Consider the following 144,179-nt stretch of genomic DNA (forward strand, 5'->3'; position numbering starts at 1 on the left):
AGTTTTGAAATTCAGAACCTGGGCTTTTATCCAACCAGCCCATGTATACCCATGACAATACTCTACTAAGTATTTTATCTGTGGCAGTTTCAGCAGCAATGTTCCCTGCATGGAGGGGAAATTCTGGTATGTCCTGTATGGACAGTATTCTAGCAGCTGGAGCCGGATCTGGTTCCATTAGTGGCAGTGGTAGTCTGCTGAGGCCATCAGCATGGCCCATTTCTTTGCCCGGTTTGTGAATCAATTTAAAAGTGTATGCAGATAGAAAAATAGACCATCTCAGCATTCTTGGAGAAAGTATGTGGGGGGTTTGTTTGTCTGTTGTGAAAAATCCCAACAGTGGTTTGTGGTCTGTAAACACCATGAAGTCTCTGCCATATAAGTAATCATGGATTTTTTTAATTCCAGCAACAATGGCTAGGGCCTCTTTGTCAATCTGAGCATAGTTGCGCTCAGCAGAGGACAATGTCCTAGAGTAAAATGCTATAGGAACCTGTGTTCCATTTTTTTCTATGTGACTTAAAACTGCTCCCACCCCATAGGGAGATGCATCACATGCAAGACATACAGGTTTAGACTCTTTGTAGTGAGTTGCAGTGGACTTTTCTGACAATAGTCCTGGAAACTTTTTTCATGTAAATTAGTCCATTTCCATGAAGCTTTCTTATCTAGAAGCCTGTGGAGGGGCTCTGCTATTGCGGCCTTATGAGGTGGAAATGTTTGGTAGAAGTTTAGGAGGCCCAAAAATGCTTGTAGCTCTCCTTTGGATTTGGGCCTAAGGGCCATTTTAATGGCCTTCACTTTAGAATCAGCAGGGTCAATGCTGTTAGCAGCAATTTGGAAACCCAGAAATTCTGTTGAAGGAACCCCAGTACTAAACTTGCTTTTTTAAATTTGAGGCCTGCTTCATGAAGGCTCTGCAAAACAGCCCTGAGCCTACTGGCTAACACATCTGGGGATTCCCCTGCAATGAGAACATCATCAAAATAAGGGCAGACGCCCTGAATACCCTTAAGTGTACACTCCATGATTCTCTGGAAAATGCCTGGTGCAACACTGACTCCAAACTGTAAGCGTTTAACTTTGAAAGCCCTCCTGTGAGTCATGATCATCTGAGCTGCCGCTGTGGCCTCATCAACCGGCAATTGCTGATAGGCCTGTGCTAAATCAAGTTTAGCAAAAATAGTACTTCCTTGTAAGGAGGCTAAAATATGGTTGACCACTGGGACCGGGTAAGCGTGTTGCTTGAGGGCTTTATTTAGAGTGCATTTATAGTCAGTGCAAATGAGAATTTACCCATTGGCTTTAAGTGGAGTGACGATAGGAGTTTCCCACTCCCCACCATCAACAGGCTGTAATACGCCCTGTTCTACAAGCTTAACAATTTCTGAATCAATTTTATGTTTTAAGGCAAAGGGGACCCTACGAGGCTTAACCCTGATTGGAACTACATTGGGATCTAGCTTAAATGAGATAGGCGGGCCTGTGTATGTTCCTAGGGTTGAATCAAAAACATCTGCATAGTTCTGGCATACTGACGCGAGGTCTGCAGTTTGTGTCCGGTTTATACCAGTAATCTGAATACCTAAGGCATCAAACCATTTGAGTCCAATGAGACTCATTCTCGGGCCCCCTACTACTATTACATCCAGGTGCCCCCAAACCCCTTAAATCTTACCGTCAAAGTGGCTTATCCCTTAACTTTAATGTGAGCATTCTGAAAATCAGTTAGGATTATATCTGAGAGTCTTAGTTTGGCCCAATTGTTACTGCGCCTACACACGAAGTTAAAAGTGTCTTGAGAAATAATTGAGACTGCAGAGCCAGAGTCCAATTCCACCTTACATGGAACTCCTTGTAGCTCTACCATGAGCTTAAGTTTGGGTTTGAGGGGGCGTTGAGCCCCGGTGCGGCACACACTTCTATGGCTTCTGAAAAAACCCACACTAACTGGACCCTGGGTCCCAGTACCTCTCCTAGTCAGTTCTTCCGACTGGTGTTTGGGTGGCCGGTCTCTCTGTCGGGCTCTGCAAACCGCTGCAATGTGGCCTGTCCTTCTGCAAGCTCTGCACGTGGCTGATTGGAATCTGCAATTGGCGCGAAAATGGTTGCTGCCGCACCCCTTACATCTCGGTAAGAGAACTGCCTTGTAATTGTCCTCTCGCTGCTGGCTGTTGTGGTGTTGCACGTTGGGTTGCTTTTGGAGTCTGTTGATTTCAGGTTCTTCTTCCTCGGAAGATTATTCGGTGTGTTTGGTGTCCTCAAGGTGGACTGTTTCTTCAAACTTTGTCATTTTGGCGGGCTGTACTGTTTGAACTGCGCCCCCAGCAGCTTCGTCGGCCATCACTTCGTCTTGTACCTCAGAAAATGTTATGTTGGGTCTAGCAAAGAGTCTCTGCTGAAGCGTTCTGTCCCATAGGCCGCAGACGAGCCAGTCTCGTAGTCGCTCTTCTAAATTTGAAAATTTGCAAAGGCGTGCGGCCTGCCTCAGGCCCGCTATAAACTCTGAAGTAGCTTGCTAGCCGACCTTGGGGGGGGAGAAAATGCCTTTTTCCTCCGACGTGCACTGCCTTCCTCTTGTAGACTTCAACTCTTTTTTAGTGAAACAGAATCCCACCTTCGTCGCCAGTGTTAAATAGCGGGTTCTTTGGGACAGGAATGAAGACGAGGTAGCTGAGTACAGGGAAACTCATATTTTATTTTGTGCAGAATCTGTACTGAGAAAATGGTTGCAACTAGCTGCAATATATAGTCTAGCCCCTAGGCGGAAGCCAATAGGTTTGAAACAACCATTGCTGCCTAGGGATAGCCAATTGTAGTGCTGGAGACTTATAGTCTGGGTTGCTGGAGAGCTGTTAGCTGCTCCAGCAACCCATGTGGTATTACTATGAGCCCAGTACATAACATCATTACAAAATTCTCTCTAATAACAGTGAACTCTTTCTTCAGCTAGGAATTTATGTTGCCAGAATGGCAGACACCATGAACAAGAGACAGCATTAGCAACCTTGAAGAAGTTCAAAGAATTGTAAATTAACAAAACGAGGGGGGGGGAGCTCTAAACCCAGGCAGAGGCAGACTTTTGCAATGGAAAGTTGGGGAAGGAAGAAGGGCATATGATACGTGAAAGAATAGGATGCTTACTGCAACCTTCAGTTTGATTTACATTTACAAAAGCTAGCAGTACTCATGCTCTTTTGCTTTTAATCTAGATGATTTATGGATAGAGATACCAATAATGAAAAAACCCTAATGCGACATTTCCTTCTTTTGTAATCCTCCTCCACTTTTCCTACTTGAAGTAATATTAAAGGCTAATCCATATACAAACATGCACATACATACAATTTTATCTATCTGTGTGCTTTTATTGACAATGCAGTCAACATTCTTGGCCAACCACTGCAATCAGAAACACCTAAGAACCCCCTCCCTGGCATCCTTGAAACTTAGTTGCTTTCACCTGATGGCCCAGTGGGAAGGTGGCCTTGCCCGTGTTCCTCTTGGTCTAGTCCCTTGCACTTTGAAATGGAATAATCATTAAGCAGAGAAATAGGCAAGTGTGCCTTTGTTTGCCTCCTACATGATCTCTTTGAATCACCATCTGGTTGGCGCATCATGCCTTTTAGTCCTCTAATGACACACCAAGTCCTGAGAGCTAAATAGAATTAAATACGCACCATTCAGAAGTGGCAGGAGGAGGCACCATTAATCAGATGAATCATAGAAAAAATAAGCTTTTCCCCTGCACTGTAAGACCTGGCATGTACAAAAGCAAAGAAGAAAGAAAGAAAGAAAGAAAGAAAGAAAGAAAGAAAGAAAGAAAGAAAGAAAGAAAGAAAGAAAAAAAGAAAAAAAGAAAAAAAAGAAAGAAAGAAAGAAAGAAAGAAAGAAAGAAAGAAAGAAAGAAAGAAAGAAAGAAAGAAAGAAAGACCTTTTTATGTTAATAATTCCTTCCCCCTCCCCCTGAAGTATACTAATTTCCCTAGGAAAGAAAACCCACACAAACTGCAGGTTCTTTTTCCTTCTCTCTTTCCTATCTATGAGCAAGGCAGAAAAACAGTGTATTGTATTTGAAAGGGGGTGTCAGATCACACTGCTTTGGCCCTGCTTCGATTTGATGGCAGCCTGCCATAAATGTTGGGAGGGGTAAAAGGAGAGTAGGGGGAAGGGAGATAACAGGAACCAGAAGTGCCAACCAGAGACTACGGTTGAACGATCCAAGGACATCAGCATGGGAATGGAAGGTGAATGCCCACCAAAGAGGCACCAAACCTAGGACTTTTACCAAAACAACTGGAAAACTGTCGGGTTTAAATTGGGAATATTCAAATCTGGCTTTGCTTATGCTGTAACCAATTGGCTTTAGTAAAAGTATACCTTTCACTACAAATGGAGCAGAGAGTCTTTCTTTCCTAAATACCCAAACTGGGACAGGGCTAACAGGGGGCTTGGGACCACTTCTTCACCACACTGGTTTACATTCACAATGATGCCGTTGATCTACAATTGAGGGTCATTTTCTCTATGGATTCTTTTGTATGCTAGAAAGTCAAAGCAATGGCTTCCCCCACAGCCTGAAGCAGATCTGGGTTGGTTGAGCCTGATGATGCAACAGGTTGAAATATCTCTTTTTAAAAATAAATCATAATTCTATATCATTCTAAGCCAATTGAGTTAACAAGAAAAGTTGGATTATGCAAGCTGCATAAATTCTGCAAATGAAATGTATTTGAAATTAGGCACTTATTAACCATGCTACTTTCCTATATCATCATTAACCCTGGAAGCTTCTGTAAGCCTTTTTAATTAAGCATTGACAATATGAAAGCAGTCCAATTCTGCCATTTGGTTATCCCAGTGCATTCATGCAGGGCTGCTCCTTGTGGGAAGGTAGAAAGACAATATGGTGGCTGCAGAGGCATGATTGAAGCTGTGCTTCTTTTTATTTGCTTTTGCTTTGCAGATATAGCAAAGTCCCTAGGCGGATATCCCCACATCTCAGCTGTGAGATAAAACAACAAATTGAGCAATTAATCAGAAGAGTTCCATAATAAAGAGTTAAATAATATCTCATGTCCAGGTAAGAGGAGAAGGAGGAAAAGGAACAGGATATGGGGTGACTGACCATGCACTAAAAATATTAAATTGAGTTTTTTCCATATCTCTATCTGCCATCCAACTTGAATACAATTTTCACATACCACTTTTTTTTTAAAAAAAACACCTCAGTTGTCAAGGGAATATTATAGTATGCTAAGTCATATTGCTACTTCAGAAATTCAATGCAGAGAAATATATCTTTTTTCCCCACATAAAATTTCTGGTTCCTACTTTTTCAGTTCTGTGTGACTTGGATACTATGAAGTTAGCAAAAGGGCAGAATATTGAAAACATGGTATTTGCACTCTGCTGCCCTAGTGCCTATCTATCATATTTTAATAGCTTTCTATTTAAGAATGGGTATAGGAGAATTAAACAGCTTATCTGGATAAGCTCTGTAAATGGATTGTGCCTGTGCAAAAATATAGTGATAGTACAACTACATTCTGGTATAGAAACCTTGGACTTTCAGCAAAATTGTAAGTTTCTAGCCAGTGGATGTGTTTTATATGAAATACAAATATGTTTCTTGTCATTTTATAGCCCAATGGCACATATATCCTGCCACACTCTTTCTAGAGAAAAGTATATTGGAATAGTATTTACTGTATTAATATGTAATGCCTTTCACAATATAGATTGAGTACTCGTTGACTGCTAGCTAGGACTATCAATGAGAATGTATATTCCTAACCAAGTGAGATGTAGCACTAGAAAACTCTAAATGCTGTCACACCCAGTCTGTCAAGCTAACTACTTTGTTGTATTTGCTTATAATACAGGAATCTCCTCAGTCTGCTTGCCTTTTCTTGGGAACAAACAGATAAGGTCCCATGGCTTTAGTGGAGGTCAGCCCTAGGTTTTTTGTGAGTGCATATTGACTCAAGGCTAATTCCCCGCTTGATCCCTTCTCCTTGCCTGATTGGCAGTTTTCCAATACAACCTGGGACAAATAAAATCCTGAATATGGAATATAGTGCAGGCATCATAGGAAAAATAGCAAACCAGGAACATGTGCAGTTTATGTGTGTGCGTGCATGAAGCAGTCCTTATACTGAATTCAAATCCAGATTGAAAAAAAAAAATAGACTGGAATCTGTTGATTTTAAGCGTTATTGTGATCATGACTCAATTAGGAAACTGTTGCTAGACTGCTGGGAAGACTATAAGATTGGATAATTAAAGAACTTACTATCACTATGGAATTAGTTTACTAAAAATAATACTTGGGGAAAACCAGATGCAGATTTGATATAAAATTGCTTAGTCTATGCCCAGAGGCATCACCAGGTTCCTTCATTCTTGGCATATATCCATCTGCCTGAGTCACAATTTTGCACCCTGCACCAACTGTAGACTTTAGTGAGCTGGCCAGAAAAATCAAATCTAATAGCTTGAAAGTGTCTGTAATTTAAAAATAACCTTTTCTATTCAAAAAACCCCACACAGTTGGCTCAGTAACTTTTAAGGGTGAAGGTTCATTTTCCAAGCCTGTGGGTTGGTTTCCAAATGTTTTGTTACCAGGCTAGGTAACATCTTCAGCAGAGTTTAGGGGATGTCTTCTGCTTATAAGGGCTTTATGTGGTCAGTAGGTCTTCTAATGGATCAGGTGTGAGTGTGTCAAGTGACGGTCTTGTAATGGGCCTTGTGGTGAGTCAGGTGTGGGTGTGTCAAGTGAGGGTCTTGTGATAGATCAGGTGTAAGTCATCAGTGGGAGTCTTGTGATGGGTCTTGTAATAGGGAGATTACATCAGGTGAGAGTCATTAGGAGGTGAACTGCTGGTTGGGGGGGGGTGAGTGGGTTGGTTGAGGGTTGGAGCCAGGGCTTTTTTCCTCATAGAACGCTCAGAACGGAGTTCCGGCACCTTTTTTGGATGGAACCTTGTAGGGTAGGCAAGGCAGGTTGTATGACATGTGTGAGTTCCGGCACCTTTTTGTTTTACAAAAAAAGCACTGGTTGGAGCTGTCTCTGGTTGGCTGTGTGGTTGATTTGGATTCTGAGGGACTCGTAGGCTGGTTGTAGGTCAATGTGTCTGTTGATGGAATTGCTTGTGGAGTGCCAGGCTTTGATGAACTCACAAGTGTGGTAGGTGGTAGTGTAGCTGATGATTTTTGTGTTGCTCCAATCGAAGTGCTGTTGTTTGGTGTTGGTGTGGGTAGAGATTAAGGATTTGGGATCGTGGTGTTTTACTGCCAGTCAGTGTTCATGCATCCTGTTTTTTAATTGATGTGATGTACCTGTATAATTGGTTGTATTGGTTACAGTTGAATTTATAGATTACATTGTTTCTTTCATCCTTCTGTATCTTGTCTTTGGTTCTGGATAGTTCCTGGCAGAGTGTGGCTGTGGTTTGTGGGCTATTGCTATTCCTAGGGGTTGGGTTTCCGACTGTTATGTATGCAGGCACCTGCATAGCAACAGCCACCAGGGGGCGTTGGCGGGAAACCCAGTTTCGGCGGGAAACCTAGGGCCAACCCCATTGGCTGTCCGCTTACCTGGCTAGGTATTTAAGGAGGCCAGGTAACCCTCATCCCTCAGTTCGCTACCCCCATCCAATAAAGAGCTGAACTCACACACCGGCTGGCGTCTCTTCCTTGCGTCGGACCCACTACACAACACCGACACCCATTTTGTGTATGGTAGGGTTAGTTTTTCCATGGTGGTTGGCTGTGTGGTGTGGTGTACTGTGGTGTGAGTGCTCTGTGTCAGAATATTTGGATAGCCATTATGGAGAAAGATGTCAAGCAGCCATTTCTCTTCTGCTTTTCCTAGTGTCTTTTCTCATTAACTTTTGCTCAACACTCTCATTGGATGTAGAATGTCTGTTAAAAATGCTTAAATTAAGTCTGGATGTGATGCCTATAACCTTTATTACTATATAAAGAATTAACTTCAACATTCCATTCTTTGAAGGCTCAGAATATATACAATTCTAACATTGTGGCCTCAAAAACATCTAACTAAAGATATCGAGTAAGAATACAGTCTGGACCTTCCCTAAGGATATTTGTATTATCAAATTGCAAATCCCACTTTAGAAAGATGAAAAGTATAAAATCCTTGAAAGGGCTATAGAATTGAAAAAGTGTGTGTAATGTCATTTCTTTTGAAACTGACATTTTAACTATAAAGGTTGGATAAGTGTGTAGTGCTTTAGAACGGAGGTAACCAAAGACAAGGGCACATTACATAACTAACACAGTGGTGTTCAGCTGAGAATAGAGGGATTTGGAAAGAGTGTTGGCAACTTAAAATAGCACTTCAGAACCCATTTTTGTTCTACTAATGTAATGTTGCCAAAATAAACTTTGGAAAAGGAGATATGCAAGCTCCAGATGTGAAAGTGGATTTTACTTTGCTGCCTACATTTGTTTTAAAACATTATTCTAGCTCTGAGTGTAGAAAAGAAGTTTTTCATTTTTCTCTCTGTCCTTTTCTTCCTAACTTGTTTCACTTAACTTGTAAATGATCAAGGTCCTAGCATCCATGTTGAATATAGGTAGAATCCACTGTAGATTCTATCTAAAGTCAACTAAAACCTTAAGTAACTAATAGAATGGACTGGGAGAAGGAGTAAGAAAATGTCAAATGGATGACATAGAAAGGCCTAACCCTTTCTACATTTGTCCACATGGAAAAATATTTTTTTTTTAAAAAAAGCAGGTCAGGAATTTTTTTTTTGCATGTTTGCAATTGCTAATTTGATATTTTTCACATAAACACACACAGCACTCAGCACACACACAGTGGACACTCCTGAAGGAAAGAGAGGCAGTTGCAGATTTAAAACAGCATTAAGATACTATGAGTTGTTGTTTGTCTCAAATGCCACAAAACCCATAGACAACCATGTAGGGGACTGCAGTGAGGTCCATTTTACTCAGTGTCCTGGCACAATGTACTCATGCCAGTGGGCTTTCATTAAATTCAAAAGGTCTTTCTGATAAGTCATTCTATTCTAGTCACATGAATACTGTGGCCAAAGTATATTATTTTCATTTTCTTTCCAACTGCTTATACATACCCAGTACAAACCAATTATGACAACATGCTCAGCTTTGCAGAAATTATTTCACTTGCATCAGTTATGTCACAGTGCAAATAATGCACAGTAATTTTTTGTCGGCTTTAAAAATACTCTCTCCAAAATACCAGAGACTTCTCCCTGAGATGCAGCTCTAGAAAAATCCAATCTTTGCTCTTTTATCAGAAGTGACCATACGGTCTAGTGAAAAAGGTTAAGATGGTGGCTATGATGCACATAAAAACAGGTGGCATTTCAATCACACCATTGCAACCATCAATTTGACTTTTTTGATTTCATCCTGAGGACATCTCCATTTTAATTTAATAACCTCTAGGATCATTACAAGTAGAAAAAGACATAGCACAGGTACAGGGAAAATATGTAAGATGAATAAAGTACTATGTTTTGTTTCATCTTATGAGAAGACCATGGGCAATATGACAGATGTTTGAAGTAGTTAAAGGACTTTCTTCAAAGGAAGCAGTGAGCTCCCCCTTTTTTATGTTCAAATAGCCATCAGTCTGAGTTGCTATAATTTGAATTTCTGCACCGAGCAAGAGGTTGAACTGCAGCTTTTAGATGATTTGATGATTCTATTATCCTTAAAGAAACCCAACCCTTGCTACCATGATAGAGAAAGCTGTCAATCTGAACCATTATCCTAACCCTCTTTGCTATCCTTTGTGATTGCCTGCATTTTTCAGTGCTGGAAAGGCTACACAAACCATAGCTTGGGATGAAGCACAATCACCATCCTGGAAAAATCAGATCAAATTGCCAAGAAGGAAAAAGAAATACTTCTGCAGAGAAAGTTAAAAATATCTTCAAGTACTATATAAAATTGTCCCGTCATTTGTTTTCTCCATGTTATTGAAATTGGGATGTAGTCCATCTCTGGGGGCATACAAACTTTGGCCCTTAAGAATCAGCAGATCATGTCACTGAAGGCCGGTCTTTGTGATGCCTGAAGAAGACCACCAAATGGGCCTATCCACCAAAAGCTGGTGCCAAAATTTTTAAAGAGAAGCCAGCAACACGGTGCATGCAGGAATCAATCCAACTATTGTTTCCCCAAAACATGTCCAAGATTTCCCCTCTCAATGAAATGAAAATTAATCCTTTTAAAATAGAAAATGGTCATGTCATGCCATGGTTAAATCTCACAAATTGAATTATCAGCATTGATTAGAACATACAGAATAACAAAGTTGGAAGGGACCTTGGAGATCTTCTAGTGCAACCCCCTGCTCAGGCAGGAAACCCTATACTGTTTCAGGCAAATGGCTGTCCAGTCTCCTCTTAAAAACTTCCAGTGTTGGAGCATTCACAACTTCTGGAGGTAGGTTGTTCCACTGATTAATTGTTCTAACTGTCGGGAAATTTCTCCTTAGTTCTAGGTTGCTTCTCTCTTTGATCAGTTTCCATCTGTTGTTTCTTTTCCTGACCTCAGGTGCTTTGGAGAATAGCTTGAGTCTCTCCTCTTTGTGGCAACCCCAGAGATATTGGAACACTGCTATCATGTCACCCCCCTAGTCCTTCTTTTCATTAAATGCACATTATCATTTATATAGAAGGATGTGTAAATTGCAACTTCCCATCAGACACAACCACACTTTCTAGTGAGTGTTAAGGGTACCAGCTGTAATCACTGTAATGTTAAAAATAGTTGTAAGCTAAGCTACCTACCACAGAGCAAATGTTTGCTGAATGGCAGCTGTGAAAAGTGTTGTTTCTCTGAGCAGACGGAAGGAAAATGAAAATAATATACTTTGGTCACAGTATTCATGTGAATAGAATAGAATGACTTATCAGCAAGACCTATTGAATTTAATGAAAGGCCACTGGCATGGGTACGTTGTGCCAGGATCAGGACCAGGGTAATTGGATGCATTAAAAAATAATGGCATGCTCTGCTGAGCTAGTTTAATAGGGCACTGATGAGGGTGACATTTAGGGAAGTGGTGAAAATGGATATTTAGCTTAAGATCATACAGAATATATCACCACAGGAGCCTACAGATAAAGTTGTTACCATTTTGGTGCCTAAAGGCAGTTATATGTGAAAGCTTTTGTGCCTTTTGTGTTGCTAAATCCATAAGATATCTTAAATTGCATAGGAAGCAGTATTTAACTTGCTTGATGAGAGACACTGTGGCTTAGTTCAGTTGAACTCTATGATACTGAGGGATTTCCCATAATCCAAGCTGAACTAGTCACTGGAAATATACTCTGCACAGATGGAAAGAAGGTGCCTCTTAGCCTTTGGTGCTAAAGATTAAGATCTGGGTTTAGGTGTTAGAATCATAGACTCATAGGGCTGGAAGGGATCTTGGAAGTCATTTATACAACCTTCTGCCCAAGGCAGGAGGCTGTATTGCCTGCTGGTCAAATGGCTGTCCAATCTTTCATTGAAGAGCACCCACAACTCTAGGAGGTAAGCTGTTCCACTGATTGATTGTTCTTATTGTCGGAAAATTTCTTCTTAATTCCAGATTGAATCTCATTTCCATTCATTGCTTCTTGTCCTACTCTCAGGTGCTTTGGAGAATACGTCAACTCCCTCTTCCTTGTAATAGCCCGTCAAATATTGGAAAGTGGCTATCATGTTATCCCTAGTCTTTCTCTTCTTTAGGTTAGACATATCTAGTTCCCTTACCATTTCCTCATACAGTTTAGCCACCAAACCCTTTATTATCTTTGTTGCTCTTCTTGCACATTTTCTAAAGCCTCAGCATCTTTCTTGTATTGTACTGACCAGAACCTGATGTAGCATTCCAAGTGTGACTTCACTAGGGCAGTATAAAGCAGTTCTATCACTTCTTGTGATCATGAAGCTATCCCTCTGTTAATGAGCCCAGGACTGCATTGACTGTTTTGGCAGCTGCAGCACACTTCTTACTCATACTTAAGTGATGATCCACAAGGACATCAAGATCCTTCCACTAAACTGCACCTTGTGGGCTAGGTCCCAATGCTCAGGTCTATCAAGATCCTTCTGAATCAAGAATCTATCTTCCAAGGTGTTAAGAGACACATCTCCAGCATGGATAAATAAAGTATTATATAAATAAATATTTCTTAAATTAAACAGAAAATTCCTATAGAGACAAATGCATACAGTATAACAAATTGGACCTGCAATGAGACATTGAAATGCTGAGTACTCATGATTAGATTTCCAACCAGTTAGCTCATTACATCTTTTCCCATGACACTTATTGTAGTCCATTCCCCTGGTGTTAGGTGTTAAGATTTCGGAGTAACTGAACTTGCTTAGTCCATCAGGTCCTTTTCAGAGATTTCTCTTTTGCCCAAATATGTTCTTGTCTATTTATGGTAACCTGGGTGCTACATTAGACTCTGACAACCATGCCTCTATGTTTGTATAAATATGGTCACCAGGTTCGAGAAAAGCTAAGATGGAAAGAACCCCACACAGTCTCCCATATAGAAAATTGGAAAGTGTTCAAGTTGAATTGAAGGGCTAAAGATGTATAACCATAGAATCTGGAAAAGGGAATTGTATATCCTTGTATGTTTTCCTTCACAGATTGTGTTACTGATATTGAACACAATTGAAGGCAACATCAAGTCATGAAATTTAATAGGCAACTTGTTCTAGGCCCTCTAAAAGGGATACTGTACAGACTGATTCACCATTTCAAATGCACAAGCAAGTGATATATACAACCACATGGCTTAAACCTTAATATCACATTATAGGGCTGCTTTTACTGACTAACCAGAAGCTGCAGTTGGAACAAAATGCCATATTATGCCTATTGGCAGATGAGAACTACTCTGCCCTTTTAACCCTGGTATAGGCTTCTGGGTGCAATTGAAACTAACTTTAATGTGGTAGTCAAGATAATGGACTACTGTAGAATCTAAGTTTTAGTTCTTCTTTAAGACTCTAACTATAGAAGGCTACTTTCTTTCAACCCAACCCTTCTTGCAGCATTGCTGGCATCACTGTTCTGGGGAAAATAAAAGTTGAGAACATTAAAAACACTACCTGGTGTTGTACAGAATAATGTCAGGATATGAGTCAAATAATAATAAATAATAATAGTTTGATGCCCACTCCTTCCTGTTTCCAAAAGAACCTACCCATCTACTTTCCACATTTTATGTAGAGATGTTGACCATCTCCTCCTTTCCCATGTGGTTTGAGGGTAGCAGGTGGCAATATTTTTTATCATTGTCCCTTCCTTTGGAACAACCTCACTCCCCCCCCAAAAGAGATCCATATGCGCCCTCCTTCTTGGCATTCAGAAGATCAGTGAAGCTCTATGAGCTGTGTCATAGAGCTTTCATTTGTTAAGATTATTGTTGGAGGACACCAAGCAGTATTTTATAGTATTGCAGATTTTGACTGTAAATATGTTTGTTGAGTTTCAGGTCATTTTAATGTATGTAATGGCCATGGGAAGCCTTGTAGGAGTAGGCAGTCTATACCAGAGTTCCCCAACCTTTCCGGTTGGCAGCCCGGGAGGGGAAGACACTCACATGGCCCCGTTGAGAATAGGCCATGGACTGGTAATGGACAACGGCCCACAGGTTGGGGACCCCTGGTCTATACTAACTTAATAAATACATTTCTACACCACCAGCCACAACTATCTCCAGCTGTTTACCAGACAATTGTGAGAGGTGGTCATGTACACATGATTGCAAGTGACAATTCTGATAGTGGTTTTATTCATGCATGTTATTCAGAATTAATTAATTAATTACTTTTAGAGGCAGCCTGATTCCAAATGACTCTGGCCAACTTGTATTTTAAAAGCAAGCATAATAACAATTAAGAAACATCATAGATTTCCAGAGCAGCACAAAACCAAATCAACAATAAAAATCAACCTACATGAACTCAGAAGCCATTCAATTTCAAGACAGGCAGAACTAACAGTTGTTTTTTTTAAAAAAAATGTTTGGAAGAACATGAGGGTGAGAATCATGCAGAACTCTGGGGATGGATATTACGTGGGGGGGGGGGAGAGAGAGGAGATGATGGCTGGGGAATTTTGAGTTTAAGGTCCATACCTCTTAAACTTGCTGAGCTTGAGAAACACAGTCCTACAGTAACAACCATTGTAAATGACAACAGTGGCTCTATTTTAATGATGTTGCTGTGATTTGTCAGCATGATATTGGTATAAATTGCAGCACATTCAGACTCAGCAATTAAAAGGTGGGAATCCCAAAATGGATCAGCTGTTATCTAGTATGCTCAGAAGGGAAAATTTTAAAACAGCTTGCTTCGGTAGCAATTCATAACAGACTTTGATGACAAGAATAAAGGACAAGGGGACCTGCTGAAAGACAGGGCTATTATTAGGTCTTGGGGGGTGGGTGGGGAAAGAAAGCTCTTCTACCCTTCCTTCCAAGTTTGTCCTTTCCCTGTTTTTAATTAAGAGGAAACTGGCATGTTTCCAAGGGATGCCTTTAGCATTTGGTGGCTGTTACTACACATAGACACACTCTCTGGGAATCCTTGCAGTCCAGTACCATGTGTCTCTCCCCCCAACCCCCTCACCACACTCTTGCCTCTCACATGGCTCGTTACAATATTAACCATGGAGGTTTTTTTTTAACCTTCATATTTGCCCTTTACAAATAATTAATAATAATCCAGTATGATCTTTTTCTGCTGCTAGACTGCTGGCTCTACCCAGGAATACTTTTTAAATTCAGCAATTGTGTGCTTCTGAATAGTAATGAAAATGAAATGAAAAGTGTACAGTCTAGACTCTAGGGGAAGTTTATCTTTCCCAAGGCAGAGTTTCAGAAAACCTCTCTGTTCTTGTGATGTGGCCAGATCGTTCTACCCAGTTGCTAAGATTTGCTTTTCTGGTTTGTGTTGAACTATTTATACCCTCATTTTCAAGCTCTTTACTCTGCAGCTTAAAAGAAGAGGTTGGACAGGGAGCTTAGTACATGAAAAGCTGTTTTCAGTTTACTTCAGATGGTGTCAAAGTTTTTTGTGAACTTGAATGAATCAGCTTTGTTCTGTTATTTTCCTGACGCCTTGGGAATTGTGAATTGGGAACATGGAGCTCCAAAGCACTTGGAACAAATTGCAGTGATGAAAAATGACAAAATGTGTATCGTGATGGTCACATTATAATCCCAAATGTTGTTCTTTGTCCCACAGAAGTCATGTAGTTTGTATTACATTATATGTTTTCTCATTCCCTTCCCCAATATATACAGTATGTCCATACAGCCTGATTTTATTTTTTGTTAGTTTATTTTAATTAATGGAAAACAAAACTTCAGCTCCCAGCATGGATTTTATTTCATAGAATGCCTCTAAAATAACTCTGGATAGCTGCAGTTGAGAGATTCATTTGAAAATTTAGAAACTGTCCAGGAAAATAAAGGGCAAAGATAAATGGGAATCGGAGAGAGTGCAAGGTTTGAGGAGAAGGAATGGGAGAAAACTATTAGTATTTTTGCTACATTGGTATTTTGTCATCAATCAGATCAGTTAAAGGCCCAGAGGCTGCATTTATTTCATAGGCAAAGCTTAGTTGTAACCATCATTCATTTTTTAAGGATTAGTATATTTGTTCAACATAGGTCTCAATTATTGAATGAATCCAGAAAATGGGTTAATTTAGTAGCCAGATTATTGTGTGAACAGAACTAGGGGTGACATGATAACAGTGTTCCATTATCTCAGGGGTTGTCACAGAGAAGAGGGGGTCATCCTATTTTCCAAAGCACCAGAAGGCAAGTCAAGAACCAATGGATGGAAACTAATCAAGGAGAGAAGCAACCTAGAACTAAGGAGAATTTTCCTGACAATTAGAACAATTAATCAGTGGAATGATGTGTTGGGTGTGCCAACAGTGGAAGTTTTTAAGAAGAGATTGGACAACCATTTGTTTGAAATGGTGTAGGGTTTCCTGCCTGAGAAGGGGGTTGGACTAGAAGACCTCTAAGGTCCCTTCCAACCGTTATTCAGTCTTCAAGTGTTTACCTATAGCTGCTATGATAATGCCAAATAATACTTTTTTGTTTGTTTCTGGACAGTTTTCTTGAATTATGTTTTGAATTCAGTTCCGAAAAGGTCCTTTGGAATATGCAGAGTGCAAATATTTTAACCTTCATCTTTGCTCATGATTATACACAAGTTGCAGAGAGGTGCTATGCTTACATTTGGGCAAGCTCCAAAGCACGTTTTTGGGATCAAAATATGATAGAATATATTTACCAGCCATAATAAATATATTCTATTGAAAGCTAGGTAAAGGTAAAGGTAAAGGTTCCCCCGCACATGCGTGCTAGTCGTTTCCGACTCTAGGGGCCGGTGCTCATCTCCGTTTCAAAGCCGAAGAGCCAGCGCTTGTCCGAGGACAACTCCGTGGTCATGTGGCCAGCATGACTAGACGCCAAAGGCGCACGGAACGCTGTTACCTTCCCACCGGAGTGGTCCCTATTTTTCTACTTGCATTTTTACGTGCTTTCGAACTGCTAGGTGAGCAGAAGCTGGGACGAATAACAGGCGCTCACTCTGTTACGCGGCACTCGGGATTCGACCCGCCAAACTGCCGACCTTCTGATCGACAAGCTCAGCGTCCTAACCCACTGAGCCACCGCGTCCCTTATATTGAAAGCTAGAGATCATTTATTACTTTTGACTAGTTCAGGATATGGTCAGATTGTTCAGCATATATAATAGTCTGTTTTGAGATTTAAAGGAAAACTTTGCAAAAAGTCTCTTTCCTCCTTTATAGGTGCATCTCAAAGATCTCGATTGATGCCTGTTCTAGCTGAGTCTGACAAGCCCACAGGTGCAGTTTCTCATTTATCTCCTAGTCATATTACAAAAATATCCAGCATTGGGGATATTATTTAGATGCTCTGCCTTAAGTTCAATACATCTTTCTTTTGTTAATGCTACAGAAAATCAACCCACATGGAGAGGAAACTTTAGATGTTCCATTGCTGACATAGAAGAACAGAAACAAATGGGGAGATTCAGAGAAGGGAATTTGCAGTACAAATTGCAAAAAATACCGCTGTGAGAGGTTTTAAAATTTTACATACATACATACATACATACATACATACATACATACATCAAATGGCTTTGCAAGAGAGACTAGGCACTTCATCAATGAAAACAGAAGTGTGGGAGGACAGGGGCACATTTTTTTGATGGTGTTACCAAACCACTGGCTTGGATCTTAAATTTTATTTAGTTTCTAAAGTTAGAACATTTAGATTAAAGTGCTTGTAAATTTGTTGGACTAGAAACTATATAGTAAAGATCTCTTGTCTGTTTGTAACCTTCAGTTAGCCCAAACAGTGCACCACCGCACAACATATTTTGAATCAAGGTACGTGGTGGCTCAGTGGGTTAGGACGCTGAGCTTGTCGATCAGAAGGTCGGCAGTTTGGCAGGTCGAATCCCGAGTGCCGCGTAGCAGAGTGAGCACCTGTTACTCGTCCCAGCTTCTGCCAACCTAGCAGTTTGAAAGCACGTAAAAATGCAAGTAGAAAAACAGGGACCACTACGGTAGGAAGGTAACAGCGTTCCATGCGCCTTTGGCGTCTAGTCATGCCGGCCACATGACCACGGAGACGTCCTCAGACAAGCGCTGGCTCTTTGGCTTTGAAACAGAGATGAGCACCGGCCCCTAGAGTTGGAAACGACTAGCACGCATGTGCGGGGGAATCTTTACCTTTACCTTTACTCAAATCTGTTAACTTAAATAATGTATACAAAACCTGGGACCCATTAACCCTGTTTAACTGAAATTTCAAGAATTTGCACACCAGTTGTATTTGCAAAATTGTGGCTGCTACAACATTGCTGTACTCAAAGTGATTGTGATTTCCAACACTGCCTGCCAGCTTCCCACAAGGAAGGTTAATGGGGAAGCCAACAGGAAATAGGAAATTGCTTCCATTCCCTCTGCCTTTTTGCCCAGTTATGGTCATTGTGTTTTTGTTTGTTTGTTTGTTTAGGTAAGAAAATATCTGTGAAAGGATGACTCATTGGGTCATGGATTGCCTAGTTATCTGAGGTAGCATGTGCAAGTATAGCAAAAGTTAACTGTAACTTCTTTCAAAGATTACTAGATGATGGATTATATCAGATCCTTGGTTTGCTGCCTACTAACATTATTATTCATTAAATGAAGCTGAAGAAAAGTTTAAATATTATTTTCATATTTAAAGTGCCATTGTAAATGCCAGAGCATGAAAGACAGCAGCTGTGTCAACAGTCAAAGACAAACAATTGTTTACAGTCATTCAGTTAGTTAGCAAATCAAAATCACACAGAGTTTATAAAGTAGCTTAGTAAGTCCGCACCTGGAATACTGCATCCAGTTTTGGTCACCACATTATGAAAAAGATGTTGAGACTTTGGAAAAAGTGCAAAGATGAGCAACTAAGATGATTAAAGGCCTGGAGACTAAAACATATGAAGACTGGTTGCAGAATTTGAGTTTGGCTGATCTAGAGAAAAGAAGGACTAGGAGGACATGATAGCAGTATTCCAGAATTTGAGAGGCTGTCACAAAGAGGAGGGGGTCAATTTATTTTCCAAAACACCAGAAGGCAAGACAAGAAACAATGGATGGAAAATAATCAAGGAGAGAAACAACCTGTAATTAAGGAGAAACTTCCTAACTGTGAGGACAATTAACCAGTAGAACAGCTTGCTTTCAGACATTGTGGGTGCTTCATCACTGGAGGTTTTTAAGAAGAGTGTGGACAGCCACTTGTCTGAAATGTTATAGTATAGGACAGGGGTGTCAAACTCAATTTCATTGAGGGCCGCATCAGCATTGCGGTTGCCCTCAAGGGGCCGGGTGGGTATGGCCAGTTTGGGCGTGGCCTACTGGGTGGGTATGGCTAGAGTGCATATGACCTACGCATCAAGGGTGCCTATGGGGGCCTGGGCAGGAGTGGGACAGATCTGAGGGTCTCTGGCAGAAGGAGGGTCTCTGGGCCAGGGCCAAGGCAGTGGGGGCCATTCCCTCACTGTTTCCAGGATGGCTTCGCAGGCCACATGAAACCACTTCACGGGCTGGATCCGGCCCCCGGGCCTTGTGTTTGACATGTCTGGTATAGGATCTCCTGCTTGAGCAGGGTCTGGACTAGAAGACCTCCAAGGTCCCTTCCAGCTCTATTCTGATTCTGAAATGTGTAAAGGGGTTTGTTTGAACTCTGATCTATATATTCTTCATATCTATTTTGCAAAAATGTTTTTTTGCACTTAGAAAACAAATCTATCTAGGAATCCTAATACATACATACTAGTTTTATTGACCCCTCCCCTCATCCATTAAAAGCTGTTGCTGAAGTACCCATGGAGAAAAAAAAATACTATCAGGCAATCCCATCAGTGTAATAGTTTCCAAACTGAATATGATGAATAAATAAATAAAAAATAAATCTTGAGTATGACTCAATATCCCATATGTACCCTCTATTTTGAGGATACATGGGATAAAACATGGATTTGATTGTACTTGTGGCATATTGATGAAAATGTGCCAAAATTGTCCAGCACTTTCTTTATCATTGGCTGCATGTGACATGTGTAAGTCTAAGGCAGTGGGGCTGGGGCTGGGGGTAACCTAGGTTTTTACTATTTTATTAAAAATCATTGAGGTATATTCCTTTTTCTTATCTTGTGCTCTTAATTTATATGGCTTACTATTTCTAATTTCTTTACTGCATTCTGCATAATGTTGATTACCCCAAAAGAGAATAGTGTGATGGGTATATATGTGTACATATAATACAATTCCTTTTCTGTGTTCAAATTTCATTGTTTCTCCTCAGCCACATTAGCTTCTTTGGTTGTCTTCCTAGTTTTCCCCATGAAATTCTACTCATCATTGGTTAAAAATACATGTTCAACCACACTCATAGATTCTATAATTTCATTAAAGATTTTCTTGTGAGCTATTTGAGAAATTATTAATGTAAATACTAATGTTATTTACAGTATATGCTCGCCTTCCTTCTAAAGAAGTCATCTTGTCCAATTGAATGACAACACAAGCCATGTCTAGCCAATCCATCTGTGATTCCTGCCTCTTTCCCTTGGAATTGGCTATATCTGCTCTTTGGTTCTCATTTGCTTGCTGTTCCATGTCAAAATTACACTCTCTGAAAGCCTTTGGACTTTGGAGTCCAATATAACTACCATTGAGAGATCAAAATCTTCAGTTTATGTTGACAAATAAGAAGTATGAGTCATTCATATTTGTTTCCCATCCTCACTCCATGCAACAAAGAAAGCTACTTGCAGCTGTTATGTCCTTGTCTATTTGAAAATGAATTATGGGAGGAGATCTTTTTTCCTTTAGTGATCAAATATGCTTATCCTGGTAGTTTTCTTAGAAATCTTTGTGGGTTCACAGACATTCAAACCCTTCCTCAGTTCTGAGAAGTACAGATATAATTGGGGGAAGTAAGATAGTGAAGAGATGTGTCTTGATTAGGTACACGTTTTCATATTGCACCCTCAACGTTTCATCGGGTTAATCATAAGAAGTGGTTGCCACAGTGACACAACCTTGTCAATTTTACTTTGCACTTTCAGCTTAACTATCAGCATATTTCAGTGGCAGTTTGCCTGTGTTCCCAAAAGGCTTAGTATTTCTATCCAAAATTATCTAGCCTCACAGAAAAGATAAGACTGGCAAAAAAGAAAGACTAAAATGAGGATGGGATGCAGTCAATGGAGAAGCTGAATTGACCACCATCTTTTCCTAAATTTGATTTTCTAATAATTGCCATTCATGCTATAGTCCTCCATTATCCTTTGAAATTAGTCCAGAGAATATATGGCTCAAACATAATGAAATTGCTAATTATATGATGTCATTTAAAAATGTATGCTTATGACAAATAATACTGTTCTCATTTGCTTTTTTCTCCCTCACTCACATACTCACTCACATTGTCAGATACACAGGAACTGATGTTGTCCAAACAATAAGTATGGATGATTTGAACCATAATTCACTGCACAGCACATGGAATTCTAAGCTAGCCACATTGCCTGAATTTTCTCTAAGGGCATTGATCCATATTTTAGCCTAGCATATTGTAAAAGCCTATGTTGTATCATGTTAGGTAAAGGTAAAGGTAAAGGTTCCCCCGCACATGCGTGCTAGTCGTTTCCAACTCTAGGGGCTGGTGCTCATCTCCGTTTCAAAGCCGAAGAGCCAGCGCTTGTCTGATGACGTCTCCGTGGTCATGTGGTTGGCATGACTAGACGCCAAAGGTGCACGGAACACTGTTACCTTCCCACCTTAGTGGTCCCTATTTTTCTACTTGCATTTTTACATGCTTTCGAACTGCTAGGTTGTCAGAAGCTGGGACGAGTAACAGGCGCTCACTCTGTTACGCGGCACTCGGGATTCGACCCACCAAACTGCCGACCTTCTGATCGACAAGCTCAGTGTCCTAACCCACTGAGCCACCACATCCATCTGTATCATGTTACTGTATATGAATTCAATTATTGCAAACTATGATTTGTGCCTGTGGCTATATGAAAAGCAAACTATTTGTAAAACAAGCCATGATTTATTGTATTGTATGAATGCATCCTAGTAATGACTGGCTTCATACATCATATAAACTCATTTTCCCCCCAGTTTTGACTTACACAATAAATGAATTTAATCAATTATCAAAAGCTTCCATGCTTAATTAAAGTGACAAACGATACCTGTAAAAACATCTGGTATGTATATTCTGCCTTAATAAAAATCCTTTTCAGAGCACCAACCAGCCAGCAATTCCATCTTTCAAAATACAATGAATTCTATTGATTGGGAGTTATGGGAATTGAAGTCCAACTATGTTGGAAGGTATCAGATTGGAGAAGACTATTATATGTTAGTAAATTTTCAGTCCAGCCAACTTACTCTCTCTACTACTCTCCTTACTTTTGATCACTTTTGTTTAGCCTAGCAGAGTCCTTGAATCCTACTGTTCCTGGAATCCACTGGGTATGAAAGAAATAAAAAGTCTGTTTCTATAATAATGGAAAGGTTTCTCTCAGTTCTAACTGGCCAAACAAGAAGTATGAGGTCTTGCAATAACCCAGGAAGCTTTGTCAAGATTTGGAAGAGATACTGTACTTTTTCTGAGTGCAAAAGATGAGAGCCAAAATATTATGGGTAGACATGCTATGTAGACATTACTGTACCAGAAATTGTAGCATGTGTCACTTATACAGAAGTGTATTTATGTTAATGATTGCCACTAAATCTGACTGAAAGGTCAGCACCACTTGAAGTCCAGCCAGCCTACAGCTATTACTGGCATTTATTTTCTCTTTTCTTCTCCCCCCCTCCCCACGCCTTCTCTATGTAAATTTCCCATTAGAAACAAGCAGCTATTTCTGTACCGTCAACACATCTCAGATGACTTTGCTCAATGCAGGGTATAATTATCCAAACTGTGAAAAAGGAGGAAAAACTGATACCCAAACTCCCGTGAAAATGCCCACAACAAAATGTGAAATGATATTTATAAGCACCACATGAAAAAGCAGGGTCGTTTTTTTTAATGGTTTAGATATAGCCAGAAGAGGTATAGGAAGAAGTCAGATTCATGAGGCAGCTGTTTCCGGCAACTAGAACAATAATGTCCATCAGTTTCCTCAGTCCCATGTAATACTCAATAGTGTCCTTCATGAAACATGTTTGAGAATAACCTTCCCCAACTCGACACCTCCAAGCGTGCAGACTACAATCCTCATTGCTGTTGAAGCCTACAGTCTACACCAGAGGTTTCCAAACTTTCCAGGCTTGAGGACCAGAGGGAAGGAGAGCAGCTTCAAAATTGGTGTGCATGCACACGTGTGCACGAGTGGGACCACACACACTGGCGTGGCACTAACAGCCCTGTTCACGCATGTGGCATGCTCTGGCACTGTGTGCATGCACAAATGGCCACACACTCCCATGGTGGCTAGCGGCCTGTTCACACTTGCGCTAATGGACCACGCAAACTACCTGGGCTAGTGGTGATGCGCAAACGGGCTGTGAACTCCCACTCCACACTAGCTTTCCCATTCACACCCATGCACATGTGCAAACAGGGCTGTGGGCGCTAGTGCGAGTGGGGAAATTGCATCCATGTGTGTGCGCACTGGCCAGCCATTTTCGCGGACTGCTGGCTGAGCCCATGGCCTAGTCCTGGGCCATGGACCATAGGTTGAGGACCCATGGTCTACACGAAGGGGCAACCTCAAGAGCAGGAGATAACCTGCATCTTCCCTTAGAGCAGGGGTCTTCAAACTTGGCCCTTTTATGACTTGTGGACTTCAACTCCCAGAATTCCTCAGCCAGGCTTGCCTGGCTGAGGAATTCTGGGAGTTGAAGTCCACAAGTCATAAAAGGGCCAAGTTTGAAGACCCCTGCCTTAGAGTTTCAGGTGCCTTTGGTTCCTTTTTGGTAGATTTTAGAGCCCTCAAGGTCACAAGCCAAAATTTGACAGCAAACCATTAAACAGTGGTGATGCAACTTCCCACTGATTTTTCATGAGAAGAAACTGATATGCTACATCTTAATAGGTTTTGAAAACTATAGGGAGAAGGGTATTATAAAAAAAGAGGAGAAAACAGGTCAGGGAGCTATAAAAAATGATACTGGTAGATCCAAAAAATAGTGTGATAAGCTCACTTTTGACAGATCTCAGAATTAATTCAACATCTCCACTATATTTGAGAGCTAAATAGGTCCCAGAGTTACAATTATAGAATAAACCTTAATTCCTGGTGTCCATATGTGCATATTCACATATATTTTTGGCAATAGCATAGGAATCATTTGCCATAACTTCTTCCTGGGTTGTTTCTGACTTTCTAATTTTGCTGCCTTCTGAGTACTAACCAGATCTGATATTGATTACCTTTTCAAGATTAACTGGGCTCAGCTAGGTTTTCCTGACAGCAGCTTGATGTAAAAGGGAATTTATATCTTATCAGTTTTAATTTTATTGTGCCAACTACTAAATCAGTATTTTTCATACTTGGCAACTTTAAGATGAGTGAAAATCAACTCCCAGAATTCCATAGCCAGCATTTTAAAATTGCTAAGTTTAAAAAACACTATATTAAACTATTGTCTTTGCCCTTCATTCACCAGTTTCACATCCGGCACACCTTTTCTCTTCACGATAACTGCCTTTCTGTAATGCTCATAGCTTTCCTTCTGTTGCTTGGGCTCACAGCTGGGCCTGAGATAGGGCATTCTGCCATTTCATAAAGCTGCAGTTGCCTTCAGATGATGACATGGTGATTAGAGCCTCAATTTCTCATAAACAGTAATTTACAATGGTGACTGTACGCTGATTGAAGTGTTATTTATGCATTTATTTGATTGCTATCCTAACAATTAATAGTCAGGGGAAGGCAATATTTTTTTTCATAGAGGGAGGAGGCACACTTCTTGTTTGGCCTGTAAGGCCATTCATCACTTCCTAAGTGCTGATATAATATATAATAGCATCTTTTTTCCATTCCCAGCCCATTGCAAATGCATTTTACATTTATGTTTGTCAGCTTTGATTCAAAACTGCTTCTATGTGACCTGAGTATCTTAAGCTTTTCATAGCAGATGGTCTCCATCACTGTGTTCTGCATTAGCAGCCTCAGCTCCAGTTGACAGAAGTCCCTACACATCTGTTCCTTTCAACAGCTGGTCACTGCCATGTGAAGCCATTTCATACTTGGCTGTCAGACTGTTCTGTTCTCTGCTGGGTGGCAGTTCTATAAAATGACAGTCTGCTAAGCCAGGCAGCCATCCTCAACCTAGAGGTTCATGCCCCGTTCAACCTTTCTGTCTGCCAATGGCACCCTTTCTGTTTCATACCAGTTTGGATGAAGTCTGCTCCTATTCTTTCTTTCAACAATAATGTGTGATATAGACTTGTCCAGAGGGGATTTTAAAGTCTGGAAGCAATGTGGGGAAAAGCCTATGTAACCACTTGGGGGTAAAGAACAAGGGAGATGTGAGATTTGTCCATTCCTTCTGAGCAAATGGACTAGACTGAGCTCAGTTGAAGAAAGGAATGAAAGGGATAAAGTTTGATGCTGGATGGGGACTTGAGTGAGGTCATCTTAACAAGAGCCCTGAAAAGTTGTAGCCAGCACTACTGTGGAAGGTCTTGCATGTAGTGGATTCCTCCCCAGATAACTGATTCAACACATACGTTATGTCTTTTAAAAGGAATTTGTTTGTTTTAAATTCAGTTCCATCATTATGGTGGGAATTGTTTTATGTTGGTGTTTCCTCCTGTTTTCATATGAAGTTATCGTTATTTGTGTTTATTATATTCTGTTTTAAAAATAGGCCTCAGTTAATGACATTTTCATTGCTAAGCAACACAGTTTACAAAGTGCAATTGCACATGACTGCTCCACTTAGTGACAGTAGTTCCACTAATCTCCAGTCATTGTGGCAAGAGTTGTTAAGCAAGGGCTTCATGTAAACTTTCAACTTCCTGCTGGCTTTCCCATTTACTTTGTTTGTGGGAAGCCAGCAGGGAAGGTTGCAAATTGTGTTCACATGACTGTGGGACACTGAGATGTTCAGGTATCTGGGCCATGTGCTGATCACCAATGGAACAGGTTTGCCAGCCTGTACTTCAAGAGTACAGACCCGTTGCAAGTTTGAATGGTCACTGAACAAGTGTTGATTAAATGAGGACCACCTGTATTTTATGCAGAAAATGCAAAAAAACCCAAACTTGTTTATATTGAACAGTAGTATATACAATGACAATTTTTTTAAAAAAAGCTTTGGTGTATATTAGCGATGAGCTGTTATCTTGTGAAACAGTAAAAAAAGGATGTTAAATAATAGTATCATTTTAAAAAAAATACAGTAGAGATGTATTTATCAAGAAATCACCCAGTCATCATCCTCTAATGAGGTTTTGCCACCCTGTGACATTTTCATTCTCCAAGGAGTGATAATTCCAGAGGTGTGAACATTGTATTTGGTTTCATTGGTATTAGGTCATTGGAAGCTGAGATTGTTATTAAAGCTGTGCAGAAATTCAGATTTGGTGGGGCAAAATGCAATCTACAATAGAATAGAATAGAATAGAATAGAATAGAATAGAATAGAATAGAATAGAATAGAATAGAATAGAATAGAATAGAATAGAATAGAATAGAATAGAATAGAATAGAATAGGTTTATTGGCCAAGTGAGAATGGAATTTGTGTGACATATACAAGTGTGATTGGAATTAGTGTGACATACAAGGAATTTTTGTGTTGTGAACGTATGCCAACTACAGAGGATGGTTGCATGAACCCAGGAAAAATGCAGCTGTTTTAAGTGCTACATTGATGCCACACATACTCTGAATTTGCTCTTTAAATCTGGATATCTGCTCAACACTAGTTTGAATAGCATGCACAAAATGGAATCTCACTGCATAAGGCCCCTCCCCAAATGATATTTTGAAAGCGAGGCACAGAACCATTGGAACTCACAATATTGTTCCCAACTGTAATGGGCATGCTGGCTGGCAAATTCTGGGAACTGAAGTCCACACATCCTAAAGTTGCCAAGGTTAAAAAAACATTGGCTTAGCACGTCATGAGAATCCAAACCATTGCGATTTATTGGTTATGGCATAGAGTTTAGGGACTTCTGTGAACTTACCCAACTCTAATTTGTTTCAGAGAATGTTGAACGGGGCCAACAAAAGTATGAATCTACTGTTTTTATTATTCAGACTGGAATCACAGGTAATAAGACTGCCATTATGAACTTATTCTTACATAGCTTTTAATGACTCTTTCTAATTTGCAAATGACAAGGTTCCTTGTTACATTATCTACTCATTACAAGGATTACTCTGCAGTATATTAATTTCACACCTTTCAAATGCCAAGCACAGAAACTTCTGCTCTGTCATTTTTAGCTGAGACAGAAGTAGGGTGGGGAGAAAAATGTCACTTGAGCAAATCAAGAAATTTTCTTGGTCTTCAAAGCAAGATACCAACTGCTAGAATCTTTATAGGAAAGAGAAGATGAGCCACAGATTTCCTGTAACTGGTCAATGCCTGGTTGCCATTTGGAATGAGAGTGAACTCTGGATTTGATTTTGCCTATGCAGCCTTTTGATATCATTCATCATGGTTATCCTTATAAACCAGCTTCAGGGCTTGAGATCTGGGCACATAGTTTTGTGCTGGTTCTCCTTCTTCCTCCAGGTTTGGTACAGTTAGTGGACTGGTTCTCAGTCATCCCGCTCATGGTTGTCCCAAAGATGCTTTTTCAAAAAGCAACTGAAGTTCTGAAGAAGCTTGGATGAGAAGCGAAACATCATCAAAGAAAAACAAAGTCCAGTTGTCTTTTGAAAAAACACCTTTGGGTTCCAGTTAATGTTGATATCTGGTTGAGCCCATACCAAACTGTGACTCTGAATGGCATATAATAAAAACAAACCATAAAATAATATTTAAAAAGAACTCTACAATTAAAAGATCTGTTGATGTTACTATTGTTGGTTGGACAAACCAGTGATTTGTTGGGCCCAGTGTATTTTTGCCCAAATAGACTCCGAGGTGGAAAGTACTCTTATTTATGTGCACAAATAAAAGATGGCCCTCTTGCTGATCTCTCAGTCAAGAAGAGGAGTGATTTTCTGCTCTCAAGTGCCACTTTTATATGCTTTTACTTGACAAAATAATAAGCAGAGTTCATTCATTGCTTTTAGTAATTTGACACATCACTGACATTTTTGTACCTTACCACTGGCTTCCATGTAGCATAGTATGCCTCTTAATGCTCATCTAAATATTCAGAAAATGTGTTTTTACAATTCTAATAGTCTTCTGAGGGCAAAAGCAAGACCCTCATGATCAGTTCTTATTGGTTTAATTGCATACTTATTCTTCCCAATTTAAGGGAGTTTGTAACTGGAGACAGAAAATCTCTGAACTTCTGATATCATTATTGACAGACTGTGAGAGGGTTTGATGTTATAGTCCATGCAGCCACTTCACTAAGTTGCCAGTTCATGGAGATCCCTAAGCCTGTTTGTTTGTTTATTTATTTATTTATTTATTTATTTATTTATTTATTTATTTATTTATTTATTTATTTATTTATTTATTTTTGGGACTTATATGCCGCCCTATCTCCCGAAGAACTCAGGGCGGCTAACAACAATAAAAACAACAATACAAAAGTTAAAAAAAATTAAATAAACAGCCCCAAAATAAATTAACTAAACAATTAAAAATTGAAACATTTTAAAAACCCATCGTCAATCCAGGTCAGCCTGATGAAAAAGGAAAGTTTTGAGGTTGCGGCGAAAGGACCGAAGATCCGGGGCCATCTGGAGCTCAAGGGGGAGTTGGTTCCACAGGGCTGGCGCTCCCACAGAGAAGGCCCTCCCCCTGGCAGTGGCGTAGCGTGGGTTGTCAGCACCCGGGGCAAGGCAAGTAATTTGCGCCCCCTAACCTGTGGATTTTAGCACTCGAGTCTCTTCCACTAGCTCAGGAATTCTGGGAGTTGAAGTCCATGAGTCATAAAAGAGCCAAGGTTGCCTACCCCTGAGTTAGGTTCAAGGCAAAAAAGGGTCTCTGGAGAAGAGGGAAAATGCTAGTTTAAAACTGAAACAAGGCAACTTTAAGGTGCCTCAGCTGTGATTTAGGATGAGACAAAGAGAGGACATGGCGTTGCAAAAGGTTAATGGGGCATGTTTGTTCCACTCTTAGTGGACGTCAGGATAAACCCCACGAGAGAATGACCTTACAACAGATGTGAATAGGCTTGGACTACGTTTGTAGATTGAGTGCATACATCACATGGAGCGATGATGGGCTTCATCAAGATTTATGATCCCACAATTGGCTAGTTTTCTCCATCTTGTCCTAAACCCTGGATACCAACCACGGTTTATGGCTTAGCATGTGGTGTGGGGTTGACCCAACATGTTAGGCGACAAACAATGACTTCCAACTTACAATGCCTCAGCTTCCCAAGGTTATTCCAAAGCCGGAAAAGCTAACCAACCCACCCTGCAGCTTTGCCTGCTTAGGCTGAACCCCAGGAATTCATACTTGCTGCGGCGCCCGACCTATTTTCTGCCCAGACGCTGCTTATCCAAGCCAAGCCGCCTACTTCTCTTTGGCACCTCACCCCAAAGATTCGCCGGCCTGGCTGGAAACTCTCGCTGCTGGCGACGTGTGTCGGGGGGGCGGTCCCGATCGCCGATGCACGGTTGGATCGGCAACCTGCCGACGCAGCTTTTGTTCCAGAGCAGGGACCCCCGGAGAGACGCTGCAGCGATCCTCCCCCCGTGGGAAATCCACCCTCTTTCAAGCCCCGCCGCACCCCCCCCGCCTTTGGCAACCCCGGGAGCACCTTGGGAGAGCCTCCGCAGCGGAGCCCCGGGCTTGCAGGAGGGCCGCGCTCTGTGCACGCTCAGGAGCCGCCTTCTCCTTTGCGGGGGGGGGAGGAGGGAGAGAAGGCTTCCGTCCAGCGCCGGAGCGAAGGCGGAGCGGCCCGAAGGAGGAGTCACGCTGTGTGGTTGTGTGTTTGTGTGTGTGTGTGTGTGTGTGTGGGGCGTGCCGTGGGGCGTGCCGTGGGGCGTGCCGTGGGGCGTGCCGTGGGGCGTCAGGCCCTTCCCGGCTGGGGCTCCGGCGCCGTCGAGCGCCCCCCCAGATGTTGCGCCCGGTGTGGCCGCCCCCCCTGCACCCCCCACGCTATGCCACTGCCCGGGAGCGCCTTGGGAGAGCCTCCGCAGCGGAGCCCCGGGCTTGCAGGAGGGCCGCGCTCTGTGCACGCTCAGGAGCCGCCTTCTCCTTTGCGGGGGGGGGAGGAGGGAGAGAAGGCTTCCGTCCAGCGCCGGAACGAAGGCGGAGCGGCCCGAAGGAGGAGTCACGCTGTGTGGTTGTGTGTTTGTGTGTGTGTGTGTGTGTGGCACGCCGTGGGGCGTCAGGCCCTTCCCGGCTGGGGCTCCGGTGCCTCCGCCCTGCCGGATCCCGGCGCCGTCGAGCGCGCCCCCCCCAGATGTTGCGCCCGGTGCGGCCGGCCCCCCCTGCACCCCCCATGCTACGCCACTGCCCCCTGGGGGTCGCCAGCCGACATTGTCTAGCCGACGGCACCCTGAGGAGGCCCTCTCTGTGTGAGCGCACTGGGCAATGGGAAGTCGTCCCCGGCAGCAGACGGTCCTGCAAATATCCCGGGCCTAAGCCATGTAGGGCTTTAAAGGTAAGTACCAGCACCTTTGACATTACATGTTCTAAGAGACTTCCTGAAGGATATTAAGGATGAGCCCAGTCTAACCTCAGGGGAAATGATGTTCCACAGGCCAGGTGCCATAGCAGAAAAGGCCTGTCTTCTGGATTCCACCAGATGTAACACGCTCATGGACAGGACCCACAACTTATCATCTCTGCTGGATCTGATGGGATGAGCTGATCTAATCAGGAATTGGGTTAGGGTTAATGTTAACCCTCAAATAAACTGGATCCATGCTTAAAGGTCAAAACTCACACCCTGAATCAAACCCAAATTGAATTGGATGGCAACCAATGCAGCTTGTGAAGCAAAGCTATAATGTATGCTCTTCTTAGAGAAAAACATACCTGCCTTTTGCACCAACTGAAGCACAGAAAACACAGAAAACATCATCCCTTTTTGTTCCATTAGTAGTTTATCCAGCCTTTTGCAACCCACACCAGGTAGCCCTGCTATGCAATGGTGCCTTCTAAAGCAGGGGCCCCCAACCCCTGGTCCGCGACATGCCAGTCCACACAAACAAGCAAAACCCTGTCCGTGGGATGCAGGCAGCACACAAAACCACGCACTCTCCGGTCCATAGAAAAACCTTTCTCCAAGGAACCGGTCCCTGGTGCCCCAATGGCTGGGGACCTCTGTTCTAAAGGGCCCTTTATAGACTATGAAGCAGTTAGTCACTTGTGATTAGGTTCTGAAAAACCCTTGGGGGTGGGGTTTACAATTTTATAGCCAGGCTGATTCCCTGTGAACTTTGCAAACTTATGAAAGTGATCATCATTATTTCAAAAGAGTTTCTTTATCCAGTGGAGTGAGAAATAGGGTCTCATGTTTGAAGTATTTAAAAAGAAAACAGTTTTGCTCCAATAAAGGAGAATATTTGTAGCTCACAAATATTGTAGCTTGTTTTCTTGTAGATGTTTCATTACCCAAACTAACATCATCAGTGCTAGTAAGGAGTGCAGTTTGCTGACAGTTTATATTTTGGTAGCTTGCCCTGTCACTGTTGGGATGGTCTTAGAGGTTCCTTGGTTAGGCTTTTTATTGTTGACTGTTTGGAATTTTTTTGATTGTGGTATTATTTACTTGATTTTTGGAGTTAATCTATGCTAATCTGGATGCTGATTGCTGGTGAAGAGGTGCTTGGGTTTTTTTATTTTATTTTTATTTTATTTTTATTACATTTATATCCCGCCCTTCTCCGAAGACTCAGGGCGGCTTACAAGCTTAGCAGTAGCCTTCATTCTATGTATAGGCTTGCTTGTTAGGGCTTTCACACACACCCCCAAGCGGCATTATTACAAAGTCAGCTTATTGCCCCCAACAATCTGGGTCCTCATTTTACCTACCTCGGAAGGGTGGAAGGCTGAGTCAACCTTGAGCCTGGTGGGATGCGAACCTGCACTAACTGCAGGCAGCTGGTGTTACTTAAGGAGGCATTAGCCCACTGCTCCACCAAGGCTCTTTTGTTCCTTTTTAGACTGGATGATAATCTCTTTTAATTCAGTTCCCAATGCAGTCCCAACCAGAGCTGATGAGACTCAAGCAGGGCTGATTCTGATGGATGCAACAATTTCATGTAGCAGTAAGTGGAGAAAACTAAAAAGAAAATAGGATTGGGAAAAATTTACCTCATTCACCTTGTTCCGTAATCAATTATTTCTTTCATGTTCGTAATCTATTTGATAAAAGTACTGGATAGTAAACTGAATGCTCTTGCAATAGGCTGCTTTCCCAATAGGCTGCCTGCTTTGAACAGGAATAAAGCATAACAGGACTGGGCATTCACTCAAACATTTATTTAGGCATCACATTGGTACTGGAAGGTAGAAAAACCATTCTGGGAACATTTACTTCCATGACGTCCCAGAGATTGGCTGGTCAGCAACCTACAGGGTGTGCAACTGCTGAAAACGAGATAATAAAAATATTTTTTGCTAGGGTTAAACAGGTATATCTGTCAGCAGCACACTGAGTATATTTTTTCCAGAGAGCTAAATGTTTAAATCATATACAGAGAGCTAAAAACCATTATTCGATTGTTAATATAAAATCAGCATGCAGATTTAGATAATTCCCTTGAGAAATGGTTCATCCAATTCAAATAATAAGTATAACACCAAGTCAACTGTAATCTATGGTGAAAAAAGTTAAGAAGTGTCTGCCCTGGTTAGTCCTGGGATGGTAGAAAATCCTAAAGCTATAGGCTTTATCAGAAAGTTAGAAAAAAGGCAGAGGGAACTATTGCTAATAAAACTACATGACTTATCCATATAATCCTCTGGATCTGAGTTCAATTTGAGGGACTCTGATTTTTCTTTGTTCTAAAAAGAGTCTCTGGTTGAAAAGAGGTCAGTGGCAGAATAGATGATTTGCACACAGAAGATCCCAGTTCCAACCTTTGGCACCTATAGGAAGGGCTGAGAAAGCTTTCTGCCTGAAATTCCAGAGAGGTAATTAGTCACTATACTGAACCCATTAGTATGCAGTAATCTTGTTTTTATTTTATTTTTACCTTCCTTTAATTCCACTTGTAAAAGTTTAAATGAGAACATCAAGTACAATCAAGTGGAACTCCACTATATTTCCAACTTGGCTGGAAAATAACGCTTGGATTTACAAAAAGTACAGTATTTCCTTTACTTGAGTTGAGTCTTTTTCCTTCCATGTCAGTAGTTGATATTAAAAGTTTAACATATTCATGAATAACATCCCAATGCACTGTATATGTCAAACAATACAGAAATAGCTGGTTGATATTTTACATGATTCATAAATTAAATTACCAGTTCATTCATTCAAGGAAAGAAAAATCGAGGCTGTGGCAATTCATTATTTTAAAAAGAGAAGGTTAAAATGTGGCTTCCTTTCATAGGCTGTCAAAATTAATAGATTTCATGATACATTGGCACAAACTCAGAAATTACTGTGCTAATTCTGAAAGCTTTAAAAATAGATACATGTCCTTTATATTAGAAAGGGACAGAATTTCTCAATATATCTGAGATAATTCAAAAGATTATGCTTTTGCCTTTTGTATAATTTTTAAAAATATCCATTTGTCCCTTTTAGCCTTCCAATATATAGAGAGCAAAAATTCTTAAAAGTCTCAGGGAGGAGCAATAAGCAGATTGAGAAGATGGCTGAAAAATTTTGTGGCCAGGCTTTTCCTTTCAGGTTGTTTATACTTCATGGCCATCTGCAAGGGGAGGCTGGCAAATGGGTTAAAATAGTGCCTGTGACTATCTAATGTCCCATCCTTTTTTCATGTGTGTCATACAGACTAGTTGTCATGGCTTTTGAAAAAAGGCTAGGCTTTGTGCAATCACAATGGCCATCCTGATTTTTTGACACCCCTATGATGCCTCTGCTGCAATTTAAAATCAGTGTGGGCCTTTTACCCTAACCCTAAAAGATAAAGGAGTCCCTGAGAGTTTTACTCCACTATTTGTAGCTGATTGACCCAGCACTGTTCAAAGATGTTTCAGCAGTCATGTGGTCAGCATGACATCACGCCATGGCAGAAAACACTGAATGCTGTGATCTTCCCACCAAAGTGGTACCTATTTATCTACTTGCATTTTACATGCTTTCAAACTGGCAGGAGCTGAGGCAAGTGACAGGAGCTCACTCTATCACAAACCACTGGAGCACAGATCTTCTCCGACATCTTTTAAGCCACTGAGTGAAGTGTAGTGGGTTAACACACACAAGACGACGCCAGGCAGTGAATTCAGCTCTTTATTTGTAGAGAAGAACCAGCAACAGAATGGGCTGCCTGTGCCCTTTGTATACTCTGGCTGCTGAGCTGACAGCCAATCAATTTAACCAGGCTTTCCCGCCAAAAGCTGAGCCACGCCTTGCGGCAGTTATGTACAGCCTCTTCTAGCTGTCATCTGTTAAGCTATTGCTTAATACAATACACACTCCAATACACAGCACCCCTTCCCTCTTAAGAATGAACAATACAACTATATAATACAACTATATATACATTTTTCCAGACAATATGTTGGTTCTTATGGTTGCACATAGTCTTTGAGGTAAGCCGGTGGCCTGTGATTCCTAGCAGATCTTCTCAGAGGCTCGCCCCTGTCCTGAGTCGATGAGTCAGTGGGTGCCTCTGCTCTGTCCTCACCCACTGTACCACCCCCAGTTCCCAGCTCATTGTGAGCTCCCTGTGCCTGTTGTTGCCCGGGTTGAACAGTTCTTTCTGGCCACAGATCCAGTTCCCCCCTTGCGTTTGGCTGGTGATCATACGGAATCATGGGTGGTACTGACAAGTGTCCTTCATGTTGGTTGCTGACTGGCAGTCTTTCAGAAACTCGTGACCTGATCTGATCAATGTGTCTTCTTATTTGTCGATCCCCCTCCACCCCTATAATGTAAGACAACGGCCCCGTTCTGTCAACCACCACCCCCGGGATCCATACATGTCCAGGCCCATAGTTCCTTGCCCATACCAAGTCGCCTGTGTGTAGTTCCCTAGGGGGGTTGGATCGATCCGAATCCGCAGCCACTCTGTCGGGGTGCAGTCTGTCTAGCTTGGTGATAAGCCTTCTGCCCTAATGAAGTTCCGCTGGGCTCTTTCCTGTAGCCGTGCATGGTGTGGTGTGTTGGTTAAGTAGGAATTGGGCTAACCTTTGGTGCCAGTCACCGCTGATAATTCGTTTTAATGCATCTTTGTTTGTGTGCACCATGTGTTCTGCCAATCCGTTGGTGGCCGGGTGGAAGGGTGCTGATGTGATGTGTCTAATTGCGTAGCTCCTCGTGAAAGCCTGGAATTCAGAGGAGGTGAATTGAGAGCCATTATCTAATACTAACACATCCGGGAGGCCATGTGTGGCAAAAAGTCCCCTGAGCGCTTGGATTGTCCTTGCTGTGGTCATGCTAGTTACTGGAACTACCTCCAACCACTTGGAATGGCTATCTATGACCACTAAAAACAACTGTCCCTGGAATGGCCCTGCATAGTCAATGTGGACGCGGGACCATGGGGTGTGTGTGGCCTCCCACTTGTGAATGGGCGCATGTGGCATCTCAGGTCTGGACCTTTGACACACATAGCACCCTTTTACTTGCTCCTCTATGGCCTTATCAAGGGCTGGCCACCACAGGTAGCTTCTGGCTAGTGCACAGTTCAGCAACCTGCGGCTCCGGAGCCGCATGCGGCTCTTTAAGCCATCTCCTGCAGCTCCCAGTCGCCCGGGTGGAAGTGTGCGCACAGCTCTCCAAAGGTTTGGAGAGCTGCGCGCGCAGCTCTCGGAATGGGCGGTGACACCGCCCTTTTGGAAAGCTGCCATGGCTCGTTTGCAGAGCTGCCGCCTTCCTCTGAAGGCGGTAGCTCTACAAACGGGCCGCGGCAGCTATCCAAACTGGCAGCAGCAGGTCTGTAAACGGGTACCGCCGCCACCTGTTCGGGCGGAGGTGCGTGTGCACCTCTCCAAAGGTTTGGAGAGCTGCGCGCGCACCTCTCTGAACGGGCGGCAGTTTGGAGGTCCCAGCGCCCGTCACCAGGGAGACCCATTGCCGCCGCCGCCGCACAGGTGTGTCCACATAAAAAAAGTGGAACCGTGCGCATGCATCCACGCACGCGCATGCGCAAAAAACAAAATATTTTGTGCATGCACAAAACATTTTTTTTTTGCACATGCGTGTGCATGGACGCACGCGTGCGGCTCCCACTTTTTTTATGTGTCATGGAACCGGTTCCCAGTGGCTCTTTTGCTTTTTCAGGTTGCCGACCCCTGGGCTAGTGCCTTCATCCTTACTATTCCTGGATGCCCCTCATGTAGAGATTGGATGACTCTGTTCTTTAGCTTTTCTGGAATTACCACTCGGCTGCCCCACAATAGGCAACCCTTTTGCATGGACATCTCATGCCTGCGAATAAAATACGCCTGGAATTCTGGCCCCGGGCTTTTCTCCTGCCACCCAGTTGCTACCCATGTTAAAACTCTGCTCAGGATCTTGTCTGCCACTGTCTCAGCAGCGATATCCTTTGCCTTGAGTGGGCATTCTGGCAGGTCCTGAATGGTCAGTAGTTGAGCTGCCGGTGCCGGATCCAGATCCGCTTGCATTAGTGGCAACCTACTTAGTCCATCAGCGTGACCCATCTCCTTTCCTGGCCTGTACACCAGTTTACAGTTATAGGCCGATAGGAAAATGGACCACCTGAGCATTCTTGGGGATAAGATCTGGGGAGTTTGCCTATCTGATGTGAACAACCCCAGTAGTGGCTTGTGATCTGTGAATATTGTGAATTCTCGGCCGTAGAGGTAATCATGAAACTTTTTAACCCCAGCCACTATTGCCAAGGCCTCTTTATCAATTTGAGCATAATTCCTTTCAGCCCCTGACAGTGTGCTGGAGTAGTAGGCAATGGGTCTTTGGACCCCATTCCCTTCCAAATGATTCAGAACTGCGCCCACTCCATATGGGGAAGCATCACATGCTATGCAAATGGTCTTAGATTCTATAAAGTGAGTCACAGTTGAATCACTGGACAACAGTTTCTTTAAACTCCTGAAACTATTTTCATGTATAGGGGTCCAGTTCCACACTGCCTGCTTATCCAGCAACGTGTGAAGGGGCTCAGCAATAGCTGCTTTATTTGGGGGGATTGGATGATAGAAATTTAGTAGCCCCAGGAATGCTTGCAGTTCTGTCTTATTCTTGGGGGTGGGGGCCATCTTGATGGCCCTTACCTTGGACTCTGCAGGATGGATTCCCCTGGCATTAATTCTGAAACCCAGGAATTCAGTGGCCTTTACGCCAATGCTACATTTGTCTTTCTTTAACTTAAACTCTGCAGCACGAAATCTCCCTAACACTGTCTCCAATCGGTCAGCCAATACTTCCTCCATGTTCCCCGCGATGAGTACATCATCAAAGTATGGACATACTCCTTGAATCCCTTTCAGAGTCCTCTCCATCACCTACTGAAAAATTCCTGGAGCCACACTCACTCCGAACTGTAAACGGTTAACTTTATACGCTCCACGGTGAGTTACAATAGTTTGTGCGTCAGCCGTCTCCCTGGTAACTGGGAGCTGCTGATATGCCTGCGCAAGATCTAATTTAGTGAAAATGGCGCCGCCTTGTACGGAAGCGAGGACATGGCTGACCGTTGGGACCGGGTAAGCATGTGGATTGAGTGCTCGATTGATCGTGCACTTGTAATCCACGCAAATCCTAACCTCCCCGTTTGATTTGAGGGGGGTGACTATTGGGGTTTCCCACTCACCCCCTTCTACAGCCTCTAACACCCCTTGTTCCACTAGTTTGTCCAGTTCACTCTCAATTTTATGCTTGAGAGTGAAGGGAACTCTTTGGGGCTTAATTCTAATGGGCAGTACCTTAGGGTTTAACTTAAATGAAATGGGGGCCCCAGTGTATTTGCCCAGTTGATCATTGCCCAGTTGATCATGCTCTTGGCCTGGATGTTGTGGATCCCTCCAATCACGATACCCAAAGCCTTGAACCAATCTAACCCCAATAAATTAGTCCTTCAACTTTCAACTACGAGGACATCCAAATGCCCCTGGAACCCTTTGAACCCCACGGACAATGTGGCTTCCCCCTTAATTTTAATTGGAGTGTTTTTGAAATCTGCTAATTTGATATTGGAAGGCCTCAACTTGACCCACCACTGACTCCCGTTGCACACGTGTTCAAAAGTCTCATTTGAAATTACTGAGACCGCTGAACCGGAGTCCAGTTCCATCTTGCAGGGAATCCCCTGTAAATGGATATCCAATTTGATTTTTGGGGTGAGTGGCTGGTGAACCCCGGTGTTATATATTTTGAAATTGCCAATGGACGACTGCTGGGGCCCCCAGGTACCTGTTAGATCTTCGTCCTCGGACTGGATCTCATGCAGGCTGTCTCTGGGGCGATTTTGGCAGACTGCTGCGATGTGGCCTGTTTTTCTGCAGGCCCGACATTTGGCCGTACGGAATTTGCAGGCCGCTCTGGTGTGATTTCCCCCACAGCCTGCACACTTGCGGTGGGTCGTGCCGCATCCGCAGCAGGTGCATTTGTGTTGTGTCATTGGTGTTGTTAGTTTCTTCTGGGTCTTTCTGCTGTTGTTGTGCCCTTGCCGTTGTTGTGGCATCTGGTCTTGGTGAACCACGTCGATGTCAGTTGTCTCGTCCCAATGTCCCCTCCCATTGTACATAGCGTTTGCTCGGTACATGGCCCCTCCGGTAGTGCTGGGTCTAGGGTTACTCTGATCTGTGCCATTGTCCAAGTCTCTGGCCAAAACCTCATCCTGGACCTCCTGGAAGGTCAGGTTCGGCTTGGCGCAAAGTTTCTGCTGCAACCGCTTGTCCCGGAGGCCAAAAATGACCTGGTCGTGAAGCCTCTTGTCTAAATTCATGAATTTACCAAGGCGGGCAGCTTGTCGCACCCCCGCGATAAAATCTGCCACTGATTTGCCTGGCCGCTGATCGCTGATCCCTTTTTTCAAAATGGAATTGCCAGGTCAGCTCAGACATTCTTCTGTTGAAATGCCTGTTCAGTTTTTCCAAGAGGTCATTGTACGTAACGGCTCCAATGGCTGTTGGCGTGCACAGTCCAGTGGCCAGATCGTGAACAGCTGGGCCGCTTGTGCACATTAGAGCCGCTACCTTTATACTGTCCTCCGTGATTCTGTTCACCGGTAGGTAGAACTCGACCTGACTCAGGTGTGATTCCCATCGCTCAGGACACCTTGGGTCAAATGGCTGGATCTTGCCGAACTGTGCCATGTTGCGTCTGGTCCTGCAGATCCTGCTTCGGATAGCCCTTAAACTCGGTAGCTGGGGAAGATGCCTCTTCCCCCAGTGAGTAATGCGGGCCCTTTGTTAAATCAGCTCTTTCTGAAGCAGGATCCCATCCTCGTCGCCAGTGAAGTGTAGTGGGTTAACACACACAAGACGACACCAGGCAGTGAATTCAGCTCTTTATTTGTAGAGAAGAACCAGCAACAGAATGGGCTGCCTGTGCCCTTTATATACTCTGGCTGCTGAGCTGACAGCCAATTAATTTAACCAGGCTTTCCCGCCAAAAGCTGAGCCACGCCTTGCGGCAGTTATGTACAGCCTCTTCTAGCTGTCATCTGTTAAGCTATTGCTTAATACAATACACACTCCAATACACAGCACTGAGCCACTCCATTTCTTTTGGCGTAACTCTTAATTCTTTTTCATTTATTTTTTCCTTGGTTTTTTTTGTGGGACTGCCAATGATGTAAATATTTTTGAAGTGGATTGTCAGTATTACTTTTATCACTGGCATTTATTATTTCTTAAACTAATTTTATATCGTGTTTTCCCCGAAAATTAGCCCTACTTCCAAAATAAGCCTAGCTTGATTTTTTGAGGTGGACCTTATATAAGCCCTACCCCCCAAATAAGCCCTACTTATATGCTAAAACATGAGGCGAGATGGGGGAGCTGCCTCTAATGCCTCTTTGGGAGGAAAAGAAAGACAGGGTCTTCTTTTTGGGGAAACAGGGTAGTATCTTTCTCAATCACTTGAGCCATTGTGAGATTATTTATACCCTAATGTATGGATAAAGGTCTTGAGACTAGTTGCTACTGAATCAGTTCCCAGAATTCCTCATCAGTGGCTGGAGAAGATAATGCTCCTTCCACTCCTCCAACCTTGAAGTAAGTTCTGTCAGTTTCATTGTTTTGCATTCCTCCTTCACTCCTCATATTCTCCATTTGTGAACATAAAGCATATTAGGATGTTTTGGAATCTCCCCATCTTTTAAAAATTCCTTCCTTCCTTCCTTCCTTCCTTCCTTCCTTCCTTCCTTCCTTCCTTCCTTCCTTCCTTGCTTCCTTCCTTCCTTCCTTCCTTCCTTCCTCCCTGCCTCCTTCCCTCCCTCCCTCCCTCCCTTTGATTCCCCCAAGCCACCTTCTTGTGCTTAGAACTTTGTAAATGGAAAGTTAAGTGACACTCGTTCTGTATTAATTATATTATTTGTTTGTGCCTTCTTATATCTGTTAGGGAGTCCAGATCAGATTTTTGTTTCAAATTGCCCTGCCTCTGGAAGAATAATGTGGGGGAAGGGCAAACAATATAATTTTCCATTTGTAATCCTCCTCTTATTTTCCAAAACTTCTGCTGTATTCTTTCATTTAAAAACCGTACAGAAATAAAAGAAAGCATGTAGAACTCAACAAATTTTATCTGGTCTGCCATTTTATCTAGTCAAACCAAAGTAACTTTGGATGATGGAATGGACAGCATATAAATTCAATATAAACAAACAAATAAATAAATTTTGCATGTAACAACAGCCATTCCATGTTGAACACAAAAGTAATGGTCTTCTATTTTGTCCCCATAATAGAATAGAATAGAGCTGGAAGGGACCTTGGAGTCTTCTAGTCCAGCCCCCTGTTCATGTAGGAGAACCTATACCATTTCAGACAAGTGACTGTCTAGTTTCTTCTTGAAAACCTTCAGTGATAGAGCACCCATGATTTCTGAAGGCAAGCTGTTCCACTGGTTAATTGTCCTCACTGTTAGGAAGTTTCTCCTTAATTCCAGGTTGCTTCTCTCTTTGATCAGTTTCCATCCATTGTTTCTTATTCTGCCCTCTGGTGCTTTGGAGCAGGGCTTTTCAACCAGTGGTACAGGTACCACCTTTGGTACATTGGCACCTGGCAGGTGGTACGCGACCATCCTAGAAAAGTAGTAGCAGGGGAGGGGAATGAGCTGAACCGGTGGCAGCACCGCACAAACCTGAGTGAGAGATGGCTGGAGCTGCAGGGCTGTCAGGGCTCAGTGGAAGCACCAGGATCAGCGCCGGGCTCCAGCTGGAGCTTGGCACTGATCCTGGTGCTTCTGCTAAGCCCAGAAGAAGCGCCGATCATCTGGAATGTTGCAGCATCTCCAGGGTCTTGTGATTTACATTCAGATGCTTGGCAACTGATTCATATTTATGATGGTCACAGTGTCCCAGGGTCATGTGAAGTGACCAAACCTGCTGCAACCACCCAGCAGAGGGGGGGAAATAAAAACCAAACACCCCACCCCACCCCACCCCCACTGCCAATCCTCAACAGAAATGTTCACAACAATGAAAACCTCAGACAGGAGGAAGAGCACTGCTGGGTGGCCAGGCAGGTGTCTTGTTCAGCTGTGGCTTGGGGGGCACTTTTTTCAGTGCCATTGTAACTTCAAACAGTCACTAAGCGAACTGTTATAAGTCGAGGACTACCTGTACATCACTTTTTTCCTAGGCAACTGGTGCTACTCGGATGTCGCCATATCCTAAAAGTGGTACAATGGGTGGAAAGGTTGAAAAGCCCTGCTTTGGATAATAATTTGACCATCTCTTCTTTGTGGCTGGAATACTGGTATCGTGTCTATTCTGTAGACTAGCCAAACCCAACTCCTGCAACTGACCTTCTTCATATGTTTTTGTCTCCAGGCCCTTAATCATCTTAATTGCTTTTCTTTGCACTTTTTCCAAGTCTCAACATCTTTTTTTTAATGTGGTGACCAAAACTGGATGCAGTATTCCAGGTGTGGTCTTTGTTGTTGTTGTTAGCTGCGAAGTCGTGTCCGACCCATCGCGACCCTATGGACAACATTCCTCCAGGCCTTTCTGTCGTCTACCATCTTCTGGAGTCCATTTAAGCTCATGCCTACTGCTTCAGTGACTCCATCCAGCCACCTCATTCTCTGTCGTCCCCTTCTTCTATTGCCCTCGATCTTTCCCAGCATTAGGCTTTTCTCCAGTGAGTCCTTCCTTCTCATTAGGTGGCCAAAGTATTTGAGTTTTAGCTTCAGGATCTGGCCTTCTAAAGAGCAGTCAGGATTGATCTCCTCTAGGACTGACCGGTTTGATCGCCTTGCAGTCCAAGGGACTCGCAGGAGTCTTCTCCAGCACCATAGTTCAAAGGCCTCAATTCTTTGGCGCTCAGCCTTTCTTATGGTCCAACTTTCACTGCCATACATTGCAACTGGGAAGACCATAGCCTTGACTATACGCACTTTTGTTGACAGGGTGATGTCTCTGCTTTTTAGTGTGCTGTCTAGATTTGTCATGGCTTTCCTCCCCAGGAGCAAGCGTCTTTTAATTTCTTGGCTACAGTCCCCATCTGCAGTGATCTTGGAGCCCAGGAAAATAAAATCTGTCACTAGGTGTGGTCTTACTAAGGATTTATAAAATGGTACTAATACTTTTGATTCTATGCCTCTGTTTATACAACCAAGGATTGTATTAGCTTTTTGGCTGCCGCCGCACATCACTAGCTCATGTGTAAGTGAAGTCCACTAGGACTCCAAAGTCCCTCTCACAGTTACAGTTTCATTTTGTTGGATAGGGCCCATTGTTCAAGTCTGTCAAGATCTTTTTGGATCCTAAGCTTGTCTTCTGGGCTGTTGGCTATTCCTGCCAGCTTAGTGTCATCTGCAAATTTGATGAGTTTCTCTTCTATTCCCTCATGTCAGTCATTTATGAAGATATTGAAGAGTACTGGACCTAAAATGAAACCTTGTGGTACCCCACTACTTACTTCCCTCCATGTAGATGTAATATCATTAAGGACTACTCACTGAATACGGTTTGTCAACCAGTTACAAATCCATCTGATGGTGATGCTGTCTAGCCCACATTTTTCTAGTTTACCAAGAAATAGATTGTGATCTATTTTATCTAATGCTTTGCTGAAGTCTAAGTATACTATGTTCACAGCATTTCGCTCATCTACTAATTTGATCACCTTGTCAAGGAATGAAATAAGATTGGTTTGGCATGATCTGTTTTTAGCAAAGCCATGGTGGCTACTAGGTATAACTTTATTTGTTTCTAGATGTTCACAGATCTGTTTTTTTATTATATTTTCCAGTATCTTTCTATGTATTTATGTTAGGTTGATTGGTCTATAGTTTCCTGGGTCTGGTTCCCCCCCACCTTTTTTTTTTTTTGAAGATGGGAACCACATCAGCCCTTTTCCAATCCTCAGGTACTTCCCCGGTGCTCCAGGATTTTTGAAAGATATGGTGCAATGGTTCTGTGATAACATCTGCCAACTCCTTCAGAACTCTGGGATGTAATCTGTCGGGTCCCAGTCATTTATGTTTGTCAAGGTCGGATAGGTGGTTTTTTTTACCATTTTTCTTATTTTAATTTTGGTTTTTAGTTTGCCTTTTGCAGTAGTTTCTTTGGTATGTTGGGCTATAATTTCTTGTATGAAGACTGATACAAAGAATGAGTTAAGCAGCTCTGCTTTCTCTCTACCATCTGTTACTTCCTTGCCAGCTCCTCTCTTTAGTGGACCTACAGTTTCATTGACTTTTTTCTGTTATTAATATGCTGAAAGAAACTTTTATTATTCTTGATTTCTGTTGCAAGTTTTTGTTCATTCTTAGCCTTTGCTTTCCTGACTTCATCTTTACATGTTCTGGCTGGATGATAATCTGGATGATAATCAGCCTTAGTTATATGTCCCTCTTTCAATTTTTTGTACATGTCTTGTTTGTCTTTCAGTTTGTCAGAGAGATCTTTGTGCAGCCATACTGCTTTCTTCTTGAATTTTTTGTTTTTCTTTTTAATTGGTATTGTGCTCAACTGGGCTTTTATGATCATATTTTTCAGAGTTTCCTACACTTCTTGAGCAGTTTCCCCTTTAGGATTTTCATCCATGGAATCTTTCCTAGGTTCTCTCTGAGTTAGTTAAAAATCATCTCTTTTGAAATTTAAGACACTGGTTGGATTATTTTCTATTGCTTGTGTTTGCATTATATTGAATTCCACTACAACATGGTCACTTTCACCCAAGGTTTTGGCAACTTTAACTCCCTCTGTCACGTCTTCTCTATTAGTAAGAATTAGGTCCAATATAGCTTTACTTCTAGTTCCCTCCTCCACCTTTTGGATGACATACAGTATTTGTCAGCTAGGTTGGTTAGGAATCTGTTTGATCTCCCACTCACTGCAGAGTTTGATATCTCCCAGTTGATATCTGGATAGTTGAAGTTTCCCATTACTACTGTGATATGCTTCCTACATACATTTGTTAACTGGTTGGCAAAGAGTTCATCTATTTCTTCTGATTGATTGGATGGCCTGTAATGTACACCTATGGCAATGTCACTTTTTTTCCTTTGATCTAATCTGCAAGGACATTGTTTTTCACTATTACATTAGGAGCAATAGATCAAAGCCTGTATTATTTTATAAAAATAATCTATATGTTGGGCTGTAAATATTTTCATCATCAGTCAAAAGTGTTTTAGGAGAGGATCTGCTAGACAGAACTGAATGAAAATAGAATATATCTGGATATTTAAACTACACACTTTCCATCACTGACCCTTATTACAGGAATATTATAGGTTTCTTATATCTTCACCAATGTAGCTTTTGACAGTAGAGGAAACTTTGCTTGTCAAATTGGGAACTCATTTTAAAATAAATATTTGATATACTAGTTTACCAAATTAGGTCCATGTAGGCTTTTAATTGATTTAATTACATCTGCAAGACATAGCATTATTGGAGTTTATACACAGATGGCAATTAAAAAAAAGAAAGTTACAAAGGTGCAGAATCCAACAATATATTATAGTCCATCAAATCTTTATCAACATCTTGTTTTTAATAGTCTACAAAAATATGACCAACTATTCTGAGTGTTTCCCCCTTCCTACAAAGCATATCATCCAAAACAAAGGAAATACAGAAACAATCAGTTAAGTTTAGTAGGCAGGACAATACTCTGGTATACAGATAAAGTAATGTCATATATGTGGTTATGCACCATTGAATACAACATGTGTATTCCTGAAACAGTTTTATCACTTTCCTTTCTCATTAATTTATAAAATTTACCTCTCTTTAAATTAAATGCTACTTAACAAAATGTAATTAAAGCATTTACATTTAGCATACGATCAGAAAAGCTAAGCTGGAGCAAACCAACAGTCTATCTTGATCAGCAGCATGTTCCTACAGTAACCATGGAGGTGCTTATGATTAGTCCACAACCAAGACATGAACACAATATCATCCTCTCATTTGGGCTTCTAAGCAACTTTTACTGAAAAATGCTCTGCCTCTGATTCTGATGATTATATAGCCATCATGATTACTCAACATTCATTACCCTATTCTCCATGAATTTGTCTACCGGTAATTCGTTTTTTAAATCTGTCCAAGTCATTTCCAGATCTTTGACTCATGCACTCTACAAATACTTCCTTCTGCTATGCCAAATGTCTTACCATTCAATTTCATTGTATCAGCCTATATCCTAGCATTCTGTATAAATTGTGTCACCTTGAAGACATTTAGAGCTGCACAATGCAATCTGAGCCTATACACAATAGCATGAATGTGGGTTCCCAAAAGAAATGATGCGGGTGGCTTTGGAGGTAAAGGAGGCAGATGAAAAATGCTGGAGGATTGTCATCCAGCCCTTCATTTTAAGTAACAAAGTATTCTGAAATTTATATTCAGCTCTTTATCAAGACTACATTAAGTCCTGTTGAGAACAGCTGGAATTAAGTTATATTCCTACATATATTCACTTTTGAATAAAACCTTGCTAGATTTTCTTGCAAATACAATGGTCACAAACTAATTTGAGCTACAGATCATATAGGAGCCCCAGTGTGCACTGCGCAGGTGGCATAGTGTTTAGAATGCAGTATTGCAGGCTAATTCTGCCAACTGCCAGCAGTTTGTTCCTGTCCAGCTCAAGGTTGAGTCAGCCTTCCATCCTTCTGAGGTTGGTAAAATGAGGACCCAGATTATTGGGGGCAATATGCTGACTCTTTAAACTACTTAGAGAGTGCTATAAAGCAGTATGTTAGTTATCATATTCTGCATAATTTGTATTCAAAGCATTTGGCAGACTATATAAGAGAGAATTGCTAAATGGGGTTTATGACTTCTAAGTTTGGTTTTGTTTTTCACCAGACCTGAGGTGGGCTAAATTTAAGTCAGTCAACTAAAAGATCACTTGGTGACAAGAGTATGACTTCAATTTTTTTTGAAAAATAAAATCCATCATAATAGGACATATTTTGTCCAGTTTAATTATTTTATTTTTGTGCCTTTCAGTCAGTGTTGGTTCTTGGTGACTGCCTGGATAAGTTCCTGCAGGTTTCTTGGCAAGGAGACTGGCCTACGATCACCCAGCTGGCTTTGTGCCTAAGGTGGGACTCTTGATTTCTACTCTGATGCATTAAACATTAAACCAAGTTGAGTCCCTTATCCTATATTGGAAATATAACCTCTCTCAACATAGCAACCCTACATGATGGAACCAGCACCAGCCACCTAGCACCCAAAATAAGGAATTATCTTTCATACATAAGCTGCATTATGCTCACTTTGTCTAAGAAAAAGTTGTATACTTCTACCTTACTTCTACTGTTACACAACAGTTTTTAAATAAATATATTAAAATTTGGTAACTAAGAATATATATAGAATGATCCTATTAAAATATTTTTGATTATACTGGCAGTGATCCTCATGCAGTGAAAAGGATCCTAATATATATATATATATATATTTCATTCATTATAACAAAATAACATTATAACAAAATTTGGAATTGTTACTCATTTTAGAAGTGAGACTGATATATGATTTGAAGAGCAGTCATAACAGTGGAAGTTTACAATCAAATTTAATTTCTCTTTTTCTTAAAAACAGTAGATGTACACTTAGGACATTTTTGTGGAATGAGGGAGAATAAGTGCTTTCATTTTCATTTTTCAAGAATTGTAAGTGGGGACAGATAGAAGAAGTGGGTTGAGTGAATAAGTGTAGAAGAGTAACTCACGTTACTCCATAAACACAGAACTCCCCTTATAAAATTTCACAAGGTTTAACTTAGCAGAAGGCTACTTTATCCCTCTAAAGAACAGACTACTATAAAATATTTCCTGTTACACTGGAGAGAGCCACAGAGATGAACTTGGAAAAGGAACATTTCAATTAGTTAACATGAACGAAGCCCAGGAAAGGAAGAAGCTTTCAAGATTCGGCTATTATAGTTCATACCAGTCAAGTAGCATTCTAGAATTTCCTGTGGTATCTGTTTCCTGACCTGACCTATCAATCCTGAAAGCCCAATGTTGTTTTGTCCTTCCTTTCTTATAAGAGAATTAAGGCAGAGTTAGTTTAAGTTTTTTACTAACATTTTATTCCTTTCTGGGACTAAATTCATGTTTTGCTAAATGCCGCATTGCTTCTCTAAGGTCATCTCTGTAATTTCCTGTGCACACATATTTCTAGACCAATCCTTATTAGAACTTTTTATGCCCACACAGAGTTCAATCTGTTAATCTAAGATTGGTAGGCGCTTTTAAAATAAAGCATGAACCCCATATTAAGAAAATAAAATTTAAAAAATTGAATACTTCTAAAAATTACCTTAGCTGGTTTTCAAGCACATTAAGGCTGATGCTCATAATAATAATGATTATTTATATAAATCACGAGTGAACATTTATCATTCCCACCCATCCCAATATTGTTTTCATAAGCTGAACTATGATTACTACCATATACACATAAAATGTACTTTAGCATCTCTTCCCCCTGGAGAGCTTTATTTCAATTTAATTCCTTACAGAAAGAAAACTTTCTTTGTGATAAAATAGTGAAAACCCATCCTAAGACATCAAAATACAAGAATCAAGTCAAGTAGACTTTATCTTGAAATCAACACCATACAAATATCGCTTCGCTTCATCATATCACTTTGTCATGACTTTTACCCAATTCTGGTGATTGTATTTTGGTGACCACGTTGAAGTTAGAGCATTTGAAAGCACTCTTGGGAATAACTGCTGTATCAATTTGATCCTATTCACAGCTACCATGAGGTCCCACATGAGACCCTCCTCCCTGTCCAAAAGCCTACAGTAGATTAAATAATGCAAATAAAGCAGATGGTCTGAGGGACATCATTAAGTACATAAAAATGCATCTTATGCCTATCCTGGCCATTTCTGCCTAGTCTTTATTTTTTTTATTTTTTTTATTTTAATTCCATTTATATCCCGCCCTTCTCCGAAGACTCAGGGCGGCTTACAAGCTTAGCAGTAGCCTTCATTCTATGTATATGCCTGCTTATTAGGGCTTTCGCCCCACCCCCCAAAGCGGCATTTTTACAAAGTCAGCTTAATTGCCCCCAACAATCTGGGTCCTCATTTTACCTACCTCGGAAGGATGGAAGGCTGAGTCAACCTTGAGCCTGGTGGGATGCGAACCTGCAATAATTGCAGGCAGCTGGTGTTACTTAAGGAGGCATTAGCCCACTGCTCACCAAGGCTTTGATCCAAAAGTATAGATAAAAATTTCAGCAGAGTCTATATACAAATGCCTTGGAAATGTCCTAAAACAGCAATGACATAAGCAATATTCTCTTTTCCCCTTTTGAAACAGGCTCAATTAAACCAGGTTAGCATTTGGGTCACAAATTATTTGCACAAACAATAGAAAAGGCTGCTGAAGTTACACAGATCTAACTCAGTTCACAAACAATAATGAATAGCTATTTCCATTCAAAATGTACATTGGTAAAGAATTCCTTAAATGTTAACTCATTTTCTTTCAAATGCAATGTTAATAAAAAGCTGGTTCACTTGAATTTGCACAGAAAAAGAGATAAGGGATAAGTACAGATCCCTGCTGTGCAACACAAAAAGGCAGTCCTAAATTCTCCATTTAATCCAGATTTAAATGTGAAACTTGCATTTCTATACAAAAAAGGTACAAAGTTAGAAGGTGACATTATATTACATCTATTATCCATAATATCACAGTGCTAGTTTTAAATGGCTAAAACAAAAGAGGTTTAATTGATTTGATATATTCTATAGCAAACAAACCCTGTGTCTTGGTATCAATACCAGATAGCTCTTTTATCTTTAACAGGCAATTTCACTTACAAGTGCTAATTGCAATTGATATATTTTTTGTGTTTGATATGAATAGTTTTGCTTCTATTTTTCCTTTGTGGCATTAACAAAAGGAACCAGGAAGAACCACCTAATGTGCTCCATTTTTCCTCAAAGGAAATTGAAATGATAAGAATCCCAGCCTGAAAAAGAAGCAGTTCTAAAGCCTCTAAATTTCTTGCCATGTACTAATCTAATAATAGAACTAAAATTAAAACCTTCTATGGTTTTAAAATAGAGCATGTTGACAAGCCTTCGGAATGTGCCAGCTTTCCAATTAGGGTCCCACCACAGCTTCAGTTTGTTGAATGAAGTTCCTTAGTCATCCTCAGTTCTGCTTTCACTGCATTTTGTACTATCTCCAATGTCCTGGTGTGGCGAAGCACCTGCAGAGAAACAATTGTTCCTGTGTTGATTTTCTGTTCTTCACACATATGCTTTACTTAAAACTAACAAACTACTCCTCCCTTTTTCCACCTCAGACTGCATTCACTTCCAATAGCTAGTTAGCCAAACATGAGAAATTATGATTAACCTAGCTACAGTTTGTTAAACAGAACTGATGAAAAAGCATAATATATGAAGTTACTTTATCTCAAAAATTATACTAAGCGATATAATGTGTTTGAATAATTGTCAATAGAAGCTGAACTTTCCAAAGGGTTAAGCTGGAGGAGGAAAGGGTGCATGATCTTAGAAGAATCCAGGATTGTCACGGTGCTCTGTCACAAGAACAGGTAGCATGGTGGCCAAATGTTTGGCTTACACTTATGTAATCATTAGGGACGCGGTGGCTCAGTGGGTTAGGACGCTGAGCTTGTCAATCAGAAGGTCGGCAGTTTGTCGGGTCGAATCCCGAGTGCCGCATAACAGAGTGAGCGCCTGTTACTCGTCCCAGCTTCTGCCAACCTAGCAGTTCGAAAGCACGTAAAAAATGCAAGTAGAAAAATAGGGACCACTCCGGTGGGAAGGTAACAGCGTTCCATGCGCCTTTGGCGTCTAGTCATGCCGGCCACATGACCACGGAGATGTCCTTGGACAAGCGCTGGCTCTTTGGCTTTGAAACGGAGATGAGCACCGGCCCCTAGAGTCGGAAACGACTAGCACGCATGTGCGGGGGAACCTTTACCTTTACTATGTAATCCTTTGCCATTTAACATTTAAGTTGCTGATCTAATGGAATTCAAAGACCAGGTCTGCCTATGTTGGATATATTAGAATATCCCACCAGAGGAATAAGAACACACCAGTTTAACATTTTTTTGGTATTAATATTATGGTGAACTAGTACAGGCAATGTCACACTCTTTTCCACATGTTTTTCCCAGTAAAAGTTATTAAAATGCTCATACTTTCAAGATCCATCTGGTGTTGCTGAGCACAGGATCTCTGAGCAGCGAGAGCCTTCTTGTCTTCCAGTGATTTCAGATCCTCTGGCGGCCAACGAAGCTCTCCACTTTCAACATCCCCCACCTCAGAGGGCTCTACCACAATGGATGGTAATCTCTTTGACAGTTTTGGATACTTTTCATGGGCATCCGGAAAAGCCTATGAAGTACAATGAAGAATTGAATTAGTTTTATCATGATGATCAGGATGTAATGACACATATAAAAAAATAACTATAGAGACAAATGGATATTCACTCTTTCAATTTTTTAAAATACCATTAAAGATTATAAAAAGGGAAAAATATCAAATCCCATAGAAATAATTAGTACAATCTTACAACACAAACTTTCACAAACCAGGAAAGCTAACCTAAAGTTCTAGAGGAAATGGATATGTCCACATTACAAATGAGTGATTTTATTTTTAGTGGCATCCTGTTGACTATCAATTCTCCATTGGTGGTGGTGATGGCAGCTGTGCCCTTCATAATCTGTTTTGGGCCTCTTGCAAACTTGCATTTTCCATTTTATACTCAAAAGACAGAAAGGAATGGCCTCTGAAAGAATTCTTACCATGCAATTTATCCCAGTTTGTCTGAAAACCTCACCTTAAACTGGTTATCTTAACCAGTCTGAACATTAAAACCAATTAAAGGTAAGGAATATTTTGATGGTGAATTCAAGTAAAAGGTTGTTTTCTGTCATACCAAGGAACACTTCTTCCCTTTAGCCCAGGGAAGAACATGTTGGAATATCTGGAACTGACAAAATGAGAAGGTCGACAGACAGATGGATTTCTTGGTACTATCCTAAAAAAAACAAGAAGTTTGGCCTTCAAAGCCCATTGCCTTGTGCTGTGGCCTCTTAGCTCAAATATTTACCAGCCTGATACAATTCCATTGGGCAACAGAAATAAGAAATAGTGTAGGTTTTGTCCTGGCAAACCAAGAATCTTTGCCTCCCACCTTTTGTACTTTATTGACACTGCTATAAACAATGGACAATGGTAATTTATTGTGACATATTGCTATTTACATTCTATCAGTTTGATGATTAATATTTGTGTAATACAAATATCCAATATTTAATCATCTGGCATGAATGCAGTTGACAGCCTCAACTCATAGCAACGATGACAATTGTTATGAAACCATTAGAGCAATTATACTGCAAATAGTAAAGAGCATGGTTACTTAGAACAGGATGATTTTTCAATACAAGCTTCATCAGATCACTCTTCATATAAATGACTCCAGATTTGGTTTCAGTCTCCTTATATGGAAGATTTCGAAAGCTAGATGCCAGGTAGAGAAAGAAACAGAACCAACTGCCAGTCAGAACAGACTCCATAAATACTTGCAATAGAGAAGCATGGTTTCTAGGTATGCATGGGTTTTCAATTAATTTCAAAAACCCCAGGAAGGGATTAGCTAACATCCCTAATAAGTTGTCCATTCCTTAGCGTGGATGGAGGTTTTAAAATATATTTTTAAAAAATATTTAAAATTATTTTAATTAAAAATAAACAAATCTTAACCATATAGTCTATGCTGAGGCATTGTCAGATCTGCCACTTCACTCCTGCTTTCAAATTGTTCAGTGCCAGCCTGCCATAAACAACAGGGGGGGGGAGGTGGAGGGGAGGGGAGGAAGCGGGGGACTTTCCAAACTGCTTTGTATCAGCCAGAGACAACAACTCAAGGACACCTGGCCAGGAAGAAGAATGCAGCTGAATTCCAAGGATGACCATTCCAAAAATATCTGGTTTGAATATGGTAGGGCACAAGGGGATCAAAGGGAGGCAAACATGGGAAACAACGGGTTTTCATGAGCAAATTGGCCAGGGAACCTCAGACCTGGCTTTGCTTTACTGTATTTCACTTAACTTTAGTAAAACTATACCTTACTCTCAAAAATGGAGTCATGTATCATTCTTGCTAAGGTTCAAATCGAGGGAGGACTGACAGGTATTTTGTTTTAACCCTGGGATGGTGAGCTTGTGGTCTTCCAGTTATTGTTCATGTCTATCAGCAGTTCAAACATCACAGCTCAACCCCAGCCAGCTACTAGCAATAGCACTTAAACTTATATATCACTTCATAGTCCTTTACAGCCATCTCTAAGGGGTTTATAGAGTCATCATATTGCCCCCAACAATCTGGGTCCTCATTTTACTAGCCTCAGAAGGATGGAAGGCTGAATCAACCTTGAGCTGGTGAGAATCGAACTGCTGGCAGTCAGCAGAATTAGCCTTCAATACTGGATTCTAATCACTGTGCCACCATGGCTTCTAATGCTGGGAAGTGGCAGAATTTATAATACATAGATAGGAAAGAGGTATAGATGAGCCCTTGAAGTAACTACAAATGGAAGGACAAGTGATCAAACAGGTGTTATAACATTAAAATGCAAACTTTGCCCCTTGAATAGCAACACTGGCTACAAGTACCTAAGAAGTTGGATGGCATTTGGACGTACAGTAAGAACATATGTTTCCTCATTTGGAGATCATCATGACCAGCTGTGGATATCTCTGCCTGGAGACATGTTATTGGTCAATATATCCCTGAGTAATTCAGTTCAGACTGGTATACAGCAGACTAATTCTAATGTAGTAGATGCTAACAGGTGCAGATTCTAGGGGTGGGTTAATGTGCACAGAGGGTGCCTCATTCGTTGCATTTTAACAATTATCAAGCACTTTTTAAATTCATCCCAGTGTAAATATGTGGAGTCTAACCACCAGATTCAGAGCAGTGACTGAAATTCTTAATCACTTAGGTATAAAATGAGTATGTCTCCAGACTTCAGAAAACAGAATATACCACATCGTAAAAATGATTATTCTTCAATAGGAATGCATGTAAAATATGTAAACTGAGGAAGAATGAACAGAAACAAAGTATTTTAAGAATGAAATACAGTATGGAAGGAAACCCTTAGACAAAAATATGTATATTAGGAAAAACATACAAGGAAATAGGTATGGATTTTCATGTGTTTGTTTTATTTTTTGCCAAATCTACCAACTAATGGAGAAAATAATTTAGAATGGGGAAAATTAGAAATTGAGAGATTAGCCTGGTGTTGTTTTTAAGGATTGTGTGATACCTCTATGTCATCTTATACTTAATGAGAAAAGTTGTAAAGATAATACACCTATATATAGTTTGTATGTAGATCTTTGGTCATTTGGGTTTTTCCCCACGTAGAATTGGAGGTATCAGGGCGACGTTTCAACAAAATCTCATCCGTCATCCTCAGGCTGGTGACTTCAGCTTCGTTCTTCTGGGAGAAGTGTGTGGTAGTGGCTGTTTCTTCTTCTTTTTTTAAACTGCCAGAGGGGGTGTGTTCTGTGGGTGGAGGTGTGCTCTGATTGGGTGGGGGGTTAGCTGTGTTCTGATTGGGTGGGAGTGTGTTTTGAATGGGGGCTGTGTTCTGATTGGGTGGGGATGTGGTTTGAGTGGATGGGCTGGTCTCTGCTGCCAGCCTTAAACCTGAACTGGTGAGTTGTGCTGCTTTTGTTCGGCTCCGTGTTTGTGGTGGTGCCATGTTTTTATAGTGGGTGTCAGTTTGCTTATTGTGTGGTTTGGAGGGGTTTAAAGTGGCTAATGTTGCAGCTGTAGTTAGGTTTCTGTTTTGTGGTTGTGTGTTGTTATCGTTGTGGGTTCGGATTTGCTTTTTGAATGGTTGTGTGGTGGTGATGTCATGTGATGTTATCATGAGTTTGGGTCTGGTATCATTCTTGGTGGTTGGGACTCGTCTGTCAATCAAGGCGGGTTTCCAAATGGCTGGTAGGCGAGAGGTATCATCTCGTTTGTTCATGCTGTGAGGGCGTTTTTCTATCTTGATGGCTTCTCTGATTATTCTGTTGTTAAAATGTTCAATTTTGGCGATAGTTCTGGTTTTTCTTAAAATCAATTTCATGTCCCGTGGCTTTAAAGTGTTGGAACAGGGATGAAGTTTGTTCTCCCTTTCTGAGTGAGTTCCTGTGCTCTTCAATGCGTGCACTTATTCTTCTGTTGGTCTGTCCGATGTATGTGGTGGGGCAGGTGGTGCATGGGATTTTGTATACTCCTTGGTTTTCTAACCCAATTATGTCTTTGGGGTTTCTTAGGATGGTGGATATTTTTCTGTCTGTGTAGAATGCTGTTTTGATGTTGTGTTTTTGGAGGATCTTGCTGATTCTGTCTGTGGTGCCTTTTAAGTATGGGAGGAGGGCTTTGCCATTTTCTTGTTCTCTGTCTTGGGTTTTTGTGGGTGTCTCTCTTCAGATTAAGTTGGTAATCATGTTTCTTTGGAATCCGTTGGCTGTTAGTACATTAGTGAGAGTGTGTAGTTCGGTTTTTAGGTGTTGTTCGTCAGCTAGGTGTTTTGTTCTGGAGATGAGTGTCTTGGCTACGGAGTTGATCTGTGCTGGGTGGTGGTGTGAGAGTGCGTTCAGATAGCGGTTTGTGTGTTTTTTTTTATGGTAGATAGTGTGTCCTAGGGAACCGTTGGATTTCTTGTAGACTAAGACGTCAAGGAAGGGAAGTTGATTGTTAGCTTCTGTTTCCATGGTGAATTGTATTTTGGGGTGTAAGCTATTGAGATGTGTGAGGAAGTCATCCAGTTTTTCTTTGCCGTGTGGCCAGATTACGAAGGTGTCATCTACGTATCTGAGCCAGAGTTTTGGTTTGTGGTTGGATTTTTCTAGAGCGAGGGTCTCAAAGTGTTCCATGTAGAGGTTTGCGATGACAGGTGAAAGGGGTGATCCCATGGGTGCTCCTTCCATTTGTTTGTATCTTTGTCCATTGTAGATGAAGTATGTGTTTGATAGGCAGTGGTTGGTCAGATCTAGGATGTGTTTTGGGGGGTTGTATTTATTTAGGATAGCTGTCAAGGCTTCTTTGATTGGCACTTGGGTGAAGAGGGATATGACATCGAAGCTCACAAGTAGGTCACAGGGCTGTAAGTTTAGTTTACTTATGATCTCTATGAATTGGAATGAGTTTTGTACATGTGAGGTGATGGAATTTGCATAAGGCTGTAGTTGTTTGGCAAGAAATTTGGCTAGATTTTGTAGAGGTGAGCCTATGGAGCTGACTATGGGTCTGAGTGGGGTTCCTTCTTTGTGTATCTTGGGAAGACCATAGAGCTTAGGACATCTGGATGATTTTTCTCTGGGAATGATTGTTTGCTGGATCTCTTCACTGATGGGGGTGGCTTTTATTTTGGATTTTGTGGTTTTTTCCAGGTAGGTGGTGGGATCTGTCTTGAGGAGTTTGTATGTGGAGTCTCGGAGTAGGTTGGATAATTTGGTATGGTAGTCAGATGAATTCATTACCACCGTGGCGTTGCCTTTGTCTGCTGGCAGAATGATTATGCTGGTGTCTTTTTTTAGGTTAAGTAGTGCTGTCTGTTCCTCTTTGGGTAAGTTGCTTTTGGGTGGTTTGCTGGTGCAGAGGATGTTGGTAACTTCGAGTCTGATTTTGTTGGCGTCATCAGGGTTAATTTTGGTCAGGCTGGATTCGACTCCGCATATAAACATATGTGTGTGTGTGTGTGTGTGTGTGTGTGTGTGTGTGTGTGTGTGTTTGTGTGTGTGTATCCATTGTTGGTAGTATTATATATTTAGATTTACTAGTAATTGCTGAGGTTTTTTTAAAAAAAAACTTAAGAAATGTCAAGAAATGTAAATCTCAAAGCCTTCTGATTGTTTTTATCAAATGCATCTTCATTACTATCGCTTACTACTATAGATATTTAGCATGCAATGAAAGGATAAATGTTTCCTCTAAGCTTCCTAGTAGATCTCCATGGAATTAGCAGTAAATGTCAACAATAGTCTGATTTCTGACATTTACTTTAACAAATACGCATGTAGAAAAAAAATAAAAAGGATTCATGTAACATGTATGGAGATGTGGAATTGTTATCAATGCTATGATATACATTAATCAATATAAGATATTTCTTATCATTAGTAGTTGCCCAAGGCAGATCTCTCTATTTTCCAATAAAAATGGCCAAGCTGATCCCCTGCCATAACTTTCTTTCAACTTATTATTTGCCTTTTATCAAATCCTCAGATAATTTCATCTTTATCATGTTATACTTTGCGTGTATAATGATTAGATGATTAGATAATGCATCAGACATACAATAGAATAGAACTTGCAAAGAAAATCCATAAAACCTAGGGAGATTCTCAAATTATGGGTACTTCTAGATTGTACTTTTCTTATACATTTGTGTAATTATGCAAGGAGGAATCCAGATGTCCTCATTTATTTGTCAATTTTCAATATCTCCCCATATTTTTTCCATTAAATCATAAAAATTCCACAAAGAGGAAAAGATAAATTTCTTATATAAGCTATCCAATTTCAAATGTCCTGAATCAGTATTTTAGAACTATAGCAGGAAATAGGCTAGACTTACATAACAACTGATTCTGCTCAAGGCTATCCCTAAAGATACATATTTATAACAAAAGGCCATCTCTCGAAAAACAAACTGTGCAAAACATTACTCTGAAATACAGTAATTGTGGCAAAGTGCTAAGTTATTATAAATCATTGTAAATATGAAATCTCAAATTGATAGACAGTTGAGACAATGCATACTAGTGTGCATTTTAATTACATTTACTTCTAGGTACAGTATTTTAACTATTGTTCACAATTTTATTTTTTATTTCAGTGTATTGTAAGCTACTTTGCGAAAATTTGGTTTTGAAAGGTCACATATAAACAAATTAGGAAAATACAGTGCAAAAGTGGATTGCCTTATTTTCATTAGACTGAACAAAAACAGGATGTCACCCCAGCAACCTCTGAGCTTAGTTGGAAAAATAACACTGTATGTTATGTTCATTATAGACTATCATTTCCCTCATTATTACCTTAATTAAGGCTACACAGTGTGAATACTTGTTTTAAATGTGGTATATGATGCAGTAGGTCTAATTTCTTCACTCAAAATTATATTCTTCTGGAAAATCTGTCTTAGAACCTTAGAATGGATCTTGAATCTATGGGAACTTTTTATTAAGGTTCCAAATTGCATATAGGAGCATGGCATTTAGTCAAAAGAAGATCAGTATTTCCATATTGAGCGCTACATTTAATGTAAATAAGGAAGCTCTTTAATTGTCAAAAGTTGCATTTAAATTTTCTGCCACTTTAAGGCTGGAAACACAGTATCCTCCCCTAAATAGGGAAAATCAGAACAGCCTGATCCTGCTCACATATACAACATAGTCTCACCCACCTTGTATCAGCACCCTATCATTTATAAGTCATCCAAAAAAAATGAAGTACAGTTTATTGTAAGGTTACCCATCTCTTATATATATATAGAGAGAGAGAGAGATAGGTGATCAAAAAGGCAATCTTATATGATTGGTATGTACCGGTATCACCATTTTCCAGTGGTTCTTCAAAATCACTGTAGTTGTTCATGGATTTCTACATTCCAGATGTTGTCTATCTAACACCTTGATCTTAAATCTACTTTTTAAAATCTGTCACTTGATTCACTGATGTAAAACCTAATAGGTTTCCATGAGCAACTTCGATAGTACTGTGTTTTATGAAATACTGTCACCATCTATTATATTCAAAAGGAATTTAGCTCCAAGCTTCACCAAAATGACAGTCATAACAATACCTAGCTCATAATCCTTCTTGCACTTCAGATTAAAACACACAGTGGATTTCAATTTGTATATACTATAATCTTGTGGTGTCTCACTCTAGCTTATTCTAAGAAGCTAAATTGTTCTGACAGACTTTGAAGATGTGATCTTGTCTGACTGTAGCTTTGTATTCAATTTGCATACATACACTTACCTGAGTGGAAGTGCCTCCTTCTTCCTCAGGTTGGCTCAAGATAAATTCCTCCATCACAGGTTCACGTGTATTCATTACCTCTGTCATGCTGGAAAAATCAGAACAGGCTACTGAAAATGTAAAAGACAGGTCAAAATCTCATAACATATTTTAATTTTCTTATCCATATGCCAGACAAAGCACACTATGACTTATGTATTAATAAACCAGGCTAGTATGCCTGGGCATCTATTTGTAGCATAATTCATATTAGTTGGATTATTTTAACTGTGTTCATGAATTTGCAGGAAAAAATAGAATTATCTGCACCACAACTTTCAAGTTAAATCTTTCCATGTCAATAGCGATTCTTCTCTCTGCCTTATTTCAGAACAAGTCAGAAAAAATAGTGAGACATTAAACCAAAAACAGCTCAGAAAAAAATGGATGGTGATTCCCTATGACTCAATACATATTTTGTTCTTTTTCTGAGGTTGCAGAAATGAAGTTGACTTGGAAAGGACACAACTGATACAGAAGTGAAATATTATGATGAATGGTTGAAGGAGCTAGGTATGTCTAGCTTATTGAACAGAAGGATTAGGGTGGACATGATAACTATCTTCCAGTATTTGAGGGGCTGTCACAGAGAAGAGGGGATTGACTTATTCTCCAAGAGGGCAGGACAAGAAGTAAAGGGTGGAAGCTTGTTAAAGAGAAATCCAACCTAGAAGGCAGGAGAAATTTTTTGACACTGAGAATAGTTGCTCAATGAAACAGCTCCCCCTCCCCACAGAGTTGTGGGTTCTCCATCACTGGAGGTTTTCAAAAATAGACTGGACAACCATTTGACTGGAATGGTATAAGATCTCCTGCCTTGATCAGGGGGCTGGACTGGAAGACTTCTGAGGTTCCTTCCACTCCTATAATTCTATGTTCTATATTCTGTGTTCTACTGCTTTAAATGAGGACAAACTTCCAAGGACAAACTTCAGAGCAGAACAAATCAAAATTATTGTCTACAATGAGATGCTGTCTGCTTCAATCATTTGCAGTGAGACCAGTCCCTAAAGAAAATAACTATTATAATTAGAAAGTTAACATACTCTGCCTGGGAAAATGTAGAAAATGTCATAACATATGTTGAAATGCCTCACCCTTGTGGCTGATGAAATTAGATCATTAACCCTCTCTCCATAAATTGCACATAAGGGGAATGGATTTTGTGGCATCAGGTGACAGGGGAAATTGGACATTTGCATGAACTAAAAAGTAGAAAGTATGTGGCAAGAATCGATGGAAATGGATGAAATATCCACTCTGATTCCACACTGCAATGCTTTCTCAAGGAAAGAGCAGAAAGCAAGAGCAGATGACATTTGCAGAAGCAGTGAAGCTTAACTATCTAAGCCTCTTTTGAAAAAAAGAGCGCAGAAATAAAATAACTATAAAAATGCAGAGATGTTCTTCCATGCAGGTGAACAATATTAAATGCTTTAAGAGCATGTTGCCAGTTGTTTGTAGTTAACAGCCAGTCACTAGGACAGAATGGAAACTGAAACTATTCTGATGTCCTTATTCAATATCAATATCATTTCCATTAGAATTTGAGTTCTCTGTGTCGTGTAGCAACAAGAGAAAATAGGAAATCCAGTATGTAATGGATAGGATAGGATAGGGTAGGGTAGAATAGAATAGAATAGAATAGAATAGAATAGAATAGAATAGAATAGAATAGAATAGAATAGAATAGAATAGAATAGAATAGAATAGAATAGAATAGAATAGAATCTTTATTGTCACTTTAAATGTACACTAATCATACATTTAAATGAAAATTCGTTGCATTCAGCTCTCCAAAATATACCATTATGCATATGTGCATACACACACAAACATATATGACACAAAGAAACATCACAGTCTAATTCGAATGTATACATGGTGAAAAAAAAAGAATCCTGAAAATTTACAAGACAGATGGCATACACAGATAATTATATGTTGGCATACATCAAATTTTTTCTTCTTCAAGAAGGGCTTTGGTTTGAAGAGACTTTGGGTCATTGGCCCCTCTCCCAAAGTTTGAGCCATAGGCTTAGCATGTGATGGAACCATAGTTTTGACAGTCCATAGAAATGTCTATCATGACTTTGCCATTCTGGCCCATTTACTGCTATCTTTGCTCAGGAGTTATATTCCTGCTTGGAAAAGATCTCACAACCATAACAATGAAGCTGTGATGATGAAGGAAGACGCTGTAACCCATATTTTCAGAGTGAACTTTTCTTTATTCACTTCAGACTATGACCACATCTCTTCCTTTTTTTAGAACCAGTGATTTGAAAAATTAGAGCTGTTGCCGGCTTGTTGATGCAATGCATAAATAGCTATTCTATAGCCTCTTAATTAGGAGATATATTAAGAGATTTAAGACAATATATGCAGTCTTAAGGATAATAGAGACTAGATTGCTGTCAGCTTGGAGCCTTGCCTTTTACTTTCACAAAAACCACTGACTATCTTATTCACTGAAGATTCAGCACAATTTGCCATAAAAAACAGACATGCCAAATCATTGTTGCACAAATGACCAGCAGACATGGGCATCAACTTCTCCCTCCGAAAGCATGCAAACAATGTATGATATAAACTGGCTTGAATGTACATTAAATTTTCCATTCAAAAGCATCAGTCACCGTATGTCCATCCACAGTGAACTGCAAGGACTTGCCCAAAGAACCTAACCCAGGGCTTTTCAACCAGTGGTATGGGTACCACCTGTGGTACATTGGCACCTGGCAGGTGGTACGCGACCATCCTAGAAAAGTAGTAGCAGAGGAGGGGAATGAGCTGAACTGGTGGCAGCACCGCACAAACCTGAGTGAGAGATGGCTGGAGCTGCAGGGCTGTCAGGGCTCAGCGGAAGCGCCAGAATCAGCGCTTCTTTGGGGCTGTCAGGGCTCAGTGGAAGCACCAGGATCAGCACCAGGCTCCAGATGGAGCTTGGCATTGATCCCGGTGCTTCTGCTGAGCCAAGAAGAAGCGCCAATCATCTGGAATGTTGCAGCATCTCCAGGGTCTTGTGATTTACATTCAGATGCTTGGCAACTGATTCATACAGTATTTATGATGGTCACAGTGTCCCAGGGTCATGTGAAGTGACCAAACCTGCTGCAACCACCCAGCAGAGGGGGGGAATAAAAACCAAACACCCACCCCACCCCACCCCCACTGCCAATCCTCAACAGAAATGTTCACAACAATGAAAACCTCGGACAGGAGGAAGAGCGCTGCCGGGTGGGCAGGCAGGTGTCTTGCTCAGCTGTGGCTTGAGGGGCACTTTTTTCAGTGCCATTGTAACTTCAAACAGTCACTAAGCAAACTGTTGTAAGTCGAGGACTACCTGTACATCACTTTTTTCCTCTTTTTTTTCTGGTCATCAAGTTTTTGACACCTTGCTAGGTGACTGGTGGTACTCGGATGTTGCTATATCCTAAAAGTGGTAAAATGGGTGAAAAGGTTGAAAAACCCTGACCTAACCTACTGAAGTATCTTTTATTCAGTAATATGGACTGGCTTGTTCAACCCAGATGTCAACAATATATAAAACTCATTTTAGGAATGGATTAAGATACTTTCTTTTTTTTCCTGAACCAAACCAAGTATTTGCATACTGACAAAGACTAGCACAAGTGGTAGGTTAATAGGGTCCTTTCTTTCCTACAAACTACATTTGTAATGCAATCAGCATGTAGTGCAGCCTACGGAGGGCAACAACCTAGATCTAAATCTAAGGAGCAAGCTTCTTTCATCCTCTTGACAAAAAGCAGGAATTGGCAGATGAGTACATCATTAACAACTAAGCATCTGAGCTGGGGTAAATAAGGGGAAGAGAATGGCATAATGACGATTAAATTTACCTTCTAAGGACATGAATGGATTTCTCTCCTGAAAAATCTATGCTTGTTGCCAATGTTCGCTCTGGGGAGGAAATGTGCCAATTGCGTCAATCACGTAGTGCATCTGAAAAAGACAATATTGGAATGAATCAGAGAATGTGGCAGAAGTGACAAAGCTGGAAGAATGGGCATAATGAACCTAAGATAAAAAGAGAACGAGAGGAAGCAGGCGGTTCCACACTGAAAATTCTACAAAATTCTAAAAGAAAATGCAGGACAAATTTGTATATATGGTAGATAGACCTATGCAGTTGCTGATGCTCGGCTTTCCTTCTACAACCATGAAATCTGCCACTGTTTCTCCTCTGAGGAATCTTACTCAAAATGCAATATTCAACTCATTTGGTGAAAAAATCTGACTAAGGCTTGAACCTATGTAGCTTTCACTGTTATTTCAACTCAGGATCAGTAACTATGGATAATATGAGACCTAGAAGGTTTACTATATTTACCAGAAAGAAAGATGTCTTGCTTTGTCAAATATTTTTTTTTATTTAATACTCAGGGGTCATCTTAGATTTGCTGCAAATATGGCAAATGTTCCATTTTTGGGGAGGGAGGGTGGGGGGAAGTGTTCAGATTCATCTTTTTTTAGTAAATACATTAAAAGTAAATCTGAGTTATGTCATCCTCATAATAAACAAAGGCAGCATTGTGATCCATTTCTGTTGAAAGTGGGATTTCTTGAATTTACTGAGAATTTTATTTCATTTTTAATATTTACGACTAGAATAGCTCTCCTACCAGTTAACACTTTAAAGTCACACAAAACACTTTCTTCTGAAAACACATAAAGTAACATTAAGGCAGAAAGAAAAACTTAGGAAAAAGACTTAAACAAACATTATCAAACAGAGGTAATGAATAAGTGTAAACAGACACTAAAGTTCCCACTTGAGAAGTAGAGCTCCAGCCTCTAGCATGATCCTTCTTTATTAGAATGCCCAGAGACACAGTTAGAAGCAGAAAAGGGACTGTGGCTGTGAATGTTTTCATCTGACTGGAAAAAAGGCAAAAGTGGGAGAGACCAAATAAGATACTGGGGGTGAGGAAGGTGGTAGAGATTTTAATAGCACCAGATTGCCTTCTGGGAGAGGGATATTGGTAAATGGCTCAGCCCACAATGCTACCCATTTTCTCAAAGAACCTATGACTTGCTCCTCAAATTATAACTATCCAAACTAAGTTTACTGAAAAAAGTAGATAACCTAAGAAAGGTTATCTGAAACCTAAAAGATGGCATAGATATTTGCATAGTCACTAATAGGAGTCCCTGCAGATTTTACTCCGCTAGTCATTGCCAACTACAGTGGCCATTGAACCAGTGCTGTCCGAAGACATTTCTACAGTAATGTGGCCAGCATGACATTGCAGAGCACTGTTTCCTTCCAACTGAAGTGGTACCTATTTATCTACTCGCATTTGCATGCTTTTGACCTGCTAGATGAACAGGCGCTAGGTGAAGATGGGCGATCACCTTGTCGCATGATACTTCGGTCTCGAACCCGGGCTGTTGGCTTTCCAGCTGGCCAGCCCAGCATTTTAACCACTGAGCCACTGCACTGCCCATATTCATGAATGAGATTGAAAAAAAACCCTCCCTTCTTCAGATGGTATTCTAATAGAATAGAAGCTCTTTCTTCCCCAAATATTGCTGGCTCTTCTGTTTATGAAACTAAATTCTTTCATACCTTCTTCAGTTTCTCCCAATAGAACCTGCCTAATCTAACCTGAGTTTGTCCTTCTGCACAAATTCACAAATCCCCTTGCTTTTCTGCCCAATTTCCAGTCCAAAACAAAAAGCAAAGAGATTGTCTCTTTTCTTACTCTAGTTTTCTTTAAGATGGATGAAGAGTTTCATAGTGCGTTGCAAACTTGGAGATGGAAATAAATGCTGTATTTTATTTGGGCAATAAAGGACCACCTCTCAATAGAGCCTTGGTGGAGCAGTGGGCTAATGCCTCCTTAAGTAACACCAGCTGCCTGCAATTATTGCAGGTTCGCATCCCACCAGGCTCAAGGTTGACTCAGCCTTCCATCCTTCCGAGGTAGGTAAAATGAGGACCCAGATTGTTGGGGGCAATAAGCTGACTTTGTAATAATGCCGCTGGGGGGGGGGGCGAAAGCCCTAATAAGCAGGCATATACATAGAATGAAGGCTATTGCTAAGCACATTTGATTTGTGCTTAGATTGTAAGCCGCCCTGAGTCTTCGGAGAAGGGCGGGATATAAATGGGATTAAAATAAAAAAAAATAGTTTCTCTCAAGGCTAGAGCTCAACAAGAGTTTGCGTTGAGGTGCACAGATTTTATGATTCTCCTGACAGACAAGAGAAAGGGAGAAGTTGAGAATCACATGAGAGATTATTGAAAGATCAACCTTAAAGATAAAACCATAACTTTTTATAACTTGGAACTTATGGACAGCCAACTAGAAGAGAATTATGAAAGATTTATTTTGAATATGGTAACTGCAGCAAGATTATTATAGGCACAAAAATGGAAAAATTCTGGAATTGAAATGGTTTGTAAAGATTATGGAACTGGTGTCAGGGAGATAGAGTTTGATTAAACACTCTGCCCATTAGACCACAGCTTCCCTCCAGCTATCATGTTGCTTATTAATAGCCATCAAACAAGCCACTGTACACACACACACACACACACACACACACACACACACACATACACAAATGTTTGTACTAGTAAAAGGACTTGAAAAATTATGAAAGATAGTAAACATCAGGGTCCAACACAGGATCCAGACTATCCTTTCCCACTCAAGGAATCTTTAATAAAAATATTTTATGCCAGCCACAGCCATTTCTCTAGAGTTGAAAAAGGTGTCTTTATTGAAATGAATAGCAGTAGTGTGCAAGTCGCATGCCTTACAGTAACTTGGATCATAGCCACAGAAGTTTAACAAACCTTCTTATTTAGGTTTTAACAAACCTTTCAGTCATAATGTAGAATAGTAGATTAATCAGGCAATGATTTCATTCAAAAATAACAATTAGGAAAGAAATGTCCCTTATCTTTCAGTACTGATTTTCTGAAAAGATCCTGGATCATTACAATTAAATAGATTCTAATGCTCCACAATTACCTCTGTATTTACCAGCCAACTCTGTTTTCATAGAATATAGAACATAGAATCATATTATTTGTTATTATAAATCTGTATAAAACTTGGCTTTTATTCTGTTCCAGAATTCAACTGAAATCTCTAGGCAGTTTTATCCTTTTTGTCTTCCTGCTTTGTCCAATTTGCTTATATTTATGGTAATAATAAATTGAGATATAATGTCTAAATGAGGAATGATAAAATATATTGCTTAAAAAGAATAGAAAGTCTTTTTGTCCTCTAAACCACTGTTCATGATACTAACATCCATTTAAATGCTTGAACCAGGCCACTCTTACATTGTTTTTGAAGCAAAATTGTATCCATTGCAAAAATAATTATAGTAATAAGGCGCAATCTGTCAGACAAGACTGTATTGCCCAGAGGATTCAATGTATGATTTCCTTCCTTCCTTCCTTCCTTCCTTCCTTCCTTCCTTCCTTCCTTCCTTCCTTCCTTCCTTCCTTCCTTCCTTCCTTCCTTCCTTCCTTCCTTCCTTCTTATATAAGTCTAAAAATCAAGTTTTAATCAGATCCATACAACAATTAATATGATACTGAGATAAAACAGTTTTAAATATAGGAAGCTATCTTAATCAAAGTTAGATCTATTAATCAAGACTGATTGCTTGGGATTTATCTCCCACAGATGCCTACTTATCTGGAGCAAATGTGTAATATAGCATTTTATCCAGATATTGTAATATCTAGTTCATATATGTGATATAGTTCACTTGCCAACATATTATTATGTTTTTGTTTTTTAAATTTGTATGTTTAGTTTTTCAAGCTATATTTAGATTGCTGTTTCTCTATTGTGTTATGTGTATTTCAATCTAAGATCTTCTAATTTACCAATGAGAATACTAATTGGAATTACAGAACTTGTTTGCAACATTTTCCCCCTGACTGAACCATTGGTCCAGATGAGTGAACAGGCTGGCTGAAAAACAGCCTTTGAATTCCTGGATTCCCAAGACAACAGCCTGGATTCCAAATTAACCAGAACATTTTGAAGACTTCCTGTAATCACCCAAACCTATTTTCCAGACACAATATTTCTCCAATATAATATTTGCACAATGGAACCAATGCAAAACTCTGAGCAAAATATGGAGCTGTCCTGAAGTCTAGATTCTTATAGCCATAGTCAACTGTTCATCTAACTTCTGCATTTTATAGTTCCCATATAAACATATAACTTGTATACAAATTTTTCTTTTGCTATATGAACAGAAGAAAATTATACTGGATACAAGTACTGTATAATCCATTTAGGTCAACTAGATCCTACCACAAACATAACCAAAAAGGCAGTGTCATTCTGTTGTTTTCCCCAGTGGTTAATTTTTAGTGCCATTGTGGTACTGTAGTTTTATAACCCCGTGAATTGATTCCTAAAATGATAGCTATCATCACATCATGTGGCATTGCATTTTATTTGTTTATGCCATGCTTTGCAACTATGAAGTTATTCCTGCTATCAGGATAGGAAGATCTATTCCAGAATATTTTTAACAGTAGATTCAGCTAGCTGTATACAGTGGCTTTTTAATGGAGAATAAAATATATGATTACCTCCAGCATTACCCTGCCTACCACAACTTAGTCATTCATAATATCACTTGAAGTGCTGTTCTCAATTCCAGGAACATTTGATCTTTCAGTATGGTGACAAATCACCACTCCTCTGACTCACAGCTTAGATGCCTCGAGCTAATAATTCCTCTCTATATAATGTGCATATAGTTTCATATAATATCCTACCAATTGCTTTACAAAAAGGGATGGAGACATGTAGCATATCTCGTTGAGAGGTTATAAGTTTGGAGCAATAACTGAAACTTGCACACTGTCACAAGTAAATATTAAATATTGGTCAGATTATCCAAGATAAGGAAAAACAACAACAAAACAACAACTACACTATTTCATACATTCATTTGCTTATTCTCCAACTTGTCATATGCCCTGGAACAGTTCGTGTTTTGTAGAGTGTTTTTTTTTTAAAAAAGGAATGTATTTCAAAGCCAGTCAAAAGGTTAATCCTTGACATACAGTATCCAGGTAAGATTAGAAAAGATTCCTATCTAAATGCCTGAAGAATCTTCACATGTACTGTAACTTTTACTGTCTCAGGTGATCTTCAGGAGTGGGGGTGGGGGCGGGAAATGCTAAAAATTTCAAACCCATACAATTATGTGTCCACATAAACTAGGTTTTTTTCCAATTTTCTGCTTTCTAATAATAATTGATATGCCACTTGACTCCCAGTGACTTTGTGTGACCTAATTTACCCTAAATAAATGGAAAGCTATTCCCGTGTCTTGTTCAGTGGATTATGATAGGCAGGAGCGGACAATTGATCCTTATTACAAGTCCCATTGTCTTATATATAAAGCAAAGAAAGATGATAGATAGATAGATAGATACATAGATAGATAGATAGATAGATAGATAGATAGATAGATAGATAGATAGATAGATAGATAGATAGATATAATTTAAACATTAAGCAATTTTAATGTTAATTTTAAACAACTTTTAAAATATTAAAAATAAACTTAAGATTTGCACCAATAGAAGGACTTCAATTAACCAACATTTTACATTTTGTCCAAACTTAATAAAAAGGCCAGATCTTGAAGTTGGCTAAAGTTTGATTATCAAAGATTTTCCGATTTGGCTATTATGATTTACAAAGGGAGGAAGAAAGGGAACTCTATGAGCAAAAGCCACATATCTGGACTTTTTTAGTGACTTTCTGAATGTGGACAACAGTCACATATAACAGCAGTATTCAAGGAGCTCAAGACAATAGATACCAATGTTATCACAATTTCTTCCTATACCACATTTTTAGGTTAGGTAAAATAATTCAAGATATACCTGCCATTCTCATGGTGGAATATGATTTCATAGAATAATAGGGTTGGAAGAAGGCATTTAAACCATCAATTGTAATCTCATGGGGTGTATAGAAATCCAAAGTTAAAAAAAGAATCCCAGATTGTTGGCTCTCTACCTTCCATTTCATTACATCCAGGAAAGGAAATTTCTAGGTAATTAGTTCCACTGTTGAACTCAATCAGAATAGACCGTGAAGGGAAGTTAGAGGTCTTTGAGTCCAGCCCCCTGCTGAAGCAGGAGAACCTATACCATTTCAGACAAGTGACTGTCCAGCCTCTTCTTAAAAACCTCCAGGGATGGAGTGCCCACAATTTCTGGAGGCAAGCTGTTCCACTGGTTAACTGTCCTCACTGTTAGGAGATTTCTCCTTAGTTCCAGGTTGCTTCTCTCCTTGATTAGTTTCCATCCATCGTTTCTTGTATTGCCTTCTGGTGCTTTGCAAAATAAATTGACTTCCTCTTCTTTGTGGCAGCCCCTCAAATACTGGAATACTACTATCATGTCATCCCGAGTTCTTGTTTTCTCTAGACTATCATACTCATTCCTGCAACCATTCTTCATATATTTTAGCAACTTCTCTTGTTATTAGGAATTCTTTTTCCAAATAATCAAAATCTGTCTTCCTGTAGCTTCATGAGACCATGTTCTGATAGAAACAGGAGCATTTAGGCTACTTAATCCTAACCTTGATCTTCTTCATCCCATTTGTTAAGTATTGAGTGCACACCGGTGTGACAGATGACGAGACGTCGAGGTTTCAACTGAGCTTTATTGTGGATGAACTGAGGAGCCTTCACAACCTGGCTCCTTTAAATACTGTTGCCAACAAACCAATAACCAATCCACATCCTTAAATGGTCCCGCCAAAACGGGCGGTCCAATGAGACGGGAGTTAGGACGCCACCTGTTGTTGCTGGGCGCCTCACAGCTGATCTTCAGCTGGCTGTCATCTTAACCTTTAATTCATCTTAATATATAACATTCCCTTCCCCCCCCCAACAATGAGAACAAAAAGAACAATAAAATCCTTAAGTGGTGACCTATGACCTTACAAAATCCTGCAGGTATGCTGGGGGCCTGCGGATCCTGTTGGAACGTCGCAATGGTGGTTCTGCCCTTCCGGGAGATTGGCTTGGGTTTTCCCTGATAGCCACTGGGGTGGGATTGGGGTCCCCCATTTCTTCCCCCTGGGCTTGGGATGCCTGACTGGTGTCATGACTGTCCCAGGTGTGTGTGTTTGGCATGTAGTCGAGAGAGGGCCCTTCAGGTGTTGGAAGGATTGCTGGGTCAGATGTTATTTCTCTATTGTAAGACTCACCCTCTGGCTGGTTTTCGGGGGCTCTTTTCTGCAACTGATCTAAGTGTCTTCTAAATTGTCACCCCCCCTTCCCCCTCAATAACATAAGATACAGGACCAGTTTTAGCAATCACCACCCCTGGAACCCAAAAGTCCCCTGATGTGTAATTTCTGGCCCAGACAAGGTCCCCCACTGTCAATTCTTTTACGGTGGGGTGGTGTTCTGGTTCCGTTGCCACACGATCAGGGTGTAGTCTGTCCAGCTTTGTCTTGAGTCGACGGTCCCACCGCAGTTCTGCTGGGCTTTTGTTGGTGGTGGCGGATGGGGTGGTGTGTTGGCTCAGAAGGTATTGTGCCAGTCTTTGATGCCAATCTCCGGTGATGATGCGTTTTAGGGCGTCTTTTGTTGATCTTACCATACGTTCTGCAAGGCCGTTAGTCTCCGGGTGGAAGGGGGCTGATGTGATGTGTCTAATCGAGTTGGATCTGTTGAAGGCCTGAAAATCACCAGACGTAAATTGTGGGCCATTGTCAGACACAATGACATCAGGTAGGCCGTGAGTGGCAAAAAGACCCTGCAGCACCTGTATGGTTTTGGATGAGGTCATGCTGGATACTGGAATTACCTCCAGCCACTTTGAGTAACTGTCCACCACTATGAGGAAAAGGCGGCCTTGAAAGGGGCCTGCATAGTCAATGTGGATTCTTGACCATGGTGTAGAAGTTGGTTCCCATTTAAACACTGGGTGGTGTGGTTGGTTGGGCCTGGATTTTTGGCACTGATAACATCCTGTAACCTGGAGTTCAATGTCTTTGTCCAGGCCAGGCCACCAAACATAACTACGGGCCAGGGCCTTCATCCTGACAATTCCAGGGTGCCCCTCATGTAGTGCTTGTAATACCTTGTTCCTTAGTTTATCGGGGACTATGACCCTGCTCCCCCAAAGCAGGCATCCTTTATGTGATGAAATCTCATTTCTTCGGTTAAAGTACTGTTGGAAGTCTTTGTCAGGGCTATGTGCCTGCCAGCCTGTGGCTACCCAGGCTGATACTCTGCTTAAGATTCTGTCTCTAGCTGTGCTGTTGGCTATGTCTTTGGCTTGGATGGGTGAATCAGGGAGGTCCTGAATGGTCATGATATTACAAGCTGGGGCTGGGTCTGGTTCAATAATAGACAGGGGTAGCCTGCTTAGTGCATCAGCGTGCCCCATGTCTTTTCCTGGTTTGTATTTTAAGTCATAAGAGTAAGCTGACAGGAATACAGACCAGCGTAAAACCCTGGGGGAGAGAATTTGAGGTGTTATTTTGTGGGTTGTGAATAACCCTAACAGAGGTTTGTGGTCGGTGTAAATGACAAATTTCCTACCATACAGATAGTCGTGGAATTTTTTAACCCCTGCCACGAGAGCTAATGCTTCTTTATCTATCTGTGCATAGTTCCTTTCTGCAGGGGTAAGTGTCCTTGAGTAAAAAGCAATTGGCTTTTGTTCCCCAGAATCTTCTAGGTGACTGAGTACTGCGCCCACACCATATGGGGAGGCATCACAGGCTAGGCAGATAGGCTTCCCTTCAATAAAATGAGTGACAGCTGAGTTCCTTGATAGCAGGTTTTTTAAAGTCTGGAAGCTGTTGTCATGTATTGTGGACCATTTCCATGGGGCATTTTTGTCTAGCAACCTATGCAGAGGCTCTGCAATGGTTGCTTTGTGGGGTAGGAATGAATGATAAAAAATGATTAACCCCAAGAAAGCCTGTAGTTCTGCCTTGTTCCTAGGGGTTGGGGCTAGTTTAATAGCTTTTATTTTGGAGTCAGTGGGGTGGATGCCATGAGCATCAATCCTAAATCCCAGAAAGTCTATTGATTTTACCCCAATGTGACATTTTTCCCTTTGTAGTTTGAGCCCGGCAGACCTAAATCTGCCAAGCACGGTTCTAAGTCTGACAGCTAGTTGATCCTCTGATTCCCCGGCGATCAACATGTCATCAAAGTAAGGGCACACACCAGGGATGCCTTTCAGCGTTTTTTCCATGATTTCCTGGAAAATTCCAGGAGCTGCGGCAATTCCGAATTGCAAACGATTTACGCGAAAGGCTCCCTTGTGTGTGACAATTGTTTGAATTTCAGCTGTTTTGCGGGAAACCGGAAGCTGGTGATACGCCTGCACCAAGTCAAGCTTGGCAAAGATGGCGCTGGACTGTATCGCTGCGAGGACGTGCTTTACCGAGGGGACCGGGTAAGCATGCGGATTTAAGGCCCGGTTCACCGAAGCTTTATAATCCGCGCAAATTCTTATTTTTCCGTTTGGTTTTAGGGGGGTTACAATAGGCGTTTCCCATTCTCCCCCCTCTATGGGTTCTAAAATGCCCTGCCCCACTAGTTTGTCTAATTCTTTCTCAACTTTTTCCTTCAAAGCGAACGGAACCTGTCTCGCTTTGATTCTAACGGGTAGAATTTCTGGGTTAAGTTTTAACTTTATGGGGGCCCCGGTGTATTTTCCTAACCCCCCCCAAACACGTCTGTAAACTCGTTACAGATGGACTCTAGGCTATTGGGTTGTATGTTATTAATTCCCCCTAGCCAGATACCCAGGGCTGGGAACCAGTCTAACCCTATCAAATTTGTTCTTTTGCCCTCGGTTATTAGAATTTTTAAGGGACCCTGGTATTGTTTAAACTTGACTTTAACCATGGCCTGTCCCTTTAATTTAATTGGGGAATGTTGGAAATCTGTTAATTTGATTTTAGTGGGTGTTATCCCTATTTTTTGTCTGTTTTTTGAACAGATAAGGGAAAGGGTCTCTGCAGAAATTAAAGAGACCGGTGAGCCTGAATCTACCTCCATTAGACACGGGATTCCCTCTATACTGACAGTAATTTTAATCTTAGGTTGTAGTGGGGGGTGGGTTGCTGACTGGCAAGCCACTTCCAAATTCTCTATAATCTGAGGTGCCCTGGTCCCAGGTTTTTTTTTGGGGGGGAATGGTACCTGCGGATTGCTCTTCAATGTCGTGAATGTTGTCGCGGTTCCGGGCTCGGCAGACGGCTTGAATGTGGCCGGTCTTGCCACAGGCATGGCATTTGGCCCCACGGAAGCGGCAGGTCGCCCTGGGGTGATTGCCCCCACAGCTGGCACAATTTCGGCTGTTGCTGCCGGTGTTACGGTTGGTGGCTGAGGCATATCTGCTGGCCCCGGTTGGTTTCTTGTGGTTTACGTTTTGTTCACGGCGGTTCTTGAACTTCTCCAGCCTTTGTAAAATAGCGTCGATTTCGGCTTCGCCGGCTTGTTCGCCTTCCCCGCTGTCAGTAGCGTCTTCTTGATGCACGGAGCCGTTCGGGTTGCTGTTTGGTTTGAGAGAGCTCTTTTCGTTAATGGCTTCTCGAGCCATTATTTCGTTGATCACTTCTGACAGGCTCAGGGTAGGCTTGGCTATTATTTTCTGCTGGAGGTGTTCGTCGCTCAGGCCGAACACAATTCGATCCCAGATCCGATCTTCCAGGTCCGGGAACTTGCACATTCGGGCGGCTTGTCGCACGGTGGCCACGAAGTCCATAGCTGATTCGCCTGGCAGCTGATTTCTCTGGATGAAGCATAGCCGCCAGTGGATTTCAGACTTCTTAGGCATGAAGTGTTGGCTCAGTTTGCGAACGAGGTTGGCGTATGGTACTGTCGAGACAGGGTCTGGAATACAGAGCCCGACAGCTACATCATACACAGCCGGCCCGCTGATACACAGCAACGCCGCTGCCTTCTCCTTGTCTTCCGTGATTTTATTCACGAAGAGATACCCCTCGACTTGTCCCAAGTGGGACTCCCATTGTCCAGGGTGGCGGACATCGAACTCACGGATGTGTCCGATTTGCGTCATTCTGTCCGGGTCTGGCTGCTGCTTTCCGGGAAGGAATTTTATCGGGAGAGTTTTCTCTTCCCTCCTTTCCCGCGAGTGCTAGTGCTTCAGCTCTAGTGACTCAGCTGGTGCTTCAGCTCAGCAGCAGTATCCCACCTTCGTCGCCACTGTTAAGTATTGAGTGCAGACTGGTGTGACAGATGACGAGACGTCGAGGTTTCAACTGAGCTTTATTGTGGATGAACTGAGGAGCCTTCACAACCTGGCTCCTTTAAATACTGTTGCCAACAAACCAATAACCAATCCACATCCTTAAATGGTCCCGCCAAAATGGGCGGTCCAATGAGACGGGAGTTAGGACGCCACCTGTTGTTGCTGGGTGCCTCACAGCTGATCTTCAGCTGGCTGTCATCTTAACCTTTAATTCATCTTAATATATAACACCATTTGAATACTCTTTCCTCTCTAATGCAATGGCTCTTAAGGCACAACAAGATTAATCTGACATTGGGTCTAATAGTATGGCAGTTTTTATGTACTGTTGATTCAACACATCCTGTGCCGTTGCACTCTCAGTTCTTTACATTTTTGGCAGAAGTATTCTCTTTCTTTCCTAGTAGCCAAGCCAGGAAATGTTAATGGCAGAGAAAGAGAGAGAGAGAGAGAGAGAATCGTCAAAGAGAGAAGGAAAAAGAGAAGGAGAGAGGAGAGAAAGAAAAGGGCAGTGGACAAAACTCATTTCTGCTTAACGATGGTGCTTTTGAAATCCACACTATCAAGGAAAAACATTGGTGTCTTTGCCATGTTACATGATCCACCAAAGAGAAATGCACTCATGTATGCAGATCTTTCTGAAAACCGCCTACTGCTTTTCGGATTTAAGTATTTTCTTTTTTCTTCTCTCCGGCTCTCCACCCCCCCTTCTCCTAAGCAACTGAAGAAAGCAAGATATGTCAGAGACTACAAATCAGACAATTCCATCCTGTTCTTTCTTTCCAGGAGCCAAGGTTGCCTCTTCCCACCCACGCTCTACTACTTGAGCTATTAGGCTGCTCCACAGGGTTAGAGCTGCTTTCCTCTTCACATATGTACAGATTAGTTATAGGGAGGTTATTTTCTTTTCAAAGGCAACAAAATAAACGGAGTCCAGAAGATTCAGACATGCTCTGTGTGAAAGGTGGTTCAAGAGAAAAAAAGGTATGGAAAGGTGTTTTTTTTTTATAATAAAACCATTTCTGCACTTATGTTCCACTCTTCTGGAGTCTGAAAATACTTCCAGGTAATACAGTATCATATTTTCAGCTGCAAAGAAAAACAGGAGAGGCTTTCTTTTTTAATACTTCATAAATACAAATCTAGCAACTACACACCTCATAGCAGTACCTGATTTCTTTCTCTATTTCGCTCTCAAAAAACATAAGTCTTACATATGTCCAATAATCTTTAATAGGGCAATTTTTTACTGCATTCTTTTCAAAAGTTACACTTTCCATTTGAAAAGTAAACCAACTTATATTAGAAAAACCCATTGTTTTGGAAGTTCCAAGTATGTAGTCGAACAACATATACTGTGATCTAGATCTGACTAAGTCAGCAGAATTAACAATTCATTCTTCAGTCTTTCACTCTGCAAAACTGGGACCATGGCACAGGTCTTCAGAATGAGGATCTACTCTAGAATTTGTTTAAATAAAATATGTTCTTAGGTCTAATATTTTAATTTTAATATTGTTTAAAATTCTTTAAAATAACTATGTTTGTGACTAAATGGAGTACTAAAGTACAATAATAATATTTAATAGGTAGAATTATGAGTGCTGTAACATAATCACTGAATTGCTTGGTTTTGATTTGGTTGAAAAGATCAATATTGTTGTGAAACAGTCAAAGAAGGAAGATCACAGAACATATTTACTGAATGATGAAATTTATTTATGATTTGTTGTTAGTTGCGAAGTTGTGTCTGACCCATTGCGACCCCATGGACAATGTTCCTCCAGGCCTTCCTGTCCTCTACCATCTTCTGGAGTCCATTTAAGCTCACGCCTACTGCTTCAGTGACTCCATCCAGCCACCTCATTCTCTGTCGTCCCCTTCTTCTATTGCCCTCAATCTTTCCCAGCATTAGGCTCTTCTCCAGTGAGTCCTTCCTTCTCATTAGGTGGCCAAAGTATTTGAGTTTCAACTTCAGGATCTGGCCTTCTATATTACAGTAAATACAAGATTCCATTTGGCTGTAGATTTTATTATGAACAAAAAATAAAGTATAAACAAATTACAGGATACTAATTAAATACTGTAACATTTAATTGTATTTTAAAATAGTATAGTATATTTTTCAATATGATGTAAAATTGTTAAGTATTGAATTTATTCTAAAATTAACCTTATTTATTATAACATTGATTCAAAATTAAAATGCATGATGAATGCTGCTGCAAAATTCAACTTAGATATATGTAAAAAAAATTGTGCAGCTGATTCTTATTGCAGATGAACATGCTCCAGTCTAAGAGAATAACAGAATTGGAAGGGACCTTGGAGGTCATCTAGTCCAACCCCCTGCTCAAGCAGGATACCCTAGACCATTTCAGACAAATGACTGTCCAATCTCTTCTTTAAAACCTTCAATATTGGAGCACCCACAACTTCTGCAGGCAAGGTTAACAAAACAATGTTTAGGATCATCTAACACAGATTAGAACCCTACATAGAAAAAGAGATGCCACATATTCAAGCCAGCTTTAGAAAAGGCCAAAGAACAGAACATTGTTTCTGATGCATGCTAGACAATTAAGAAAAAGTAGCAAAAAGAAGTAACTGTGTGCTTCATCATAGGAAAGCCTTTTGTGGAATGTGCTCAGAAAAATGGGAAACCTGGAACATCTCATTGTCTTAATTAAAACCTATATACAGGTCAGGAAGCACAATTTGGAGAGAACATCATGATAGTGATTGGCTTCAGACTGGCAAAGGAGTGCAACGAGGTGTATATTCTCCTGTTACTTATTCAATTTATATGCCAAATGCATATTAAGGGAAGATGGTTTGGAAGAAGATGAGTATGGTTTTAAAATGGGACGAAGAAATATAAACAACCTGTGTGATGCTGATGATACTGCTCTGATAGCCAAACCCACAAAGGATCTGTACAATAAGCTCGTAATAAAAGTTAAGGAGCACAGTGAAAAAGAATTAAATATAAAGAAGACCAAACTAATGACAAGCAGGTAGAACAAATACCATAGTTACATTTTTAGTAGCCACATCACACTGCAGACTCGACTTGTATTCAGTTTGTAATCAACTATAACTTCAACTATAACTATATCTCTTTTGTACTACTTCCAGTCATACATCTTCCATCTTAAATTTGTGCACTTAAATTCTGATTCCTAAATTTTGTCTGATTCCTAAAAATTTTATTTTGTCTTTATTAATTTTATTTTTGATTTTTTCATACCACTTCTCTCAAAATCATTTTCAACATTTTCTTCTTTTAGTATATTTGACATCACATCTAGTTTTAGGTCATCTGAAGTTTTGACTAGCGTTTCCCTCCATGTATTTATCTGACTAAGCAAAAATGTTGAAGAGGACTTTGTCCAGAATTAAAACCTATAAAAGTCCACTTGACACCTCTCTCTAATTTGATGAAGAACATTTGATGAATACAGGTTTTTTTTAACCATCTGTGGTTCAAACAGATGCATAGAATCAAGATCACATTGAAGTATTAGTATCACTTTATAAAACCCTGGTAAGACCACACCTGGAATACTGCAACCAATTTTGGTTACCATACTACAAAAATCATTGACTATGCTAAAGCCTTTGATTGTGTGGATCATAACAAACTGTGGCAAGTTCTTAAAGAGATGGGCGTACCAGACCATCTTATTTGTCTCTTGAGAAACCTATATGTGGGCCAAGAAGCAACAGTGAGAACTGGACACGGAACCACTGATTGGTTCAAAATTGGGAAAGGAGTCCGGCAAGGCTGTATACTGTCGCCCTGCCTATTTAACTTATATGCAGAGCTAGAGGAGATCAACTCTGACTGCTCTTTAGAAGGCCAGATCCTGAAGTTGAAACTCAAATACTTTGGCCACCTAATGAGAAGGAAGGACTCACTGGAGAAGAGCCTAATGCTGGGAAAGATTGAGGGCAATAGAAGAAGGGGACGACAGAGAATGAGGTGGCTGGATGGAGTCACTGAAGCAGTAGGCGTGAGCTTAAATGGACTCCAGAAGATGGTAGAGGACAGGAAGGCCTGGAGGAACATTGTCCATAGGGTCGCGATGGGTCGGACATGACTTCACAGCTAACAACAACAACTACAAAAAAAAGATGTTGAGACCTTGGAAAAAGTTCAGAGAAGAGCAACTAAGATGATCAAAGGCATGGAGACTAAAACCTATGAAGAAGAGCTGCAGGACTTGGGTTTGGCTAGTCTAAAGAAAAGAAGAAATAGGGGTGACATGATAGTCACTCAGCCAGCCTTCATACCTAAGATGGGACTAGAACTCAGTCTCTTGATTTCTAGCCTGATACCCTAACCACTAGACAACTGGCTCTCTAAAACAAGGGCTAGTCCATCAGCATTATATATATGGTCCAAATAAAGAAACATTGAAGAAAGAATTGCATTCTACTACTGACCTCATGAAAATATAATAGATATGACAGCTATTGAAATAAAAGCAGAACAAAATAAAGAGAATATCGTAACTTAAATGCAGGATCATTGATTCACCTGAGCTAGCATCTGCTTTCTAATCTTATAATTTGAAAAAGGATTAATTACTAAATTCCAAATGTAAAACTAGAGACCATTGGCTAAGTTGATTAATGTTAATGGAATCTTAAAGTTGACTAATGTGAATGAGATTTGAAGTCCAAAATCAGTTAAGGGCCCAAAGCTGAGAAATATTCAGTTATGCAAATTCCTCCAAAACAAATATTATATTTGAACTGGGTGCAAGTTGTCTAATATTAGTTGAGGATAAAAATGTGAAAGGAACTGAGAAGAAATGCATTGGCTTTTTTTTTTTTAGCTAACTGTCCTTGATAGGAAATTGGGGATGACTGAGCCTCTTATTAACAACTGGACATGACTTTTCTAAGCTCTTCCTCCACTCCCTGAACCAGCATAAACCTACATAATTTGTGTTGCCTCAAGAGAAGAATTTTGTTCTGAAATTCTGATTTGTCTAAGGCAGCTTCTCATATGAAAAGGAAAGGGGAACATAATTTGTATGAACTTGCATTACATTTTCTGTATTTTAAGAGCGATGTATTCGTTGGTTGTGTCCACACATTAACTTTTATCAAGAAATTGGCTAAATTGGGACATGTTATGTTTGGCTTAGAGTGCATTAGATTTTTATGAAAACCAAGCATGTTTTGCTATGTTCCTGGGTTGTGCTAACAATGCCAGTACCAGTATTAATTGTGTTTGTTGCATGAACACAGCCACTGAGTGCTACGTGTGTGTAGCTTAAATAGTACAATATTGTATATCCAAGGAACCAGGGAAAAAGATGAAATGAAAAGATGGAAAGTTTCTCTATGTAAACCAAGAATAAACGATGGGCTCAGAATATTTATTATCTGTTGGCATAAGGGAAATGGAATTGAGTGTCTTGAAATAGGGTATGATAGGGCATGACAGAATCAGCTGCAAAACTGCAAGGCTCTTGTATCTCTACAGCTATGGAAAAGAGTATTTGAGGCTGGTTACCTTGGCATGATAGAGCTAAATCACTGAACCCAACTGCCTGGCTAGATGCTTGTTTTCCATGAACATTATAAACCTTTCTTCCACATATTATTTATTTTCAGAGGAACTAGTCTTGCATTATTCTACAATACTCTCTTCAGTGTCATTATCAATTCTATGCTAGCCTATCCATTCGTAAATCTTTCTCTGTGCTTGGATTATGCTGCATTTATCAAGTGCTATGGGAGCTGATGCCATGGTAAATTCCTCCTCCTCCTCCTCCTCTTCCTCCTCCTCCTCCTCCTCCTCCTCCTCCTCCTCCTCCTCCTCTTCTTCTTCTTCTTCTTCTTCTTCTTCTTCTTCTTCTTCTTCTTCTTCTTCTTCTTCTTCTTCTTCTTCTTCTTCTTCTTCTTCTTCTTCTTCTTCTTCTTCTTCTTCTTCTTCTTCTTCTTCCAGAGCTTCAGATTTGAATGTTCCCAATCCACCAAGCAGGAAAGCATGCTAGCTGTTCTTTACTGAGCAACTACGACCCAATGTCTGTACATGGTTTCCCCTAACAGAAGGATGTGTGGGCAAACCTTTCAGAACACCAACAAGACCAGACAATTATCAAGAATGGAGAACAGAATATGTGAGACATTCCAACATGTCTGTTTTCCTCCCTCTCCCAAAGAATATTAATTTCACTGGTACCATGATAGAAATAATTTACAGCACAAGTAATTTATCTGATTTATACTGTGCCTTTCAGCTCTCAAGACACTTAACAAAACTTGAAAAACAAAATCTGAATATAATAAAGTTAAAAATAGAGATTAAAATTAATACTAAAATAGGCACAAAAACATGTAATAATAAAAAGGGTGGTAAAAGAGATGCAGCTCTGGACATTTTCTGTAAGAGCATATTAAGTGCATTACTTACCCCTTAGTATTTGTGTGTGTGTGTGTGTGTGTGTGTGTGTGTGTTTTGTGTTTGTGTGTTTATCCTGAAGTATCTGTGTGTTTGCATGTATGTTGGTGCTGGAAATGTGTCACATTAATGTATTACTCCTAAGAAAGTATACACAAGAGCCATGGTAGTGCACTGGTCAGAATGCAGTATTGCAGGATAATTCTGCCAACTGCCAGCAGTTTAATCCTGACCAGCTCAAGGTTGACTCCATCCTTCCAAGGTCGGTAAAATGGGGACCCAGATTGTTGGGGGCAATATACTGACTTTGTAAACCACTTAGAGAGGGCTGTAAAGCATTGTGAAGTGGTATGTAAGTCTACAGTAAGTGCTATTGCTATTGTAGATTTCTAAGGCAATCTTACGTATCTGTTCTGAAGTAAGCTTTGTTGTTTCTACTGCAGCTTTATTTTAGATAATGGAATATGGGACTACAAACTGAAATCTTATACTAGGGTATCTTCAAATAAATGCTAGCAAACTTCTGATGCATCTGATTTGCAATGATGTTTTTTAAACTAAGTAAAAATGATGAGTTTTTTTAATAATCCATACTTAACTTGTCAATAATTTCTTAAAATGGGTTTAGCAAATTAAAGGCAAGTTGACTTTATCTTTGTTCCAGATAAACTGGTAATATATGTTCCTAAATGTTCACTATTTTTTTCTGATGAATAATTAAGTTGCCTTTTGCAAATTAATTCATGCCTCAGTAATCCATGTATTGGTAACAAAGCACATGCACCCTCCTTTAGAAATAATTTTACAGCAACGTTCAAAGCCCATTAACATTGACACTCTTTGAAAATGCTTAGGAATACAGAACATTTGTAGGATAATGGAAAAGGTATTTTTTGTTTTGGTAAGTAAAACTAGGAAAGAGAGAGTATGAATAAATAGTACAGCTGTATAATGCTTCGGATTCAATTTCAAATATGTGATTTGAAACACACAAAGTATTGTTCTCCCCCCACCCCACTAAAGTGTGAGATAGTATTGATTCATGGTGACTATGTGGACAAGTTTTCTTGGCATAGTTGGAGGATTTACCCTGACAAAGCTCCCATATTCTCATTCCCATTAGAAAAACATGTAGACACACTTTTTTCTGTAAAAGCCTTTTGCTGAACTTCTGTGACACCTCATAAAATGTTGCAACCCCCCCCCCTTGCTTGCCTGAGGCAAGCCAGCAATTGGGAAACTCAGGTAGCAAAGCCACCAAGAACTCCTTGCCCTGCCCCTGATGTGATTAACTTCCAAAATAGAAACTGGACAAAAGAAATATCACTTAAGACAAGAAAAGGGAACATTGGACAACCATTAAAAACACAAAAGAAGGAACCAGCAAACCCACAGCCCTAGGGCAGAAAAAGCATGTAAAAAACACAAGTCAGGATTGGGAGACCACCTTGCAAGGCAGGAATGCTGAAGTCACTTCTTTGTCACTTTTTTGCCTTCCTGAAATAAAGACCTGCTTTGCGGTAGCTGCTGTCCTCAAATTTCTTCATTGTCGGCTTTCCCCAGCTGGAAACGAACCGGGAAATTCTTCTGACAGCACGATCTCAAAAGTGGTTTGTCATTGCCTTTTCAAAGGTCACCCTACTGACTTTGTACGTAAGGTGAAACTAGAACCCATGGTCTCCTGGCTTGTAGTCTTGAGCCTTAACCATTATATCCACCTGATTCTCTACTACCTATCTTTAAATATCGAATACCCTTCTCTTTAAATCAATTGCGTGCTCTTTACCTTGTAAATGTTAGACCCAAATTGAAGAGTGGAGGGGATGAGGAAATTTATTTTTACTGTTGTTAGATTTATATACCGTTTGCTCTCCCAAAGGAGATTAGCTACCAGTGAGCACAATGATAGCCTAATGTTCTTACATACTGAATTAAGTCTGTTATGACAAAAAAGAATAGCAAAGTTTCTAAGTTTGATCACTCAACTGGGAAAGTAGGCATTATAGAGACATATGTGATTCAAGAGAAGCAAGTATCAATATATTTATTTATCTAAATAATTTATATAGCCATTTGTAACTCTGGGTGGCTCACACAATTAAAATAACAACAAAGCCAATAAGCAAATACAAATAAGCAACCAAAACAAAACTATTAAAATCCAATTAAAACCTATTAAAAACTATACAGATAGTTCTCACTTAATGCCCCTAATTATGGCTGGAATGAACTGGTCATTAGATAAAACAGCATGCAACCACATCATTTAGTGACAGTAGTTCCAGTAATCCTGGTTGTGGTCACTAATTAATGGGACCCACAATAAGCCTCTTCTGCCTGGCATGATGGGATGGGTAGGTATAACCAGGAAGAGTCGGTCCCTCAAATAACCCAATCTCATGCCATGTAGAACTCCATATGTCATCATCCAGCACTTTGAATTGAACTTGGAAACAAAAGTGCACTTATCCAGAAGTGCATATAACTGCCTGTGCCCTTGTATTTTTCACCACTTGCAGCTTCCACATGTTCTTCAAAGGTAGCCCCATGTACAGCACATTAAAGCAATCCATGTAAAGAGATCATCAAAACATGAGTCTCTGTGAGGAATGGGTGCAACTGGCACACAAACTGTAGTTGTGCAAAGGGCCACCCAGATTTGCTAGGGTTGAACTGAAGCCTATTGGGGAGGGGGAGTAGGTAGGAAAGGCCGTATATTCTGATATAAAGTACTAGGGTCTAATCTAATTGTCATCTGGTTGTTAAGGGCTGAATTATGGCTGGGAAAACCTAGTTCCAGTGCTCCTTCAAGCATAGAAGTCATCAGGATGACTTTGGGCCAGTCACTCTCTCAATTCTAGGAAGACGGAAACGGCAAACCACTTTTGAAAATCTTGCCAAGAAACTTGCAAGAATTTTCCTTATAGCTGCCAAGCCAGACCTGAAGGCAAAAATGAACCAAAACAAACCAAAAACACAGAGCTAGTCATAGTGGTCCTTTATCAGTATCTAATTGTTTTTACAGTACTTTATTAGGTTTTAGCAACTATGAATTTTATTTTATTTTATTTTATTTTTTTTTATTTTATTTTATTTTATTTTATTTTATTTTATTTATTTATTTTATTATTTTATTTATTTTATTTTATTTTATTTATTTTATTTTATTTTATTTTATTTTATTTTATTTTATTTTATTTTATTTTATTTTATTTTATTTTATTATTTTATTTATTTTATTATTTTATTTTATTTTATTTTATTTTATTTTATTTTATTTTATTTTATTTTATTTTATTTTATTTTATTTTATTTTATTATTAAACTTATATACCGCCCTTCTCCCGTAGGACTCAGGGCGGTTCACAAGGTTTGAAGAATTGTGAAGATTTGGTGATAATACAAATTGGATGGATGAATGAATGAATGAAGTAGATGGCTAAAAAAATGGCTACTGAAAAAAGGCAAAAGCTTACTATTAGCAAATGAATAAAAATAAACTGAATAGCATTATATCCTTAGATAAATCCAGGAAGCAATCAGACTTGGAAGACTGAGTACTGTTCTATTGACTGCACATTAAAGAGATACTTTAGATAGAGTTGGAAAGGCATAGCAATTGATAGCTGCAATTATCAAAGGATTAGAACAATTCCCTTGTCAGAAAATTTTATTTTATTTTATTTTAATTCCATTTATATCCCGCCCTTCTCCGAAGACTCAGGGTGGCTTACAAGCTTAGCAGTTACAGAAAATGTTACTTTGGGGGCTTTTATGTTTAAACAAATAATGGAATATGTGTCAGAATATATAAAATATGCTGCACATGGAAAAAAGTAGGTAAGGAACAGTTTATCGAGTTCTCTCACAATATTAAAAACCTAGAACTGGAATGGGAAAAGTCTAGATGGGGGAAAAAAAGTAGTATTGAATTGGCTGCCACCAGTTGTAGTTGGACCACTGAATTCCTTTAAAAGGGGACTGGGGACATCCATAACGGATGTGATATATTTTATAAATAGTTTGAGTGTTTCTGTGCAAAACTCTGTGTTCTACCACTTGAGACGTGAGGACGTTTTGTTTCTTTCCCAATATTAGACTTGCAGAACAGAAAGTTGTTTGGGGTATTCCGTATGCTGTCTGTTGCTGTTCATACCATATTTCAGATACTTTCAGAAACAGGCAAACTTCCCTTGGAATGTCTGAACTGACATGTTCCAGGGAATATGAGAATTTGCACTTCCTTTTCAGTTCCTATAATGGCACTGGCTACAGATTGCCTCCAATATCACAAGTAGCTGCCCTCTCTTTATCAATTGTTGAGAAATGCAGGAAAGAAGTCACTACAACATTCATGTCATCATTTGAAGCATGATTAACACAATATTGTGTGTGATGGGCCTGATCCAGTAGGGCTCTGCTTATATTCTCAAGCTCATAACCTGGCTACACTAGCTAGGTCAATTTTGGGGACTGGAAAAAAAAACGCGTCTGCAAAGACAGTTCATTGACTAGGCTGCCTTCCTTATTAAAAGTCATTCCGCTTTTGGGGGCAAGTCAGTGTATATCATGTCACACTGATACAATGAGCTGTCTTTTTTTTTTACTTCACATTATGGCGACAGTATTAATACGTGTGTAGCTTGAAATGCAATTCAATATGGAAAAACATTTTGAGTAACTTGATAATTAATGCCCAAAGTAGAATGATGCTTTTAGCACTGACAAAAAGAAAAGTGAATAGGAGGAGTGCCATTAATTCAGGATTAGAATACAGTGCAGGAGACAGATGGATTACAGTGCAATCCACTGAAATGAATGACACATTTCTCAGTCAGTGTAATTTGTTGTGAATTGCACTCATAAAATTAAAGCAATGTTCTCTTTAATTTCCCTTAAAAACTGTGTTCCAGGAGATTTTTGCCAGCACAATAGGAAGGGACACTATTTTTATTTATTTTGCTTTCCTCATGCAGTAGCCCATCTTATCTTCCTGTGAATAGATTACAGATGTGTACCTGTGAAGGGGAGTGGGAAATCAGCAAAACACACTTCCCTTCTAGTTCGACAGGTGGAAACTTCTTTCTGAATCAAAGCACCTTTCATCAGCAGAGAGACCTACTGGATACAGCCCATAGTTACAATTTTAATATTTATTTATTTATTTATTTATTTATTTATTTATTTATTTATTTATTTATTATTTATTTATTTATTTATTTATTTATTTATTTATTTACATTTATATACCGCCCTTTCCCGAAGGACTCAGGGCAGTTTACAGGGTGATTAAAAACAAAAATACAAAAGTTAAAAACAAATTAAAAAAAATTATATCCGTCCCTGAATAAATAAAACCCCAGTTAAAATTAAAATTAAAATTAAAATTCTCAGCCTGGGCCAGAGAGCTCGAAGAGCCAGGTCTTCAGGTCCCGGTGGAATGAACGGAGGTCGGGGGCAGTCCTAAGCTCCGCGGGCAGCTGGTTCCAAAGGGCAGGCGCACCCACTGAGAAGGCCCTATCCCTGGGTGTTATCCGCCGACAGTCTTTTATCGGTGGCACCCTGAGAAGACCCTCCCTGTGGGAGCGCATTGGACGAAGGGAGCTTGATGCCGGCAGCAGGTGTTCCCTCAGATATCCCGGACCCAAGCCATTTAGGGCTTTATAGGTCATCACCAGCACCTTGAATCTCACCTGGAGGGCAATATGCACTCTCTGATCTGTGTAGCTTCAAAGTATGTGTATTTCAGATTGTAGAATTACCCCGGTGAACACTATAGGGAGATGACCTGTTGCAGCTACTGTCTTAAAGGAAGGAATATAAAATCCTACCAAGGAGAAATGAAATCTGAATTTCTAGAGCAATTAAGACTTGCCACACACCGAAACCATAGGAAGTACAATGAAGTACATTTAGAGCCGGGAAAGGGAAGGAAATTGTTACAGAAAGAAAATATGCAAACACATTTTTATTTTAAGAAACTAAGAAAGAGACCATAAACTGTCATTAAGAGTTTACAACTTGATGCACAGTATTAATGGTAAGAATGAAACTTATCCTGCTTTTCATTTGGCATGGAAAATACTGGAAAAATCTTGGAACAAGGCAAGAAGCACTGATAATTATAAGAATTATTTTATTTTTACTATAGAAGAAATACTGAACAGCTGATGTCCATTAGGGCCACAGAACACAGGATGCTTAATTGTTTTCTCCTTACAGCCATCTCCCACACCTTTTAAAAATCAGCATATCATATGCCAATCAATGGAAATAATGAACCTTCATGTATGTGTCATCTCATTATAGATAATAATCAGAATAATTCTTATTTCTGGTGATTGTCCATTGCTTTTTTTTTTTGCAATTACACTATTTGTAATTGCCCAGGCTAGAAGAAAAGCTATACTGGACCAAATTCTTACTAATAGAGAAGAAGTGATAGAGGGAGTTGAAATTGCCAGAGCCTTAGGCGAGAGTGACCACGTCATATTGGAATTCAATATAATGCAAACACAAGTAATAGAATATAATCCAACCAGTGTCCTAAACTTTAAAAGAGCTGATTTTAACAAACTCAGAAAGAGCCTAAGAAAAATTCCATGGATAAAAATCCTAAAAGGGAAAACAATTCAAGAAGCATGGGAAACTCTGAAAAATATGATCATAAAAGCCCTATCCAACACAAGACCACTGAAAAAGAAAAACAAGAAATACAAGAAGAAACTTGCATGGCTTCACAAAGATCTCTCTGAAGGACAAAAAGGACAAGTACAAAAAATGAAAGAGGGAGAATATCAGCAAATAGCCCGAATCTGCATAAATGAAGTCAGGAAAGCAAAGGCTCAGAATGAACAAAGACTTGCAACAAAAGCCAAAGATAATAATAAAAAAGTTTATTTCAACACATATCAGGAGATAGCCCGAATCTGCAAAGATGAAGTCAGGAAAGCAAAGGTTCAGAATGAACAAAGACTTGCAACAAAAGCCAAAGATACTAATAAAAAAGGGTTTATTTCAACATACAAATAACAAAAAAAGTCAAGGAAACAGTTGGTCCACTAAAGAGAGAAGATGGCAAGGAAGTAATAGGCAATAGAGAGTAGCAGAGCTGCTTAACTCATTCTTTGTGTCAGTCTTCACATAAAAAAACCTATAGCCCAACCTACCAAAAACAGACTAAAAATAGTATCTATTAAAAAAATAAGCAAGAAAATGGTAAGAGAACACCTGTCTGACATTGATAAATGTAAATTACTGGGACCTGAAGGAGCTGGCAGACGTTATCTCAGAACCATTGTACCATATCTTTTAAAAATCCTGGAGCACTGGGGAACCAGAGGATGTGGTTCCCATCTTCAAAAAGGGGAAAAAACCAGACACAGGAAACTACAGAACAATCACCATAACAAAAATACCTGGGAAGATACTGGAAAAAATAATCAAAAAACAGATCTGTGAATGTCTAGAAACAAATAAAGTTATAACTAGTAGCCACCATGGGTTTCTAAAAACAGATCATGCCAAATCAATTTTATTTCATTCTTTGACAAAGTTACTAAATTAGTGGACCAGGAAAATGTTGTGGACATAGTATACTTACACTTCAGCATGGCATTCAACAAAGTAGACTACAACCTACTTCTTGTAAACTAGAAAAATGTGGGCTAGACAGTATCAACATCAGATTTATTTGTAACTGGCTGACAAACCATACTCAAAGAGTAGTCATGTACTACATCTACTTGAAGGGAAGTAAGCAGTCGGTTACCACAAGGTTCCATTTTAGGGCCAGTACTCTTCAATATCTTCATAAATGATTTAGATGAGGGAATAGAAGAGGAACTCATCAAATTTGTGGATGACACTAAGCTGGCAGGAATAGCCAACACCTAGTGGTGGGATTCAAATACCTGAACAACCGGTTCTCTTATTGGATGCTCCAGGCCTCCGAGGCCTAGAACGGACTTCCGGAAGTAGCATCCACACATTTCCAGTGGCCCGTTCTAGGCCTGGGAGGCCTCCTCCAGGCCTCTGAGGCCTAGACTGGACTCAGCCGGTGCATTCAGCCGGTTCTCTGAACTCAGCAAAATTTAGCTACCAGTTCTGCTGAACCGGTACAAAATGACTGAATCCCACCACTGCCAACACCCGAGAAGACAAGCTCAGGGTCCAAAAAGATCTTGACAGACTTGAACAATGGGCCCTATCCAAAATGAAATTTAATATGGAGAAAAGCAAGAGGTTTACACCTAGGCAGGATAAACCAAAGGTATAAGTACAGATTAGGGAAACCTGGCTCAAAAACAGTAACTGTTGAGAGGGACCTTGCAACCTTGTGGACTGTCACTTAACCATGAGCCAGCAATATATGGCAGTAGCCAAAAAAGCTAATACAATCCTTGTATAAACAGAATCAAAATCACATGAAGTATTCATAAATCTTTAGTAAGACCACACCTAGAATGCAACATCCAGTTTTTGTTACCACATTACAAAAAAGATGTTGAGACTTTGGAAAAAGTTCAGGGAAGAGCAACTAAGATGATTAAGGACCTGGAGACAAAAACATAAGAAGAATGGTTGTAGGAATTGGGTCTAGAGAAAAGAAGGATTAGGGGTGACATGATAGCAGTATTTTAGTATTTGAGGGGTTGCCATAAAGAAGAGGGATCAACTTATTTTCCACAGCACCAGAAGGCAAGAAACAATGGATGGAAACTAATTAAGTTGCACTCACTTCCATTTGGTCTTGTAAATTTGCAAGATTCTTTTTTTTTTGCCATTTATATGTATACAGTTGAACTAGACAGTGATGTTTCTCTGTGTCATATATGTGTGTATGTGGGTATATGCATGTTTTTTGAGAGCTTAATGCAACAATTTTTTTAATGTATGCTGATTAGTGTACATTTAAAGTGACAATAAAGATTCTATTCTATTCTGTTCTGTTCTGTTCTGTTCTATACAACGAATAAAACTAATTAAGGAGAGAAACAACCTGGAATTAAAGAGAAACTTCCTAACAGTGAGGACAATTAACCAGTGGAAGTTGTAGGTGCTTCATCACTGGAGGATTTTAAGAAAAGGCTGGACAGCCATCTATCTGAAATGGTCTAGGGTCTCCTATGTCAGAACCATGACATGCTCATTGTAGAGTTGACATCCTACTTGAGCAGGGGGTTGGACTAGAAGACCTCCAAGGTCTCTTCCAGCTCTATTTTGATTGAAGAATCCTACTGCTATGTTTACAAAAACTTACTATATAAAGAGATGTAATCTTCCCACGAAGAAACATGATGTACCTAAATATGTAACTAAACTCAGTGATTCATTCACACTGGGTGCAAGAGTCATTTGGTTGTGAGATGGGCAGCATGTAAATTTAATAAATAATAAGAAACAGAAATACTTAAGAACATGAACTGATTGTTCTTTTCTCATCAATCAAATCTGTCAATGGGTGATTTATAAGAAATGTGATGTACCAATAAAGCTAACATTTTAACAATATGGTAGAATTAAAATATTAAAATGTAATCCAGATTAAAATGTTTGTTGTTGCCCCATGTTAAATACAGCAAACCACATTCAACTCTATTTGCTTAAGAGCCCTGCATAGATATAACCCCAATAATATGAGGTCTATGCAAGGAAGCCTCACTAGTTGCTAAGGCAACAGGACAAAGTTTTTATCTATCATTTAGGGTAATGGCACTGAGGCTCATATCTTCCACTGAAATTACAGTAACCAGATTTTTCCACTGATTTCTCTTGATTTATTAAAATAATGTCTTTATTATGTGTTTTTTTAAAAAACACCAAAACTCCTATTTTCATATTGTCAGCAACAGGGCTCGTGATAATTTACAGTAAAAGTATAAAACAATAAAGGAAAAACACGATAACAACACAATAAAAGATAAAATCAAATGTGACCCTTATTTCATATCTAAGGTAGGGTTCAGTCAAATTGCCTAGGTAACAAACACAACAATCTGTCTAAATTACTAAAAAGTTAAAGTTTTGCAACAAGGTCAAATTTATATAGGAAAAGTCAATATACCAGTGTTTAAAAACTGAAAATATCTTTAGCTTCTTTGCTCAAAGGCCATTTTACCCTTGATGGAGGCACAGATAGCTGGAGAAGGCAGTATGAGTGAGCATTAGATTTTAAAACCCAAGCAATTGGTTTTGCAGTTAAGCCTCCTGGAGATAAGTGGCTCCTAATAGCAATAGTACTTAAACTTATATACCGCTTTATAGTGCTTTACAGCCCTCTCTAAGCATTTTGCAGTTAGCATATTGCCCTCAACAATCTGGAACCTCATTTTACTGACCTGGGAAAGATGGAAGGCTGAGTCGACCTTCAGCCGGTCAGGATCGAACTGCCAAACTGCTGGCAGTTGGCAGTAAGCAGAATTAGCCTGCAATACTGCATTCTGACCACTGTGCCACCATGGACCCTAAGGTGTGCAGAGCTTCAAAAGTCAGAAGGAGGCAACACAAATTGAGTTTGTTAAATTTGCAATCCTATAGCCTTTTATTTAAATCTAAGTCCCAGTTATCCCCTTAGGTTTCTATGGCAAGTGTCTTTTGGGAAAAAAGAGTGATAACTTACTTATCTGTTAGGGTGTCAATATTTTAATGCTTAAACTGCCCAGAGTCATTTCTATATAAGATGTGTGGCAAATAATTTTTATAAATAAATAAATCCATAGCCTTTAAAACAGCAAAGCTGGTTGGGGAATTCTGGGATTTGAAATCCACTCAACTTCACGTTGCCAAGGTTGACAAACCCTGTGGATAAACCACCTGCATGACCTCAGGCAAATCTGTAATTGTCTGGCACAGGATTTGACCCAGCATTCTCAATCTAAAGCTAACTTTAGAACAATAAACTATGGGCTGGCTTTCAACAGGAAGAAGGAAAAGGTGAGAAAGTCTGATAAGATATACTTATACAAAATTGTTATATTGGTTAACTCCTATTTCCCTCACTTTAGACATCATTTTGCCAATTTCCAAAGGGTCTTAACCTAAAAGCGAATCTGCAGGAGGAGCACAAGCTAAGCAGTGGACAGATCACAGGAAGAGATTTCATATATAGGTCACCGAATAAATAACTGCTGAAGTAGAGACAGTTCTGGCACAGTCTTAGTGTGGATTTTCATTTGCAGAGATTCTTATTCTTCAATGTCAAAGGCGATATGCCTCAGAATATCAGCAGCTAAGAAAGTACTGTTGTATTAGACTGAATTCATGACCCTACCATTAACTTCTCATAGACAGCAACTTGCCTACTGGTACTGTAGAAAAAAAATGCAGAATTACACTTTTTCACATACCCCAAATCCACTGGATTACAATGAATGAAAATGATGAAGGACGGTTTTTTATTTTTACACTTAAAAATCACGAGTTCAGAAACAGACGGATTTCAGTCAGCGAAGCAATGGTTAAGAAAAAAGTTCACGCCCCTGCGGCTCCTGAGGGAGGGCACTCAAGTCTTAATGAGTCAGGCAGATCCGTCTTTGAGTAGGTGGTACATTAGGTATTCTGATTTCAGGTTTTAAATCATAATCTCTCCTTTCAACTGTACAGAAATCAAATTAATATCTTGCTGGAGTAAGAACGGTAACACTAGTCGGGGCCATAGTAATTGCATTTTGGATCAGTTGCAGCTTCTCAGACATAGCACTATCTATATCGAATATTCCAGTAATGTGACTCAGATCTTACACAAAAATAATAAAGATTTGTTTCATGAGCCTAAATTGTATTCTTCCTATGTTGATAAAATGCTTGAACTGAAAATTGATTTAAGGTTATCCGACAAGCCTGATCACTAAAGGATTCCAAGAAGCTCTATATTTAGGCTGGTTCAAAGACAACAGGAAACTACCATTTCCTACACTCTGAACTTCCCTTTTTTCTTAGTACAAGGAAAAGAGAATGATGTTTGTTTGTTTGTGAACTCAGTGGTTTACTTCATTTGTGGTAGTTTAATAAAAACTACTACAAAGCGGTATGACAAAAACAGGTTTTTTTTAACTATAACTATACTCAGTGCTTTTTTTGTAAAAGAAAAAGGTGACGGAACTCACATATGTCATACAACCCGCCTTGCCTACCCTATAAGGTTCTATCCAAAAAAGGTGCCGGAACTCCGTTCTGAGCGTTCTATGACAAAAAAAGCCCTGACTATACTATTAACTATAACTACTGTATTCCTCTGATGACCACCTAGCCACGGGATTAACAATAATTGAATCTTCCATGTACTTTTTAAAAAGTTTGAAATGTAACATTCAAATGTCAATAGTTAAAGGCTATGCAGATTTATTTATCAGATTTATACACCACCAATCTCACAGTCTAAGTGACTGTAACCAGTTTACAAATATAAAGTTATAATTTTGTGATAGCAAAACAAGTCTGGAAGTTGATTTATGGCAACTGGACTGCTTTTTCTTCTTGCTTTGAAATGTTTTGCTGCTTAGGCAAGTAGTTTCTTAACTTTCAGAGAACTCTATCTGGATGAATGAGAATCTTCACTGACAAAAACAGGGAATCTTTTTAGTGGAGGCAAAATCCAGTTTCCATTGCACACATCTCTAAAATATTATTTTTAATCCTGTGTGGTTGAAAAGTGTTTGGACAATGCCTGGGTAAGCCAAACAGTCTATTTTAAAAAAATGTTTCCAATAATCAGAGATGAGTTTTCAGTGCTCTGAACAGCTTCTTGCTGTGAAATATACAAAATAGTAAAAAGGTAAAATAAATTATGCAAAGTATCAGAAGCCAAGGTAATTACTGTTCTTCAAGGAATGGAGGGAGATTAATTCTGAGTGCTAGGACTGTGCAGGCTTCAAAAATGATTTAAATTATTCACCTCTCTCCATATGTAATTCCTAAGGCACCTGCACCTTTTTCACATGGAAGTTGGGGAAAAAAGAATCTGCTTTAATTAGAGGTTCTGTACTCATGTGATTTAGTCCTACTAACCGCAAACAATTATGAAAATGTTTTCTTGGCTCAGTCTTCTTACATTGAAATTATGGATCAACCTGATTAGCAATAGTATATGGTATAGTGGTTAGGATGGTAGATTTAGGATCAGGGAGTCTCAGATTCAAGTCCTTCCCCAAACATTGAAACTCCTATTGTGGTCATAGCACGATGACTCTCTCTCAACCCAATCTGTCCTAGAACGTTATTCTGTGGGGAGAAAATGGACAAGAAGTAATAATAAGAATAAAGCTGGAAGGGACCTTAGAGGTCATCTAGTGTCCAACCCCCTGTTCAGGCAGGAAACCCTATACCATTTCAGACAAATGGCTGGCCAGTCTCTTCTAAAAAAACTTCCACTGTTGGAGCATTCACCCCTTCTGGAGGCAGGTTGTTCCACTGGTTAATTGTTCTAACTGTCAGGAAGTTTCTCCTTAGTTCTAGGTTGCTTCTCTCCTTGATTAGTTTCCATCCGTTGCTTCTTGCCCTGCCTTCAGGTGCTTTGGAGAATAGCTTGGCTCTCTCTTCTTTGTGGCAGCCCCTGAGATATTGGAACACTGCTATCATGTCACCCCTCACCCTTCTCTTCATTAAACTACACATACCCAATTCCAGCAACCGTTCCCTATATGTTTTAGCCTCTAGTCCCCTAATCATCTTTGTTGCTCTTCTCTGTACTCTTTCTAGAGTCTCGCCATCTTTTTTACATCGTGGTGACCAAAACTGGATGCAGTATTCCAGGTGTGGCCTTACCAAAGCATTGTAAAGTGGTATTAGTACTTCACTTGATCTTGATTCTATCCCTCTGTTAATGCAGCCTAGCACTGTGTTGGCTTTTTTGGCAGCTGCAGCACACTGCTGGCTCATATTTAAGTGATTGTCCACTAGGACTCTGAGATCCCTCTCACAGTTACTACTATTGAGCAAGGTACCCCCTATACTATACCTGTGCATTTGGTTTTTCTTGCCTAAGTGTAGAACCTTACTTTTTTCATCATTGAATTTCATTTTGTTAGATAGTGCCCAGTGTTCATGTCTGTCCAGATCCTCCTGTATCTTAAGCCTGTTTTCTGGAGTTCAGCTATTCCTGTCAGCTTGGTGACGTCTGCAAATTTGATGAGTTCCCCATCTATCCCCTCGTCCAAATCGTTGATGAAGATGTTGAAGAGCACTAGCCTAGAATGGAGCCCCGGGGCACCCGATTACACACTTTCCTCCATGTAGATGCAGTTCCATTGAGGACCACACGCTGAGTACGGCCGGTCAGCTAGCTACGAATCCATCTGGTGGTGATGCTGCCTAACCCACATTTTTCTATCTTATCAAGTAGTAGGTTGTGGTCTACTTTATCAAATGCCTTACTGAAATCCAAGTAAATTATATCTACAGCATTCCTCTGATCCGCTAATTTTGTCACTTGGTCAAAGAATGCAATAAGATTTGTCTGGCATGATCTGTTTTTGACAAACCCATGTTGGCTTTTTGTAATGACTTTGTTTGCCTCTAGGTGCTCGCTGATTCATTGTTTGATTATCTTTCCCAGAATCTTCCCAGGTATTGAGGTCAGGCTGATAGCTCTATAGTTTCCTGGATCCATTTTTTTTCCTTTTTTGAAGATGGGAACTACATCAGCTCTCTTCCAGTCCTCTGGTAGTTCCCCAGTGCTCTGGGATCTTTGAAAAATATAGTTCAGTGGTTCTGACATCACATCTGCCGGTTCCTTGAGAACCTTGTAATCCATCTGGTCCTGGTGATTTGAATTCATCTAGGCTGGATAGGTGCTCACTTACCATTTTCTTGCTGATCTTAACTTGTGTTTCTATTCTGTTTTTTATGGCACTGTTTTTGATAGGTTGGACTGTTTTTTCCCTTTGTATAAAGACAGATGCAAAAAACGAGTTAAATAGTTCTGCTTTCTCCCTGTTGTTTGTCACCTTCTTGCCACTTTCTCCCACTAGTGGACCAATCATTTCCTTAATTTTTTTGTCTTTTTTTACATGTTGAAAGAAACTTTTTTTTAATTTTTGACTTTGGTCACAAGCCTTAGTTCATTTTGAGCCTTAGCTTTCTTCACTTCATCTTTGCAGGCTTGGGCTATTTGCTTATATTCTGCCTTAGTTATATGCCCCTCTTTCCACTTTCTATACTTGTCCTTTTTATCTTTCAATTTATCAGAGAGTTCTTTATGCAGCCATGCTGGTTTCTTTTGAGAGCTGTTATTTTTCTTCTTTGTTGGTATTTTGCTAGACTGGGCTTTTATTATCTCATTTTCAAAATTTCCCACGCTTCTTGAGTTGTTTTCCCCTTGAGGATTCTCATCCATGGAATCCTTCCCAAGCCCTCTCTAAGTATATTGAAATTAGCTCTCTTAAAGTCCAAGACTCTAGTTTGATTCTGTTCTATTACTTGTGCTTCCATAATGTTGAATTCCAATATTGCATGATCACTTCCCTCCAAGGTTCCTGTGGCTTCAACACCTTCTATCATTTCATCTCTGTTGGTGAGAATTAGATCCAATATGGATAATCCCCTAGTTCCCTTCTCCACTTTTGGGAGACATCTCTTTTATACATTTTTTCATTGCACTAGCTACAGACATTGTGACTAATATAACCAATGCCTTTCCCCTTACCCCATTCCTTTAGCCACATATTGAATTCTGCTATATGCTGGCCTTTTCCATTTTGCTCCTTATACACTGGTAAAACCTCTGAAAAAGTGAGCCTGCAGCCTATTCTGCTGAGTTCCTGCCCCAAGCTCTGGAAATCATTCTGCACAGAGAGTACATCTTTTTGGAACAGATTGTTTGTGCCAAGATATACAATAGCCTCCACATCACAGTCCTTGCTGGCATTCTTGACTATTTTAAAAATACCCTTCTTGTCCAACCAGAAGGTGGCTTCTCTTTTTGGATGCCTTTCTCTTCTTTCATGACTGATGTGTAATACATGACTCGCACTTCTCCCTATCAAAAACAAGTTCTTCATCTCGGACCAAAATCCCCTGCTTATTTGAGTTATCATCACAACTACCTTGACCTGTCTCTTTAATGTCCCTATTAAGGTCAGCAAGGGCACTGTATCTGTTATGCAGGGACACAGCGAAAGCTTTGTGTTTATGGTTCACAGCTCTCACTCTGCCAGGTTGTCCACACTGCCCTTTTCCTGCAGGATCTTTGTGGTAGAGGGGACTGAGCACAGAGACTCAATAGAGTAGAAGGGCTGAACTTGACACCTAATTTCTGCCTGAAGAGCACAGATTACAGACCCTAGATAAATAATCTGTCCTTGTAGACTAGTGATTTGTTTACAGATAGGACAGTTTCCAAGTTTGAAAAGAGTACTGCAAGAGACAGCTGCAAAACAAGTGTTGCACTGAATTAAGCCAGACATTCTGAGATAAAAGGAATCTCAGGTGCACTTGCCCTGAATGTACTGCTGCTGTTTTTGATTTTTAGTTATATGATTCGTGTGTCATTAGGTACGCAGGTCGCTACTTTCCTCCTCCACCCTCCTCCTTCTTAACTCACAGATTGTAGCTCTTCCCAGCAACCTCTGGGCAGTTAAAAGTGTTATATATGTTGCCTTCAGCGCTTGGAAGAAGGCAGGATATAAATTTCATAACTCATATCATCAAACATATAGCACTTTCAATTAAATAAGGACATATTTTAATTCATTTCATAAATGTAAGTACTATCATATTTATAGCATAATTCCTAGTGTATCTCAAGGAAGAGTCTTTGGTGTGATACTGTGTGTCAAAATATTTACTGCTGGATTAAACAAGATGGAAGTCTGTGATCATATAATACATGGCTAACACATACAGATAAAGCTTCCTAAGTTTATGTAAAAAAATAAAATGTTTAATGTACCTTTAAATTGCTCATTGTATATATAAGGAAGAAGTTGGGAGAACCAAATCCTAGGGTCCCAGTTGGGCAGTTTAACCTATTTAAGGCCATTTCTGGGATGCTATGAGGATTCTTGCCCTCAGCAGGGGATTGGACTGGGAGACTTTTAAAATTCCTTCCCTTCCTATAATCCAATGATGTTTTCCAAATTATAATATTAATTTTAAAAATACCCATGCCTCCTTCTTTTTTCAAGGATGGGGAAAATTAAAGTTGCCTCTAATGCTGACAAATTAAAAAAGAATGCATCAGTACCATGAGGAATGAAGATAAGGAAGATGACAGCAAAAAGAGTGCATGTGTTATACACACATCTGTTTCAGTGATAGGAGTTTGCATTTGGAAAGTTTCAGTGAAGTTCAGGGAAACTACTAAGGTAGCTAGAATAGTCTAGAGCAGGGGTAGGCAACCTTGGCTCTTTTATGACTCATGGACTTCAACTCCCAGAATTCCTGAGTCATAAAAGAGCCAAGGTTGCCTACCCTGCTCTAGAGAGTCTGAGTATGATATTTTTCCTGTAAATCATGGCATTATTATTTAAATCACACCTTTATCGTTTCAAGCTCAGCTATCTTTAAAAAAAAACACCCCACTATAAAGACATTTCGTGTGCTGTTTCAAATATCTAAAACAATGGGAAAAAAGACATATCTTAGCCAGCATGGCTCACTGATACCACCTACAGCTGTATGAAAAATGAATCACCTGCTTCCAGTCTAAGAAACAAGAAAAAGAGATCCTGGATGCCAGCAGAAGGGGTGAGGGGAAACATACTTTTAAAACCCACAACCCTAAGTTTGTGACCACAAAGGGAAATGCTGACTTTTCCCCCCCTAACCGGAAGATACAAAAATATACTCATTGTGAACATTCTTTATGATGCTTTTACTGACTATCAATCTCCAAGGTTTCATAGGAAAGGACTTACACCTTAAATTCAATATGTACATTGTCAGTTTTCTAGGGCACAGCAGATTAATTATTTCTATAAATGTAAATGGAGGTGTGACGTTGTCAACCTGATTGGAAAATGTAAAAAAAAAGCTAGCCTTTTCACACCAACAAGTTAACTGCAAAGAAAATATTGCTGTACTGAAGTGGCATCTCTGAAGAAAAAATACCCCCCCATATGTATGCTATGGGAAATAGATTAGCCCAAACCATTCGCTATGCCATGTTGTCTCCAATGTAACTCTCATTAGAAAGCTGAAAAAGATGTGCCATCTGATATACATGCATAGTATGTTGAAGCAAAGGAAGACTACAGAGAGTAAAATATATGTGCATAATTATTATGTGTACAGTTGTTTTTCCATTTTGCCTACTTTCAAGAGGATGAAACAACACTGCATAAACTAGTCAACATAAATCCATTGCCAATCAATAATGCACAGCAGTCCACTCAACTTTCCGGGAGGGGCAAGGACTCTGTTCAGAAAGGCAAGGATATTAAAGACATGGACTGTCTGAGGAAGCCACCTGAGAGCAAAGAAAGACAAAGAAGAATATGCAAGAAAATTAAAGAAATGGGTTTCACAAATCTCTAGCTTTTAAAAGTATTCAGAAATCCTCTTTTGAATCCTGCTGTGGCACCTGAGGTCATTTGAATTCTGAATTATTTATTTCTTACCAAGGATTGTTAATGCCAGTCTCTTTGTGGCACACCCTCTACTTATTATTGGTAATGTAGCCTAAAGAATATGGCAAGTATAATTTGCATCTTTGTTTTTTCATATATTACAAATATAAAACCTAAAAGAAAAGCACACTTTACAAGCACTCATTACACAGCGATATGCACACCCACTCTTTTTGTCTTCACAAGGCTAAAGGACAGGCGGATACACAATATTTACAATATCAGCGCTAAGCAATGCCTCCAAGCAGATGAGGCTAGAGTGTACATAACTCCTACAGTTCCCTGACTTTCATTCTAACTGTTCCAGTAAGTAGTATGCAGCTCTAAACCCTGAAGATATGAAATGAAGATCAGCCAAATCAAATTTTGTATTTAAGTATGCATACATATCACATTTGCATAGAATGTCACAGCAAAGTTCTAGCTGACAAGCAAATTTGCTGATAAAAATGGAAGCCGAAAATTCTAGCTTGTCTCTCTTCTCTAGAAATAATAATTTATTGTTTGTTATGGGATCTGACTTGTAAAAGATACAACAATTCAGGATTTGAGACTAAATATAATACTTAACTTATTGGTTTTTATGTCAGCAACTCCTCAGGGGCTCATATCCTGTTTTACTTGCTTTGGAAATCCATAAACATAGTTACGCACAGTGCTTTTTTTGTAAAAGAAAAAGGTGCCGGAACTCACACATGTCATACAACCCACCTTGCCTACCCTACAAGGTTCCATCCAAAAAAGGTGCCGGAACTCCGTTCTGAGCGTTCAATGACAAAAAAAGCCCTGGTTACGCAGTACAAATGTAAAGTAAAGCTATATTAGCTGTGGCTTCTGAGGTTTTCTGTGCTTGTACAAAGTGAAAGAAAAGGAGGAGTTGGGACATTTTTTGAATTCCTAAATTAGGCTTTGTTCATCTGAATGTGGCCAATAAAACATACTGTATGTAAACACACACCCCCGCCCCCCCAAAAAAAACCTGTTCAATTTTTGTCAGAACTGCCAGGCAATTATTTTTGGGTGCACAATTACTAGATTTAGGTTTGCAAATGCACAATGTGTGAAAGGATTCTGTAGGCAAATTATTTTCTTTGACTTTTGATCCTCTTCTATAAAATGGGGACAGTCATTTTCTGACTGGGCTCCAGGGCATATGAAATAAAAGCTAATGATAGTAATTCATCTATACAGTAGATGAAATATGAACAATGGCAAAGTACAGACATGCAATTGTTTTACAGATATTCACATGAACAGCTCCTTTAAAAAAAAAGCTAGATCAATATATTACTATATGCTTTGTGTAAGAGAACCCCTTATCCTGCTTTCTTCCTCTTTTTCCCCCACAATGGCTTCTATCCCATTTGTCTCGGCTTCCTTGTCTCCCAGTGCAATCTAATGCACATCTCCTTAGAAGTCTGACCCACTATGTTCAATTCAGTTTATTGCCCTGTGCATGATGCAGAGAGGCACTTCTGATTTCTGACTGAAAATGGAATATGCTAGTAGATTTATATGATCATCATCATCACCATCCACTTTAACTTCCACAGCATTGCATACGATCAATTATTACCAGCTAGAAAATACTTTGCTTAACCAGAGGGAGAAACCTGCTGTTACAGGAATTTCAGGAAGAAGGAAAAAAAACAAGCTATCGGGTAATGTGAAATAACCGGATCCTACAAGTTCTGATTCTACTCCAGAAAGGAAGTCTCTGCCCTCTTAAATGGGAAGAGCTGACTATGAAGGAAGCTCAGCTCACAAACGGACTGACCAAGGCTCGAATTAAATTAACCCAATTCCCCGGCTTCTCTCCTGCCCGATCCTCCTTTCCGCCACCAATCTGAGCACGTCCACGTAGCTCCTTGGGCTAAAATGTTTCAGCACGGAAATTCCTTGTCTCCCGCATCTGTCTTTTTCTTCCCTTCCCCACATTATGGATCAAGCGGGGGTCCCGTGCTCGGCGTTTTCCCATCTTCGCCCATCGAGGAAAGAGAGAGCGAGAGAGAACGAGCGAGCGAGCGAGAGACCCGTTCAGTAAAAACGCCAAGCCCGAGAGGATTTGGTCTCCCGCTACCGAAGAGCTACATAAAAAGAGACCTTCCTCATCCTCTCTCTCTCTCTCTCTCTCTCTCTCTCTCTCTCTCTCTCTCTCTCTCTCTCTCTCTCTCTCTCTCTCTCTCTCTCTCTCTCTCTCTCTCTCTCTCTCTCTCTCTCTCTCTCTCTCTTGCTTTTGCCACCACGCCCTGTGGCCTCTGAGGGCCCCAGAGGCACTCTTGGGCCTTCCTCCTCTTGAGTCCCCAAGCGAAACCATCAGCCTGACCCTTCCCACCTTTTTTGGCCCCTGCAGAGTTTCTCTCCAGTCCGGTTGCCTCCTGAAAAAAAGCACCTTTGGGACAACCCTGACCCGGATGACTGAGAATCTCCATAGACTTTCTTCAGTCCTCCCTCTCTGCCCTTTGGAGTCTTTCTCCCTGCCGCCACCCTAGAAAGCGCCCCGCTGCCGGCTCCTGCCCCGGGTCCTTCCACTCTCCCTTCTTTCTGCCTCTGAGCCGGGTGCCATCCTTTGGCTCCCCTTTCCCGCCCGACGCTTGCTCGGCCACTATCCGGACTTCCTTCCCGGCTTCACTTCCCAGCACCTAAACATGATGAACTTTCCTCCTCCTCCTCCTCCTCCTCCTCCTCCTCCTCCTCCTCTGGCTGGCTGTGAGGGCATTCCTGGCTCTCCTTCCTTCGGACCTCTCCTCGATGGGACCGCGGACCGGTGCCCTGCAAGTCACCTGGAAAACGCGGGCGGGCAGACGGGCGGCGGCCCCGCACTTACCCGCTGGCGCCAAGGGCCGCGGCGGCGCTTCTTCTCTGCCCGCCGAGTCGGGGCGCGGGCTGCCTAGGGGTTCGAAGCGGGATGCGGGCAGGCAGCGAGCGCTCGGGTGGCCATGCACGGAACCGAGCCCGCTCGCGAAGGGAGCCTGAGCAGCAGCGGCACCGCGCGTCAGGCAGGGGTTGCTACTGGCATCTCCGTTCGTTCCTCCTTCTGCCGGCGCGGTCCTTGGTTGACAGGCAAAGCAGCTCGGCGACTTTCAGGAAAGGGGAGAGGAGGAGAAAAGGCGGCGGCGGCGGCGGTGGGGAGGGGAGGGGAGGGGAAGAGGCGGCGAAGTGGCAAATCCCACCCCGTGTTCAATAGGGAGCGCTGCCCTGCCTCGGATACTTGAGGATGCGCCTCCTTTAAAGGAGTTCAGGGGCCAGGCTCCCCTGGATTCTGTAAAGTTATCACTGGGTTCCCCCCCCCACCTCCCCGTGGGGTTGCTTTAAATGTTGACCCGCGCTTTGGGAGGTGGGTGGGGCTTGCCAAGTTTCGAAACTCTACAGAACTTTCTTCTGCTTACTGTAAATGCCTCCCAGAATGTGGAATGATCCTTTCTGGATGGGAGTAAAAGCATTCCCCGGTAGATTTTTCAAAACAACTATATATATGGAAGTTGTTTGCCACTGCTTTTTCCGGGTTATCTTTCGACTTCTTAATATAGTGTAGAAGTCTAGACTATCCTGGTGGCTTTTGCACAAGATCCACTAAGATCAGCCCTAGTCACCTGAGTGCTACCATTTGCTGCGGATGTGACCTGAAGGCAATTCTATTTAACTCTGAAACCCATAAAGCAGTGTTTTGGAGGCTTAACAACTGACTCATTTATGACAATTGCAGTGTCCTGGGTTAATGTGATCACCTTTTTCAAGCTTCTGACAAACAGAGTGAATGGGGAAGCCAGATTCACTTAACAACCGTGTTATAACGTAACATCTGCAGTAATTCACTTAACAACTGTGGCAAGAAAGGTCATAAATAGGGCCAAACTCACTTAACAACTGTTTCACTTAGAAATCAAGAGAGATTTTGGGCTTGAGGTCATAAGTTGAAGACTACCCATATCTGAAAATGAAATTGCCTAGAAATTGCAGATTTATATGTTAGACTGGAAATCTAAATATTCTACAAGAAGGCTATGGCAAATCACTTCTACAGTGTATAGGGGAGTTATAGTGCTTCAGATCCAAAGCTGAAAAGATGCTTTGAAGTAGACATAGACTCTCATGTTAACACTTCTCTACACTTTTTTTTAAAAAAAAGCTATACATTTTGTTGGACTTATATGATAGAAACCAGGAGACTGTGAGTTCTTGTCCTGCCTTACACATGAAAACTGACTGGGTAATTTTGTGCCAGTCAGTCAATTCCTGTTGCAACTAATGGATCCATATGGGTTGGTTCCCCCCCCCAACACACACATACAAAGCAGACCCTGCACTTGTGAGAAAACATTAGGAAGGGGGGAAAAATAATGTTTCTCAGAGTAGTCAGCTCAATAAATGATTTAGTATATTGGACACACGGTTCTATTTTGTCTATTTCATTTTACAGCATTTCTTCAATAAGTAAGAAACCTGGTTCAAATCCCATCAGCCCACTTTTAGTTTTTAAAAAAATATTTACCGTATTTTCCAGCGTATAAGATGACTTTTTAACCCATGAAAATCACCTCAAAAGTTGGAGGGTCGTCTTATACACCAAGTCGTCTTATACGCCGGAAAAATACCTCTCGGATCTTTTCTCTTTTCTGCTGGGCGGCGGGATCGCTGGGTGAATGGAGGTAGGCATGGCAACCCATGGTAAAGCAGCTGATGGCGAACAGCGAACGGGTGATGGAGGGCAAACTCTCGTCAGCTTCTGGGGCAGCTACTGCAGCTGCCGCCGCCTGCTCTCTCTAGGACTGGCCATGCTAGCGCCTCCAATGCTGGCTGTCAGGTCCCCGATGAGAGGAGGGGCAGGCAGTCCCCAGAGGTGCCCCGCTCGACCATAGGAAGGGAGCACCTTTGCTCCCACTGAGGCACCGCCTGACTCGCGCCGACCAGAAGAATTGCTTGCCCGGTCATGGAGTGCGGAACTGAGAGCAGCAGCGCACCAGGTGAGAGAGCTCAGAGAAAAGAAAGCGAGGCGCCCATTTGGCGGGGAAGGAGCAAAGCTGGGCAAATCACAGAGCAGGCGGAGCAGAGAAACGTTACAGGGGAAAAGGGGGCAGGATTTAAAAGGCAAGGGGGGCGGGACGTGGAGACGTTCTGCAGTTAGAAGTAACGAAGGAGCCTCCGGGCGCTTTCTGGATCGGATTGTGCAAACTGAGCGTGCCGCTACAGTCCTCGTGTTTCCCAGGGTTGCCTGTCGTGCCAGAGGTATTCCCTGTAGCCCCAGATTCTTTAGCTCCCCACTTTCCTTAATTCGGGCGAATTTTGTGCTCCGTGGAGAAACATTAATACACAAATGCCATTTGTTTAACCGCGCAAAACTCGGGGGAAACCTTGGTATTTGGGAACGGAAAGGCTTAAGCCTTTTCATTTCTGTTTTATGCACAGGCTGGGAGGGTCACGAAGTTTACCTCTTTTATTTTAGCAACATCGTGGCACTTATAAAAAAAGGGTACTAACGCTAAACGAGTTAATATGCAGATTGTGTGCCAGGAAGTGAAATATTGAGTTATTAGCCCAAACCCTATAATTTAACACGAAAAGTAGGGGGTCGTCTTATACGCCGGGTCGTCTTATATACCGGAAAATACGGTACCTTCCATTTCTAGAAAGTAAATAAAGTTTGCTTACAGCAACAACTAAAGATTAACTATTTATTTTCTTCTTCCTCCCAAAATCTGCAAAATATTTAACATTTCTGGGAGCTGTTCAGTTGTCCATGATTTGAATGAAAGTCCAAAGAGGAGAGCAACAATGAATCTCAGCAGTGAAATCATTCCACAACCTCGGAATCATTACAGTGAAACCTTCTACCTCCAATGTAGAAGCATATTTTAAAGTCAATATCAAGGGCTCACTTACATAGAATAGTTGTATTAAGAAATATATTAATCAAAAGGTATTTTGTAAAAAGAATAAATAGAAGTATTAGTAATAGTTACAGCAAAATTACTTAGGTTAGAGTCAGACTTAAAGCAACAGAATTCATTTTGAATTCTGGATGTTTCCTAACATGTTTAGTCCAAAATAACGTCTGTGAAATTCAGCTATCCCTCCTGATAATTGAATAGAACGAAACATACTCAAAAACACTCCTTTCCATACCAATGAGGACTGTGCTGTACAAAAGATCCCTTGAGGTGAATCTGAGCAAGTAGCGTAGCCTTCTCTAGGTCAAGGATGCTGGACAGCCCTATGGTCTCTCTTATGTCAAAGTAACTTGGACAGAAATCTCTTTCACACACACAAAGTCCAGTCTAATATACATCTCTTCAACTCTACTCAAGAAATAACGAACAGTAAACACGCAGGTTTCCTTCTGAGGAAACATGCTGACGATTGTGTTATAAAGTTGTGTTCTAACCTAAGTGTTCTGATACTGAAAATAAACAATATAATATCTCTGAAGAAGTTCCGATTTCTTTCACTAATAGGTTACCATAACCCCTCCTATCCCCCATATTAAGATCCACAGTTTCCAGAGAATGACTCCCAGGATTTTTTTCTTAAAGAATCAGACTAAACAAAAAACACAGCATTTTACATTAAGTAAAAAAGGTTTTCTACTATAATGATCATTTTTTTTAAAAAAATTAAATTAAATTACCTATAAATTCTCTTGTGTGTATTGCAGTGTATGCTTTGTATTACAGGGTATGTAGTGTATACATTGCAGTGTATACTTTGACTTTCCTCACTATTTACATTTGGGAAAAGCAAACTCGGGAGAAATTAAGACATATAAACCATTTTACCACCCATCAACATGACAGCTGGCTAAGGAGGCCAATATAGGAAGGAATATACTGTTGTATGGATATCTTCTGTTTGTACAAGTATGTAATTATCAAGTGATCTTTTGCCAGAATCTTGATCCTTCTCAGTTTATCACATACACTTCTTACGTAATCCACTCCCACAGTATCCCATTTTTATGTTCCTCCTGAAATACCCAATTCACACTTTTATAAAATGTTCATACTTAATAATACATATAGATAAGTATGGATGCAGAGTTAAAACAGCTTTCATCAAAGTAAAAGACTTGAAAAGAAGTGGCCAATGTGATTGTATAATCTGTGGCTCATGTCAATACAGAACTTTAGAATTAAATTCCCAGTGTTATATATGTAATGTATCTTTGAAAAAGAAATGTCCAAGAGAAGTTAGGTATTTAACTCATTTGGAGGGTTTTTAAGAAACTCAGTAGGAACTAATTGATTTTCTTAGACAACCATGACATTTTATCCAAATGTTATTGACTGACACTTCACCACCACCTCAATTAACATGTATAGAATATTTGCATGCAAAAGAGTTTTTCTGTCTACCCACTTCCTTGTAGAGAATTATAGCATCTGTATATTTCAAAGGCAGCAAAACAATCCTATTATTGTGAAGCAACATTCCACACTTTCTATTTGCAGTAGCTGCAAGCATGGAACAGGTCAGTTTCACAATGCTCAGTCACAAAGTGCAAGGCTACATTAAAATTTGCAAGAATTACCAACTGAAAGGTTTAGTGAGTTCAGTAAATTATTATTAACAAAATAGATTTGGGGGAAAAAGAGGTGAGATGGCTCAGTGGTTAAAGATGCTGAGCTTGTCAGCTAGAAAACTGACTGCCTGGGTTTGAGACCCGAGAACTGCCTGACCAGGTGAGCTCCTGTTACTTACTCCAGGTCCTGCCCACCTAGCATTTTGAAAGCATGCAAATGTGAGTAGATAAATAGATACCACTTTGGTGGGAAAGTAACAGCATTCCATGAGCTTCAGCCACATGACCATGGAAATGTCTTTGGACAACACAGGCTTCTCAGCTAAGAAACAGAGATGAGCACCACACCCTAGAGTCAGACACGACTGGACAGTGGAAACTTTTACCTTTATTAGGTTGGAAAGGTTTAGCAGAAAATCTTCTTCGGAGCCATTTCTCTATACAAAAAAAGCAACTTCAGAGATGGCTGTCCAATTACATCCTGAAAAAATGAAAGCTCTTAAGAATTGGGACCACACATTTTGGTTAGCCATGGTATGTTTAAGTATGGTTTGTTGAATGAATCACATGCCCAGATTCATATAACACAAAAACCCTATGCACATACTCTAGCTGCTGGCTTTATTCCCCACTTGCTTGCAACTAGAAGCAATATTTTCATGCTGCTGTGCTGCACCTGGCAGCTATTATTACTTTTCCCTCCTTGAGCCAACCAGGATTCCTTCCAGATTTTTTTCCCCCATGGTGAATAAAAAACAGTTTTAAAGCAGCAATCAGTTTGTATCCTAGTGAAGTAGCAAAATTTGGTGGGATAGTAGCAAAAGTGCAGGAAGGAATCCCAAGGTTAAACAAGATGGGTGTTCCAGCTAATCAGAAATTACCTCCTGCTCCAGAAACACACTGTTAAACCATCTTTGTAGTATTTCCTCTGGAATGAAAGTTAATTGGGTTGGTTTCTCAATTCTATGGAAGACACAAATTATCATGAAAGAGGAAGGAAGGAGAAACACCTGTCTTGGATTGGCACAGTCCCATAGGTGGAATGGCTTACATAAAACCCAACTAAGGATTAGCATAATGAATAAAGCCATTCAAAACCTAATTCCATTTTTTTACAGACTATCATTTCAGATTTCTGGCAAGAATTATTTCCTAGTACCCCACTGCAGGAAAGCAGAAAGAGAGAAAATAAAATTATGAAACAAAGAAGGAAAAAGAGGAGTGATGTAACAAGAGATGGCCCCTGCCAATACTGTCATGAGGTTTGTGTTAGATTCCTCCCTCTGTTTCTCCCTTTCACACACACAAAGTTCACACTCTTATTTCACACTCCTCTTCTGTTTCTGTTTTACAGCCAGAGTTAAGAGTCTGGGCTATGTCTGCCTGACATGGTAGCTATTGTGTATCGGGTTCTGAAGCGTAGTGAAGACGCCAGGCAGATGAGTACAAACGAACAGTTGCTTTATTGACAATCATATCTGTACTGAGGGGTTAGGGTGTACATGCATTCTTATATACCTTCATACAACCAATCAGATTGAACCCAACAATCCTGCCACTTTGGCTCCCGCCAGAACAGTTAGAGTTCAATACAAAATGCAGGGGAACTGTTAGTTCCCACTATACATGTGAATAGATGTTTCCCAAACCTCAGTACATAACAGTAACCATGTTAGCTTAAGCATGTTATTTGACCATATTAAAATAAATTTAACAAATTAAGAAATAACAAATATTATGGTTAGCATAATCTTGGTTTACTCAGCATTGGTTTATATAAGAGATTGAATAATAAACTAACCATACAGAGTGGATTTGCACAATAGGTAAAGGTAAAGGTAAAGGTTCCCCCGCACATGCGTGCTAGTCGTTTCTGACTCTAGGGGCCGGTGCTCATCTCTGTTTCAAAGCCGAAGAGCCAGCGCTTGTCCGAGGACGTCTCCGTGGTCATGTGGCCGGCATGACTAGACAGCGCGCACGGAACGCTGTTAGGTTTGCACAATATACTAGCCTAAAATGTGACTATAGTATATTGGGTGAACACAAACTATGTGATATAGAAGATACTGGCTGGATCCACTGAGCACACACTAACCCATAACAAGATTTATTAGATTTATGGCTTAGCATGTTGTGTGATTCTAGCCACTGAGGTTCAGTTTTCAATTTCTGATCATCACTGGGTTGTAGAGAACATTCAGTTGGGTTATGTGATTGTAAATATACATTTTATACTTCCAGAGTCCTTTCTATTTCTAAATAGCAAAGTAGAGTCTGGGAGTACCGCATATTTTGTGACATTATTTCATCTTACAGATTGTCAGATCTCTAGCAAGATCAGTGGGGCTATCATATATCTTAGGGTATGCCTTCTGTGGATCTATCTGAATCCCATGTCCTTTATGTACTAACTGTGGTGCAAGCCTTTAACCACATCAAGAGGCGCTTCCAGGGGAGACATTAAATTGCTTTAGGCATATTAGGCAAGTCCAAGAGAACAATCAGGATAATTTGCTCCCCAGTAAACTTGCAAATAGATCTACTGTATTTAAGCTGCCACAATATTCAGTCAATATAGAGTAAAAAACTGTGGAGAGGGGAAAAAAATAGAATTCTTTCTTTCTCATAGTTATACATGTTTATCTTGATGATGAATGAGGGCCTAATGCTCTGGTATTTTTAACTGACTGACTGGAGTGACTTTAATGGAGCAACTTCCTGCTGTTGCTTGGCTTCCTGTGGCAGGAAAACACTCTAACAAAACCGCCCTACCATTAAAATGACTCCATTTCTATGAAGCTCAAATCATACAGTTGAAGGAAACCAAAGATTCTAAGTTACTTATTAATGAACATTCTGAAATAAGTGAGGGTATTAACCTGTCAAAAGGCAGCTGATGGCCTTCTTTAGACAAGTGTTTGCTTGAGCCATTTTTTGTCTCAGAGCCACACCTGAATTCCAAGAGAAAGAAATACCATGTCAGAATACAAAAGTCATGAATATATACATTATGTAGACATAAAGGGTGAAGGATACATCATTTAAGTCAATAACGTTTTTTTTATATATCAGCAACAAGTGCTGTCTATGTGTTTTACCAAGACTGAGAATAAAGGGTTAGGAGAGGTATGATTCACTGAATCTCTAGCTTGCTGGGGGGGGGTTTTCCCTTTATTTTCTTTAACGGAACTCAAAGCAAATTGACTGGGTTCCCATACTTTGCTTATTCGTGGTTAGCTCAGAAGGAGCCAATCTGAGCAGGCCTGCCTGGAACATTTATATAGAAAGAATAAAAATGCCTCAAGTATTTTACACTAATCCAGGGGCAAGGGTTCCTCCATCTCATTCCAACAGCTAGAGGCTTAATTTCATCTGTCATGAATCTGACCTTGCCTATGATGGAGGTTGTTGAAAGCACACTCCACAATACGCCCATTAGCACCTAAGTGTCACAAGATGCCCTGCCTTCTTTTATTTGCATGCAGCACTCTAGGTTTGATCATAAGTCACCAATAAAGGAGAATATTTCTAGCTCAGGGTTGAAATGAGGGGTCCTTGGTGCTCTCTGAGCTTGGTTGTTTTTTTTGCAAACATTTTATTACCCAAACAAGGTAACCTCATCAATGCTAATCCTAATCATAAATCAAGCTGCTTTACAATGCATCTCTTTGTTAGTCCTGTGGAAATATAGTTAACAGATTTGGTAAGATCAACAAATCAACTTCATTAAGATTTTTGATCCACCTAAAGGGCAGCTGGAAGTACCTGTTTATTGGACCCATGCCCCTCCTGGCTGGTTTATGCAGCCCGGGAGAAGACACGAGGCTGGTTCCAGGCAGCTTTGAGCGAGGGTGTTTTCCCTGCCGCCTTGAAAGAGGCGGTGGTGAGGCCCCTCCTCAAGAAGCCCACCCTGGACTCGGCGATTTTGAATAACTATCGTCCTGTCTCCAACCTTTGCTTTTTGGCGAAGGTTGTTGAGAGTGTGGTAGCACATCAGCTCTCTCTGTTCCTGGAGGAAACTGATTATCTCGACCCGTACCAATCGGGTTTGAGACCCGGGCATAGCACGGAGATGGCATTGGTCGCACTGGTGAATGATCTCTGGTGGGCTCGGGACAGGGGTTGTTCCTTTGTCCTAGTCCTATTAGACCTCTCAGCGGCTTTTAATACCATCGACCATGGTATCCTACTGCGGTGTCTCAGGGGGCTGGGAGTGGGGGGCACTGTTTTACATTGGTTCTCCTCCTACCTCCTGGGCTGATCGCAGTTGGTGTTGACGGGAGGACAGAGGTCCACCCTGAGATCTCTCATTTGTGGAGTCCCTCAGGGGTCAGTCCTCTCTCCCCTCCTGTTCAACATCTATATGAAGCCGCTGGGTGAGCTCATTCGTGGTTTCGGGGTGGGGTATCACCAGTACGCTGATGATACCCAACTTTTTCTTTCCACCCCGAATCAACCCAGTGATGCCCTCGCCGTGATGTCCCGTTGCCTGGAGGCGGTTCGGGTTTGGATGGGGAGAAACAGGCTTCGTCTCAATCCTGACAAGACTGAGTGGCTGTTCATACTAGCATCTCGGGCTGACCAGCCTTCTCCATCATTAACAATAGGGGATGAGGTATTACCCCCCGTTGATAGGGCTCGCAACTTGGGTGTCCTCCTGGATTCACAGCTCAGTTTTGAAGATCATATAGGAGCCGTGACCAGGGGAGCTTTTGCCCAGATTTGCCTGGTGTGCCAGTTGCGTCCCTATCTGGACCAAGATGCTCTACATACAGTCACTCATGCGCTCGTGACCTCCCAGTTAGACTACTGCAATGCCCTATACATGGGGCTGCCCTTGAGGACCACCCGAAGGCTTCAACTGGTGCAGAATTCAGCTGCGCGAGTTTTGATGGGAGCTTCCCGATACTCCCATGTAACACCTCTTCTCCGTGAGCTACATTGGCTTCCGGTTGCCCTCCGGGTGAGATTCAAGGTGCTGGTAATGACCTATAAAGCCTTAAATGGCTTGGGTCCGGACTATCTAAGGGAACACCTGCTGCCGGTATCATCTTCCCATCGTCCTGTGCACCCCCACAGGGAGGGCCTCCTCAGGGTACCACCGGTTAATGAATGCCGGCGGGTTATTCCCAGGAGAAGGGCGTTCTCTGTGGGTGCACCTGCCCTATGGAACCAACTACCCACAGAACTTAGGACTGCCCCCGACCTTCGCTCATTTCGCCGGGACCTGAAAACTTGGCTCTTTGATCTGTTTGGTCCAGACTGTGGGGTTGTTAATTTAACTGGGTTTTAGGTTTACTCCTGGGGCTTGAATTTTAATTTAATTGTTTTAACTGATTTTAATTTTTGCATTTCATGGTGTTAACTGCCCTGTAAATCGCCCTGAGTCCTACGGGAATAGGGCGGTATACAAATTCAATAAATAAATAAATAAATAAATAAATAAATAAATAAATAAATAAATACTGGTTGAGCTCAGTCACATTGTAGTGTACCTTGTGACAAACCACATTAGAAGATTGTGTTCTTAATGTTAACACAAATAGAATTTTTTTCTTAAAAAAACTAAGTTACATTCAGTTCCTACAGTTAGTTTCTTTCCGTTGTACAAAAGTACTCTGACAAAAAATTGAAGATCAACATAGGAAAATTCAAAACAGAGAAAAGGAAGGCTTTCATAGGTGTTAGTGTGTTACTTCGTGGGGGACTGGACTACCAATAGTTGCTAGCTTTGATGGCTGGGTGATACTTTCTGAATCCTTAAATACCAGCTGCTACAAAGCACCAGTAGAAGAGAGCAGCCACCTTCCCATCAGTCCTTGCGACCTTTCCAGATGCACCTGAGTGACCAGCATGAGGCATAATGATGATCTCCCTTTGGCCTAATCCAGCAAGGCTTCTTACTTTTATATACTGTTTAGTAGGAATGTGTTTAATCTGCTTTCCATCAAAGTCTATTTTATATTCTGGGTTGAAGATTCTGCCTTAGATATGCAATACAGGTAGTCCTCAACTTACAACAAATGTTTTAGTGTGCTTATGCACTGTTGTACTGTAACTTTGAAGTGACCACTGAAAATTACATCAACATATAAGTGACTTGTGACTGTTTTTCACACTTACATCTGTTCCAGCATCGCCATGGTCACATGATCAAACTTCAGATGCCCAGCAACTGGTTAATATTGGTCACAGTGTCCTGGGGTCATGTGATCCCCTTTTGTGACCTTCTGACAAGCAAAATCAAAGGGGAAGCCAGATTCACTTAACAACTGTGTTACTTACTTGACAGCTGCAGTGATTCACTTAACAATGGTGGCAAGAAAAGTCATAAAATGGGGCAAAATTCACTTAACAACTGTCTCAGTTAGCAACATAAATTTTGGGCTCAAGGAAAATAGGGAAATGAATGTTGTAATTTGGGCTTCTTCAGTTGCAAAACCTGCAAAATGGATGTTTCCAAAATATATCCATATCAAAGTTTTATTTAATCATTGCAGTAAGTTGGTTCTCATCTTGGAGCTTTCTCAATATTAGAAATGGCTTGGAATGTTCATCTGGAATTGGAAAATTGAAAAAGAAGAAGTGATTAAGACACCTTTCTCCTTAAATCTCTTTTCTACCACAGGCTGTAGACTTCACGGTTTGCATCATAATAATAGAAATAGAAATAGAAATTTCATCCAGTAACAATCTTGGATTACAATCTGGGAACTGTTCAGAGTTCGATATAAGATGGGCAGCTATATAATTTTTTTAAATAAATGAACAAATGTGGAAGTTTTCTTGACTTAAAGTTTCCCCTTTTAGAACAAACCTATTCTCTTAGCCAGTGCTTTTTTTGTAAAAGAAAAAGGTGCCGGAACTCACACATGTCATACAGCCCGCCTTGCCTACTCTACAAGGTTCCATCCAAAAAAGGTTCTGGAACTCCGTTCTGAGTGTTCTATGAGAAAAAAAGCCCTGCTCTTAGCATATGCTCTGAGAACTCTTTAAGATTTGGCATCGCTTTTGGGTTCTTACTTCTGAGTCAGGAGAGAAGAGAAAGAGGGAAGAGACCTTATATCTCACTGCAAACCAGGGTGACCTTTTTAGCTGTACAGAGTTCTTTAAGCAATCTGTACTGCTCTGAGTGCCAGCCTATTTATTTGAGTGGTGGAAGCTCAGAAAAATGTGCGTGAAACTGTACTTATCCTAACAGCTTGTGATTCTATGCTGGCAAATATTTGGGGCCTACTGACCTTTTCTTCAGCATGTAAATACTGGGAGAAATATACACTCACCCACACATATACAGTGTACAAGGCTTTAGAAAAATCAAGAATTTAAATTTTTCTTGGACTCTAATAATGTATGTAGTGGAGTGGAATGAAATGGGTGGGTTAGGTAGAAGGGCTGAGAGTCTGACTGCACTTCCACAGGAAAACAATTCCATTGTTTCTATGTGCAGAAAATCAGCTTGACACGAACAGCATAATCTGAATCATTGTTCTTGAAATGTCCATTTTCAATGTATTGTCATCAAGAATGAAATATGCTCACATCTCTATACCAGTCACAGCCCCAAACGATAAACAAGGAGAAAATGTACACACTAAATTATTTTGAATGCATAAATTATCCATTCACAATCTGGAAACCTTCAGATAAATTTTGACAATTTGTTATGTATTGGGCTTAAGGGAACACCTTGAGCATTGGCATAACAGATACCACCAGGTGGCACTGAACCAAAACTGTTGTGGCCGGGATCAGCTTTTGGCGGGAAACAGAGGTTCACCCTGATTGGTTGGATGTGTACCTGACCAGGTATATAAAGGGCGCAGGTAACCCCTATTCCCCAGTACAGTCCCTTCACCTAATAAAGAGCTGCTATGCTGTACTCATCGTCTCGGCATCCTTCCTGCTCTCCAGAACTCACAATGCAACAGTGGCGACGAAGGTGGGATCCTGCTTCACCTTAAGAGCTGAAAGTCACTAGGGGACGGCATCGCTTGCTGGAGGAAAGAGGCATCTTTCCCTGCCCCCTCAATGACCGGCTAGTCACCACGCTAGCGGCCACATCGGTGGAGCAGGATTCACGGAATCTGGATGCAGAGATGGCACGGATCGGACAGCCCCAAGAATTCGACATCCATCACCCCGAACGGTGGGACTCTCACCTGGGACAGGTCGAAAATGTCCTCCGGGTGAACCAGATTGCCAAAGATGGCCTGAAAGCAGCGACCCTGCTTTGCATAAGCGGGCTCGCCATTTACGACTTGGCCGTAAGCCTGTGCTCGCCGATGCTGATCGAGACCATCTCATTCCGAGACCTCACTGAGAAGCTGAACGGGCATTTCAAGCCACAAATGTCCAAGCTGGCCTGGCGGTTCCAGTTCGACCAGAGGGTCTAACTGCCAGGCAAATTGGCGTCGGAATTCATTGCAGCCTTGCGGCAGGCCACCCGCCTCTGCAAGTTCTCCAATCTGGATGAGAGGCTGCGTGACTGGCTCATGTGCGGCCTACGCGACAAGCACCTGCAACAGAAGCTGTTCACAAGGCACAACTTAACCCTCCAAGATGCACAGGACGAGATCTTGGCCAATGAGGCGGCCGGTGGCACGGGGCAAGCGGTCCAGACCCCCCGACCCAGCAGCCCAGGAGGATCCATCCACCTCAAAGATGCTGCGTACGGCGGGAGCGGAGAAGCAGAAGAGACCGGCATCGACTAGGTTCAGAGGAGGCCAGAACAACGGGAGCGTCAACGAGGAAGCTGGGAGAACCAGCGGAAGGCAGTTCCCTTCCCGAAATGCGCAGGCTGCGGCGGAGACCATGCACAGACAAACTACAAGTTCCGGTCGGCCACGTGTCGGGCCTGCAGAAAATCAGGCCACATCACAGCGGTCTGCCGTAGCCATTTCTGAGAGGGCCTCCACGAGCTATAGCTGGAGGACGAGTCGCGGAAAGGTACTGGGGCCCAGAAACCGACCAGCATAGGGTTTTTCGAAAGCCGGAGGGCCATCTGCCGAACTGGGGCCCGCCGGCCACTTAAACCCAAATTTAAATTGGACGTCTATTTACAGGGCATTCCCTGTAAAATGGAGCTTGACTCCGGCTCTGCAGTCTCAGTCATCTCGTATCTATTTTTGGATCAGATAATCTATCAGGGAGATAATCCTGAAAAATTGAAAACTGATTTCTTTTTAGTCTTTTTCCTCACTTCCCCTTTTCGTATACCTATAACAAAATGCAGAATTTCTAAGAATCTGAGTAACATTTTATTTTATCTGCACAGAGTTCTGTTCAGCTTGTACTTATTCAGCTATTCTAAACTCTTCTATATTCAATGTTTGTAAAACATTGGATTAAGAATTCATTTCTATAAAAAATGACAACAACAACATATTTTTTTCTCCTAATCATTCTGCTTTGCTCAGACTGTTATGGCTACAGATGATATGAGAAGTGACATAGGAGATCTGGTCAAAGATGGCTGCCAATCACAGAAAATCAATTAAACAATAAAAGCAGAACATTTTATCACAGATAAAATGCAATCAGGCAGCAGAAGAAAAAATCACAACATTTTACATGTTTCACTGCTCATCTAAAAAACAAGTTGGGTGGGAATTAGACCCAGGATCTTCCTAAGAAAGAAATTATTACCGTAATATGGGCAGACTTAAAATGCAAAAGGCAGTATTAAAACCACATTTAAAAACTAAATTGAAGAGATGTATCTTGATTACATTCCTAAGAGCAAAGGCCTACTAGCCTCCTGAAGAATTGGCTGTTTTCTCAGAGACTGGGCTCAGGAAATTGGGTGAGCCTGTGAGATATTGTTTATTATTGTTGAAGATTGTTCTGGGCTGTCATTTGTTTATTTTATTCCTGCTTATTCTTATTTTTCATTTTCATTTTGTATTATTACTGACACTTTTTAACTGTATCTGCTGCCCAGAGTGGCTTTTGTGAGATGGGTGGTCATATAAACATAAAAGCAGAGAGAACTAATTCCATTCTGTAGTTTGGTGGGTCCTGTTAACTCTCTGACTCCGATGTGGTCACAGATAAGATCTGTCTCCCCAACACTTTTAATGATGCTAAGCATTACATTTACTGAAAGTGATAATCTGCTCCACTTTATAAAATCACAGTCTTGTGTTTATCTGAAGGATTTGTTGTCCTCTTTTTTTAGTCAAAATGGACCCACAGAGTTGCTTACAAAAACCAGTATAAAACAGTACCTGTCCTCAAGCTTACAATCGGGTATCTGCAGGGAATGGTTAAAAAGCCAAATTAGATGGTGGGTTTTTTTTAAAGTGGAGGGCTTTTTTTAAATCTATGATACACAAAAAAACAAGTGGAACTTCAGTTACACCATGCGTCTGCCATATTAACTATTTTGACCATAATCTACAAACTTCCTTGCTTATAGTTTTAAAAGGCTTGGTACAAAGGGAAAGGGGATTGGAGAGGAGAGGAGAGGAGAGGAGAGGAGAAGTTGAAGCTGGTAACCAATAGGCAGCATTTGGAGAGCAAAACACATAGGCAACATATAAATGTGCATATAAATTTCCTTACAATCATGTGCATTTCTGTTTAAACCATGGTCATTATTTCTAAATATGTACCTTTATATGTATATTAAGCTATGCAGGTTTAATGCAAATCTGTATTTTTAATACATTAATTGTGATTTTCTCTTTTTTTAGAGGGGGGCTGATGTGTAAGGGTAAATTTAAAAAAGGCAAGTTGAACAAGATTTCATGAGTATGGGCTAATTCCTGCAGGGAAGATCACCAGCTATCTTTATTAGTGAATGAAAAAGGATGTAAGAGGATCAATAGCTGACCACAGGGTCTAAAAATGCTCAGTTCACTCAGTAATTAAATGGAGAGCACAAAACAAAGCTATTCGGTAGAAATAAGGTTGTCAATGTGTGTTGGGACACTATCAACATGGAAGAAAATAGCATACCAATGGAGTACCAAATAAATAAGCAACATTATGAAATCATCCTGCTTTTTATTTTATGTCTTTAATTTATTTTCAAAAGCAAACAACATAAAGGCTCCCTAATTTGGGTTGCAAAAATCTGGGCCACCACCAGATGGCATGAAGAAGTATTAAAAACTCTTTTACTGTCATCTAGTGCTCTTCTGAGTTTCTGCAAGAAAGACCTGATTACTCTAACAAAACTAATTTGCTGCTTAGGTTTTAGCACAGGAAAATAATAGTTCAGCAGACAATACATCCCACCAGTCACCAAAAGGGGTTTGAGTGATTTGCTGCTTAGCCCAGAACAAATGCAAGTTTTGCCTCTTTGTCTGTTGTTTAATACCTCCATAATTGACTGCCTTGGATACAATTTCCAAACTGCCTTCACTTCTTAAATGGAGGTTTAAAATTCTCCACTCCCTTGTTATTCTGTGCACAAAAGAAGATTCGTAATGCTTCCAATGCCTTTAGAAAGAAATGGAAATAGCTTGCTAGACAGTAACTCAGCTTATTGTCCTAAACAGAGATGAAGCAGGGTCTGATTTCTTTTAGGACAAAGCCCATAATATCAGGTTGAAAATAATTCTGTTAACTGTAGGTGTTTTCATTAATAGGAAAGGGGCACTTTAATTTTCATATCAAAGAAATAAAAGACAGATGTATTTTTCCTCTCTTGCTTTATGCAGGGTGAACAAATTTTTTGAACTAAAAGGACACACTTTAAAATTATTTTTATTTTCAGCTTCCAAAAGCAAAGAGGCAGAGGCATTGGCAGGGAAGTCAAAGTTGGCCAACAATGTGGCAGCTGTGATTGCATGATTGAAGCCTGGCCCTTTTTTGAGGGAGTGGTTGTAAATACCACACACTGAAGCAAAAATTAGGGTAGGGTTTTAATTGCACAATCATAGTGCCATCTTATCTCCCTCTTCTCCCCAAACACATATGCCCATGAAAAGGTAGTATCACAGTTGTAATGTATTGGGCCTTTTACCTGAACTGTTTTCACATGTCTTTGAATGCTGCTTGAGATTGCTTAATTAGGGTGTCTGTGTAACAGTCGCTGGCTGCCCAGACATGCAGTCTCCAGGACGATCGTTGGTTGGCTCTGGGGCGAGAATAGGTTCCTTTAAACCTATTGGCTGCTGCCTAGTGGCCATCCGTATAAGTAGCTGTGTAGAAGCCTCTGTTCTCAGTTCTGTTCCTGTTACTACAATGAAGCAATGTTCCTGTTTGAACCCATCTTCAAAAAAGGAAAAAAATGGATACAGGAAACTATAGACCTATCAGCCTGACCATAATACCTGGGAAGATTCTGGAAAAGATAATCAAACAACAAATCAGCAAGCATCTAGAGGCAAACAAAGTCATTACAAAAAGCCAACATGGGTTTGTCAAAAACAGATCATGCCAGAAAAATCTTATTGAATTCTTTGACCAAGTGACAAAATTAGTGGATCAGAGGAATGCTGTGGATATAATTTACTTGGACTTCAGTAAGGCATTTGATAAAGTAGACCACAACCTACTACTTGATAAGATAGAAAAATGTGGGTTAGACAGCATCACTACCAGATGGATTCGTAGCTGGCTGAATGGCCATATTCAGCATGTGGTCCTCAATGGAACCACATCCACATGGAGGGAAGTGTGTAGTGGGGTGCCCCAGGGCTCTGTACTGGGCCCAGTGCTCTTCAACATCTTCATCAACGATTTGGATGAGGGGATAGGTGGGGAACTCATCAAATTTACAGATGACACCAAGCTGGCAGGAATAGCCAAACTCCAGAAGACAGGTTTAAGATAAAGGAGGATCTGGACAGACTTGAACACTGGGCGCTATCTAACAAAATGAAATTCAATGATGAAAAAAGTAAGGTTCTACATTTAGGCAAGAAAAACCAAATGCACAGGTACAGTATAGGTGGTACATTGCTCAATAGTAGTAACTGTGAGAGAGATCTTGGAGTCCTAGTGGACAATCACTTAAATATGAGCCAGCAGTGTGCTGCAGCTGCCAAAAAAGCCAACACAGTGCTAGGCTGCATTAACAGAGGGATAGAATCAAGATCATGTGAAGTGTTAATACCACTTTAGAATGCCTTGGGAAGGCCACACTTGGAATACTGCATCCAGTTTTGGTCACCATGATGTAAAAAAGATGTTGAGACTCTAGAAAGGGTACAGAGAAGAGCAACAAAGATGATTAGGGGACTGGAGGCTAAAACATATAAGGAACGGTTGCTGGAATTGGGTATGTCTAGTTTAATGAAGAGAAGGGTGAGGGGTGATATGATAACAGCGTTCCAATATCTCAGGAGCTGCCACAAGGAAGAGGGAGTCAAGCTATTCTCCAAAGCACCTGAAAGCAGGACAAGAAGCAACGGATGGAAACTAATCAAGGAGAGAAGCAATCTAGAACTAAGGAGAAACTTCCTGACATGTTCTAACAACCTGCCTCCAGAAGCAGTGAATGCTCCAAACTGGAGGTTTTTAAGAAGGGACTGGACAGCCATTTGTCCAAAATGGTATAGGGTTTCCTGCCTGAGCAGGGGGTTGGACTAGATGATCTCCAAGGTATCTTCCAACTTCTTCTTCTTCTTCTTCTTCTTCTTCTTCTTCTTCTTCTTCTTCTTCTTCTTCTTCTTATTATTATTATTATTATTATTATTATTATTATTATTATTATTATTATTATTATTATTATTATTATTATTATTATTATTAATTATTATTTATTATACTTTTATTCATTAAACATGAACCTCAGTCAACTGAACACTTAAATTTTGCTTACATTCTGTTTTTCCTGTTCCATGTTCTTTCTTGTTTTTCTGCAAGAGTCTGATACGCACTTGTTTAAAAACAAAAACATCATTTACTTTTGATTAGCAGGTTTAACTGTTTATTATTGGATTTTTTAATCATTTGATAAAGCAGCTTGCAATAATGAAGACAATGTAAAAGGTAACAAAACAACATTCGTACAATTAAATACTTACAAACAGTTCTCCTGTAAATGAGATTGTAACAAGACCACCCCAATATGAAAGAAAAGTTTTGAAATGTTTAGCAGTTAGCTGATAGCAATAGCTATCTCAATAGTACTTGGACTTACATACTGCTCCATAGTGCTTTTACAGACCTCTCTAAGTGGTTTACAAATGTCAGCATATTACCCCCAACAATCTGGGTCCTCATTTTACTGACCTCAGAAGAATGGAAAACTGAGTCAACCTTGAGCCGGTCAGGATCAAACTCCTAGCATGGGCAGAGTCAGCCTGCAATAAATGCATTCTAACCATTGTGTCACTATGGTTAGCAGATGTATATTTCTTGATAATTCTTTCTCTTCTCTGAATGGCAAAGCAAGAATGTTGCCTGGATACACAGAACATACTTTTCATAAACAGTAGGAAGAAATGTTGCTTCTGCTTTCCTTTGGAGAGAAACAGCATGGCTTAGCTGAAAACATATCAAAAAAGGGAGCAATTCCTTTATGGCTATTCCAGTGTAAATTATGGGGGTGGGGAAAAATAATTCTTTTTGCTTTTTGAATTAATCATAGAAATCTGTAGAAAGTATTACAAATTTATTCACAGTAATTTAATTTGATGGATATATGGTGGCATTTAAATGTATTTCAACAAGAATATATATTTTTTCCAGTTCCATATCAGACTTGTCTTTAACTTGATTATTTTTATTATCTCAGAGTTAGTTGACTGGATTTATTTATTTTATTTCTATAGCAGCTCATCTCAGTAAATGACTCTGAGTGGCATACCTCATAAAACATAAAAAAAAATAAAAATTAAAACATTACATAATAAATATATATGGTGAGTGAGTAGAATTATTGCCTTGGATGTTAATACAGCCAAGAAATGAAGCCCTTAACACACTTGGGACCCAAGGTTGAAGTACAATGTTTTCAATGCATTATGAAAAACAAACAGGTTCATCCTGATTTCTGAAGGGAGAATGCTCCAGAGGGTATGGCAGAGAAGATACATCTCCTCGTCCCATCTGACATCACTTGGCTGAGGGGACCCATAAAATGTCAAGCCTGATTGTGTCTTCCTCCAATGGTGTTTCTTCATTTTTCCAATAGTGTGCAAATGCAATTCTCGCTGCTGTTAGTACATGTAATATTAAATATATACAACTTTTGTCATAGTTCTCTGTAATTATACCTAAAAGAAATAATTCTGGCTTGAAATCTACATGTTTTCTTAACATTTTCTGTAACCACATGTGTATTTTTGACCAAACTCTTTTTGCTTTAGGGCATGTCCATCAAAGGTGATAGTATGTGCTTGGACAAGCACTGATCTGTGGCATGCCAAAAACCAGGCTGCGCAAACAAGCAAAGCCACTGGTGGGATTCAGCCAGTTTGCACCACCTCAGCAGAACCGGTAGCTAATTTTTTGTTGCCCAGGCCCAGAATGGACTTCTGGAAGTGGCATCCACACAGAGAACCGGTTGTTCACATATTTGAATCCCACCACGGAGCAAAGCCCCATCTGCAGGATGCAGACAGCATGTGAAACCATGCCTCCCTGCAATCTGCAAAAAAACCATGGAACCGTTGGGGGGCACTGATATAGAACATGTTGCAGTAATATAGACCAGGACTTTTCAACCTTTTCAGAGATTGTACCACTTTTAAATTTTGGAGTAGAGCTGGGTAGTCTTTGAGTGCCCCTGACAAGCTGCTACCCCCTTCCTTGGCTGCGCGAGGCTGCAGCATATGGCCTTTAGTCGGGGCTGCTGGCATGGTGGCAGGTGGGAACACCGGATAAGTGCAGTTTTGCAGGACAAAGTAGACAGAGGTACTTGCAAGTCCCGCCCCAGTTATGGTGAGGAGCAGCTACTGCGTCTCTGCCCAAGGGGCAAGAAGAATGATCTGGGGGACACAGTGGCTTGGCTGCCTTCTGGCCCACTGGATTTGGGTTTTTCCTTTGATTGGAGGCTGGAGTGGGTTGGCCCCTTGCTGTCTCCAGGGTGCTCCGGGCCAAATGTACATATCCCATGGGCATGTCTATTATATATATATATATCTTCTGCTCTCTCCCCTTCCCCCTCCTTTTGTCTTCAGTGTAGTTGCAACTGACTCCTTTCCCCAGGCTGCATGCAGCTTCCAAAAGCACCAGTCAGCTGGGTGCTCACACCATGGCTCCAGTTGACTCTCCCACAGGCCTGTGCTATGTTGCCACCACTTCAGTTCATCCCCACACTACACTTTTTAACACTTTTTATAGTGCTTTTCAGCCCATTGTGAGCATACCACCTGCCAGGTTCTGACTCAACATCAGTGGTACGTGTACCACCAATTGAAAAACCCTGATATAGACAAAAGGCAAAGCTTCCAATCCTGGAATGGGTGCAACAATTACAGAACTCTAAGGTGTACGAAGGCCTTTCTGGCCATACTTGCCTTTCTAGCAGGAGCTAAAACTGGACCCATCTGCCCCCCAGATTGTGCACTGGGTCTGTCTGGGTCAATGCTGCCCCATCCAGGACTATCAGTGGTAAAACCTTGTCACAGGAAGTCCCAAATACCCAAAGCCATTCTTTCAGTCTTTCTTTGGTTGAGTCAAAGCCCATTGCATCCCATTCAGACCCTTGCAGCCTCCAGGCACTGGGACAGAACATTAATGGCATTGCTCAGGCAGCCTGAAATAGAGGTATAAAATAGAATATTATCAAATTATTATTATTATTATTATTATTATTATTATTATTATTATTATTATTATTATTATTATTATTATTATTATTATTAAGAAGAAGAAGTTGGAAGGGACCTTGGAGGTCATCTAGTCCAACCCCTGCTCAGGCAGGAAACCCTATACCATTTCAGACAAATGGCTGGCCAGTCTCTTCTTAAAAACTTCCAGTGTTGGAGCATTCACCACTTCTGGAGGCAGGTTGTTCTACTGGTTAGTTGTTCTAACTGTCAGGAAGTTTCTCCTTAGTTCTAGGTTGCTTCTCTCCTTGACTAGTTTCCATCTGTTGCTTCTTGTCCTGCTTTCAGGTGCTTTGGAGAATAGCTTGACTCCCTCTTCTTTGTGGCAGCCCCTGAGATATTGGAACACTGCTATCATGTCACCCTTCACCCTTTTCTTCATTAAACTACACATATCCAATTCCAGCAACCATTCCCTATAAGTTTTAGCCTCCAGTCCCCCAATCATCTTTGTTGCTCTTCTCTGTACTCTTTCTAGAGTCTCGACATCTTTTTTATATCGTGGTGACCAAAACTGGATGCAGTATTCCGGGTGTGGCTTTACCAAGGCATTCTAAAGTGGTATTAGTACTTCACGTGATCTTGATTCTATTCCTCTGTTAATGCAGCCTAGCACTCTGTTGGCTTTTTTGGCAGCTGCAGCACACTGCTGGCTCATATTTAAGTGATTGTCCACTAGGACTCCAAGATCTCTCTCACAGTTACTACTATTGAGCAAGGTACCACAGTGGCGTAGTGTGGGTTGTCAGCACCTGGGGCAAGGCAAGCACCGCACCGCACGCCTGGCACCCCCCCCCTCCACAGTGGGCGGCGACCCGGCGGCTCGGATCGGATTCGCACAGCCAGAACTGCAGTGAGAGAGAGTGAGTGAGCCAGGCAGGGGCAGAGAGCTGCGAGTGCGAGCGCGCCCCCCCAGATGTTGTGCCCGGTGCAGCCGGCCCCCCCTGCATCCCCCACGCTATGCCACTGATGTACCACCTATACTATACCTGTGCATTGGATTTTTCCTGCCTAAATGTAGAACCTTACTTTTTTCACCATTGAATTTCATTTTGTTAGATACTGCCCAGTGTTTGAGTCTGTCCAGATCCACCTGTATCTCAAGCCTATCTTCTGGAGTATTCGCTATTCCTGCCAGCTTGGTGTCATCTGCAAATTTGATGACTTCCCCATTTATTCCCTTATCCAAATCGTTGATGAAGATGTTGAAGAGCACTGGGCCCAGAACAGAGCCCTGGGGCACCCCACTACACACTTCCTTCCATGTAGATGCAGTTCCATTGAGGACCACACGCTGAGTACAGCCTGTCAGCCAGCTACGAATCCATCTGGTGGTGATGCTATCTAACCCACAGTTTTCTATCTTATCAAGTAGTAGGTTGTGATCTACTTTATCAAATGCCTTACTGAAGTCGGTGGTACTATTGATGATACTTCACTTCAAACAGTCAGGTCACCTTATTCAGTGGCCTCATATACAGTAGATGTTAAATAAAGGAAAGAGATCTGAGCCTTTCCCCACACAGTAGGATCCATGGACTGGATCTCTCCACCTCTATCAAACCAACTGGAACCAACTCTCAAAGAAGGAGGAGAATCAATGCAACATAGTGCCACCCACCAGCAACTCCTGAAGGCAGTTCAGAAGATACCTGATCAATGGTATCAAAGGCCACTGAGAGGTCAAGAAGAATATGGATGATTGCACTACATCCATCCTGCTCCTGCCAGAAGTCATCTACGAGGATTATCCATGTTGTCTCAGTCTTTTAACCTAGCCTGAACCCTGACCTGCAATGGCTCCACATAATCTGCTTCATTTAGGGTCCTCTGACAATTAAAGACAATGTGCAATATGTTTTGTTTCTGATGCTCTACAAACATCCTCTCAAAAGTTGGCATTTCATGGAATGTCCATATTTGTCCATTCTGGCTCCTTGAATCTTGCTCTCTTAAAAGCTATAACAAACCAAGAAGTTGTCAAATTTTAGCAAAAGGTGGCAAAGCTAAAAGTTTGTTTTTTGTGAGATTGGTGGCTGTACAAATTTGATAAACAAACAAACTAACAAAAATACATAAATAATCCAGTACCTTCCCCACAGGTAATTGACTGTATAACATCTAGAGTTGGGTTACTGAGTGACATAAAAATACAATCAATAAACATACAGGAAAATATAATTTGCAATGGAAAACTCAATTATTTTTCCCATGGGTGAAGCTATGAAAATGTAGAAGTTTCTGTTGTACCTCATCACCCTATTTATCCTTCTCTGTTCCTCCAACTCATGTACTAAAATAAAGGGATTTATTGTCAGTGGAAAATGGGCATCAGATGAGTCACTGAGCCAGTTCTACATTTGCTACACCTGTCAGATGGTACAGATAGCAGCAAAAGGATATTACTGTATATCCATTGGTTAGATTAACTGCATTAGAATGATGTGTTTCTTCTCCCAGCACATGGATGAATGAGGGGGACATGAATTGGCTTTCATTCTGCATTTGCTCTGGCAAGAGCTAGGGAGAATCATATGGCTTTCTTTCCAGAAGCCAACCTCCTAGATCTCCTTTCCACAGGCATTTCTTTGTTTCAGTGTTGATAACCGCAAGCAATAATATATGTAAAAGCAGGATGGAGTCCTAGCAAATCCCTTTCCCTTTTGTTCTGAAATAAGATGAGTTTTTTTTAAAAAAAAACTTTCTTTTTTTATCTGTGTTAAGCTATTAACCCACATGGTTGAAGACTTTGGTTTTCATGTAATTCTCTTCTCAAAATAATGGGATATTATACCAGTTGGGGGCAACTTGGCAGCAGGATAGATTGCTGATCTGAAGAAGGCATATAGTTTCTGGATCAGAAATTTTGTCTCTTTGCTGTGTAAGAAGGGCTTTTCAGTCCAAGTTGCAATCAAATACTATCCAGTGGGAAATGAAAGGCATTGAAATTCCAATAAATAGACAGCAGAACATGGACTAGAGACTAGACAGTTTATCTGTTCACAAGTCTTCCATATATAGAAGAGATACCGTATATACTTGAGTATAAGCCGACTCGAGTATAAGCCGAGACCCCCAATTTCACCCCCAAAAACTGGGAAAAGTTGTTGACTCGAGTATAAGCCGATCCGCCGTTCTGCAAGCCTCCGCCACCGGCGGAGGCTGGATCCGCGCTCTGCAAGCCTCTGCCACCAGCAGAGGCTCGATCCGCCATTTTGCAAGCCTGAATACACAGGAATACCCTGTGTGGCCGCGGCTCTCGGGGAAGCCCTGGCTTTCCGCTTCCTCGCTCCACGCTGCCATTCGGGGCCCGCGTGTTCCCCGGGCAAATCGCGGCGCCCAGCAGGCGAGGAAACACGCCCGCTCCAGTCGCCCCCCCTTCCCTCAGGAGACGCGAAGCAAGTGACCGCCCGGAGCTTACTGAGGACTTGCGCGCGGCCGAGGCTTCGGTGCTTCCAGGATCGCGCGCACCTCTCCCAAGCCGCCGCCGTCCGGAGACCTGCCGAATTTTGGGGAGGTTTGGGGAGGTGCGCGCGCACCTCCCCAAACCTCCCCAAACGTCGGCAGGTCTCCGTTCCTCCGCGCAGACCTGCTGACGTTTGGGGAGGTTTGGGCGCCTCCCCAAACCTCCCCAAACGTCGGCAGGTCTCCGTTCCTCCTGCCGACGTTTGGGGAGGTTTGGGCGCCTCCCCAAACCTCCCCAAACGTCGGCAGGTCTCTGTTCCTCCGCAGAGACCTGCCGACGTTTGGGGAGGTTTGGGCGCCTCCCCAAACCTCCCCAAACGTCGGCAGGTCTCCGTTCCTCCTGCCGACGTTTGGGGAGGTTTGGGCGCCTCCCCAAACCTCCCCAAACGTCGGCAGGTCTCCGTTCCTCCGCGCAGACCTGCCGACGTTTGGGGAGGTTTGGGCGCCTCCCCAAACCTCCCCAAACGTCGGCAGGTCTCCGTTCCTCCTGCCGACGTTTGGGGAGGTTTGGGCGCCTCCCCAAACCTCCCCAGGTCTCCGTTCCTCCGCGCAGACCTGCCGACGTTTGGGGAGGTTTGGGCGCCTCCCCAAGCCTCCCCAAACGTCGGCAGGTCTCCGTTCCTCCTGCCGACGTTTGGGGAGGTTTGGGCACCTCCCCAAACCTCCCCAGGTCTCCGTTCCTCCGCGCAGACCTGCCGACGTTTGGGGAGGTTTGGGCGCCTCCCCAAACCTCCCCAGGTCTCCGTTCCTCCTGCCGACGTTTGGGGAGGTTTGGGCGCCTCCCCAAACCTCCCCAGGTCTCCGTTCCTCCGCGCAGACCTGCCGACGTTTGGGGAGGTTTGGGCGCCTCCCCAAACCTCCCCAGGTCTCCGTTCCTCCTGCCGACGTTTGGGGAGGTTTGGGCACCTCCCCAAACCTCCCCAGGTCTCCGTTCCTCCGCGCAGACCTGCCGACGTTTGGGGAGGTTTGGGCGCCTCCCCAAACCTCCCCAGGTCTCCGTTCCTCCACGCAGACCTGCCGACGTTTGGGGAGGTTTGGGCGCCTCCCCAAACCTCCCCAAACGTCGGCAGGTCTCCGTTCCTCCTGCCGACGTTTGGGGAGGTTTGGGCGCCTCCCCAAACCTCCCCAGGTCTCCGTTCCTCCGCGCAGACCTGCCGACGTTTGGGGAGGTTTGGGCACCTCCCCAAACCTCCCCAAACGTCGGCAGGTCTCCGTTCCTCCTGCCGAAGTTTGGGGAGGTTTGGGCGCCTCCCCAAACCTCCCCAGGTCTCCGTTCCTCCGCGCAGAATCGCGACCCTATGGACAATGTTCCTCCAGGCCTTCCTGTCCTCTACCATCTTCTGGAGTCCATTTAAGCTCACACCTACTGCTTCAGTGACTACATCCAGCCACCTCATTCTCTGTCATCCCGTTCTTCTATTGCCCTCAATCTTTCCCAGCATTAGGCTCTTCTCCAGTGAGTCTTTCCTTCTCATTAGGTGGCCAAAGTATTTGAGTTTTAGCTTCAGGATCTGGCCTTCTAAAGAGCAGTCAGGGTTGATCTCCTCTAGGACTGACCGGTTTGATCGCCTTGCAGTCCAAGGGACTCACAGGAGTCTTTTCCAGCACCATAGTTCAAAGGCTTAAATTCTTTGGCGCTCAGCCTTTTTTATGGTCCAGCTTTCACTGCCATACATTGCAACTGGGAAGACCATAGCCTTTATATGCACTTTTGTTGACAGGGTGCTGTCCCTGCTTTTTAGTGTGCTGTCTAGATTTGCCATTGCTTTCCTCCCCAGGAGCAAGCGTCTTTTAATTTCTTGGCTGCAGTCCCCATCTGCGGTGATCTTGGAGCCCAGGAAAATAAAATCTGTCACTACCTCCATTTCTTCCCCATCTATTTGCCAGGAATTGAGAGGGCTGGATGCCGTGATCTTGGTTTTCTTAATGTTAAGTTTCAAAGGTGTAATAATAACAACAGTCAAATTTTATTGCACGATTAGACTTTTCCATTGTAAATTGAAAATGGACTTATAGCAGAAGTTTTTGCAGTGCTGAATATATCTAGCAATACCTTTCTCTGTGGCTAAAATATTTCTATTATGCTTTCTCATATGTACTGTAAACTCATTCATTTAATGTTCTGTCCTTTCCAATATTAATTAAAAGTTACGTGTACTGTTTCTGTCCAAATTATTACTCCTGCTGACTTTGGCTAGGGAAATTCTATCTCAATGTGCCAACTGAATTCTTAATTCTTCAATGTCTGTTTGTGTTCAAGTAATGCATTTTATTGTTCTTTTCATTTCTAAAAGTAATAAAATACCACGGTGACATTTTTAAATGAATGAAAAAAATAAGCGAGTAATTAGTACATTAATAAACACCTCTCTTCTCCAGCAGAAGAAAATCTGAGACTTCATCACTTATTCTCCCAAGCAAGAAAAACAGGAAGCAATAAAAAATATAATTCCACACAAAGAAACTTCTTGGCTAGGCAGAATAAAGACTAAACATGCTAAAGCTGCAGTCATGCTTTACAGCAAATGCAAACAAATAACTGCAACAACTGAAGCCTTAAAAATGCAAAATAACCTTACAATGCAGGTGGTTCTCAACTCATGACCACAACTGAGTCTAAAATTTCTGTTGCTAAAGAAAACATTTGTTAAGTGAGTTTTACCTCATTTTATCATTTTTTTTGCCACAGTTGTTAAGTGAATCACTGCAGTGCTTAAGTCAGTAACCCGGTTGTTAAGTGAATCTGGCTTCCCCTGTGACTTTGATTCTCAGAAGGTTGCAAACAGGGATCCCGTGACCCTAGGACATTGCAACCGTCATAAATATGAGTCAGTTGCCAATTGTCTGAATTTTGATCACGTGACCATGGGGATGCTGCAATGGTCCTAAGTGTGAAAAATGGTCATAAGTTACTTTTTTTAGTGTCGTTGTAAATTTTAGCAGTCACTAAATGAACTGTTGTCAGCCGAGGACTACCTGTAACATGACAAAAATGTCACTGGGCAACTCTATTAACCATGGATAGAAACTGGGGGTTTTGGTAGCCTTCAACTCAAATCCATTTAAATCAGTGTTAGCAGTAGTCAAAGATTATTGGACTTGATATTTAGCAACATCTGCAAGCCACTGGATGCCAATTCAAGAGAAAATATCCAATTCTGTCAGAGAATCCAAATGCTAGTTTTTGTGGTCCAACTCATTTTTTTGCTAATTCATTTTTTTTATGTCATTGGCTGGGGAATTCTAGAATTTGAAGTCCACACTTCCTAAAATTGTCAAGACTCATTAACACTGCTGGAAGGATAAGCTAGTCAGTGATAGAAACTGAATGTACTTATATACAATTTCTGTATTCTGTCCCAGTCAAAGGACCCTGGGTGATGTATCACAAAGAGGAGGAAGAGGAGGAGGAGCAGGGGGGGTAGGAGGAGGGGGAGGGGGAGGGGGAGGGGGAGAAGGAGAAGGAGAAGGAGAAGGAGAAGGAGAAGGAGAAGAAGAAGAAGAAGAAGAAGAAGAAGAAGAAGAAGAAGAAGAAGAAGAAGAAGAAGAAGAAGAAGAAGAAGAAATAATAACTCCCCTTTCCCTTTTATTATTCTAACTCAAATCTCTGCAGGTCACCTTTCCACACCCCAAACTATCCTGTTAGGAATATGCATGTTATGGGACTAGGTCCAGACCAAAGACATACACTCTGGTTCCGTGCCTGGACAAATGCATGTTTTGAACAACTCAAATTTTTTGTGTGGAAAGAAATCTGCATAGAACTTTTACATATCCACATTAGAGGCCTTCAAAGTAGTAGGAATAACTTACTTCTTTTAAAAGTTGAGACATGGCAACTGTGTTTCTTTTCTTGTTGGTTCGAAACATCTCACTGCTTATTCAAATAGCTTTTTCAGTCTCTTGGATAAGCAGGGAAACATTTTGAATCAACAAGAAGTTCAGTTGCCATGACTCAACTTCCAGTCAACTCTATCTAGATAACTGAGAATCTTCGTCAACATTTAAAGTAAATTACTTCTTCTAGCATATGAAAAACAACAGAGTTGTTGCTAGTATAGGCACTCCTTGCTTCCAATTTTAAGTTATTTCCACTAAAAGATAGAAAATATCCCTAAATATTTAATTACTGTAACAACGTCTTCTGTCACAGTCCCACTGATCTGCTCTCTATAGCTCTGTAGTTTATTAGAAAGGTCAAGATCTTTAACTTTTGCAAATGTGTAAAATGTCCTTCATCTAAACCAGGGGTAGGCAACCTTGGCTCTTTTATGACTCGTGGACTTCAACTCCCAGAATTCCTGAGAGTCAAGGTCGCCTACCCCTGATCTAAACAATAAGAGGCAAGGTCTTAAAGATCTTTTTTTTTCATCTAGTCAATATCGTTGCAGGAACTATGGCATCATCTGCATACAGGACCCCTATTTTTGACTGGTCAAGAAGTTTGTGGGAGTGGACAAGATGGAACTTATTTTTGTTAAGGTTTGAAGCATTAAATTAATGGAAACTTCACACAGTACAGGGACTCGCCACAGTACAGGAACTCAAATACAATCATCTTTCAGTCAGTTTGGCAATATTGACTTTAGTACAAGAGAAGAAGATAATCATAATGGGGGAAGGAAGGAGCTTCCTGACCATTCCTTTCCCCCTTATGATGATTTTCCTTTTTCACTCAAGCGTGTGATTGGATCTCCTTATCTTACCTCTCAATATTGTAACATAGCTGCTTAGTAACCGGAAGAGAATTTGTCTCTCTCATGCTGGCGATGAATGTTAAGAATAGAACAAAAATTTAATTCAAAAAATTGTTTCTATAAATCCTTTCTCTTCCTTCCTTAGTTCTGAAGTTGAAAATGATATATGAACATAGAATTTAGATGAAAAGATCTTTCCAGGATGGCCTTTTTCTGCTTGGGGCTCTCCTACTGAAAGAACTGATCTGAGATATTACCAGAAAAAAACACCCATGGTAGAACTCAATTTTTAATTCTGTTTTGGATGATCAGTTATATGGCTATTGCTGTTGGCTTGAGGCTTTTCAACATTTCTTTTATTTACTTCTCTCCATTAAGGAGATGGACACATACAGTCAATTAGGTTTTTAGTCTAATTGACTATATGGAGAGATTGTCACAAGTTCATCCAGCACAGATAGGAACTGGTATAACTATTATATCTCAGTGGCTCTTGACTGAATGTAAGAATTATTATTTTACTGACAGAATATTGCTCAGCTCCAAAACTCTTTGCATCTGAGCCAAGTTATACCTACTCCATTTCTGTCACAGTTTGTCAACTCCTTGGAAGTTTTGGAGAAAATGATAAATCATAACTGATAAAAGAACAATAAATCAAATTTCCTTTGGCTACTGTTTCTTGCTCCCTTTTTCCTCTTTGCATAACACTGCTTATTCTAAAAGGCAATAGTGAGATAGGTATAAATGATCTGCCTTCCCCAACATGGTGCTCTCCAAATATGTTATGTGAATATCCATCATCTTCAAGCAGAATAGCCTTTGCCAGTTAAGGATACTAAAAGTTTTTTTTATTTACTCAGTGTCTAACCCATATAGCCACTATTCAAAACAATCCTATAAAGTTCCAGCACAATACTTCTGGAGAATACCAAATTAAGGATGATCTATAGTAAAAGTAAGGAACTCTGTTTTCTTGTCAACATGACATTACATTTCCTAAGAACTAGTTAGTATGTACTGGGTGAAGCTAAAACCAATAGTATAAAGAGGAAAATCATCTGGGATTTCACTTATTTCTTTCAAAACTTAACAGTTAGAAAAAACCATCGTGTTCATGAGAAGTTTTCCAGTGAGAGGAAAAACAAGCCTACATGACAAGAAATGCTTATTGCTTTTGTTTTTAAATTAACTGTCCAGCAGTTTAAAAAACTGTGGTTCATGCAATGGAAATGAGAGAAGCAGTAGATAGTAATTTCATAAAAAATTGCTTGCAAGACTCAGAGCTGAGTAACTCCGAAGAGCAAGAAGCATCTCTTAATCAAGAATCTGCTTGTTAGGCCAGGAGAAAAATCAGGAAATGTTTTATTTGCAATGGTTTGGGTCATTTGCCCTTCCTTGTTCTAGGAAAGGGAGACAGGGAAAACCTATAAGTAAATTTAAAAGATCACCTGCCTGGGAAAGCTCTGTAAGAATCTGTCTGTTGTGTATTAGGCAAATAAGAAGCATCCCTTCCTATTAAAGATATGTCCCAGTTCTGGAGTCAATTTAAGACGTATCTCGGAAAAATGATGTGATATGATACTTAAAGGCAAGTATAGCACCGTAACTGAGAATTCTTTATGAAAGGTACCCACCAAAAGGGGACTATTTGAATTAAACTGTACAGATGATAAGGCAAGAGCAGTTAGGAACTGTGATATCAAAAATGGTGCAAGAGGTTAGGGTTCAGAGATCCAGCTACTATTTATAAAGGGATTGTGGCATGCAGTTAAAGTGCCCTATATCCCAGAATAGAATGGTGTGGCAAAAATGAAAAAAAATATTCCCTGAATTGTGAAAATGAGCTACATGCTACAAGATTCAGGGTGGGTAGATAAATACTGGGGAGAAAGGAAAAGGGCTGAAGAAGAGATAATTGAAGCACTCCACAAGAATAATATTAAAAAAACACCTCTCAGGTTACTAGCAGGGAAGTAAACCACGAGATACAAGTGAGTTTTCAAGACCAAGTATGATGTGTGTATGTGTATAGGGGTTTCACTTGGAAAAAACTGTGACTGCTGTGCTTAAGATACTCTTGGTTGAGAATGGTAATGACTATGATGAGAAGTTTGCACTAATAGTCAGGCATATTTGTATAAGGATTGTATTCACCATAGCAGGAACAAGACACATATAAATAGATCACTTTGATGTAAAGGCTGCATTTCCTTTCTATTACAATTGTAAAAATGTTTCATCAATCATTTCTCATATTTTTACCCTCAGGAATACTCACATAAGCATACAGAATGCTTCAACCTCCAAAAGTCCCCATTTTTCTGGCGCAAATGCAGGAGCAAAAGAAGGGATTGGTTTACTATAATCTCTAAAATGATGAATATGATCATTGGTGCTGCCAGATTTAAAGATTGTACTATGCTTTTGAATCAGTGTACATAACATGATGCTACCTTCTTCAGTGCATGATCGTTCTAACAACATTAGAGTTATGGAATTTATGGTGCTACTAATGCAGAGTGACACAAGGAATACTTCCTCCTCTCAGTTCTGATCCCACAAAGACATAAAACTGAAATATTTACCATGAGCTCACTTGTTTGTCAGTAGAACATGGCAACCTAACACATAGTCAGTATGAATAAAGAAACTAATTCTGAAATCTTGAAAGGTTCTATTTCTTTCCTTTAATCGTTATGGTAATGTTTTCCTGGCAACGCAAAACATATATTAATACAGAATTAGTGCTACCATCTCCACTTAAACTACACATCACTACTGTGCTTAAATGCACCGTTTTTATGGCATTCATTGGCTTGTACTGAGTGGGCAGCATGAATGAAGTTTCTATTGTCTCTTCCTGTATCCTGTTGCCCAGGAGGTGGCACATAGTAAATTCATCAAATTATATCCTGTAACTCTACTAATTGGGGCTAATCCTATAAAATTTATTTGGGCATAGAGAATCTTCTAGTCATGCTTTTTTTAACAGATCCAAGAGTTTTAAGATCATACCCATGGCATTTTGTTTAAAAAGAAAAAGAATAAAGGTAGGGGTGGGAGAATAATCAGTAAGTGCTGAAAATATGCAGCTCACAACTCAAAAGAACAGTTGAAATCTGCTTAGCAATTTGTAACGCCCACAGTAACACAGGGAGGGAGTGCTTCAGTGCGATACAAATCCACTTATCCCTTAACTACAGCTCCAGATTCCCACCACCACCACCAAAAAAGCCAACTCACAATCAGAAAAACCAAGTATTATGGGGAAGAAGTGAACAGTATTAGGTGTAGGTTTTTTTTCTCTCCTGTGTGTATGCTTAGAAACAAGGGAGAGAGAAATTACATATTTTACTTCTTCCTTCTTGGGAGATGTTATTTTATGCCATTAATGGTTTTTTTAGCACTCACTGCAATTATCACGAAGACAGGTTTTAACCCTAATCATTGCTAGGCTGTATCTGCTGACAGTTTGTGGATTCTTTCAGATCCAAATGTCTTCCTACCCTGACAACATTCTGTCAACAACTCCATTAGTGCCTGAAAAGGCCAGTTAAAATTTCACATCCTCTTTGTTTGTGCATCATGTTACTGTCCCAAAGTTTTAATGTCTCCACACATTTTTTTTGACAAGCTGCTATCTTCTTTCTCAGCAGGCTCTTAGTGTCTTGTTAGTCACATATTATTGATTCGGAATAGCTTGGTGCTATACGATGGCTAAAATTATTTGCTGCACTTTGTGGCATAAAATAGTCCACTGGCTTTTCACTTGCATATGAAAGTCAGCATGTTATGATAGTTATTGTTCTATTCTCAGGGCTGAAGAGACCTGGCTCAAATCCTCACTCAGAACTCATCTTTAACTATAGCATAAACATGTCTGGCTTTTGAAAATTATGTTCTTATGTTATTGTCTTCATCTCGTCCATAACCAGCAGCCAGGGCAACTTAAAGTAATCTTTAAAGCAGTGCTTTCCCTTTTCTTAACGTGGAACGAGTTACCGAAAGTGATTGGTGAATTTCCCTCACTTCATTCCTTTCCCACTGAGCGGCACTCACTGGTGGAAAAGACAATTACTAATTACACTTCTTAAGAAACAATAGGGCTGTAGACAGGGCTTCAAGTGGTGGTTTTATACTACCTGTCAAGTTGCACATTAACAATTACAAACATGGATTGGCTCCATGCCTGTGATCCTTCAGTCTATTTCTCAATGCAACTCTGGTGCTCTTTTGATAAAACTCTGAATCCCACATTTTTTTTAAAAAAAATTGCAGGCATGGGTTATGGGATGGAGCAAGACAGAGCTCCCCCAATATGCTAGAGAGAACTTCTTCTACCATTACATCCTGAACCATTTGTAACCTATAAGCAAAACCAAATTTGAACATGTGTTTAGTGCATATAAGGAGGCCAAGTAAGACCTGACAAGTGCTTCACGTATCATCCAGGCAGATTTCTCTGTGGAAATGTGATATCCAGACTTTTCTAAAGCTCTGGCCAAAATTATAGTTGAGGGAACTGGTCCAATAAGAGCTGGGCAGATTCCAGCTCAACTGCATCATCAACCATACTGTTGTTCAAGTACCCAAGATCAAGTTCACAATAAAAAAATAGGAGAAGAGGAAAAACATGATTTTGTAACTAGAACATCTAAAGATGACTAAGCTGTTACTTCTTTAGGGTAGAGAGATGAGACAAATGTGGTATCATAAGGATATATAATTTAAAAACAGTAGATTATGTTCATTCTGCAGGTAGAGGAAGGACAGCGTGAGCTGCATGTTTTTACATCAGAGCATTTTATTTTGGAGCCAGTTGGAGACCTATAACGTTACCTACATGGTTTAGATCCAGGTGTAGTCCAACTATTTTCACTTAAAAAGAAGTAGACAATAGAAATGAGATGTCAACCCCAACCAAGTAAAACATCAGAGCCATTGCAAACTTCTAATGATTACTTTTATTGAACAGAATCAAACCGGTTGGGTCAAAGCTAGCTCTAAGGAAATGGTGGGAAGCAGTTAATTCCACCCCTTTCTGACAGTACAGGTCACATTGTCCAATACATCTTCTAGTAATTATTATGAGAACAGACTTTAGTTTCACCAAAACAATTCTTCACCAGCTTCGGGATCTCACACTGATATAGGACACCTGTAGATTCAAAGCTGTCTTCCCTTCCTCCCCCCACTGTTGGCAAGTTAGAAGTAGCTTGACATGAGAAATAGTTGATATGAAATAAGGCAGCAGTTGCCTATTGCCAAAAACTCATCACAATCAACCATGGCTTATTTTAACTGTTGTTTTTAGAATAAGTCACAGTGCTTAATTTTATATAATCTGCTAAATGAAAATAAAGTACAGCAAATGAGGACTTAGCATCATGTATTAACTCTGTCAATATGGTCAATAATCTGATATTCATATTTTTTTTAAAAAAACTATTTTGAATATTTGGATATTCTCTCTTTTTTCCAGATGCTCGTTCAATTTGCCAGTCAGATTCTCATGTTCATGCTTGCCTAATCTCTTAAAAATATCAACCACCAACTCTACCATAATTTATTGTCACAACTGACAAATTCTGAGAAGCACTAATGAGACAATCCCACTTCTAACTATCAGGACAAGTAAATATGCTGTTAACCTCAGTAGTTCAGATCAGATAAGAGTTCTTTCTAAAAATTCCTAAGCAGTGTATGGTAGCTGCTGAAACATAAACTGATACCACATTATTCCACTTTCTGTGGAATGAGGTTGCTTTCCACATACCAGGGTTTCTCTGGCCTTGGAAGAAACAAACAAACTATTATAAGAAGCATCTGCATATGTTGTTTGGCTCTCAGCTCCCAACAACATAGTCACAGATGATGAGAATTATAGCTCAGCAACAACTGAAGAACATCAAGTTCCCTGTCCCTCTTCCATAATCATTTCCTAGCTTTGCTTGGGCACGGAAAACATCAACTTTTCCTTTTTGTGCCTTGGAGTCAGTGTCAGTTCGTGGTGACTGCCTAGACTAGTCCCTGCAGTTTCTTTGGCAACATTTGTAGAAATGATTTATTTATTTTAATTAGTAAAATTTATTGGGCACCCATCTTACTTTAGGGTAACTATGGACAGCTTATAATCATAAAAGATAAAAACTGTATAGGCTAAAACAGGGGACCCCAACCCCTGCTCTGTGGACCAGTATGGGCCATGGCATGCCAGCAACCGGTCCGCACAAACAAGCAAAGCCCCATCCGCAGGATGCAGGCAGCACACAAAACCATGCATCCTCCAGGCTGCGGAAAAACCTCTCTCCACATAACTGCTCCCTGGTGCCCAAAAGGTTGGGGACCTCTGGGCTAAAAGACATAAATAAGATAATACAAAAAGCCAAACACTGTGGCCCAGTTAAAGATGGGGAGGGAGGGAGGATTTGTTAATCTATTAACCATCACCCACTGTGATGCTCCCCCATTGGAGCCCCAAATTAACTGGCAGAGCCAGAACTCTTTATGGAAGGTCTTGTCTTCTTCTTCCAAGGCTTAGAGAGAGTGACTGGTGCAAAGTGATCTAGCTGCTTGATGGACTGGTTTCTAACCTCTTTTCTTTAACCAGTACACCAAATTAACAATACTGCATTATTATTATTGTTGTTGTCATTGCTATTATTTGTTGTTGTTAGTTGCGAAGTCGTGTCCGACCCATCGCGACCCTATGGACAATGTTCCTCCAGGCCTTCCTGTCCTCTACCATCTTCTGGAGTCCAGTTAAGCTCACGCCTACTGCTTCAGTGACTCCATCCAGCCACCTCATTCTCTGTCGTCCCCTTCTTCTATTGCCCTCAATCTTTCCCAGCATTAGGCTCTTCTCCAGTGAGTCCTTCCTCCTCATTAGGTGGCCAAAGTATTTGAGTTTTAGCTTCAGGATCTGGCCTTCTAAAGAGCAGTCAGGGTTGATCTCCTCTAGGACTGACCGGTTTGATCGCCTTGCAGTCCAAGGGACTCGCAGGAGTCTTCTCCAGCACCAGAGTTCAAAGGCCTCAATTCTTTTGCGCTCAGCCTTTCTTATGGTCCAACTTTCACTGCCATACATTGCAACTGGGAAGACCATAGCCTTGACTATACGCACTTTTGTTGACAGGGTGATGTCTCTGCTTTTTAGTGTGCTGTCTAGATTTGCCATGGCTTTCCTCCCGAGGAGCAAGCGTCTTTTAATTTCTTGATTACAGTCCCCATCTGCAGTGATCTTGGAGCCCAGGAAAATAAAATCTGTCACTACCTCCATTTCTTCCCCATCTATTTGCCAGGAATTAAGAGGGCCGGATGCCATGATCTTAGTTTTCTTAATGTTTAGTTTCAACCCAACTTTTGCACTCTCCTTCTTCACTCGCAACAAGAGACTCTTCAGTTCCTCTTCACTTTCTGCCATTAGAGTGGTATCATCTGCATATCTTAGGTTGTTGATATTTCTTCCAGCAATCTTAATTCCAACTTTTGATTCATCTAGCCCTGCCTTTCTCATGATGTGCTCTGCATATAAGTTAAATAGGCAAGGCGACAGTATACAGCCTTGCCGGACTCCTTTCCCAATTTTGAACCAATCAGTGGTTCCGTGTCCAGTTCTCACTGTTGCTTCTTGGCCCGCATATAGGTTTCTCAAGAGACAAATAAGATGTTCTGGTACTCCCATCTCTTTAAGAACTTGCCACAGTTTGTTATGATCCACACAATCAAAGGCTTTAGCATAGTCAATGAAGCAGAAGTAGATGTTTTTCTGGAACTCTCTAGCTTTTTCCATGATCCAGCGTATGTTGGCAATTTGATCTCTAGTTCCTCTGCCTCTTCGAAATCCTGCCTGTACTTCTGGTAGTTCTCGATCCACATACTGCTGGAGTCTAGCTTGTAGGATTTTAAGCATAACTTTACTAGCATGAGAAATGAGTGCAATGGTGCGATAGTTTGAACATTCTTTGGCACTGCCTTTCTTTGGAATTGGAATGTAAACTGATCTTTTCCAATCCTGTGGCCACTGTTGAGTTTTCCAAATTTGCTGGCAAATTGAGTGTAGCACTTTTACTGCATCGTCTTTTAAGATTTTGAATAGCTCAGCTGGAATACTGTCACCTCCACTAGCTTTGTTGTTGCTCAGCTTTTCTAAGGCCCACTTCACTTCACATTCTAGGATGTCTGGCTCGAGGTCAGTGACCACCTCATTGTGATTATCAGGGACGTTAAGCTCATTCTTGTATAGTTCTTCTGTGTAATTTTGCCATCTCTTCTTAATCTCTTCTGCCTCTGTTAGGTCCCTGCCATTTTGGTCCTTTATCATGCCCATTTTTGCATTGAACGTTCCCTTCATCTCTCCAATTTTCTTGAAAAGATCTCTGGTCCTCCCTATTCTATTGTTTTCTTCTATTTCTTTGCACTGTTCATTTAAGAAGTCATTCTTATCTCTTCTAGCTATTCTCTGGAATTCTGCATTCAATTGGGCGTATCTTTCTTTTTCTCCCTTGCCTTTTGCTTCCCTCCTTTCCTCAGCTATTTGCAAAGCTTCCTCAGACAGCCATTTTGCTTTCTTGCATTTCTTTTTCTTTGGGATGGTTTTGGTTGCTACCTCTTGTACAATGTTGCGAACCTCTGTCCATAGTTCTTCAGGCACCCTGTCTATCAGATCTAATTCCTTAAATCTATTTGTCACCTCTACTGTATATTCAACAGGGATATGATTTAATTCATACCTGACTGGCCTAGTGCTTTTCCCTACTTTCTTCAGTTTAAGCTTAAACTTTGCAACAAGAAGCTCATGGTCTGAGCCACAGTCAGCTCCTGGTCTTGTTTTTATTGACTGTATAGAGCTTCTCCATCTTTGGCTGCAGAGTACATAGTCAATCTGATTTCTGTGTTGACCGTCTGGTGATGTCCATGTGTAGAGCCGTCTCTTGGGTTGTTGGAAAAGGGTGTTTGCTATGACCATCGTATTCTCTTGACAAAATTCTATCAGCCTGTGCCCTGCTTCATTTTGTACTCCAAGGCCAAACTTGCCTGTTATTCCGGTTATCTTTTGGCTTCCTACTTTAGCATTCCAATCCCCCATGATGATAAGGACATCATTTTTTGGTGTTAGTTCTATAAGGTGCTGTAGGGCTTCATAGAACCGGTCAATTTCATCCTCTTCAGCACCGGTGGTTGGGGCATAGACTTGGACTATTGTGATATTGAATGGTTTGCCTTGGATTCGAACTGAGATCATTCTGTCATTTTGAGGATTGTATCCCAGTATTGCTTTTCCTACTCTTTTATTGACTATGAAGGCTACTCCATTTCTTCTGAGGGATTCTTGCCCGCAGTAGTATACCTGATGGTCATCTGAATTAAATTCACCCATTCCTGTCCATTTTAGTTCGCTGATACCTAAGATGTCGATGTTCAGTCTTGTCATCTCTTGTTTGACCACGTCCAGCTTTCCTTGATTCATGGATCTTACATTCCAGGTTCCTATGGAGAAAAAATCTTTACAGCATCGGACTTTCCTTTCACTACCAGACATATCCACAGCTGAGCGTCCTTTCGGCTTTGGCCCAGTCGCTTCATTCTTTCTGGCGCTACTAGTACTAGCCCTCTGCTCTTCCCCAGTAGCATATTGGACGCCTTCCGACCTGAGGGGCTCATCTTCCAGCGTCATATCGTTTTGCCTTTTGGTACTGTCCATAGGGTTTTCATGGCAAAGATACTGGAGTGGGTTGCCATTTCCTTCTCCAGTGGATCACGTTTTGTCAGAACTCTCTGCTATGACCTGTCCGTCTTGGGTGGCCCTGCACGGCATAGCTCATAGCTTCATTGAATTACGCAAGCCCCTTCGCCACGACAAGGCAGTAATCCATGAAGGGGTTGCTATTATTACTATCATTTTAATAAATGTTCTAGTTTCAAAAGCATCAATTGCAGATCACATCACTTTCTCCAGACTACTGCAGGGTGAATCGCAGATAGCACAAGTATGGACTGAGTGACCTAAAATAATTATCACAAGATTCAGTATGAACTTCATAGTATTAGAGATCAGCAGCAATATGTTCCTTGCAAATGTGACTGACATTGTGAATCAGTTTGTCCCAAGGCAGTTTTTAAATCTAGCCTTGAAACGCAATTTGCAGTTTGGAACAATGTATCTGGCTTTAGAATTTTTAGAAAGTAAAGAAAAGACTACCACTAAACATATAAGTGGAGATGAATAAAAGGACAAAGGTATAGAATTCCTTTATGAATTCCTGGTCTATTTATTAAATTTATATGCCATCCATCTCATTATCCAAGTACTTTAGCAACATATATGGAGTACATACAATCAACCAGCATGAAAAGAAAGCAGAATTAGTCGAGAGAAAAGTTATCTTCTCTTGAATATAAAGTGTATCTTTATATTCTGTATTTATCTGTATAAAGTGCATTTAACATTTTTAGCATAATTTTTAACATTAACATAATTCCTAACAGTGAGCTTGCCTTCAGAAGTTGTGGGTGTTTCTGCACTGGAGGTTTTTAAGAAGAGACTGGACAGCCACTTTTCTCAAATTGTGTCTCCTGCTTGGCAGAGGGTTGGACTAGATAGAAGATCTCCAAAGTCCCTTTCAGCTCTATTCTGATTGATATCACACAAAGCAGTCATCTGTAAGCCCCCCGTTGATAGGGCTCGCAACTTGGGCGTCCTCCTGGACTCACGGCTCAATTTTGAAGATCATATAGGAGCCATGACCAGGGGGGCTTTTGCCCAGGTTCGCCAGTTATGACCCTACCTGGACCAAGATGCCCTACGCACAATCACTCATGTGCTCGTGACCTCCCGTTTAGACTACTGCAACGCTCTCTACATGGGGCTGCCCTTGAGGACCACTCGGAGGCTTCAACTGGTGCAGAACGCGGCCGCGCGAGTTGTGATGGGGGTTTCCCGATACTCCCATGTAACACCTCTACTCCGTGAGCTGCATTGGCTTCCGGTTGCCCTCCAGGTGAGATTCAAGGTGCTGGTGATGACCTATAAAGCCCTAAATGGCTTGGGTCCAGGACCCAGATTGTTGGGGGCAATTAAGCTGACTTTGTAATAATGCCGCTTGAAGGGTGTGTGAAAGCCCTAATAAGCAGGCACATACATAGAATGAAGGCTACTGCTAAGCTTGTAAGCTGCCCTGAGTCTTCGGAGAAGGGCGGGATATAAATGGAATTAAAATAAAAAATAAAAATAAAAATAAATATTTGAGGGAACATCAAGTTCCCTTCGTCCAGTGCGCTCGCACAGGGAGGGTCTTCTCAGGGTGCCGCCGGTAAAAGATTGCTGGCGGATAACACCCAGGGAGAGGGCCTTCTCTGTGGGTGCGCCTGCCCTCTGGAACCAGCTGCCCGTGGAGCTCAGGACTACCCCTGACCTACGTTCATTCCGCCAGGACCTGAAGACTTGGCTCTTTGAGCTCTTTGGCCCAGGCTGAGAATTTTAACTGTTCTATTTGCAGGGATAATTTAATCTTTTTAATTGTTTTTTAACTTTTGTATTTTGTAATGATGTGATTTTAAAATGCCCTGTAAACCACCCTGAGTCCTTCGGGAAAGGGTGGTATATATATCTAATAAAATAAATAAATAAAATAAAATCTGTATGAAGATTGCTGATTTTTAACCTGGCTCTAAATAGACTAGAGCAGGGCTTTTTTTCTCATAGAATGCTCAGAACGGAGTTCCGGCACCTTTTTTGGATGGAACCTTGTAGGGTAGGCAAGGCGGGTTGTATGAAATGTGTGAGTTCTGGCACCTTTTTCTTTTACAAAAAAAGCACTGGACTAGAGTGAGGTGGGGGGGGAAAGAACCAAGGTAGCTAAGTTTGTTGATATCCCCAAACTAAATATTTATTAAACCATTTATATAGCACATATATTAAACACATTTATATTTATATGAACTCACACATAGTGTCTTCATATGGCTTACATATAGGTTATTTAGGTTAGTAAAATAAAAAAGGGATAGTGAAGAATTCCAAACTGGGTTTTTGAATGACACATGCAATTCAATAAAAGCAGATCCAAAGTGACATATACTAGAACAAAGATATATCCAGAGAAAAGGAATCTTAAACTCATAATGGAAATGAAAATGTCAAGCTGCCCTCAATGAAAATATCAACCCAATGTGCAGCTGCTGTTTGAAAAGCTGAATTGCACATCAGGAATCATCAGAATGGAAGTGCTAATATAACAATGCTGTCATATACATCTGTAGTGAAACTATACTAAGGTACTACAGTACGTACAGTTCTAGTCAGAAAGAAAATCTGTAGCAAATGACAGTCAAAATTACTAAACAACTAAGCTATATTCCAATAAATATAGAAATAAAGCAAACAAGAGAAAAGAGGTAATGGAACTGGAAAGTCATGCATAAAGTAGAAAAAAGGCCTATGAAGATTCCCCCCCTCATTTCTCACAATATTAAAAATCAAGATTACTAGATTATGAAATTTATTGTTGTTAGATGCTGCCAGTTTAGGTGGCTTTTAAAGAGAACTTGACAAACTTATCCAGGACCCAATCTTGTTTGGGGGAGGGGGGACTTGGAAGCAGAAGTACTAGATTTTATGTAGTGGGCTAAGTCAATAGGCAAGGAGCAACACAGCGTCAAAGCATCTCTTTATTGTCTCAAGAAAACAACTGCTCAGCTACAGGTAAGGGCCGGTACTTATACACATAAGCCCTCAGGTGTTCCTCCAATTACCTGCTTGAATTCTCCCGCCCCAAATACGAATGGTCCTGCCGAAACTGTTGGGACTGACCATTAAGCTAGCCCCTGAGGGCCAGCCTCGGCTTGCCAGGAAATGCCTACTTAGCTTCTCGACAATAGGCGAGGGTCAATGGCTCACAT

General features: G+C 40.8%; 1 protein-coding gene across 2 annotated transcripts; it reads right to left on the reverse strand.

Moving 5' to 3' along the window:
- Positions 1 to 44,854: 44,854 nt before the first annotated feature.
- On the reverse strand, positions 44,855 to 101,893 carry LBHD2 (LBH domain containing 2). 2 transcript variants are annotated; one of them, XM_081319206.1, is made up of 7 exons: positions 101,693 to 101,893; positions 62,453 to 62,555; positions 58,551 to 58,660; positions 50,677 to 50,872; positions 48,691 to 49,710; positions 46,958 to 48,377; positions 44,855 to 46,764 (listed from the first exon to the last, which is right to left on the reverse strand). In XM_081319206.1, the coding sequence occupies exons 2-5, from the start codon at positions 62,463 to 62,465 to the stop codon at positions 49,643 to 49,645; spliced, it is 387 nt and encodes a 128-aa protein (XP_081175332.1). In that variant the 5' UTR covers positions 62,466 to 62,555; positions 101,693 to 101,893; the 3' UTR covers positions 44,855 to 46,764; positions 46,958 to 48,377; positions 48,691 to 49,642. The 2 variants fall into 2 exon arrangements, with proteins under 2 accessions (XP_081175332.1, XP_081175333.1); XM_081319207.1 differs by having other exon boundaries at positions 58,551 to 58,638; positions 101,693 to 101,883.
- Positions 101,894 to 144,179: the final 42,286 nt, after the last annotated feature.

Source organism: Vipera berus (genome assembly GCF_964194415.1).
Source record: "Vipera berus genome assembly, chromosome: 1".
NCBI classification, from domain to species: Eukaryota; Metazoa; Chordata; class Lepidosauria; order Squamata; family Viperidae; genus Vipera; species Vipera berus.

What these genes read in the sequence shown, in the direction of transcription:
- LBHD2 (XM_081319206.1), bottom strand. An exon ending in AAGGAGGCACTTCCACTCAG is followed by an intron (nt 50,873 to 58,550) that starts GTAAGTGTATGT and finishes TGTACTTCATAG; the next exon opens with GCTTTTCCGGATGCCCATGA. An exon ending in ACACCAGATGGATCTTGAAA is followed by an intron (nt 49,711 to 50,676) that starts GTATGAGCATTT and finishes GTTTCTCTGCAG; the next exon opens with GTGCTTCGCCACACCAGGAC.